This window comes from Oncorhynchus mykiss, chromosome 12 (assembly GCF_057628025.1).
Source record: "Oncorhynchus mykiss isolate SJ-2025 chromosome 12, ASM5762802v1, whole genome shotgun sequence".
In the NCBI taxonomy this organism is placed as follows: Eukaryota; Metazoa; Chordata; class Actinopteri; order Salmoniformes; family Salmonidae; genus Oncorhynchus; species Oncorhynchus mykiss.
In genome coordinates this window covers 67,599,186-67,739,222 of record NC_143033.1, presented here as the reverse complement: position 1 = coordinate 67,739,222, position 140,037 = coordinate 67,599,186, and the positions used below count along the sequence as shown (strand labels likewise).

At 43.9% G+C, this 140,037-nt stretch overlaps 4 protein-coding genes and 1 long non-coding RNA gene across 11 annotated transcripts; 2 read left to right on the top strand and 3 right to left on the bottom strand.

Moving 5' to 3' along the window:
• Positions 1 to 15,029: 15,029 nt before the first annotated feature.
• Positions 15,030 to 28,962, bottom strand: LOC110538012 (interleukin-3 receptor class 2 subunit beta). 2 transcript variants are annotated; one of them, XM_090193074.1, is made up of 14 exons: positions 28,595 to 28,915; positions 28,187 to 28,316; positions 27,893 to 28,053; positions 27,540 to 27,694; positions 23,905 to 24,049; positions 23,432 to 23,567; positions 23,086 to 23,240; positions 22,559 to 22,692; positions 22,183 to 22,366; positions 21,267 to 21,363; positions 20,517 to 20,586; positions 19,736 to 19,845; positions 19,563 to 19,620; positions 15,030 to 19,513 (listed from the first exon to the last, which is right to left on the bottom strand). In XM_090193074.1, the coding sequence occupies exons 1-14, from the start codon at positions 28,743 to 28,745 to the stop codon at positions 19,472 to 19,474; spliced, it is 1,728 nt and encodes a 575-aa protein (XP_090049200.1). In that variant the 5' UTR covers positions 28,746 to 28,915; the 3' UTR covers positions 15,030 to 19,471. The 2 variants fall into 2 exon arrangements, with proteins under 2 accessions (XP_090049200.1, XP_021480210.3); XM_021624535.3 differs by having other exon boundaries at positions 15,030 to 19,620; positions 28,595 to 28,962.
• Positions 24,631 to 26,458, bottom strand: LOC149979342 (uncharacterized). Of its 2 annotated transcripts, none has more exons than XR_016485199.1 (2): positions 25,894 to 26,458; positions 24,631 to 25,825 (listed from the first exon to the last, which is right to left on the bottom strand). It is a non-coding gene; the product is annotated as an uncharacterized LOC149979342 (long non-coding RNA). The 2 variants fall into 2 exon arrangements; XR_016485198.1 differs by having other exon boundaries at positions 25,890 to 26,190.
• An 18,867-nt stretch (positions 28,963 to 47,829) lies between the features above and the next one.
• LOC110538011 (parvalbumin-7) lies at positions 47,830 to 89,702 on the top strand. 2 transcript variants are annotated; one of them, XM_036938075.2, is made up of 5 exons: positions 47,830 to 48,437; positions 86,958 to 87,026; positions 88,509 to 88,641; positions 88,890 to 88,999; positions 89,121 to 89,702. In XM_036938075.2, the coding sequence occupies exons 2-5, from the start codon at positions 86,966 to 86,968 to the stop codon at positions 89,144 to 89,146; spliced, it is 330 nt and encodes a 109-aa protein (XP_036793970.1). In that variant the 5' UTR covers positions 47,830 to 48,437; positions 86,958 to 86,965; the 3' UTR covers positions 89,147 to 89,702. The 2 variants fall into 2 exon arrangements, with proteins under 2 accessions (XP_036793970.1, XP_036793971.1); XM_036938076.2 differs by lacking the exon at positions 47,830 to 48,437 and adding an exon at positions 79,237 to 79,671.
• A 521-nt stretch (positions 89,703 to 90,223) lies between these two features.
• Positions 90,224 to 113,066, bottom strand: baiap2l2a (BAR/IMD domain containing adaptor protein 2 like 2a). Of its 4 annotated transcripts, XM_021624532.3 has the most exons (15): positions 112,729 to 113,066; positions 111,603 to 111,633; positions 106,813 to 106,896; positions 106,445 to 106,520; positions 105,692 to 105,778; positions 100,448 to 100,509; positions 100,069 to 100,140; positions 99,303 to 99,383; positions 98,847 to 98,972; positions 98,187 to 98,376; positions 97,704 to 97,923; positions 97,363 to 97,428; positions 97,042 to 97,210; positions 96,443 to 96,486; positions 90,224 to 93,742 (listed from the first exon to the last, which is right to left on the bottom strand). In XM_021624532.3, exons 3-15 carry the CDS (start codon positions 106,864 to 106,866, stop codon positions 93,664 to 93,666), a joined length of 1,326 nt encoding a protein of 441 aa, XP_021480207.1. In that variant the 5' UTR covers positions 106,867 to 106,896; positions 111,603 to 111,633; positions 112,729 to 113,066; the 3' UTR covers positions 90,224 to 93,663. The 4 variants fall into 4 exon arrangements, with proteins under 4 accessions (XP_021480207.1, XP_021480204.1, XP_021480205.1 ...); XM_021624529.3 differs by lacking the exon at positions 111,603 to 111,633 and having other exon boundaries at positions 112,729 to 113,025; XM_021624530.3 differs by lacking the exon at positions 111,603 to 111,633 and having other exon boundaries at positions 97,042 to 97,207; positions 112,729 to 113,025.
• Positions 113,067 to 125,823: 12,757 nt separating this feature from the next.
• Positions 125,824 to 138,099, top strand: LOC110538009 (neuronal pentraxin receptor). Its single transcript, XM_021624528.3, has 5 exons — positions 125,824 to 126,888; positions 130,786 to 131,101; positions 131,518 to 131,759; positions 132,452 to 132,631; positions 132,942 to 138,099. Exons 1-5 carry the CDS (start codon positions 126,220 to 126,222, stop codon positions 133,182 to 133,184), a joined length of 1,650 nt encoding a protein of 549 aa, XP_021480203.3. The 5' UTR covers positions 125,824 to 126,219; the 3' UTR covers positions 133,185 to 138,099.
• The last annotated feature ends 1,938 nt before the right edge of the window (positions 138,100 to 140,037 follow it).

Sequence of the window (140,037 nt, the reverse complement as noted above, 5' to 3'; positions counted from 1 at the left end):
CACAATTTCAATTCAACTACTTTAGTAAAAGTAATTCTCTATAACCAGGTTTACATCCAACCATTTAATGCGGATTAATTACCTGACGGATGGCAAAAACCGGATAGGAACTGTTAACAGCTATTGATTTAGAACCACAGAGAGTTAACGCAAGTCGCAAAGGAAACAGGAGCTGGCTCCACCATTCCAGCACCATTTAACCTTCAACATTTCAACATGATCAAATCCCTTCTGCATAGTCGAATATAGTGACACCTAAAATATAACAAAAACTATTTAGTCCAATCAACATAAACTAAATATGATGTCCATGGTTCTGATTTCTGTGTGCATGTGTGTGCATGCATATTCATGCAGGTAGAAAAACATGTTGACTCACCCTACTTGTAGAGAAACGCCAATGCCATTAGTCCTCTCTTTCATGTTGACGCATTAACATCTGCTAACCATGTGTATGTGACCAATAAAGTTTGATTTGATTTGAAACGGTCTATCACTGTCACACAGTACGCACTTTCATTTTTTGATGTCCTAGGCTACCTGGCTAAAATGCTATCTCGCTAGCCTAACTTCATGGGCAACGTTAGCTAATTAACTTTAATCAATCAATCAATCAAATGTATTTATATAGCCCTTCTTACATCAGCTAATATATCAAAGTGCTGTACAGAAACCCAGCCTAAAACCTCAAACAGCAAGAAATGCAGGTGTAGAAGCACGGTGGCTAGGAAAAACTCCCTAGAAAGGCCAAAACCTAGGAAGAAACCTAGAGTGGAACCAGGCTATGAGTGGTTCTCAAAGAGCAAGGTTCTGGAGAGACTGCATAAATCTGAGAAAGCAAGGTGATGAGAACGGGAGTGAAAGTGAGATACTCTTACTCTAGCGTAAAGGTGGGTCAAGCACATAATAAAACAGAAGTAAGTGTTGAAAAAGAAAGGAAAAAGGGGGAATAGAGGAAAGAGGTGGTGGGGTGTTGAGGGGTCCCACCGGGTGCTGAGTGCTCTGACTAGAGGGATTATAAATCTCAGATGGTGTCACGCGGGACTAGGTGGGTGAAGAAGGAATCAGGCGCAGAGAGTTCCACTGGGAAAAGGTGCACTTTAATGCGGCACAAATAATAACAAGCCCAAAACACAGGGCGCGGACAGTAATGTGGACCACCCAAAACACAGGGTGCCAAGTCCAGAAAATGAACACCTCTACCTAACTCACACACGTAACACAAATACAATCCCGCACAAAACAAGGGCGGGTACACGTACTTTAAATAAGAAAGCTCATTAAGCACATACAACAGGACACAGTTTAAACTAATAAGACAAAACAAAGACAACGAAAAAGGGATCGGTGGCGGCTAGTAGGCCGGTGACATCGACCGCCGAGCACCGCACGAACAGGCAGGGGAGCCAACTTCGACGGAAGTTGTGACAGTATCCCCCCCCGACGCGCGGCACCCGCAGCGTGCTGCCACCGGCCTCGATGGCGACCCAAAGGGCGAGGCCCTGGGTGATCCGGGTGGAGGCGGTGGAAGTCTCTCAGGAGAGAAGGAGCCAAAATGTCCCCAACCGGAACCCAGCTCCTCTCCTCCGGACCGTACCCCTCCCAGTCCACGAGGTACTGTAGGCCCCTCACCCGGCGTCTCGAGTCCAGAATGCCACGTACTGTGTACGCCTTGGACCCTCGATGTCCAGAGGGGGCGGAGGGACCTCAGGCACCTCACCTTCCTGCAGGGGACCAGCCACCTCCCTGAGGAGAGACACATGAAATGAGGGGTTAATATGATAATACCTGTTGTAACCTGTAACACACCTTTATTCTCCTCAGGACTTTAAATGGCCTCACACACTGCGGCCCCAGATTCCGACAGGGCAGGCGGAGGGGCAGGTTTCGGGTCAAGAGCCAGACCCGGTCCCCCAGTGCAAACACGGGGGCGTCACTGCGGTGCTGGTCAGCGCTCCTCTTCTGCCGTTCCCCCGCCAGTCTTAGCGACTCCTGGATGGCTTTCCAGGTGTTCTTGGAGCGCTGTACCCATTCCTCTACCGCAGGAGCCTCGGTCGGGCTCTGATGCCATGGGGCCAGGACCGGCTGGTAACCCAACACACACTCAAAAGGGGGCATGTTCATTGAGTGGCGGAGGGAGTTCTGAGCGAGCTCAGCCCAAGGAACATACCTCGCCCACTCACCAGGCCGGTCCCGGCAATATGACCGCAGAAACCTGCCCACATCCTGGTTTACGCGCTCCACCTGCCCATTACTCTTGGGGTGAAAACCCGAGGTTAAGCTGACCGAGACCCCCAGTCTCTCCATAAACGCCCTCCAAACTCTGGACGTGAATTGGGGGCCCCGATCAGAAACAATGTCCTCAGGCACCTCATAGTGCCGGAAGACATGGGTAAACAAGGCCTCCGCAGTCTGCAGGGTTGTAGGGAGACCGGGCAATGGGATGAGATGGCAGGACTTAGAAAACCGATGACCAGGATTGTAGTACTTCCCTGGGACGGGGAAGGTCGGTAAGAAAGTCCAACGATAAGTGTGTCCACGGCCATTGTGGAACGGGGAGGGGCTGTAACTTCCATCTAGGCAAGTGTCGAGGAGCCTTGCTCTGAGCTCACACCGAGCTCAAAATCTCACGTCCTTAGCCAATGTGGGCCACCAGTATCTCCCTCTAAGACTCAGCACTGTCCTCTCGATGCCAGGATGACCCGAGGAGGGTAGAGTATGAGCCCAACAGATTAGCTTATCCCGGAACCCCTCGGCACTTACTGAGCCCCTGCTGGACAGTTAGGGGTCGGCTCTAACCGCGAGGCCCTCTCTATCTCCTCGTCCATCTCCCATACTACCGGTGCCATGAGGCATGAAGGTGGAATGATGGGAGTTGGCTCAACGGACCGCTCCTCGGTATCGCAAAGGCCGGACAGCGCGTCGGCTTTGGTGTTTTGGGAGCCTGGCCGGTACGAGATGGTGAAATGAAACCGGGTTAAAAACATGGCCCATCTAGCCTGACGTGGACTTAGTCTCCTCTCTGCCCTGATATACTCGAGATTATGATGGTCAGTCCAGATGAGAAAAGGGTGCTTCTCCCCCTCAAGCCAATGTCTCCACACCTTCAGAGCCTCCCCCACGTCATAGTTTCTCTCCGCCGGACCGAGCTTCCTCGAAAAGAAGGCACAAGGGCGGAGCTTTGGTGGCACGCCCGAGCGCTGGGACCGCACGGCCCGACCCCCGCCTCGGACGCGTCCACTTCCACTATGAACGCTAAAGAGGGGTCTGGATGCGCCAACACGGGAGCATTGGTGAACAGCTCCTTCAGACGACTGAAACCTCTGCCCGCCTCTGCTGACCAACGCAAGCGCACCGGTCCTCCCTTCAGCAGTGAGGTAATGGGAGCAGCCACCTGACCAAAACCCTGGATAACCCTAAAAACCGCTGCACCTCTTTCACCGTGGTCGGAGTCGGCCAATTACGCACGGCTGTAACGCGGTCACACTCCATCACCACCCCGGAGGTGGAAATACGATAACCCAGGAAGGAAACGGCCTGTTTGAAGAACACACATTTCTCGGCCTTGCAATACAGGTCATGCTCCAGCAATCGCCCAAGTACCTTACGCACCAGAGACACGTGCACCGCGCGTGTGGCAGAATAGGTCAAGATGTCATCGATGTACTGTATAGTACCACTCCCTGACCGAGCAGGTCTCGGAGAATCTCATCTACGAAGGATTGGAAGACGGCTGGAGCATTTTTCAACCCATATGGCATGACACGGTACTCATAATGGCCAGATGTAGTACTAAATGCGGTTTTCCACACATCTCCTCCCCGGATATGCACCAGATTATACGCACTCCTCAGGTCCAGTTTTGTGAAGAAGCGTACCACCGTAGCGATGATAGGTAGTGGGTAACTAAACCCCACTGTGATAGAATTTAGACCTTGATAATCAATGCACGGACGCAGACCTCCCTCCTTCTTCACAAAAAAAAAAGAAGCTTGAGGAGACGGGTGATGCGGAGGGCCTAATGTACCCCTGTCTCAGCGATTCAGCAACATACAGTGCCTTGCGAAAGTATTCGGCCCCCTTGCACTTTGCAACCTTTTGCCACAACTTTTTTAACAAATCAAAAACTGAAAAATTGGGCGACAAGTATTCAGACCATTTACTCAGTACTTTGTTGAAGCACTTTTGGCAGTGATTACAGCCTTGAGTCTTCTTTGGTATGATGCTGCATGCTTGCCATACCTGTATTTGGGGAGTTTTTCCCATTATTCTCTGCAGATCCTCTAAAGCTCTGTCAGGTTGGGTGGGGAGCATCGTTGACAACTATTTTCAGGTCTCTCCGGACGTTCGATCGGGTTCAAGTCCGGGCTCTGGCTGGGCCACTCAAGGACATTCAGAGACCTGTTCCGAAGCCACCCCTGCATTGTCTTGGCTCTAAGCTTAGGATTGTTGTCCTGTTGGAAGGTGAACCTTTGCCCCAGTAAGAGGTCCTGAGCGCTCTGGAGCTGGTTTTTCATCAAGGATCTCTCTGTACTTTGCTCCGTTCATCTTTACCTCCATCCTGACTAGTCTCCCAGTCCCTGCCCCTGAAAAACATTCAAACAGCATGATGCTGCCACCACCATGGTTCACCGTAGGGATGGTGCCAGGTTTCCTCCAGAGGTGACGTTTGGCATTCAGGCCAAATACTTCAATATTGGTTTCATCAAACCAAAGAATCTTGTTTCTAATGCTGATAGTCCTTTAGGTGCCTTTTGGCAAACTCCAAGCAGACTGTTGTTCCTTTTACTGAGGAGTGGCTTCCGTCTGACCACTCTAAAAGTATTTAGTCAGCCACCAATTGTGCAAGTTCTTATACTTAAAAAGATGAGAGAGCCCTGTAATTTTCATCATAGGTACACTTCAACTATGACAGACAAAATGAGAAAAGAATCCAGAAAATCACATTTGTAGGATTTTTAATGAATTTATTTGCAAATTATGGTGGAAAATAAGTATTTGGTCAATAACAAAAGTTTATCTCAATACTTTGTTATATACCCTTTGTTGGCAATGACATGTTTGGGGGCAGTTTGACCGACACACACACACACACACACACACACACACACACACACACACACACACACACACACACACACACACGTATCTGAACTGAACCTCAGAAGACAGGATGCTGTACCTTGTGAACAGGAAGTAGTACCTTGTGATGGGTTGAAAACACAGGAAGTTCTTATCATCATGCCTGAAATTCTTGCATTGTGTTTTCTGTGAAGACAGAGACACGCACAAGTACACACACACACAACACAAATGACGAATGACATCCACACTAAGGGCCACTGAGATATTAACCATGAATATATGCTACGGTAATTCTCACATACTGACACCAGCTCAGAAAGTGGTTAGTTGGATGAGCAGATACACATGGTCTTAAATTTGATGATAAGTCATTCAGTACTGCAGACACAGGAATATTCCCCACGGGCCAGGCTTTAGCTGCCAATAGACAGCCAGACAAATTACAACGTTCAAATAACTGGAGACCTAGCACCTATAAGCAGAAACAGACAGGGACTGGAGAGAAACTAAGTTAACCAAATTACAATAAAAAAATCAAAATATGAACACAAATGTTTTTCATAACTTCTCGCAAAATCGAACGAGTGACACTGCACAATTTCAATTCAACTACTTTAGTAAAAGTAATTCTCTATAACCAGGTTTACATCCAACCATTTAATGCGGATTAATTACCTGACGGATGGCAAAAACCGGATAGGAACTGTTAACAGCTATTGATTTAGAACCACAGAGAGTTAACGCAAGTCGCAAAGGAAACAGGAGCTGGCTCCACCATTCCAGCACCATTTAACCTTCAACATTTCAACATGATCAAATCCCTTCTGCATAGTCGAATATAGTGACACCTAAAATATAACAAAAACTATTTAGTCCAATCAACATAAACTAAATATGATGTCCATGGTTCTGATTTCTGTGTGCATGTGTGTGCATGCATATTCATGCAGGTAGAAAAACATGTTGACTCACCCTACTTGTAGAGAAACGCCAATGCCATTAGTCCTCTCTTTCATGTTGACGCATTAACATCTGCTAACCATGTGTATGTGACCAATAAAGTTTGATTTGATTTGAAACGGTCTATCACTGTCACACAGTACGCACTTTCATTTTTTGATGTCCTAGGCTACCTGGCTAAAATGCTATCTCGCTAGCCTAACTTCATGGGCAACGTTAGCTAATTAACTTTAATCAATCAATCAATCAAATGTATTTATATAGCCCTTCTTACATCAGCTAATATATCAAAGTGCTGTACAGAAACCCAGCCTAAAACCTCAAACAGCAAGAAATGCAGGTGTAGAAGCACGGTGGCTAGGAAAAACTCCCTAGAAAGGCCAAAACCTAGGAAGAAACCTAGAGTGGAACCAGGCTATGAGTGGTTCTCAAAGAGCAAGGTTCTGGAGAGACTGCATAAATCTGAGAAAGCAAGGTGATGAGAACGGGAGTGAAAGTGAGATACTCTTACTCTAGCGTAAAGGTGGGTCAAGCACATAATAAAACAGAAGTAAGTGTTGAAAAAGAAAGGAAAAAGGGGGAATAGAGGAAAGAGGTGGTGGGGTGTTGAGGGGTCCCACCGGGTGCTGAGTGCTCTGACTAGAGGGATTATAAATCTCAGATGGTGTCACGCGGGACTAGGTGGGTGAAGAAGGAATCAGGCGCAGAGAGTTCCACTGGGAAAAGGTGCACTTTAATGCGGCACAAATAATAACAAGCCCAAAACACAGGGCGCGGACAGTAATGTGGACCACCCAAAACACAGGGTGCCAAGTCCAGAAAATGAACACCTCTACCTAACTCACACACGTAACACAAATACAATCCCGCACAAAACAAGGGCGGGTACACGTACTTTAAATAAGAAAGCTCATTAAGCACATACAACAGGACACAGTTTAAACTAATAAGACAAAACAAAGACAACGAAAAAGGGATCGGTGGCGGCTAGTAGGCCGGTGACATCGACCGCCGAGCACCGCACGAACAGGCAGGGGAGCCAACTTCGACGGAAGTTGTGACAGTATCCCCCCCCGACGCGCGGCACCCGCAGCGTGCTGCCACCGGCCTCGATGGCGACCCAAAGGGCGAGGCCCTGGGTGATCCGGGTGGAGGCGGTGGAAGTCTCTCAGGAGAGAAGGAGCCAAAATGTCCCCAACCGGAACCCAGCTCCTCTCCTCCGGACCGTACCCCTCCCAGTCCACGAGGTACTGTAGGCCCCTCACCCGGCGTCTCGAGTCCAGAATGCCACGTACTGTGTACGCCTTGGACCCTCGATGTCCAGAGGGGGCGGAGGGACCTCAGGCACCTCACCTTCCTGCAGGGGACCAGCCACCTCCCTGAGGAGAGACACATGAAATGAGGGGTTAATATGATAATACCTGTTGTAACCTGTAACACACCTTTATTCTCCTCAGGACTTTAAATGGCCTCACACACTGCGGCCCCAGATTCCGACAGGGCAGGCGGAGGGGCAGGTTTCGGGTCAAGAGCCAGACCCGGTCCCCCAGTGCAAACACGGGGGCGTCACTGCGGTGCTGGTCAGCGCTCCTCTTCTGCCGTTCCCCCGCCAGTCTTAGCGACTCCTGGATGGCTTTCCAGGTGTTCTTGGAGCGCTGTACCCATTCCTCTACCGCAGGAGCCTCGGTCGGGCTCTGATGCCATGGGGCCAGGACCGGCTGGTAACCCAACACACACTCAAAAGGGGGCATGTTCATTGAGTGGCGGAGGGAGTTCTGAGCGAGCTCAGCCCAAGGAACATACCTCGCCCACTCACCAGGCCGGTCCCGGCAATATGACCGCAGAAACCTGCCCACATCCTGGTTTACGCGCTCCACCTGCCCATTACTCTTGGGGTGAAAACCCGAGGTTAAGCTGACCGAGACCCCCAGTCTCTCCATAAACGCCCTCCAAACTCTGGACGTGAATTGGGGGCCCCGATCAGAAACAATGTCCTCAGGCACCTCATAGTGCCGGAAGACATGGGTAAACAAGGCCTCCGCAGTCTGCAGGGTTGTAGGGAGACCGGGCAATGGGATGAGATGGCAGGACTTAGAAAACCGATGACCAGGATTGTAGTACTTCCCTGGGACGGGGAAGGTCGGTAAGAAAGTCCAACGATAAGTGTGTCCACGGCCATTGTGGAACGGGGAGGGGCTGTAACTTCCATCTAGGCAAGTGTCGAGGAGCCTTGCTCTGAGCTCACACCGAGCTCAAAATCTCACGTCCTTAGCCAATGTGGGCCACCAGTATCTCCCTCTAAGACTCAGCACTGTCCTCTCGATGCCAGGATGACCCGAGGAGGGTAGAGTATGAGCCCAACAGATTAGCTTATCCCGGAACCCCTCGGCACTTACTGAGCCCCTGCTGGACAGTTAGGGGTCGGCTCTAACCGCGAGGCCCTCTCTATCTCCTCGTCCATCTCCCATACTACCGGTGCCATGAGGCATGAAGGTGGAATGATGGGAGTTGGCTCAACGGACCGCTCCTCGGTATCGCAAAGGCCGGACAGCGCGTCGGCTTTGGTGTTTTGGGAGCCTGGCCGGTACGAGATGGTGAAATGAAACCGGGTTAAAAACATGGCCCATCTAGCCTGACGTGGACTTAGTCTCCTCTCTGCCCTGATATACTCGAGATTATGATGGTCAGTCCAGATGAGAAAAGGGTGCTTCTCCCCCTCAAGCCAATGTCTCCACACCTTCAGAGCCTCCCCCACGTCATAGTTTCTCTCCGCCGGACCGAGCTTCCTCGAAAAGAAGGCACAAGGGCGGAGCTTTGGTGGCACGCCCGAGCGCTGGGACCGCACGGCCCGACCCCCGCCTCGGACGCGTCCACTTCCACTATGAACGCTAAAGAGGGGTCTGGATGCGCCAACACGGGAGCATTGGTGAACAGCTCCTTCAGACGACTGAAACCTCTGCCCGCCTCTGCTGACCAACGCAAGCGCACCGGTCCTCCCTTCAGCAGTGAGGTAATGGGAGCAGCCACCTGACCAAAACCCTGGATAACCCTAAAAACCGCTGCACCTCTTTCACCGTGGTCGGAGTCGGCCAATTACGCACGGCTGTAACGCGGTCACACTCCATCACCACCCCGGAGGTGGAAATACGATAACCCAGGAAGGAAACGGCCTGTTTGAAGAACACACATTTCTCGGCCTTGCAATACAGGTCATGCTCCAGCAATCGCCCAAGTACCTTACGCACCAGAGACACGTGCACCGCGCGTGTGGCAGAATAGGTCAAGATGTCATCGATGTACTGTATAGTACCACTCCCTGACCGAGCAGGTCTCGGAGAATCTCATCTACGAAGGATTGGAAGACGGCTGGAGCATTTTTCAACCCATATGGCATGACACGGTACTCATAATGGCCAGATGTAGTACTAAATGCGGTTTTCCACACATCTCCTCCCCGGATATGCACCAGATTATACGCACTCCTCAGGTCCAGTTTTGTGAAGAAGCGTACCACCGTAGCGATGATAGGTAGTGGGTAACTAAACCCCACTGTGATAGAATTTAGACCTTGATAATCAATGCACGGACGCAGACCTCCCTCCTTCTTCACAAAAAAAAAAGAAGCTTGAGGAGACGGGTGATGCGGAGGGCCTAATGTACCCCTGTCTCAGCGATTCAGCAACATACAGTGCCTTGCGAAAGTATTCGGCCCCCTTGCACTTTGCAACCTTTTGCCACAACTTTTTTAACAAATCAAAAACTGAAAAATTGGGCGACAAGTATTCAGACCATTTACTCAGTACTTTGTTGAAGCACTTTTGGCAGTGATTACAGCCTTGAGTCTTCTTTGGTATGATGCTGCATGCTTGCCATACCTGTATTTGGGGAGTTTTTCCCATTATTCTCTGCAGATCCTCTAAAGCTCTGTCAGGTTGGGTGGGGAGCATCGTTGACAACTATTTTCAGGTCTCTCCGGACGTTCGATCGGGTTCAAGTCCGGGCTCTGGCTGGGCCACTCAAGGACATTCAGAGACCTGTTCCGAAGCCACCCCTGCATTGTCTTGGCTCTAAGCTTAGGATTGTTGTCCTGTTGGAAGGTGAACCTTTGCCCCAGTAAGAGGTCCTGAGCGCTCTGGAGCTGGTTTTTCATCAAGGATCTCTCTGTACTTTGCTCCGTTCATCTTTACCTCCATCCTGACTAGTCTCCCAGTCCCTGCCCCTGAAAAACATTCAAACAGCATGATGCTGCCACCACCATGGTTCACCGTAGGGATGGTGCCAGGTTTCCTCCAGAGGTGACGTTTGGCATTCAGGCCAAATACTTCAATATTGGTTTCATCAAACCAAAGAATCTTGTTTCTAATGCTGATAGTCCTTTAGGTGCCTTTTGGCAAACTCCAAGCAGACTGTTGTTCCTTTTACTGAGGAGTGGCTTCCGTCTGACCACTCTAAAAGTATTTAGTCAGCCACCAATTGTGCAAGTTCTTATACTTAAAAAGATGAGAGAGCCCTGTAATTTTCATCATAGGTACACTTCAACTATGACAGACAAAATGAGAAAAGAATCCAGAAAATCACATTTGTAGGATTTTTAATGAATTTATTTGCAAATTATGGTGGAAAATAAGTATTTGGTCAATAACAAAAGTTTATCTCAATACTTTGTTATATACCCTTTGTTGGCAATGACAGAGGTCAAACGTTTTCTGTAAGTCTTCACAAGGTTTTCACACACTGTTGCTGGTATTTTGGCCCATTCCTCCATGCAGATCTCCTCTAGAGCAGTGATGTTTTGGAGCTATTGCTGGGCAACACGGACTTTCAACTCCCCCCAAAGATTTTCTATGGGGTTGAGATCTGGAGACTGGCTAGGCCACTCCAGGACCGTGAAATGCTTCTTACGAAGCCACTCCTTCGTTGCCCGGGCAGTGTGTTTGGGATCATTGTCATGCTGAAAGACCCAGCCACGTTTCATCTTCAATGCCCTTGCTGATGGAAGGAGGTTTTCACTCAAAATCTCACAATACATGGCCCCATTCATTCTTTCCTTTACACGGATCACTCGTCCTAGTCCCTTTGCAGAAAGCATGATGTTTCCACCCCCATGCTTCACAGTAGGTATGGCGTTCTTTGGATGCAACTCAGCATTCTTTGTCCTCCAAACACGACGAGTTGAGTTTTTACCAAAAAGTTATATTTTGGTTTCATCTGACCATATGACATTCTCCCAATCTTCTTCTGGATCATCCAAATGCTCTCTAGCATACTTCAGACGGGCCTGAACATGTACTGGCTTAAGCAGGGGGACACGTCTGGCACTGCAGGATTTAAGTCCCTGGCGGCGTAGTGTGTTACTGATGGTAGGCTTTGTTACTTTGGTCCCAGCTCTCTGCAGGTCATTCACTAGGTCCCCCCGTGTGGTTCTGGGATTTTTGCTCACCGTTCTTGTGATCATTTTGACCCCACGGGGTGAGATCTTGCATGGAGCCCCAGATCGAGGGAGATTATCAGTGGTCTTGTATGTCTTCCATTTCCTAATAATTGCTCCCACAGTTGATTTCTTCAAACCAAGCTGCTTACCTATTGCAGATTCAGTCTTCCCAGCCTGGTGCAGGTCTACAATTTTGTTTCTGGTGTCCTTTGACAGCTCTTTGGTCTTGGCCATAGTGGAGTTTGGAGTGTGACTGTTTGAGGTTGTGGACAGGTGTCTTTTATATTGATAACAAGTTCAAACAGGTGCCATTAATACAGGTAACGAGTGGAGGACAGAAGGGCCTCCTAAAGAAGAAGTTACAGGTCTGTGAGAGCCAGAAATCTTGCTTGTTTGTAGGTGACCAAATACTTATTCTCCACCATAATTTGCAAATAAATTCATAAAAAATCCTACAATGTGATTTTCTGGATTTTTTTTCTCATTTGGTCTGTCATAGTTGAAGTGTACCTATGATGAAAATTACAGGCCTCTCTCATATTTTTAAGTGGGAGAACTTGCACATTTGGTGGCTGACTAAATACCTTTTTGCCCCACTGTATATAGACAGGTTGGTGCTTTTTCAAATCATGTCCAACCAATTGAATTTACCATAGGTGGACTCCAATCAAGTTGTATGAAAATCTCAAGGTAGATCAATGGAAACAGGAAGCACCTGAGCTCAATTTGAAGTCGCATAGCAAAGAGTCTGAATACTTATGTAAGTAAGATATTTTAATTTTAGTTTTAATGAATTAGCAAACATTTCTATAAAACAGTTTTCACTTTGTCATTATGGGGGCATTGTGTGTAGATTGATCACGATTTTATTTATCTAATCAATTTTAGAATAAGACTGTAACGTAACAAAATGTGGAAAAAGTCAAGGGGTCTGGATACTTTCTGAATGCACTGTATGTGACATATAGGTCATAGCCAAAGCCATAGTCATTTTATTCTTAAATAATAATAAAAGTATACATTAACCTCTGACTATAGGAACATCATCTATTTGTATGATCGCTTAGAAATAGGCCTACAAAACAAAATACATAAAATAAAGGAAAAAATGTGTATACCTTTTCATATATCAAACTTCTTATCATATCTCATGTAAAGCATAATATAAAATGAATATTGCATTAAATATTTCATAAATAAATAGAACAGACAAATAGTTAACTTTCTGCTAAGGGCACCAGATGATCCAACAGGGCATATATAGTGTGCCAAAGATTAACATTTACTCTGTGCTGGCGAAGCGTTCATAACGTAGGACTGGGGATGGTTGTAACACTTTTAGCATTTTTGTCATTTTCTCTGAAATTTTTTGAGCAGCTACATTCAAATTGTGGTAGGAACGGCTTCCATCTGTCTGCTACAAATGGGTATAGGTATTTTCTCTCTAAATCAAACAAACAAGTGGTGACTTTGTCTCAAATACAAGGAGTAAAATGCTACAATTTACGTCACCTCCCAGGTCAGTTGTAACAAGGCTTGCGGTGAAATGAAACTCTTTTTAAAAAATGCATATATCATGACATGCAACTAAATATTGAAAGCCTTATTGAGAACATGAGAACAACATTGCCATGTTTAACATTTTGTGCAGCAGAAATAATAAAATATGAAAAATCATAAAATATAATTTTTATGTTCCATTAACTGGCCCTTCTCAACCACTACAACAGCATCTGACAACTAAACAACACCATCTGGAATAAACAACTGAATCTTTGTGGTGTCCCTAATGAGTTCCACAAGATCTTGTGTGTGATCTTGTGTGATCACATGTCATTTTAATGTGACAACATGTGAATGTGACAGCATGTTAACAAAGCTGAGATTTTCTTTGAAGTCCAAATTGCAGGAATACATGTCAGGGTCGTTGGAAGCATACTCGGACCAACGTGCAGCGTGATCTGGGTTCCACATCTTTATTAAGTGAAACGCACAAAACAATAAAGAATAACGATCCGTGCCGACAATGGAGTGCTGACATACAACTACACATAAACAATATCCCACAAAACACAGGTGGGGAAAATGCTACTTAAATATGATCCCCAATTAGAGACAACGATTACCAGCTGCCTCTAATTGGGAATCATACAAAATGACCAACATAGAAAAACAAAACTAGAACCCCACATAGAAATAATAAACTAGACTAAACCCCCCAGTCACGCCCTGACCTACTCCACCATAGAAAATAAGGGCTCTCTATGGTCAGGACGTGACAATACAGGTGTGGTGGTGTAGCAGAAATATCATAATGCCGTGAACCAAGAGGTTGTGAGTTCAAATCCCAGATGACGACACATTGAATAATAATTGTTGTATAAATAAACATCAGTCAAATATGTAAGACGAAAACACTGTATGTTAAAAGCAATGTGTGTGTATCATAGACACATTTCTGTTGTCCAAAAACACATTTTCACATGTGAAATGTCACGTGAAGTGTTCTAAAAAATACATTATGTCAAATGCGAAATGTCATGTGAAATGTTCCAAAAGCACATTTTCAAATGTGAAATGTCACATGTGAGAAGTGTTCTCAAAAAACACATGAAACACATGTTTATGTGTGTGTGCGCGTGTGCGTGTGAGCAGTGTGTGTAGGTGAATGCTGGACATGCACACTGAATCAGAGTCACAGTTGTAACCTTGGTATGGTAGTACTGGGGTACAGGCTTGGAGGGCCCATAATTTGTATTCCCTTAGGTTGTTCCAACTAACCCTGACCCTTGCAGCCATTAGTTATTTTCAGTTTTAGCTACGTTCAAACTTTAGCATTGCTAACTTACATCAAATACATCTACACACACTGGTTATAAACCTGATATAAGATATGTGAATCTAACGACAAAGCAGGTAGGTGATGCCATCGGCAAAATACATTTGGTCAATTTCTTTCATTTTTTACCTCAAAATCATATTTTTGTCAATAAAAACTGCAAAGTTTATCACAGGGTCTTGCTTCTTCACACGAGGGTTGAGGACTAAACTGACCATGTGCACAGTGAGTCACATGATTCTCACTTGAGATATTGAGAGAAAACTATCTTGTGTTGTAACCATCCACGGTCTCCTATAGTAAATAGTAAATAGTAAATAATGAGGCATTTGTGACTCAAACTTCCCTACATAGTGAATAGGGAGGCATTTGCGACTAAAACTTCCCTACATAGTGAATAGGGACGCCTTTGGGTTTCAAACTTTCCTACATAGTGAATAGGGACGCCTTTGGGACTCAAAGTTTCCTACATAGTGAATAGGGAGGCATTTGTGACTTAAACCTCCCTACATAGTGAATGGGGAGGCATTTGGGACTCATTTGGGAATCAAACCTCTTCTGATGTGTAACAAGGGGGATTTACATGTATCTCTTCCTGGGGTCGATTGTACGCCACATTTTTCATATACGCGAGGGGAGGTCCTCGGGACTAATCTAAAACATACAGTATCTCTAACATCAGGGAGTGGAGCATGGGAATAGTAGGAAGAGGTATAGCGAACAACATGACTTTATTTTACAGCAAACAAAACAATATTTTCATCTCCAGGCATACATGTTCCTTGGAAGCTCTAGCTCATACTGATTCCCTATCACAGGACATAAAAAAACTTTAGTTGACATACAAATTCACAATTACATTCAATATATGACTGAGCTATGGCATAACACAGATCAGATCAATTACTCGTGGTCACAGGACATGTTGCACAATACTCTCAGGAGGGCATGCCATGGGTGAAGGAGAGCGGGTCAAATTGGCATACGGGTATTCTTGCCATAAACACAAGATCCCCGGATATGCTTCAGAATTTGGAATTCTCATGGTAATGCATATCTGTAGAACAACAAGAACAGCCAGGTAAAATACTGAAGGCCATACCCTTAATTAAAATCAACAATCTCACACACTTGGCACTGACAGAGGCACAAGGCTGCATTCACCAACTCAACAGTTCTACCCTGTTACATCTTTCCCCTCTATTTTTAAAATGTGTCCTCACATTTAACCAAGAAAGCAAAAAGCTTGCCACGCTGACCCTCAACACGTGGGCCCCTCAGGGGTGCGTGCTTAGTCCCCTCCTGTACTCCCTGTTCACCCACGACTGCTTGGCCGTGCACAACTCCAACACCATCATTAAGTTTGCTGAGACCACCTACAGAGAGGAGGTCAGTGACCCGGCCTCTCCCTCAACATCAGCAAGACAAAGGAGCTGATCATGGAGCTGAGCACGCTCCTACCACATCGATGGGGCTGTTGTGGAGCAGGATGAAAGATTCAAGTTCCTTAGTTCCACATCACTAACAAATAAACATGATCCACACACACCTACACATTCGCGAAGAAGGTACGACAATGCCTCTTCCCCCTCAGGAGGCTGAAAATATTTAGCTTGGGCCCTCAGATCCTCAAAATGTTCTACAGCTGCACCATTAAAGGCATCTTGACTCACTGCATCACTGCTTGGTATGGCAACTGCTTGGCATCCGACTGCAAGGCGCTACAGAGGGTAGTGTGTATGCCCCTGCCATCCAGGACCTCTATACCAGGCGGTGTCAGAGGAAAACATTTGTCAAAGACACCATCCACCCAAGTCACAGACTGTTCTCTCTGATACCACGCAGCAAGCGGTACTGATACACCATGTCTGGAACCAACAGGACCCTGAACAACTTCTACCGCCAAGCCATAAGACTATAAATAGTGAATCAAATAGCTACCCAGACTATCTGCATTGACCCTCTTTGCACTAACTCTTTTGACTCATCACATACACTGCTGCTACTGTTTATTATCTATCCTGTTGCCTAGTCACTTTACCCCTAACTACAGTGCCTTGCGAAAGTATTCGGCCCCCTTGAACTTTGCGACCTTTTGCCACATTTCAGGCTTCAAACATAAAGATATAAAACTGTATTTTTGTGTGAAGAATCAACAACAAGTGGGACACAATCATGAAGTGGAACGACATTTATTGGATATTTCAAACTTTTTTAACAAATCAAAAACTGAAAAATTGGGCGTGCAAAATTATTTAGCCCCCTTAAGTTAATACTTTGTGGCGCCACCTTTTGCTGCGATTAAAGCTGTAAGTCGCTTGGGGTATGTCTCTATCAGTTTTGCACATCGAGAGACTGACATTTTTTCCCATTCCTCCTTGCAAAACAGCTCGAGCTCAGTGAGGTTGGATGGAGAGCATTTGTGAACAGCAGTTTTCAGTTCTTTCCACAGATTCTCGATTGGATTCAGGTCTGGACTTTGACTTGGCCATTCTAACACCTGGATATGTTTATTTTTGAACCATTCCATTGTAGATTTTGCTTTATGCTTTATGTTTTGGATCATTGTCTTGTTGGAAGTCCCAGTCCCAGTCTCAGGTCTTTTGTAGACTCCATCAGGTTTTCTTCCAGAATGGTCCTGTATTTGGCTCCATCCATCTTCCCATCAATTTTAAACATCTTCCCTGTCCCTGCTGAAGAAAAGCAGGCCCAAACCATGATGCTGCCACCACCATGTTTGACAGTGGGGATGGTGTGTTCAGTTGTGTTGCTTTTACGCCAAACATAACGTTTTGCATTGTTGCCAAAAAGTTCAATTTTGGTTTCATCTGACCAGAGCACCTTCTTCCACATGTTTGGTGTGTCTCCCAGGTGGCTTGTGGCAAACTTTAAACAACACGTTTATGGATATCTTTAAGAAATGGCTTTCTTCTTGCCACTCTTCCATAAAGGCCAGATTTGTGCAATATACGACTGATTGTTGTCCTATGGACAAAGTCTCCCACCTCAGCTGTAGATCTCTACAGTTCATCCAGAGTGATCATGGGCCTCTTGGCTGCATCTCTGATCAGTCTTCTCCTTGTATGAGCTGAAAGTTTAGAGGGACGGCCAGGTCTTGGTAGATTTGCAGTGGTCTGATACTCCTTCCATTTCAATATTATCGCTTGCACAGTGCTCCTTGGGATGTTTAAAGCGTGGGAAATCTTTTTGTATCCAAATCCGGCTTTAAACTTCTTCACAACAGTATCTCGGACCTGCCTGGTGTGTTCCTTGTTCTTCATGATGCTCTCTGCGCTTTTAACGGACCTCTGAGACTATCACCAGTGCAGGTGCATTTATACGGAGACTTGATTACACACAGGTGGATTCTATTTATCCTCATTAGTCATTTAGGTCAACATTGGATCATTCAGAGATCCTCACTGAACTTCTGGAGAGAGTTTGCTGCACTGAAAGTAAAGGGGCTGAATAATTTTGCACTCCCAATTTTTCAGTTTTTGATTTGTTAAAAAAGTTTGAAATATCCAATTAATGTCGTTCCACTTCATGATTGTGTCCCACTTGTTGTTGATTCTTCACAAAAAAATACAGTTTTATATCTTTATGTTTGAAGCCTGAAATGTGGCAAAAGGTCGCAAAGTTCAAGGGGGCCGAATACTTTCACAAGGCACTGTATATGTACATATCAACCTCAATTACCTTGTATCCCTACACATCTACTCAGTACTGGTACCCCGTGTATATAACCATTGTGGATTTATTCCTTGTGTTATTATTTTTCTCTATATTTTTCTCTCTGCATTGTTGGGAAGGGCCCATAATTAAACATTTCACTGTAAGTCTACACCAGTTGTTTACAAAGCTTGTGACGAATGACATTCGACCAGGAGACCGTCATCACCATTCGCATTCTGTAACACAGCACTTTGCGGCCCGCGGGCCAACCCCTGCTGTGGAACGACAGGAACAGCCACTGGCACTGACAGAGGCATAAGGCTGCGTTCACCAACTCAACAGTGCCACCCTGTTACACATGTACCATCTATGTGATGTGGTGGAAACCTGGTAATCTGGCCCTCAGTCACCTTACCACCCAGAGAGGAATGGCTTACTGCAGTATGCTTCTGTGTTTGTAGTTAGTCCTTACAGTAGAATCCATAGGCCACCTCTTGTGAGTTCAACAGATACACAGTAAGTACAGTAATGCCATCTGCTGGGCATTGTGAGTAATCAAGGGAGGCTTCTCTATGAGGCTCCAACAGTTTTCCCTCCCAGAAATAGAAGTGTTTCTCAATCTCAACCCAGTCTTCAGTGACCACAAATCAGTAGTTTTACACATGTGGTCCATTCCAACACTAACACACCTGAATGAACTAGTCCAACTAATACTCAAGCTCTTGTGATTAGTTGAGACAGGTGTGTTAGTGTTAGAATGGATCAAATATTGAGAACAGTGACCCTCATGTAGTCCCTCATGTAGTCCTGCATTAGATGAGGTTAGCTAGTTAGCTAAATGGCTAGCTGGGACAGTCTGACATATGGATCCTCCTTGCACTGCTCCTCCTGCCTCATCTCCCTCCTACAGACCTGCTGCTCTTCACTGCCTCCTTTAGGTGGTCCAGAAGACTGCACATGGCCCCAGCCCCCAAGTGCCTGTAGGGCCGGGAGGAAGCAGTACCCAGAGGTGTGTAGGGTAGGGCCCACTGGGGGCAAGGTGGGAGGGGTGGTTGTGGTGGTTGGGGGTGTGTACGCTGGAGGAGGGTCTTCATTCTCACTGGGTGGTGAGCAGGTGGGCATAGAGCTAGGTCCGGGTGGGAGGAGCTCTGACTTGGGCCATGCCATGATGTCGTTGTTGCCGTTGTTGTTACCAGTGTTCTTACTGTCGTCCGCTACTACAGCGCTCGTAACACCATCAGACACTCCCTCTGTTGATCTGGACAGGCCAGCACAGACCTGAGGCATCGCCACGTAGCCCTCACTCGACTCTGAGAGGGATGGGGCAGACCTCTCCGAGGAGGACGGAGAAGTGGGTTCAGAGTTAGAGAGAGTGTTGTCGAACTCCTCACAGGGAGGCTCCAGACTCAGAAACTCACTCGGCGCCGGTGAACTGTCGCCACAGAAGATGTAAGGGCCACTGAAGCTGAAGCCGGATGAGTCTAGAGCAGGAGGGCCAGATCTGTCCACTGACAGCAAATGGAGGGAGGAAGAGTTTGGGTCATACTTCTTCCACCCCTCCTTGGTAATGGAATGGAACAGTCCATGTGCTTTTACATCTGAGTTCAACCACAATGGACTATCTGAAGAGCTGCAACACAACATAGTGAGGTAAGGGTTAGTATTGAGGCTAGGTGTACGAGTTATCTTTTATAAGTGGTGGATAGTGTAGGTTAAATAAGTATAAAGATATGAGCTAGTTTTACCAGCTGGAGCAGAGACTGCTTTCCTCCCTGCTCCCCTGTGTCTGTACCCTGCAGATGTAGGTCTTCTCACTTCTCTCACTCTCATGGAATAACAACCTATCAGGAGATTTCTGGGAAAGAGAGGACATACCATTATCTGTGAGTGATGAACTATGAAAGATGGATACATGCAGGCACGTGCACAGATAGGGGTCTACCTTTACTCTCCCACCTGCCCCTTTGCCCTCCCACTCGCCCTTTTGGGTGGCGGTATATTTTTTGTATACAGTTTTTGTCGGTTGTTGTTCTGAACCCATTGCCCCCAAGTCGAAGTGACATTGTCAAGTTCACAAACTAGCAGGTTTTCATCAATCGACACAAATGATTAGCTGATAGCTGACCCTCTTTTCCCGATGTCAATCATTTATTTTGGAGGCACTGTAACTAGCCTGCTTACAATCTTGTAAGTGAGTGTGTTGTTGTAGAAATAAATAGGCCAATGCTAAAGCATGTTTAAATGTTCGCTACAGAGGCAGTTAGTATGTTATGAATTTCGAGATATGAATTGCCATTTTTTTTCTTCATTTTGAGCACCTGCCCGCTAAAAGGTCTGTGCACAGCCCTGGATACATACAATGTCATTTATAGTGGTTATGAAAAATGATCTTTGTGCACAGTCTAGATGATTTGTATTATTATTGAGTGCAGTTGTCATTTATTCAATAGCTGAGTAGTCCACAGCGAGATGCTTTGTGAATAATGCTGATTGAATACTCAGCCATTCAGATGCATTCAGACTTACCTTAATGACCTCTCCCAGTACCTTGCTCTTGAGGGGCGACGGGACAGACACCTCCCACAGGACTACCCTCCTACGGACAGAAAACGAACGAATGAATCAATGGGATGGACAAATGAATGAAATGACAGGTAACTGCCAAAATAAAGGAAACACCAACACAACTTTGGCATAGATTCTACAAGTTTCTGGAATTCTATTGGAGGGATGTCATTCTTCCATGAGAAATGACATAATTTGATGTTTTGTTGATGATGGTGGAAACCGCTGTCTCAGGCGCCGCTACCGAATCCCCCATAAATGCTCAATTGGGTTGGGATCTGGTGACTGAGAAGGCCATGGCATGTGGTTTATATGGTTTTCATGCTCATCAACCCATTCAGTGACCACTCGTGCCCTGTGGATAGGGCCATTGTCATCGTATTGTGTTCCCATAGCCATGGTAGCCAAAATAATGGCCTGCCCAGCATTTTTATACATGACCCTAAGCATGATGGGATGTTAATTGCTTAATTAACTCAGGGACCACACCTGTATGGAAGCACTGGCTGTAACACTAGTAATAACACAAGGGCATCTACTTGGTAAATATTTTCTTGAACTGCACTGTTGGTTAAAGGCTTGTAAGTAAGCATTTCACGGTAAAGTCTGCACTTATTGTATTGGGCCCATGTGACAAATAAAGTTTGATTTGAAGGGTGAATTAAAATGGTAGAAAAAGAATAGAAACAGTTGGAGAAGTCTGAGTATCACCTGTGACAGGCTGGTATGGTAACATAGAGAGCGATGAAGACAATGGCCACCAGTATACTGATGAAGACGTAGAGGAAGGTGGTGATGGACCAGGAAGCTACCAGGAGACATGGACAAAAGATGCATATGTAAGAGTGGAAAATGTAGTTGATGATCATCGATGAGAAATTGATTAGTGTCTGGATATTCCTGTCTGTCATGTGAACTGATTGAGATGGTCGTTGGTTCAAGAGAACAAAGTCACATTTTATCAGCTCCTGTATGCTGCCTTCATCAAGTCTAGTCTTAATTTCTTCTTATTTAACTCACCGAACCCTCCAAACGGCGTGTTCAACACATTTCAATATTATTTTCTCGTTTTTTTATTCTCTCATTTTTCACATGAAAGCAAATATCGTGGCTGCACATAGGACTGACACATGGAAGCAAAAAAAAAACACTCTTTAATACATAATGAAGGTCTTTACATTTGTTTTTGAAAACATTCTCCAAGGGATATGAACTTTGGTGCTTTTTCGTTCAGCATCTCATGAATAGATAATCATATTATCGTTTTTAGAGCTCCGCTATATTGACTCGCATGGCTGGCACGACTAGATGAATTGTAAATAATAAAATATGGTTCACATCCCCCCATTTGTTCTTGTTTCAGTGCAGACTGGTTATCTCTGATAATAAAATATGTTTTCAGAGTTATTTGAAAAAAATAATAGAATTAGCTTGGTCCAAGTTTGTGCTATTGTCAAGTCCATTGCTGTCATTGTCAAGCATATACAGCAATTGACATGACAATGAGTGACAAGGAGTTGGCATAATAGCAAAAACAGACACTCTCAGGCTATAATAGAATACAACAATGGTTCAGAATACTATTAAAAACCTGCTTCAACCAGGAGATACCTACTAGGTCCATTACCTGGTTGTGTGGTCCACTCCACTGGGTCGGTCCATTCTGAGGGGGCTCCGTCAAAAGTATCACGCTTTCCCGGGACCACCAGGGCTCTCACCTTAACCAGGTAGCACTCAGAGGGGCGCAGGGACACCCCCAGGATGGAGAGCGAGCGGGACCCCTGGGAGACATTGAGGAATGTAATATCCTCCTGAAAAAGAGAAGGTTGGACAGAACCAAGTGAGACACAGTAGAATTATCAGTCATTGTCAAATTATCTATTCATGGGATACTTAAAATTGCAACAGTCTATCTTGCTTGATGAGCGTTCTTTACCTGATGAACTAGAGATGATCAAATGTAATACTGAAAATGACAAGACATTGCTTTTGGATCATCCTACCTGAGTCTCATTACTCCAGTATTGCACCTGATAGTACACATGATCGGTCAGATAAAAATGAGGCGGATTCCATTTTAGAATCCAGTTCCCATCTCTCTCTTCTATCTGCACTTTGAGTGGACGGTTTGGACGAACTGTGTGGAGAGAGACATCAAGAATCAGACATCAAGAATCTTTAAAGAGTTGAACGGGATCTTAAGCACTTCCGAATGTATTTATTTTTTGCAGGACGTAACCAATCGTACGAAATTGATGACGTTGTACACAGTTGTGCACAATTTCCCGGGACCCGTTTTGGCTCATGAGCACTAATTTCTAAACTACTGGCTGAAATGATCCCTTCTAGAAAATTGCGCCTGTAATACCACAATATAAACTCCAGGTGGCAGCACTGATACACAATCACTGAGGTAGTATATTTTCTTTCTTTTTTGCATCAAAACAAATATCATCATAAATTGAGTCTCAGCTATGAGATTTTATTCTCCCCCAAATATCACCCCTGTCTCGGTGTGAAAATGACTCACTGTTCTTGTGTGTTTTAAACATTTTGCTGTTGCGTGTGGGTACAAGCTCCACCTCTAGCTGCTCTAAGTCTTGGACATGGAAGGAGCAGCTGTATTCGAGCACTGGACCCCTGGATGGAACGCTGACCATGGTGTTATCACAGCATTTCTGGGCTCTGCAGAGATGGCGGAAAGGAAGAGAGAAATGGATGGATGGATGGAGAAGAGGGAGGACAATGCTGTGAAAGAGAGTAGTCATCCATGAGACTGAAGTGTAGTCAACTGTTCTGTCTCATCCATGGGCACGTGCACATGAACGCATGCAGCGCGCACAAACACAAAGGCATACACACAGATCTTAACTCACGGTGCAGTGTGGTTGTGTTTGCAGGACAGGTGGAAGGTAAGGAACTGAGCCAGGTCTCTCTTCACCTCCCAACTGCATGTCACCGCAGTCTCATTATCCAACACACACTGCGCATTGGAGGGGCCTGGCACAGGGTCTGAGTGAGGGAGGGAAGGGAGGTGAGGGAGGGAGGGAGCAGGAGGACAGGATGACAGGAGGAAGAGAGACAGAAAGAGATGGAGAGAGAGAGAGAGAGAGGGGAATTAGGGAGGACGGGAGTGAACAAAAGGAAAGAAGATATTGATGCACGACTGAGCAATGCTAACATGACGCGATTACAACTCCCTGGCAAATCACATGCCATCGCAAGTCCCTCATTACAATTTCATTACAAACTCATTACAATGCCATGAAACTAATACATTTCATTGTATGACATTACATTATGGAGGACGGAGGATGTATGTTTACGTATACGTAGGGTTTCCACTCACCCTCCTCAGTCAACCAGGTCACTAGGGGGCTCCACTCGCTCCACAGTCCCGTCTTCCTCCTTGCCCTCACCTTGGCTTCATACTGGAAGCCGGGCACCTGAGCCTCAGCCTTCACACTCAGCTGGGTGTCCTGAACCTCCACTGCCTGCACAGAGAGAAACAGACAAAGAATATGGAGTCCCAAATGGCATAGTGCCCCACAAGGCTTGTGGTCTAAAGTTTACTTTACTACAAAGGCAATAGGATGCCATTTGACACGCACATTATGTGTGCACCTCAATCTACGAAAGTGGCTCTCCATTGGGCACAGACATCAATTCAACATCTATTCCACGTTGGTTCAACATAATTGAACATAAACATCATTGAAATAACATGGAATCAGCATTGATTTAAGTCCCCAGTGGGTTCCTTTCTTTGTTTCCTTCCCTTCATCTGCACTAGTGTGAAGCACCTGGTCTGGACAGGTGAATGTAGACTTCCTGAAAGAATCTTCCAAACTGCTTCCACCTATCCCGTGGCTTGAATCAGTGCATTTGAAAGGGTGGAAACCACTTCAGACTATTGAGACAGAGACCTGATCTTTATGTGACTCCCACCGGTGGATTTGTTTTCTATACTATTGCCGTGTGATATCCTCTCAGTCTTAGATAGTGGCGTGAATTTATTTTGTAGTCAACTGAATGCGCCACTTATACTGAACAAAAATATAAACGCAACATGAAACAATTTCACATTTTTTTACTGAGTTACAGTTATAAGGAAATCAGTCAATTATAATAAATTCATTAGGCCCTAATCTATGGATTTCACATGCTGGCCAGGGGCGCAGACATGGGTGGGCATAGGCACACCCCCTTTGGAGCCAGACCCACCCACTGGGGAGCCAGGCCCAGCCAACCAGAATGTATTTTTCCCCACAAAAGGGCTTTATTATAGACATAAATACTCCTCAGTTTCATCAGCTGTCTGGGTGGCTGGTCTCAGACAATCCCGCAGGTGAAGAAGCCAGATGTGGAGGTCCTGGGCTGGCGTGGTTACACGTGGTCTGCGGTTGTGAGGCTGGTTGGACGTACTGCCAAATTCTCTAAAATGATGTTGGAGGCGGCTTATGGTAGAGAAATTAACATGACATTTTCTGGCAAGTGCTGGTGGACATTTCTGCAGTGGTGGACATTCCTGCAGCCATTTCTCAGAATGGTGCAATGTCTCGCAAGATCACTTAAGGATGAATTAGTATTCTACATAACAAACCAACTATAATCAAATGATAATGGCAGGCTACGGTTATGCCAAAAACACAATGTAATTTCATATGACAATTTTGAAATGCAGCATTTTTTTTCTCATGCGGTTGCTGTGTTTAACTCTATCTGCTCTAAAATGTGATTAGTTCAGCCGGTTAGCCAACCTTACTTACATATTCAAGAAGATCAAAATGCATATTCCCATCAACCTGTTGGGGATCGAACTGTTGGCATGCATGCAGCATGGACGTTTAACCTGTAAAACGTGAATTATCATTCACGATTGACAGTGATGATGGCCTAATTTATAATTAGGTAGGCCTAATTTGGTGTTTTAGGATTTTCTGAATGAAAGGTTTCACGTTGGTACCAACTTTCATTCAGAAATGGCTTAATAATTGATAAAATGGTGCTCTGGTAGGCTACCTAAAACAATAGCACTGGCTATAATAAATGTAAAGCCATTTCCATGTGTGGTCAACTGATCATTCCAGCACCGTTTAGATTGGGACAACGTGGGAACTCATCTTGATAAATCAATCAATGTCCGATTTTTGGTTTTCACTGAATCTCTGTTTGGATATTAGGTTACAATTATGCTAGGTAATGTTAGCTAAGTTGAGTTGAGTGCTCACGATCATTAGTCTAACAGTTAAAAGTAATGCAGCTGTTCTCTACACACACACACACACACACACACACACACACACACACACACACACACACACACACACACACACACACACACACACACACACACACACACACACACACACACACACACACACACACACATTAGGCCTATATAGCCTACCTGATGAGCTTCCCTGATGTTTTCCTGAACTTTCCAATACTTTTCTGATGCATTTCAGTCCCTTAGCGTACTGATGTGAATACTCATTGTACACTTTTCCTTATAGTCTATGCAAGTAATTTGACATGTTTTTTGTTGTTGTTATTATTTTAAAAAGTCATAAGGCCTACATCGTTTTAATAACAATATAGCTGAAAACCACTATTGGCTTCATTTGATTTACTGAATTTATTCTCTTGTAATTTTAGGCTAGGCTATTTGCTGCTTGATTATTTAAAATATTATCGTAACAGTAGGCCTACCTATACAACAACCTCATATGGGGTTACTGACCACAATCCACTTAATTAATAATAATAAGTGTTGATTTTTTGGCCTTGGGGGGAGCATAGCACATGGAAGAAACCATAGTGCTGCAGGAAGGGGTACTGGAAGTGCTGCAGATAAATTGAAATTAAATTTGACAAGTGATATAATTACTCCTTGTCTCTATAAAAATACATGAAATATTTATATAATTATTTAAAATAATTGCTGTAGAATGTGTTTTGTCACATTGTGGGCGATTACGGCAAATATAAAACAGCTGATTGTTGAGTTGTGGCTGTCAATGTACAGCAGGCAGCAGCTAGAAGGTATTTCACAATATTTAAAAATACACTTGAGGAACAATTCTGATTAAATTAGTGAGTAAACACTGGAAAGTTGGTGGACTATAATTTCCTCCTCATCTTGTAGACCTAAGATCTGAGTATCCACTCTTTTCATTGGCCTATCTTCTTGTTGCATTTAAGACATGGGTTGTTTGTTTTAGCAGCTTGACATTTAGATACTTTGTGTGGTATAAAAAAATATTACTGTAATGTCTCCAGTCATATAAAATGATTTACAGGAAATTACAGGAAGTGATTTTAGAAAAGGCCCTTTTTTTTCTCACCCACAAACCCCTCAGCCCCTGGTCTTCAGGACTGAGCCCCCAAATGTTATGAAACTCTGGTGATACCACTGGGCATTAAGCAAAGGGGTAGTGATGAATGATTTTAAAGAAGTGATTCATGATTTTGTCACCGAGCAAAACTACCCAAAACTTGAGAGTTAGCATGTTTTTTTTTACAAGAGGGTCGGAAAACATAAGCAATGTGTTTACTAATACTCTTAGAAAAAAAGGTGGTATCTAGAACCTAAACGGGTTATTTGGCTGTTCCCAAGGAGAACCCTTTGAATAACACTTTTTGGTTCCAGGCAGAACCCTATTGGGTTCCACGTAGAACCCTTTCCCCTGGAGGGTTCTACATGGAACCCAAAAGAGTTCTAACTGGAACCAAAAAGGGTTCTCCTAAGGGGACAATCGAAGAACCCTTTTGGAACCCATTTTTCTAAGAGTGTATACTCTATTTATGATGATTCAGAAGCACATGTGGTAGATGAATAGGAGTCTTTAAGAGCACGTTGTATGTAACCTGGTCCCAGATTTGTTTGCGCTTTTTGCCTGCTGTCCTTGACAATGAGTTGGCAATATATAGCACAAACAAGATATGGCACTCAAGCTAATTGTTTGTTACTCCAGCACATACTGTCCAGTCATCCTGGTTAGACCTCCTGTAGTTGACCTGGTAGTTGAGAGTGGGAGTCAAGAGGGATGATGGGGGGTAGGGGCTTTCCCAGCTGAGCAAACGGCCCCCTCTCTCTACACGCTGCTGTGATAGGTGGACTGGTGTACGCACCCTAACTGTAATACACACATGTACACACTGTCAAAAACAAATCAACACATACATGAATAGTGAAATACAGATATAGGACCCTATATATATTTGACTGAATTTGGTCATCTGCTAGCTAACTTGTAACTAAAATGAAACATGTAAATGTAAAATAATTGAGAACCAATGACTTATGACAGGTGTCCTGCAATGTTTAAACTCACCATTCTTAGACAGAAGCAGGGCAGGGGGACAGGAGGTATTGAAGAAGAAGACATGGTTGGTATTGATGCCAAAGTATTTAGTGTTGTACTGACACTGGGCAGTGAGCTTGATGTTGTTGGGATTCCGTGCTCGCTGACCATAGGGGTTACACAAGGACTCACTAGAGGGTCGGAGAAAGAGGGAGACATGAGTTCATTGAGTACATTGTTTTTCGGGGTCCACCTCTCCCTCCCTCCCTCCCTTCCTCCCTCTCTCTCTCTGTCCTCTCATCACCCCATCAGCTCTATCCTTACCGGTTCTCAGGGCTGTCCCAGTAGTATAGGGTTAACGGCTGTGAGGACGGGTGTGGACTCTCCTCCCAGCTACAGCGGACGTAGGATCTGTAGTCATTGTAGCACTGCAGGGACTCAAGCACAGGGGACACTATGGGAGAGACGGAGTGGGAAGAAGGATATAGACAATATAATTAGAACACATTGTGCTGTATGGTGTACAGTTCTCTCTATATGGGTAGAAAATGTGATCTACAATCACTTCTGGAAAAAACACATTTCCAAGTGGGTGGCAGTGTTGTGCTAGTGTCTGTATCTTAATGAGACTTTCTATAATGTCCACAATGAAACATCTAACCATATGTCTAAATTATACATTTTGTTGTCATCGATATCTGCTAAAAAAATAGTCTTAGACTTTGACCCTACCATGATATTGTGTGTTGTCCTGGATGGTGCAGCATTCTTGTCCATTATTGCAAAGGACCAGGAGAGGGAGAAGTGATCCACAAGACATCCAGAAGAGGAGCATGTTTCCCGGGGAGCGCAGGAGGACAGGTCCCCTGGAGCAGAAGAACATGGGTAAGGTTCAGCAGGTGGGTCTCAGTAATTAACCTTCTAGATCTAGACCATCCTGGGCCCGCATTATGTGGACTGACTGCTATACCTGTCAGAGTTCAGAGAAAAATGGCTCAGATACAAAAAGTCTTACTCACTCACACTCTCTCTCTCTCTCTCTCTCTCATGAACGTGCCACACACGCAAATATCACAATTCTCGGAAAAAATGACATCATTACCACTCACTTCCCTTACAGTATATTCTTCACTAAGTGACTCTGATGTTCCTCCCACCATCCGCTGTAACCACACATCCGTTCGTGTTCCAAATGGCACCCTATTCCCTATGTAAAGTGCACACTACCCTATGGGACCTAGTCAATAGTATAGAACTTTATATTATGGTGGCATTTTGGACGTAGCCTCTGTTTCTTATGATTGTGTTACTGTCTTCACTGTGATGTCCTTCTATCAGGCACAGACATTTTGGAAGAGAAGCATGAAAACAAAGTGGCAGAGAGTTGTGACTGTAGTGGCGTTGAGAAATCCCCATCAGATACTGTGTGTGTGTGTGTGTGTGTGTGTGTGTGTGTGTGTGTGTGTGTGTGTGTGTGTGTGTGTGTGTGTGTGTGTGTCTGTGTCTCTGTGTCTCTGTGTCTCTGTGTGTCTGTGTCTGTGCGTGCGTTTCTAAATAAGCATTCTAAGAATACATTGTGGGATAGAGGTTAAAATACAAAGAGATGGTAAGAATCCCACCAAAATTAACACTTGTATATAAGCCAATTGATACAACTTAAGTTGTTCTTGCCTAGTCTCCTATTCAGTGTTCAGTGAATTCTGTTGTTCTATTTCCAAGAAGTTATGATGTGCGAGGAAACGTCAAGACTCATGCCAAATGTGTTCGGTCTGTTGCCTCAACTTTATCTGCTTCCTCTTTTCATTTGGCTGTTTACCATGTGGTCAAAAATGACACTTAATCAACAGTGTGATCCGTACGCTCCCAGTGAGCACAAAAAAAGCATTGAAAAAACACTTTTCAACCACAAATACATAGTTTCAACCAAAAGGGTATCTTTTCAACATTTTCAACAAAAAAGGTGTCTTTTCAACATCATTTCACGTATTGTGCTCAGAGGGCTATAGTATGGAATGAAATGCTGCCCCGAGGGTAGTATAAGTAGCTTAGTCTGTAAAGTATGCATAAATTATGAATATCACTTTCAAACAATTTATCTAAAATAACATATTCCTTTTCTGTTGTCTTATAATTGTCTTGCTGTTACACAAGAGTGAGCTTCTAGCCCAGGCCTTTCATGGGTGATGGGGATTTCCAGTGACGTGCTACTGAACAGTGTGAAGATTGATCAGTGAAGTGTCTTAGTTGGTTCAGGCAGTGTCATGTCAGTACAGTAATTAGCTTCGTCCCAAATGGCACCCTATTCCCTATATAGTACACTACTTTTGACCAAAACCCTATGGTCCCTGGTCAAAAGTAGTGCATTAAATAGGGAATAGTGTGCCATTTGGGACGCAAACCATTGATGTCCTTTATGTCCCTTTGGCTTGCCAGGACTGCACTTCAGTAGCAGAGCAAATCCACTGTATAATACACCAGTCCTTAGCTAGCACACAGACAGACAGGGAAACGCCTGAGTCTGGATCCAGTGTCCCAAATGGCACCCCATTCCCTACATAGTGCACTACTTATGAACAGAGGTCTATGGGGTGCCATTCAGGACGGGAGTCTGGAGCTGTGCTGGGCTGCTAGAGCAGCTTATCCTGCTCACTGTGGCGTGAAGGGAGAGGCTCGATATCTGTAGAAGAACTCCTGTCTAGTCCCTAGCAGGGTGACGATTTGACTCCGTTAAGTGTATGTTACTCACATAGACCACTGATGAGGTTTTTAAGCTGACTCAAAGGCCAAAACCTACAATCGAACAACATTACTGCGACACAACACAGAAAGAACAGTGATAATTGAGAATAATGATAAAGCAACACAAGTTCCAAAGAAAACACCGCCATAAATGCAGCAACAGAGATACGCCATCCATAGCCATTTTAATGATGGTGTGTGGTGCTGTCTGTAGATTATGGACTGTGTGGCTGTCTTATTTAAGGCATATTTTGGCATACTGGAGACCGGGGATGGTTGTAACACAGGATAGTTGTAACACTCAATATCTCTCATCAGGAACAAGCTAGAATCATGTGACTCACTGTGCACATGGTCAGTTTAGTCCTCAATCCTCATGTGAAGAAACAAGGCCCTGTGATAGACTGCAGATTTTATTGACAGAAATATGATTTTGAGGTAAAAAAAACAAATAATCTAATGCCATTACCAAATGTTTGTTGGTGATGGCATCGCCTGCTTTGTTGTTAGAATCACAAAACCTATATCAGGTTTATAACCGGTGTGTGTAGATATATTTGATGTAAGTTAGCAATGCTAAAGTTTGAACTTAGCCTAACTTGAAGATAACTAATGGCTGCAAGGGTCAGGGTTAGTTGTAACAAGCCTAAGGGAATACAAATTATGGGCCCTCCAAGCTTGTACCCCAGTACTACCATACCAAGGTTACAACTGTGACTGTGACTGTGATTCAGTGAGCATGTCGAGCATTCACTCATACACACACACACCAATCACACACAAACATGGAAAGACACATGTGGTTTTGGAAAACTTCCCATGTGACATTTCACATGTCATTTGCTGTGTTTTTAGAACACTTCACATTTCCAAAACGAATGCAATCACTATTCACCCGGGGCAAACTCCTCACACCGGGGCAACCTGTGTCCGATACTCAAATCCCCTCAATATCTCATGTGAGGTGTTCCAAAAACACATTTGCACATTATTTCACATGTGAAATTCCACTTGCACATGATTTCTCATGTGACATTTCACAAATAGTGTAGTTTCGTGGTATCACATGGTATCACATGTTGAAATTTTGCATCCCCACATTTATTTAACATGATTATCATGTTCTCACATGTCACATGTGTAGTTTCATGCTGTCACATGTTGCTTCGCATGTTGTCACGTTATCACATTAACTTTACATAAAAGCACAAGATCACACGTGTTCACACAAGATCCCTCAAGATCACACGTGTTCACGTGAGGAATTCAAATGTTTAGTCCAAATGTTGTTGATTAGTTGTCAGATGTTGTTTAGTTGAGAAGGGACAGCTAATGGAACGTAAAACGTAGGATTTGTATTATTATTTTATTATTTCTGCCGCACAAAATTTGAAACATGGCAATGTTATTGTAGTATCTGGGATCTACATCTGTTTATATTAGTTACTGTGCTGTTACTAAGCAGTAATGCATTACGGCAGTGTTACGTTACTACACCTAATAGGAAATGCACAATGCGCACTGGGGTGCCGGGAACTGTAGAGCACGAGGGGTTTTGACTAAACGAAAACTAACTGTACTCCCGTCTCCTGCCTGGTCGTTTCTCCACAACACAAATATTACAGTGGCGACGAGGTGATTAAACTACATAAACGGACATTGCTTGAAGGGAAGAAGGTTGCGTGAGTAATGAAACTCAAAATAATTATGTAATTCGTCAGTTGTTTTTTTTTCTTTCGCCAGTAGAGAAGGCAAAGCACTGCTAGCACTGCTAGTACAGTATTCAGGAGCTGCCAAGTAGCAAGACTATTGGAGTCCAGAATAGCGACACTGCCCTCTGGTGGTTAAATAAATAAAAAACTGTCATTGAACCCATTGAAATTAGGCGATCTCAGTGGAGAAATATTGTCCCCCCCAAAAAAAGGAAGAAGGAACGTAACACGGTGTGTACATTATTATAAATGAGTGCAGTGAGTGAAGTAATTGCAGAAACTTCGGAAGTGAAGAATTAGATGAAAATTAAGGAATACAAGGAATAAGGAAACTGAACAATTAACTGTGAAAATGGCAACCAGTTTGAGGCTACAAAAGAGGATTTTGAGTCCTATTTGGAGCGTTTTGAGCGTTGGCTGGCTGCAAATGAAATCAAAGATGGAAAAAAAGCAGACGTTTTTCTCAGTCTTTTGGGTCCAACTGAGTATGGATTGCTGAAAGGTCTCATTGAACCAATGAAAGCAGTGGAGTTGAACTATGCAGAACTGACTGAAACTCTTTCAAGGTATTTCAAGCCTAAGCCAATTCTCATTGCAGAACGTTTCAGATTTTACCAACGTCACCAGAGTCAAGGGGAAACCGTGGCTGACTACATCCTTGCTTTGAAAAGACTGGCAACATGTGAGTTTGCACGATTTCTTGATGATGCTCTCCGAGACAAGTTTGTATGTGGTCTCACAGGTGAAGCATATCACAGAAGGCTCCTGTCAGAGAAGGACCTGACCTTTAAGAAAGCCTGTGATATAGCACTTGGACTCGAGCTTGCCCACAGGGATATTGAGCTATCGGGACATGCAGAACTTCAGAAAGGTGTTCACAAGGTCAGTGATGCACGTGGTGGAAAAAGGTCACAAAAGTCACACTTTTTTCAGTCCCGTCCTCAAGGTTACACAAGAACAAAGCAGCCCACATCTCAAAGGTCTAAGCCAAGTTGCTACAGATGTGGGGGAGATAATCATCAGCACAGTGAATGTCGATTCCAAAATGAAAAGTGCCACAATTGTGGAAAGGTTGGACATTTACAGAGAGTGTGTAAGGCCTCAAAATGCACAGCAAGAGCGCACAAAGTGTCAGACGCAGCACAAGAAGAGGAAGGTACAACTGAAACAGTGTTGGAACTGTTCACAGTGTACACAGCTCAACAACTAAAAGATGGAATCTATCTCAACATGGAGTTAGCGGGAAAACCAGTAAAAATGCAGCTGGACACCGGAGCGTCTGTATCTCTGGTTCCAGAGAGACTCTACAAAGAAAAACTGAAAGAGTGCCCTCTTCAGCCCGCGTCTATCCGCCTTTCTTCATACACTGATGACACTATTCCTGTGTTAGGGCAGATCCAGGTACCAGTCCGGTATGAGGGGAAGGAGTGGACGCTACCTCTTGTCATTGTTAAAGGAGAAAAATCAGCCTTGCTAGGCAGAAACTGGCTACAAAAGATCAAGTTGAACTGGGGAGAAATCTTCAGTCTCAGAAATGACAAACAGGCTACACTCCCTAAAATGCTGGAGACGCATCAAAGATGGCTACGGTGAAATACAAGACTTCACAGCAAAAGTCAGAGTGCAAGAAGGAACCAAGCCTATCTTTCACAAACCACGTCCGGTTCCCTATGCTCTTAAGGAAGCAGTAGAGAAGGAACTGGACCGCCTACAGAAGAATAACATAATCCCGAAAGTATCGAGGAGCGACTGGGCCGCTCCGATTGTTGTAGTCCTAAAGAAAGACAAGACCGTCAGAATGTGCGGTGACTACAAGGTCACAGTAAATCGCTGCATACAGAGGAATATCCACTACCAAACGCTGAAGATCTGTTTGCCACTCTAGCTGGTGGGAAGGTTTTCAGTAAGCTGGACCTGGCATTCGCTTATCAGCAACTGAAGCTGGATCCAGAGTCAGAACAGTATCTGACCATCAATACACACAAGGGGCTATTCAGATTCAATCGCTTGGCCTATGGAATCTCGACAGCTCCAGCGATATTCCAACAAACAATGGATCAGATCTTGGACGGTATAGACCATGTTGTGTGCTTCATGGATGACATCCTCGTGTCAGCACCAACCATTGGAGAGCACCTTGTAGTGCTGGACAAAGTGATGTCAAGACTGGAGAAATACGGAGTGAGAATGAAACGCAGCAAGTGTGAGTTCCTCCAGGACTCAGTGGAGTATCTCGGATACAAGATTGATGCACACGGTCTGCACCCAACCAACAGCAAGGTGGAAGCAATCGTAAACGCACCAGCACCCACAAATATCTCAGAGCTGAGGTCATTTTTGGGGCTCCTGAACTATTATGGAAAGTTTGTGGCAAACTTGTCCACATTGTTGCATCCGCTTCACCAACTGCTGCAGGCCGATACAAAGTGGAATTTGTCCCCACAATGCGAAGAAGCATTCAAGACTTGCAAACAGCGTCTGCTAAAGAGCAAGTGGCTTGCCCACTACAACACAGAGATGAAGCTGAGACTCGCGTGTGATGCATCTCCATACGGAGTAGGAGCCGTCATCTCACATGTTCTACTGTCAGGTGAAGAACACCCTATTGCATTTGCATCACGGACTCTGTCACCAAGTGAGAAAAATTGTGCTCAAATTGAGAAGGAAGCCCTGAGCATAATATTCGGAGTGAAGAAGTTTCACAAATACCTCTACGGAAGGAAGTTCCAACTGCTGACAGATCACAAGCCTCTGTTGGCCATCCTTGGACCAAAATCAGCTATACCAACCCTTGCTGCACTTCGAATGCAACGTTGGGCTCTGATATTGTTAGCCTACGACTGCGAGATTGAGTACAGACGATCCAGTGATCACGCAAATGCCGATGCACTATCAAGACTACCATGCAATAGTGACTCCGACAGTGAAGATGATAGAGCAGTCTTCCAGATCTCTCTCATTGATGAACTGCCCATATCTGCTTCTGACATAACAGAGGAAACAAGGAAAGACCCAGTGCTTTCCAAAGTCTTGGACTTAACATTAGGCGGTTGTCCAACCTTCATAAATGACGATAACCTTTGTCCATTCATCGACAAGAAAGACCAGTTGTCCACTGATCAAGGGTGTGTTCTGTGGGGATCAAGGGTGGTGGTACCTCACAAATTGCAGAGGAGACTGCTATCTGACCTGCATGAGGGACATCCAGGGATCACTCGAATGAAAGTACTCGCTCGCAGTTATCTGTGGTGGCCTGGACTGGATTAGGACATTCAACAGCATGTAGGCCACTGCTCACCTTGTGAAGCTGTTCGCAACAAGCCTGCTGCTGCGCCTCTTCATCCATGGTCCTGGGCTGCTACACTTTGGGAAGGCATCCATGTGGATTACGCCGAAATTGACAAGCAACATTTCCTTGTTGTCGTTGATGTCCATTCCAAGTGGATGGAAGTGTTCCCTACTCAACTAACCACAGCTGAGAAGACCATCAATCTTCTCAGACACCTGTTTGCATCCTTTGGACTAGTCAAGGAGCTCGTATCGGACAATGGCCCTCCGTTCACGTCAAACGATTTTGAAATGTTTCTCAAGAACAATGGAGTAAGGCACATCCGGTCACCACCTTACCATCCGGCATCAAACGGAGCAGCGGAGAGAGCCGTGCAAACCTTTAAGAAGGCCTGGACTAGACTCGAGGTTCAGTCTGTGCCCACCCACCAAAGGCTTCCGCGTTTCCTGTTTACTTACCGTAACACACCACACACAGTAACGGAATGTACACCAGCTGAACTGTTTCTGAAACGCCAACCACGTACCCGCCTGACATTGTTGAAACCAGACTTGTCAAGCACTGTGGCAAAGCACCAGCTACAGCAGAAGAAAGCTCATGACAGACACTCAAAGACTGTCAGAGAATTCAAAGAGGAAGAGAGGGTGATGGTACGCGATTTCAGACACCCTAAGCACCTGTGGAACTCAGGTGTGATCTTGCAACGCAGAGGACCTTTGACTTACCAAGTCCAAACTGGTAAACGCCAGGTCAACGTTCATGTAGATCATCTGCTACGGTCCAACGCCCCAGCAGAGACATGCCGAGAGAACAAGAACAATAACGACCCCCAGGACTATTCTCCTGACTGTGGACGTGTGGGAGAGACAGAGCCTGACCTTTCACCCGAACCTGGCCCACCACAGGAAGCCCAGGAGGAGCTGAGATATCCTATTCGACAGCGAAGGGCACCTCAAAAGCTTGACCTGTGAGTTGAGCTGGTTAAGGAGGTAACAGACAGTAAAACAAACACTTCAATATGTCCTAGATAAAAGGAAAGAAAAAGGACATTACCTGGGTTAGTTATTAGGACACAAACTCCATCTTGGGGCAGAATAATCCCCTGGATTTGTGCTGGGCTCTGAAAAGTCTGCTTCAACCCAGTAGTTGAAAAATGTTTAAGAATGCATTGTTCAGATATTGCATTAGTAGTTACCTAACATATTTACCTTGTTCTCTGGGAGTTAAACACTATGGGGGAGGAGTGTAGTATCTGGGATCTACATCTGTTTATATTAGTTACTGTGCTGTTACTAAGCAGTAATGCATTACGGCAGTGTTATGTTACTACACCTAATAGGAAATGCACAATGCGCACTGGGGTGCCGGGAACTGTAGAGCACGAGGGGTTTTGACTAAACGAAAACTAACTGTACTCCCGTCTCCTACCTGGTCATTTCTCCACAACACAAATATTACAGTTATGATTTTATAATTTTTTTCCAAACGGTTACGTTTCACTACCAGCCCTGTTACTGCCCGGGGAGGTGGGGTAAATTGTAACATTTCACTCCTTGTATTTGAGACAAAGTCACACCTTGTCTGTTTGATTTAGAGAGTTAATGCCAATTTGTAGCAGACAGATGGAAGCTGTTCCTATCGCATTTTGAATGTACTGTAGTAGCTCCAACAATCTCTGAGAACTTTTTCAAATGCTTAAAGTGCTACAACCTTCCCCTGTCTCCCCTACGTTAGCTGACAGTCGTCAAACAGCGGAAAAGTGAAACCAAAACTTACCTTGACGGTTAAGTTTAGGAATTCATTTTGAGACTTCGCGTTGCCCCTAGTGGACGGTAGGACATTGACATTGAAATAAAATGACACCCAGTGCCGTAATTTCCCCATTTCAATTCATATTCCACTAGAGTCTGGCCTGTGATAAAGTCATGGTCTGCATCACAAATGGGACTTAATTCCCTACATTATGCACTGCTTTTACCCAGAAAATGATTTGCGATGCAGCAAGTCCTTATTATGTTGTTTTTACTTCACCTCCATAACTACCACAAATAAGCCATAGTCCTGCGCCATCTGTCCCCGGCTGTAACCTCTTTGAACAACTACTGTTCTACTGTTGTATTCAAATAAAGTTGTTCTATTCAACTCTATTCAATTCAATTCTATTTGATTCCATTCTCTTTCTGTAAGGCCCCTCACCCCTATCCCTCATGAGCAGCAGTCATACAGTGCCCTTCTAATGACAAACCTGGCAAACCTTGTCTGTATCCAAGCCACACAGACAATTAACCCCCGAGTCACTGAGCTCAGATCAGATACTCTCAGCAAAGCTGTTCACTTCACTCCCACCAGACCCCACCTGGTCACGTACTCAGAAACACCACTCTAGTCAGTCAGACATGGTTGTTGTTTAGCATTTCAGAAAACACCATTTGACTTTTCACAAAAGCGTCACTTTCTGTGGCTTATCAATTATACTATGTTGGACTATGACCTTGTTGTTTAGGTTTAAGCAAGCTGGCATACTCTTAATCTCTACTCAGTCCAATCAGAAGAGGATGGACCACACGTCTGACCTGGGTCTCCTTTCTATGTTTCTTCCCTCTGCTGAGTTTTTTTCTAGCCACTGTGTTCTCACTTCTGCTTTTTGGTGTCTAGGCTGGGTTGGGTTCAACAACTGCTGATGTTTTGTTTGACCATTATTTAACCAGGCAAGTCAGTTAAGAACAAATTCTTATTTTCAATGATGGCCTAGGAACAGTGGGTTAACTGCCTTGTACAGGGGCAGAAAGACAGATTTTGTACCTTGTCAGCTTGGGGATTTGATCTTGCAACCTTTTGGTTACTATTCCAACACTCACACCACTGCCACCCCGAAGGGCTTTGTCAAATAAATGTGATTGATTGGTTGATTAAAGTCAAAGAGTGTGAATGGGATGTAACAGTACATTGCAATTTGTTTGTGTTCAACTCCCTTTTCCATTCACCATCTGTCTGCCAATTAAATGCTTTAACATTGTGTAACGTACACGCCGTGAGGAACAAACATGCGCCGTATACTGAACCTGAGAGAAAATAATAACACCTAAGGACTGATAACAACTGAGGGCTAAATAAAGGGGGAGTAATCAAGGTAGTGATGAAGTCCAGGTGCGTAATGATGGGGCACAGGTGTGTGTAATAATGGTTGCCAGGTGTGCGCAATGATGGGTTACCATAACGGAGTAGGAGTAAACGTGACACATTGTAACTAGCTGTCATCTAGAGACCGGCAGAACTAGGATCAAAGAGTTAGCCAGATAACTTGCCTAAATATTTTTTTTAATTATTTTTATTTTTTAAAGATGAGCTTGACATGGGTATGGTCTTATTAACCAAAAACACATATCTAAGTTTAGCTTTCTTAATTAACCAGAAAATCAATAGTTATTTATCAAAGTTAGCTGGCTAGATTCTGCTTTGTAGTATAGCCCTCTGAAGTTTCTTAGTGTGTTGTTGTGTCTCACTTGCTTAAACTTCCTGGAAGCAAGTGCCAAACTAAGCAGCAAGTAGTTCCTCTTTCTTTCTCTGAAATAAATGTGCTCTTAGAATTGTCTTGTGGGTATTCGGTGCCTTTCCAAAGAATGAGATATTCTATCATCAAATATAGTAATTGGTTGCACTGTACATCATTTCACACGTTATCACAGTGTTGAGAAAAATGTATACATACAGTAACTAAGGAGGAGGTCCTTACTGTTCTCAACACAAGTTCACAAATGCCCTCGCCATCCTAGATTATAATAGTGATTGTAATAGTGATACTGTTACGTTTTTGAAAGGTGTTATGTGTAGTATTGTATTTCGCACTCTGCATAATAGGCGTACTTCTATATCACCCTTATGCAGAGTGCGAATTACAATACTACACATAACACCTATGAAAAACCTAACAGTATCACTATATCAATCACTATTATAATCTAGGATGGCGAGGGCCTTTGTGAACTTGTGTTGAGAACAGTAAGGACCTCCTCCTTAGTTACTGTATGTATACATTTTTCTGTGCGAATTAAACCACGACATTCAGGGTCTCTGTACTGAAACATTTTTGTGGGCCTAATAATAAAAAAATGCATGACCTTTTAATGTGGCATGAACACAACCAGTCATGATATTTTCATCTGATTGTCAAACAAATCACTTCAAAAAGTAGCATGTTCGTCCACTCCAAAATGATTCCAGCATCCAAACGGCGTATACCTGCGCCATTTGATGAATGGAAATAGACATCTGTTACAAAACACCAAAAAGTGTGCCTAATGACATTTGCAGATTGCCATTGATTAGGCCTACATGAATTAGTTCTATATTAATTATGCCTACATGAATTAGTTCTATATTGATTAGGCCTACATTAATTGATGCTCTTGCTGACAAATGAACCTTTTTTATAGCCTGAAAAGCTGGGACACCTGAAATGGGGCTGAAACTGGCCCGGGAAAGACAGGATGGTCATCCTAACACACATGGTCAATTTACTAGACGAGGCTACAATGTGTATTACCATGAACTTCAAAAAGACCTACCAGTAGCCAGTGATGTATTGTTCAAAAAATATATGTCAGTAAACTCTGATTACCGGTCGCACGAAAAAAAAAGTAATACTCCCCATACTTTCAATGCATAAAAAAAAAAGTGGTTAACAGTGTTTGCTTGTGTTTACCCTCCACTTGGCGTATACCACTGCCACATGAACACACCCGAAATAGGTAGCCTACATTCAATATTATACTAACTCGAGTTGAATCGAAACATGTTTTACACCCTAGGACATGAGTTGTCCGTAGTTCATGTGTTAATGCTTGGAGTCTTCACAGATCGTGTAACATCCCTTTCTTTCTTTACATTAATGACATTTATGGACAGTGCTATTTGTCATTATTAAGCATTTAACAACTGAACTTAAACACTGTACAAATCAAGGATCTTGGAGATCAACAAAAAAATGCACTGCAGGTCTAAGTGTAAACTATGCCTACGTGCAAAATGTCACGCTTCTAACCGAAAGAGTCAACTATAGGCCAACTGTCATTAGTCTATACTTGTTGAATGGATGTGCATTGGTGTCTAGCTGTAGGCTTGCTGTCTAGTACTATTGTCAACCATCATCAGCTGAGACAAGGAAAGAAAACAAATAATGATAGAAAAGAATGAAGAAAGATAAATGGTCTACTTCCTCTGGACAGACGGCACGGAGAACACCAGTACTCGCGCGCACCTGACAAACAAAAGCAAAGAGCTCTCTTAACAGTTGACTGACAAAAGCAAACAATGATAAATCAATGAATAAATCGAATGCATTGGAATAAAGGCTATTCTTTTTTTTAAATCAAGGACGCATGGCAAACAAATGGCGAAAATGAGGACACACAAAGGAAAATCTATGTGCAAAGGAGCTCAGCTGAGGCCGAAATTCAGCACTACTGGATGAACAACTCTGCCACATAAAAATAAATGGTCCTCCAAACCATTACAGAGAGGTGGGGGTGTTTGTTTCATTGAAATATTTTATTTTCATATATACCACTGTAAAACATATTTACCACTGCATTTTAAACAGATTGGAGATTGGTTAAATTAGCATTATTTAGATGTTAACGTCTCATCAGGGAAACTGGCTCCCTCGTTAATGCCCTTACGCCAATAGACCTCTGAAAATGCCCCTAGGCAAACGCAATTTATATTAGCCTCACCACTCCCATCTAGTGACCACAAAACTTTACTCTCATCCAGTTGGTCAGAAAAGGAAATGTCATTTTCAGTTGATTTTCAATGTAACTGTACTCGATACCATCTACTGCATATTGCCTATGCCGTTCTGTACCATCACTCATTCATATATCTTTATGTACATATTATTTATCCCTTTACACTTGTGTGTATAAGGTAGCAGTTTTGGAATTGTTAGGTTAGATTACTCGTTGGTTACTACTGCATCGTCGGAACTAGAAGCACAAGCATTTCGCTAACATCTGCTAACCATGTGTATGTGACAAATACATTTGATTTGATTTGATTTAATGTTTATTTTTAGAAAACCATTCCATAGTGAGTTCACAATCATATGGACAGTTTTCCTAATAGGCACTCTTTTCAGAAGAAACCTTCATTTTCAGGAGATACTTTTACACGTCTCGTAAAAAAATGGCTTTTCTCCAGGGCTTCTTCTTTTTGTTACTGACAGACATTTCATCATGCATAATTTCCACGCTACTATGTCACAATAATGACTTGTACTAATGTGTGATTACCTAACGTTTCATCATTATGAAGTATTAGAGCCAACAACATCCCAGACAGAGGAGCCTGGTGGGAGGAGCTATAGGAGGAAGGGGTCCTTGTAATGGCTGGTATGGAATTTCTGGAACAAAGTCAAGTATGTGGTTTCCATATGTTTGAGGTGTTTGATAGCGTTATTTTTATTCCATTCCAGCCATTACTCACTCACACTCTCTCTCTCTCTCTCTCTCTCTCTCTCTCTCTCTCTCTCTCTCTCTCTCTCTCTCTCTCTCTCTCTCTTTCTCTCTTTCTCTCTCTCTCTCTCTCTCTCTCTCTCTCTCTCTCTCTCTCTCTCTGAGGACCTGAGCCCTAGGACCATGCCTCAGGACTACCTGGCCTGATGACTCCTTGCTGTCCCCAGTCCACCTGGTCATGCTGCTCCTCCAGTTTCAACTGCTCTGCCTGCGGATATGGAACCCTGACCTGTTCACCGGACGTGCTACCTGTCCCGGACCTTCTGTTTTCAACTCTCTAGAGACAGCAGGAATGGTAGATTATTATTATTTGACCCTGCTGGTCATGTTATAATCTCCACCCGGCACAGCCAGAAGAGGACTGGCCACCCCTCATAACCCCTCATAGCTCCTCCCACCAGCCTCCTCTGATCCCACAGCATGACACACAACATATCATCTGATCGATTCACCCTATTATTTTCCTGTTTTATAGCAGGTTATTATTCAGTCTTCCTATACGGATAATGAGATCATTATTAGAAAAAAAACAAATTTATTTCACCTTTATTTAACCAGTTAGGCCAGTTGAGAACAAGTTCTCATTTACAACGGCGACCTGGCCAAGATAGAGCAAAGTAGTGCGACAAAAATAACACAGAGTTACACATGGGTGGCAAAATAATTACAATTTAGCAATTAAACACTGGAGTGATAGATGTGCAGAAGATGAATGTGCAAGTAGGGACATTGGGGTGCAAAGGAGCAAAAAAAGAAATAACAATATGGGGATGAGGTAGTTGGGTGGGCTATTTACAGAAGGGCTATGTACAGGTGCAATGATCGGTAAGCTGCCCTGACAGCTGATGCTTAAAGTTAGTGAGGGAGATAAGTCTCCAGCTTCAGGGATTTTTGCAATTCGTTCCAGTCATTGGCAGCAGAGAACTGGAAGGAAAGGTTGCCAAAGGAGGAGTTGGCTTTGGGGGTGACCAGTGAACTATACCTGCTGGAGCGCGTGCTACGGGTGGGTGCTGCTATGGTGACTAGTGAGCTGAGATAAGGTGGGGCTTTACCTAGCAGAGACTTGTAGATGACCTGGAGCCAGTGGGTTTGGCAACGAATATGTTGCGCCAGCCAACGAGAGCATACAGGTCGCAGCGGTGGGTAGTATTTGGGGCTTTGGTGACAAAACGGATGACACTGGATCAGGATCAAGGATCAGTAGGATGGTCAGTTTTACGAGGGTATGTTTGGCAGCATGAGTGAAGTATGCTTTGTTGCAAAATAGGAAGCCAATTCTAGATTTAATTTTGGATTGGAGATGCTTAATGTGAGTCTGGAAAGAGAGTTCTAACCAGAAACCTAGGTATTTGTAGTTGTCCACATAGAGACTGCCAGAGGTCCGGACAACAGGCCCTCCAATTTGACACACTGAACTCTAGCAGAGAAGTAGTTGGTGAACTAGGCGAGGCAGTCATTTGAGAAACCAAGGCAGTTGAGTCTGCCTATAAGAATGTGGTGATTGACAGAGTCGAAAGCCTTGGCCAGGTCGATGAATACGGCTGCACAGTATTGTCTTTTATCGATGGCGGTTATGATATCGTTTAGGACGTTGAGTGTGGCTGAGGTGCACCCATGACCAGCTTGGGAACCAGATTGCATAGCGGAGAAGGTACGGTGGGATTCGAACTGGTCAGTGATCTATTTGTTAGCTTGGCTTTCAAAGACTTTTGAATGGCAGGGTAGGATAGATATAGGTCTGTAACAGTTTGAGTCTATAGTGTCACCCCCTTTGAAGAGGTGGATGACTGCAACAGCTTTCCAATCTTTAGGGATCTCAGACGATACAAAAGATAGGGGTTGCAACAATTGCGGCGGATAATTTTAGAAAAAGAGGGTCCAGATTGTCTAGCCCAGCTGATTTGTAAGGGTCCAGATTTTGCAGCTCGGCTATCTGGATTTGGGTGAAGGAGAAATGGGGGAGGCTTGGGCAAGTTGCTGTGGGGGGTGCAGAGCTGTTGGCCGGGGTATGGGTAGCCAGTTGGAAAGCATGGCCAGCCGTAGAAAAATGCTTATTGAAATTCTAGATTATAGTAGATTTATCGGTGGTGACAGTGTTTCCTAGCCTCAGTGCAGTGGGCCGCTGGGATGGTGCTCTTATTCTCCATGGACTTTACAGTGTCCCAGAACATTTTTGAGTTTGATCTACAGGATGCAAATTTCTGTTTGAAAATGCCTTCCTAACTTTCCTAACTGCCTGTGGGGCTATTCGATGCTAATGCAGTACGCCACAGGATGTTTTTGTGCTGGTCAAGGGCAGTCAGGTCTAGAGTGAACCAGGGGCTATATCTGTTTTTAGTTCTACATTTTTGGGATGGGGCATGCTTATTTAAGATTGTGGGGAAAGCACTTTTAAAGAATAACCAGGCATCCTCTACTGACGGGATGAGGTCAATATCCTTCCAGGATGACCGGGCCAGGTCGGTGAGAAAGGCCTGCTCGCTGAAGTGTTTTAGGGAGCGTTTGACTGTGATGAGGGGTGGTCGTTTGACCGCGGACCCATTACGGACGCAGGCAATGAGGCAGTGATCACTGAGATCCTGGTTGAAGACAGCAGATGTGTATTTAGAGGGCAGGTTGGTCAGGATGATATCTATGAGGGTGCCCGTGTTTACGGGTTTAGGGTTATACCTGGTAGGTTCCATGATAATTTGTGTGAGATTAAGGGCATCTATTTTAGATTGTTGGATGGCCGGGGTGTTAAGCATATCCCAGTTTAGGTCACCTAACAGTACAACCTCTGAAGATAAATGGGGAGCAATTAATTCACATATGGTGTCCAGGTTACAGCTGGGGCCTGAGGGGGGTCTATAACAAGCGGCCATATTGAGAGACTTATTTCTGGAAAGGTGGATTTTTAAAAGTAGAAGCTCGAACTAATGTAATTTTATAGGACCATTTAGACCAATAGATAGAGAGGGATGGATGGGAGAGAGCTGTTAAGTTCGTCCTCCCCTTTATAGATACATTATTATAATTATAAGGCACTTGGGGTTTTAATCTAACTGAAGTGCTTTGGGGAGATATGGCAGCGGACAGGCAGAGCGGAGGAGATACCTCTCTAAAACTGCATTTGAATTAGATATATAGAGGGGAGCGGATGCGCATCCACAGCACATTGTGTCGACTTTGTCTTAAAGCAGCGCCATTTCTCTCTCTCTCTCTCTCTCTCGCTATCTCATATCCACACATGTGCACGCATGCAAGCACGCAAGCACACTCACACACACACACACACGCGCGCACACACACACAGTTAATGACATGTAGCTGTGAGATATCTGTGTTTTTCCTCTCATTTCCTTCAGGTCCCCCTGAGAATAGAAGAAGAAGGAATGAACATGTTTTGATATACAGTGGGGCAAAAAAGTATTTAGTCAGCCACCAATTGTGCAAGTTCTCCCACTTAAAAAGATGAGAGAGGCCTGTAATTTTCATCATAGGTACACTTCAGTTATGACACAAAATTTAAAAAAATCCAGAAAATTACATTGTAGGATTTTTAATTAAGTTATTTGCAAATTATAGTGGAAAATAGGTATTTGGTCAATAACAAAAGTTTATCTCAATACTTTGTTATATACCCTTTGTTGGCAATGACAGAGGTCAAACGTTTTCTGTAAGTCTTCACAAGGTTTTCACACACTGTTGCTGGTATTTTGGCCCATTCTTCCATGCAGATCTCCTCTAGAGCAGTGCTGTTTTGGGGCTGTTGCTGGGCAACACGGACTTTCAACTCCCTCCAAAGATTTTCTATGGGGTTGAGATCTGGAGACAGGCTAGGCCACTTCAGGACCTTGAAATGCTTCTTACGAAGCCACTCATTCGTTGCCCGGGCGGTGTGTTTGGGATCATTGTCATGCTGAAAGACCCAGCCACGTTTCATCTTCAATGCCCTTGCTGATGGAAGGAGGTTTTCACTCAAAATCTCACGATACATGGCCCCATTCATTCTTCCCTTTACACGGATCAGTCGTCCTGGTCCCTTTGCAGAAAAACAGCCCCAAAGCATGATGTTTCCACCCCCATGCTTCTCAGTAGGTATGGTGTTCTTTGGATGCAACTCAGTATTCTTTGTCCTCCAAACACGACGAGTTGAGTTTTTAACAAAAAGTTATATTTTGGAGATTATCAGTGGTCTTGTATGTCTTCCATTTCCTAATAATTGCTCCCACAGTTGATTTCTTCAAACCAAGCTGCTTACCTATTGCAGACTCAGTCTTCCCAGCCTGGTGTAGGTCTACAATTTGGTTTCTGGTGTCCTTTGACAGCTCTTTGGTCTTGGCCATAGTGGAGTTTGGAGTGTGACTGTTTGAGGTTGTGGACAGGTGTCTTTTATTCTGATAACAAGTTCAAACAGGTTCCATTAATACAGGTAACGAGTGGAGGACAGAGGAGCCTCTTAAAGAAGAAGTTACAGGTCTGTGAGAGCCAGAAATCTTGCTTGTTTGTAGGTGACCAAATACTTATTTTCCACCATAATTTGCAAATAAATTCATTAAAAATACTACAATGTGATTTTCTGGATTTTTCCCCTCATTTTATCTGTCATAGTTGAAGTGTACCTATGATGAAAATTACAGGCCTCTCTCATCTTTTTAAGTGGGGGAACTTGCACAATTGGTGGCTGACTAAATACTTTTTTCCCCACTGTACATCTCCGTAGAACCCATCATGACCGTGTGAAAATAAATGTACGCATGTCGTTTCTTTCCACAGAACTAGAGGAAGGATGATGATGCAATCACACTCTCCATTGCTCGGGCAGTGGCTGAATGTGGCTTTCATAATCTGGCTTCTCATAGACAATTCTGTGTTCTTTTATGTCCTATACTGTTGTAGCGAGCAGCACCCTAAAGCCTCTCCAATCGCTAAGGTAGAATCCACTCTGACTTTTCGACATCTCACTCACTGCAAATCAACTGAGAGACCTTCACCTATTCACAAAGCAACTTATGATAGGGTTGCTAATCAAGGATCAGGTCCTCCCTCAATAATTTTGATCTAAAACTCTAAGTTGATCCTAGACCAGCACCTGCTCTGAGACACTTTGTGAATTCCAGAACTAACACTGAGCCAAGGTCTAGAACAGCCAGCCAAATCTTATAAACTAGACATAACATACTAAATGTAAATCTGGGACACTCAAATTAGTATGATATGTTACGTTTGGTATAGTTGCATAAGACAGACAGGCGTATAATGTGAACGTCTAGCAACCCGGCAGTTGCGTGTTTGAATCTCATCACAGACAACTTTAGCATTTTAGCTAATTAGCAACTACTTACTACTTTTTAGCTACTTTCAACTATTTAGTATGTTAGCTAACCTTTCCCTTAACCCTAACCCTTAACTCTTTAACCTAACTCCTAACCTTAACTCTAACTCTAACCTTAACCCCTAAGCCCTAGTCTAGCTAATGTTAGCCACCTAGCTAATGTTAGCATTAGCCACTTACCCACCTAGTTAACATTAGACACAACCAATTGTAATTGTTAACATATAATTTGAATTTGTAACATATCATATAATTGACTTTTACTATGTTACATCTACACCTGAGTCCAGGTTGTAACAGGAACTTCTACTGTCTAGAGGCATCTTGTATAAAATAGCCTCAAAATAGCCTGTTATTTTCTTCCTCTGTCCTCCTCCCTGTAACCTTCCACTCCTAAGTGCACTCACCCCAGGCCCCAGAACAAACTGACATGCTCTCTTATCTATCATTGCCATTCTCTCCATCTCTCCATCAGCACTTCATCTATATGGGGTTCATCCCTCGCTCCACATTGTACTCCTCCTTCACTGTTCCCTTTTCCATCACCTTTTCATTCCTTTTCTCCCTCAAGTTCTTACTTCCCTCCCTCCTCTCTCTACTCTTCTCCATCTACCTAGCGACCCTCCCTCTCCGCATCCCTTCTTCCACTATCTCCCTCCACTGCTGCAATCCCTCCCTCCTCTTAAACATCACAAAATACCCTCCTATCCCAATCCAGCCCTCTCTCCCTCTCTCCCTCCCTCTCCATTTATCTTTCCCTCCCTCTCGCTTTCTCCCCTTCATCTCACCTCCAGCCACTCAGCGCTCCCTCTTCAGCAGCACCGCCCGCTCTCTTTCTACCTTTTTCTCTCTCTCGCTCCCTTTTCTTTCTCTCTCCTTCTCTCTTTGGCTCACAGAAGGTTCCCAGGCTCCTGGTCCGTCCGTCTGTCCTTCTGCCCGTCTGCCTGACCGTCCGACGATCCCAGTGAAGCTCCAGCACCAACCCGGGACACAGACTCTCACAAAGGTAAGAAATAAGGGAAGATGAGAGGGGCTCTGCTTCCCTCAACTATCACTGATGCTGGAGGCAGACAGGATGAGGGAAAGAAAGAGAAAGGGAATGGGGAGAACCAGAAATGAGAAGAGATGAAGTGGAAAAAGAAGAGGGAGAGGGGATTGGAGAGGAGGGGCGGTAATGCAGTGCACTGTTACTTGTGAGAAGAGAGGAATATAGAAAGAGATGTTTAGACTGAAGGTGTCTTGAGGAAACTGTCTGAGAACAGAGAAAGAGAGAACAGTTTGATGCATGCAGCGAGGAGAATTAGAGAAAGGGAGAGAGGGATGGAGAGGGATAGAGAGAATGTCATGAAAATGTTGGTGTATCAGCTGTGCTGCTGCAGAAAGCAGAAAGCAGCGGGCAGCTCTGCCTCTCCGTAAAATCCCATTCACAAATAAGAACTGAACTCTGGCGACTCCGATTGGTCCCCGAGCGGTGTGTGTTTGCTTCAATGTGCGTGTGTACTGTATTAGAGAATGAGATTGAGAAAGGGTGAGAGGGAAGGAGGGAAAGTGGGAAAGTGGGAGGGAGGAGGGGAATAGAAAGTCTATCAGATAGCTGTTCTGTGGGTCTGGTGCTAATGCTGTGCTTGAGCGGCTGCTCCAGCAGCACACACCATGCAGACTAACAGAGAGAGAGAGGTGGGCTGAGTAGGCGTGTACACTTTAATACAAGATGTAATGTATTGAGGAAGGGGGGGGGGTGTCCAAATGGAAATAATGAGTGATGTCGCTGGTGCGGGTGGGTACGCTTGTCATAATGCAGGCTATAGCTACAGAGACGATCAGTGTGACTTTGCGACAGACTTTGGGACACTTTCCCTCTTCAACTCCCCCCCCCCCTTCCTTTCCCCTTCTCCCTGATTGCCTCATCTCTCACTCCAGAATGCTCCCCTTTTATAACATCTGTAGAAACAGAGCTGCACTCCTGACATGCAAACAGCAGCCTGTAAGAGTGACGTTACATTTCTGGGAAACTGTCGTTGGTGCGGCAAAGTACGGGCAACCTGAAGTACATACGGGAGGGAGAGAGAGGGATGGAGAGAGAGGGATAGAGCGATGGGGAGAACTTCAGCAACCACAAGGGAGCTAATGGGACAGAGAGGAGAGACCGGGAGAGGGAGAGAGAGAGAAGAAAGAGTGTGAGAGAGAGAAGAGAGAAAGAATTAACTGACATATGAGGGTCATAATGAGATGGCAGGAAAAAAAGATGAGGAGGGTTGGGCAGACAGAATAAAAGGAGTAGAGAGAGAGAGAGAGAGCGAGAGAGAGAGAGATGTGTGGAGAGGTAGGCGGTAATGCAGTGCACTGTTACTTGTGAGAAGAGAGGAATATAGAAAGAGATGTGTAGATGGAAATGGTGTGTCTTGAGGAAACTGTCTGAGAACAGAGAAAGAGAGAACAGTTTGATGCATGCAGCGGGCAGAAATGCAGAAAGGGAGACAGGGAAAGATAGGGATTGTAAGAGAGAGGGATGGAGAGGGATAGAGAGAATGTCAAGAAAATGTTGATGTATCAGCTGTGCAGCTGCAGAAAGCAGGAAGCAGCGGCAGCTCTGCCTCTCCGTAAAAACCCATTCACAAAAAAGACCTGGAATAGACGTTGAATTGACGTCGGTGCCCAGTGTGTAGAAAGATACTTCTTTCCCCATCCATCCTCCATCTCTTTTTCACTACATATAGTATTTCACACCCCATCACTCCTCTTTCATTAGAAGTGAACGTGAGGGGTGTGATGCATGACTCTAGTCTATATCATCTCGTGCATTTCTAGGGATTCACTGATTTAGAGGCGAGCGGCTCTTTGGAGTGTGAAATACAACCTTGTGAAATAAACCGCCGAAGTGTCTGTCGCATTCGTGGCAGCTGGGATCCGCTGGGATACCCAGAACAGCACAGGACAGGAGTGATGGGGATGTGCACGGGAGCGTGGTGGAAGGGTGGGACTCTGGGGAGATTTCAGGGTTGTGTCAGTGCGGGAAACTGAGTTCTTGTTGGGTACGCCTTACGCTTGGTGGCAGCTATGTGTTCAAGGGTTCTGCCTCTGGTATGGTTTGCCGCTGCAGTGTGTGTTAGAGTGACTTTCATCCTCCTTCTTGAGGCGTCTCTCCACAAACCCTGTCTGAAATAAGCATTCAAGCATGTAATTGTGTGTGTGTGTGTGTGTGTGTGTGTGTGTGTGTGTGTGTGTGTGTGCGTGTGCGTGTGCGCAAACATACTGGACCAGAGCAGGCCTCTTCAGCGCAATGTGGCACCGCAGTTAATGAAGCACATCTCATCCCCAATCCCTGTCTCTGATTCAGGCACGGGCAGATTAATGACACCATGGAACATGGATGGGATTAGAGTACCAATCCAACAGAGATGATCAATCTAGCCTGCTAGTACCACTACCAGTTCAGCAGCCCCACATACATCAAACTACAGATCTACTTATTATCTATATATTCTCTCCAATTCCACATAGACGTGTGTGGGTGCCTTTCTGCGTGTGCAGCGCACGTATGTTTGAGTGAGTTTGAGTGAGTGGGTAGCTAGCTGGGTGCCAGTGGGTGAAATAATAGGAGAATGTCATGATTGCTTGGAAGAAGAGAAATTTGTTGTGTGGGATTGTGTAGGTGAGAGGTTGTTAGATGTTAAGATAGGACCAGCTAATTGTGTGCGGACGGATCCAGAGTGCATGTTTGAATTTTTACGTGGGCAGCCTCAAAACTGAACGGTATGAAACTAAAGCACATCTGCGTTCTATGGTCCGAAAGGCATCACCCACAACTACACTCTTAGAATAAAGGATTCCAAAAGGATTCTTTGGCCGTCCCTATAGGATAAACCTTTTTGGTTCCAGGTAGAACCCTTTTGGGATCCATGTAGAACCCTCTGTGGAAAGGGTTCTTCATGGAACCCAAAAGGGTTCTTCAAAGGGTTCTCCTATGGGGACCGGCAAAGAATCCTTTTCAGTTCTCTTTTTCTAAGAGTGTGCAGGGATGTGACTATAACATGTTGCCTCCCCCACTTAAAAGGCTACTTGCAAGTAGCCACACCCATTATGTGCATTTCTGATAGATGAAATTGAATGAATTTAAACAAAGCTATTCTCAATTTGCGCTGATAGATTTTGACATTAAAAACAGGGAATTGACACAGAGTTTAATCGGCCTCCGGTGCAGAGCGTTAATTAAAAAACAGATCGCCATCATTATAAAGAGGAGAATAAATGGGGGGGGGAGAAAGAAGAGAGTATTTTCCTCTCTCTTTGCTAAAGTGGCAGGCTGTAGTTATACTGTAAGGAAGTGGCAGTCGGTGACGTTTAAGATAAGGAAGGGTCTTTTTTTTAATGAGCATGGCCTTATTTCTATTATAGCATATTGGATGACTGTCGTTCATATTCCATTCACTCAGCTCAATATAACATTAATAGGTTCGGTCTAATACATAATACTCAATGTTCCTTATACCCATCATGAGGATGGTACAACCTAGTCTATGAATGAAAGTTTACAATGTAGGTGCACACTGGCGGAGGAAAAAAATTGGAGACGACAGACAGTGACACATGGACAGACAGTGACACATTCAATACCATCTTGCATGCTCTTGCCTGCATCTAGCTAATCTAGGGTGTAATCCTTAGTCCAACAGTTGCAAACGTTTGCATCCGTTTAAGAAACATTTTTTTCAACAGAATCAGCAGAATGAATACACCCCTGATCACGCGTAAACACAGTTCATTTTCATAGCAGCCACGTTGTATTCCTTCTCGCATCCATGAGCTCTCCTCCTGTCACCTTTTCTCTTTGTTTGTGAACTTCAATGCACAACAAATCAGCTGTATGTGACCAGGTGAAAAAACCTTTTCAAGCCAAACCATGTCATAACCTCTACACACAGCTTGCATCACCATATTAGCTAAAGTAATGTCATAGTCAGCATAGCTAATAGAACTAATGTGTTAGTAAACCCGCTACAATCATGCAGTAACGCTACAGTGCACAGTCAGTAAGCAGCTCACCTTGACGTGGAAGAGTTCCAGTGTTGTGTTGGAAATTCATAGCCAGCTAGCTAAAATAGCATCCCTCTGTTTGAGCAGGGTATTTGAGTAGGCTAAACTAGCTAGCTGCACTTGCTAGCTAAGTAAGTGAAACAGATTATTTTTTAAATTACGAAATCTCTCTCTCTCTCTATCTCTCTTTTGCTTGTCCTTCATTTTGTAATAAATCAATTTGTTCAAAACTGTTCAACTATTGTCTTTCTCTCTCCTTTAGTCAAGTACTCACCACATTGTATGCACTGCAGTGCTAGCTAGCTGTAGCTTATGCTTTCAGTACTAGATTCATTCTCTGATCCTTTGATTGGGTGGGCAACATGTCAGTTCATGCTGTAAGAGTGTCCTCCAGAAGTTGTCTTAATTACTGTGTAAGTCTATGGAAGGGGGTGAGAAACATGAGCCTCCTACAGTAGGTTTTGTATTGAAGTCAATGTACCCAGAGGAGGACGGAAGCTAGCTGTCCTCCGGCAACACCATGAAGCTACCCTACAGAGTGTTGTTGAGGCTACTGTAGACCTTCATTGCAAAAAAAAAGTGTGTTTTAAAAGATTATTTGGTGACATTTGAATATATTTAGTAGAGATTGATTTAAAAAGGATAACTTTTAAATGTTTTACAACAACAACAAAAAAATCACTGGGTAGGATGGTTCTCCTCTTCCTCATTTGAGGAACCTCCACTGCTGTAAGGAGTGGGAAACTCAGAAGCTGCTGCCAGCCTGCCTGTCATCATCATGGGGATTGATCCCAATGTAGTTTGACACTCATGACAATTCATTACTGTGTTGAGACACTCTTGCATTAACACACACACACACACACACACACACACACACACACACACACACACACACACACACACACACACACACACACACACACACACACACACACACACACACACTTATAAACCCATTCACCTAGATGCACACATAGCGAGAGGTCACACACACCGTTCCGGAGGAGGACGTTTAGTTTTTCCATTGCTCAGCAGAACAGCACAATACCATCTCCATCCCTCCATCCCTCCAGCCCCACCTACATGAACTCTCACGGTCAGGTCACCTATGCAATGCATTCATCTCTTGAGATTTGGCCAACAAAATTCACTTAGACATCATCCTCCAACTCATAATGCCCATAATGCCTTGGGGTTAGGGTTAGGGTAAGGGTAAGGGTTATGTTTATGGTTAGGGGTTATAATAAAATAGGATTTTGAATGGGACTGAATTGTGTGTCCCAACAAGGTTAGTTATATAAGACTGTGTGTATGTGTGCGTGTATGTATGCAGTGTGTGTGTGTGTTACTGATCAGATGAAAGCACATGTGGGACCAAGTGGCATTGCAGGGCTGGAAGTTGGAAGCCAGAAGCTGGAAGGGAGCCATAACTTTGAGTCACCTGCTAATAGAGAATTACGACTGTTGTGCTAATGTAGCCTGGTCCCAGATCTGTTTGTACTTTTCCCTGCCCCATTGGCATTCCATAAGGAGTTGGCAAGAGAGCAGAAACAGGTTGGCTCCCAGGCTAGTGCTAATGATGCATGGTGCTGGAACATCAGCTGTTGTTCCTCCTACATTTTGCATCTAGATTTCAGACATTCTAGTTTTACAAACTACCTGTGTTATCTTGCAGTACATGTATTAATGTGCGGAGGGGGTAAACTGTTGTATTGTTTTGATGGAAGAGGGATTTTTTTCTGTTGTTGAATATCCAGATGCTGATGTAATTGCCACCACACCTGCAATACCCTCCCTTTCTTGTATCTTCTTTCACTCTCTCTCTCTCTCTCTTCCTCTCGTACTCACTCTTTTTCTTACTTTCTCTCTATCACCGGCGCTCTGCCGGTCCAAACGAAGGTGTGAAAAGGGGACACTTCTCAATTTGTGCCAAAGTTCAGTCGATCTATTTTAGAGATTTGGCCATGTATTTTTTATTTTTTTTAAGGCCAATGTATTTTTAAACCGCCCGAGCAACAGAGGTCACTTAGAGCGAATCTAACTTTAGTAGTGACACAGAGGCCACCGCAGCGCTGCAGGAGTCAGGCCGAGCAATTAAAACCTCCACAAACTCCTAAATGAGATCATTAGTGTGATGGGATGGATGGAAGTCATCTGGGAAGAGGCAGGGGAGACGAAAGTGGATTGAGATTTTTATTTTTATGGGTCACGGAGGGAGGGAGTTTTTGGTGAAATAAATGGGGTGATAATGTAACATTGTGACCTATTTTGATGCGGTGTGACTTTAAACTCCTTACTCTTTTGGAGTAAGTAGGAGTAAGAGTCAGTGGATGTGGATGATAAATAGACATAGATGTAGACACATACACATGCACCGCACAGCAAATGACACTTCTTACCCAACATCATTTGCAAAAGTGTACTCCTGCTCTGTGACCTGAAAACAGCATCCCTCTGCACCACGGTTCATCTACGTGAGACAGGGGGCACTGTTTCGCGGACAAGTGGATGAGTCGATGGAGATGCTGCTGCATTCCCTATATGAGGTCTCAAACTCCATCTCCTCCCAAGGTTTCTCATGGTTTCTCACTCACCGGCTACACAATTAGTCCCTTACAGAAGACTGCTGCCTGGTCCCTGGCTGAACAGTTCATTCTTAGAACTACTGTTCTCTACTCCCTGCATAGAGAATAGATGCCAAGAAAGGACAACTCAGTGGGCAAAATGCAGAAGTTACCAAACTCTATGCTATTCCGTTCCAATGGGTTCTATTCTATTCCTAGCGATGACTACGATGACCAGATGGCATTGCATTATCAGTGTGATACAAGAGATAAGCAGATAAGCAGGACTTGGAATAGCATTCGTTGTGACCAATATACATCATATTCCACATCAGCTGTCATATTATCTGAAAATGCGCAAAGAGGATGATGGACGTTTTTCTCCCCTCCTCTCTCCCATTGCTTTGCCGGCCTGCTAATACATTTTAGACGGGAGCTGGGAGCGTTCCGGACTGGCCCCTGATCATCATAGAGATCATCTGAATGCAGGAAACATGCAATCCCGTCTGTGTCCGAAAATCCTCTATGTCCCTACATAGTGCACTGCTTTTTAATAGTTCTCTATGAGCCCTGGTCAGAAGTAGTGTACTATCTAGCAAATAGGGTGCCATTTTGGATGCAATCGTTATGTCAGTGTGAGCAAGGGGCCTGCAGTATAGCCAGCGCTAAATGTCTCTGTTTATCACGTATTACACTGATGAGCTTATTTCACTTGAATGTCATTCTCTATTTGGGAGTGTTAGGTTGAAGCCTTATCTGTGAATGGGCTTTGGTCATGATACTGTAGTACTGTAGATTCGCACGCACGCACGCACGCACGCGCACACACACACACACACACACACACACACACACACACACACACACACACACACACACACACACACACACACACACACACACACACACACACACACACACACACACACACACACACACACACAATCATGCCGTGTGTGTGTGCCCAGTTGCCAACAGCCACTTTAGCTCTTGTAGCTTTCTCTATTTAGCTTTAGCTCTCTCTATTTTCTATCTTTATGAATGACAACGCATATCGTTCCTTTGTAGAACTATGAATGTGTGCATCCCCTTCTCCCTCTTTCCTCTCCATCTCTCTCCCCATCCCTCCCTCTTCTCTGTGTGAGAGCGCTAGCTGGACACACTCAACTCAGCTTGCCCCAGGCTCGGCCCCGGCTCCCACCAGCAGAGTGTGAAGACTGTGTCAGAGTAAGAGAGGAGAGCTGTAGAGGAGGAGTGGAAGCCCAGTGCTGGACTGGCTTTTATGGTGAAAGGTCAATGTAGGGTTTATATAGCCGAGCGTGCACACACACACACACACGCACACACACACAGACACACACTTCGGCAAGACAAGAGGCGCTGTCAGGCGGCAGAGTTTCTGCTGCCACTACTGCTGACAAGGCAAGCCACTGTCAATGGGACAGGGGCTTCAGCTTCTCTGTTTGAATACACAGACACACTCCGACAATCTACACTGAAACACACACACGGACACACGCACACACACCCTGACTCACTCACACACTCAGTAAAAACATGAGCAGAGGAATGTGCAGATCTGCGTGGATGGTGGTCACCCACCCAGTCACCCACACTGCACGAGGAAACACATCAAGAGCTAATGCAAATACATGAACACATACTCAATATCTGGTTTATATTTAGTCTGATGCAAACAACCACACACAACAAAACATATTTTAGTGACGTAATGTCATGTCAAAGTTCTGACCGATAGGCCACTTATGTAATGTACTACTTATTAGCCGATAATCCCGTAATTACGAAGACTGAATGACAAGTTATTACGATAACAACACCATTATAGGGTTTTGGGCTTTTGTGTTCGCAGCCTGCAGGACCTTTGGGTTAAATCCCAGACGAACAGAGAATGTGCTGACAATGTAGTGCCCAAACAAATTGTATGTTCAACAATTTTAAGCAGCCCACGACTGTGGCTTTAAACCTTGTCTCCCTCTTCCTTCATCTCTCTTCTACCCCCCCCCCCCCCCCCCCCCCCTTCTTATCAAAGACTAGCGCAGAATACAAATTGTGTTGCGCTTTAGTTTTTTGGTACCATAAGCCTAGGGCATGAGGAGAATGGGGAATAGAAGTGAATCTGTCCCAGGAAGAGAAAGAAAGGATCCAGCACAATAGAGGGGCTTAGACCAGCCTGATGCAGACAACAAGCTGAGAGGAGAAGAAATGAGAGAAACAGAGAATAAAAGAGCAAGAGAAAATGGGAAGAGGAAGGAGGAGAACCGTCGAAAGGGAGGTGCTGGAGGGCATGCGAGGAAGAAAGAAAGAAAGAAAGAAAGAGAGGAAGAAAGAAACAGATAAGAAAAGGAAAACGCAAACCAGAGACAGAGGCGAGGAGCCAGAGGAGCGAGGGATAAAAAACAAGAAAATAAAGGAAGATAAAGGCGTGTGTGATGGATGGACAGGCACTGTTCTGCGGATGTAGGAATCCTCAGCCTCAGCACCATGCTAGTTGGCTAAGTGATACACAGGACCCTGATATCCAGCCCCTCCCCATAGTCTCTTTCTCTCTCTTTCTCTCTCGCGCCTCCCCCCAGGATCCTCTGTCACCCTCTACTCCGCACACAGGGCTGTGTGACTCAAGCCTCAGCAGCCATCCAAACCCATCAGACTCATCCTGGACAGGCCTGGCTGCCACTCACACTATACTAAAGGAAACAGGAATCCCCTTCATACACATAGACACACACACGCACACTTAGACACACACACGCACTCTCCTGACACCACCATGACCTCTTTTAGCCTCCTTTGTTCACTACAGTGGCCTACCCCTGTGGATACAGCTCTCCTTCTCTCTCTCTCACACACACACACACACACACACACACACACACACACGCTCAATCACAAACACAAACACACAGCATTGGGGGTGACAACATCTGTCTCACTTGATTTAGTGTCTTTCTCTATACACAAAGGAAAATTGGGGAACAGTAGAGTTTTATAGTTCAGAAGGAAAAAAAAGCCCTTACATCACACCGTGTAAAGGCACTCATGCTTGAAAGGGACTGTGGATTTTGTCCTTGCAGATAGTCCTCTTAGGCGTGCACCTATAGGACACTTTTTTTGTGTGAATAGCTATCTGTAAATATCACGACAATCTAACATTGACTAGTGGAAAGCAGTCATATACATATTGTCCATGAAGGTACAGAAGGGGTTCAATACCGAAAGAGCATTTCCCATCCCTGCCCATCTGGCAGTTGTCACTCGAGACTCAATCAAACGCTCTTAGCATATTTGGAGGGGGAGCCAATTTGAACCAGAGGAGGCTGGTGGGTGAATAAATAGGAGGAGGGGCTCATTGTAATGGTTGGAATGGAATGAATGGAACGGTATCAAAAACATGGAAATGTGTTTGATACCTTTCCATCCATTCCATTGCAGCTATTACGATGAGCCCATTTGTTCGGGAGTTGTTCCCATGTGGTGAATTGATGCTCAGTTCATAGTTGTTCTGAGTACTCCTGTCCCCCTGCTGAGACGAGACTTGTCACATACCGGCTGTCCATAAACCCTTCACTGCCAGGGGATTACTACAGACAAACTTTTTACCCATAATCACAGAATATGTATGTTTATATGGGAGATCACATGTCATGATGTCGTTACCAATAAAGGCAAATCAGATGAAGTAGCAGCGGAATAACATCACAGGAGCACCTAAATATAAACAATACCGGCATCCAAAATGAACCTGTTTCAGTCCAAGTCAAGCACTGCATTACAGTGATGGAATGGTCTTGAGTGCTATTGGAAATACTGGCTCTTAAAAAAAAAAGTTGAAATTGTAATTAACATAATGAAAAAAATCCCCACCAAAATCCGTCTGTTTAAGCTAGAGAAATCTGTTTTGTCTCAATCCAGCACATCCGCCGAAGTCCGCCTTCCACAACCATGGTGGAAAGTGGCAGAGCTACAGCTTTGTTTGTCAGACCAGGAGACATCCCGAAAATCGATCCTCTCACAAAAATGGGACTCGTCTCATGGGACTCGTCTGAAGTCGGTGCCGCCAATGTGCCAACTTCTGTCTGTTAGTTTGGCCTAAAGACCAACTATCTCACGGGACTGATCTCACGGGACTGTTCTGAAGGTAACCTGGTACTGGTTTTAAAAAAATACGGAAGTATGTAAGTCGTTTTGTGCAAATATGTTAAATATATGTGTCAAAAAATAATAATAAATAATTCCTGAGCTTTTTTATATCACCTAGATATAAGACATTATGATTTATTTTTGGACTGTCTGTTTTGCCATTTATAAATTGGTTATTCAATACATTTCTATAGGCTATAGCAATAAAGGCCCATTTATATACAGTACCAGTCAAAGGTTTGGACACACCTACTCATTCCAGGGTTTTTATTCATTTTTACTGGTTTCTATATTGTAGAATTATGGTGGACATCAAAACTATGAAATAGCACATATGAAATTAAGTAGTAACCAAAAAAGTGTTAAACAAATCAAAATATATTTTATATTTGAGATTCTTCAAAGTAGCCACCCTTTGCCTTTATGACAGCACTCTTGGCATTCTCTCAACCAGCTTCATGAGGTAGTCACCTGGAATGCATTTAAATTAACAGGTGTGTCTTGTTAAAAGTACATTTGTGGAATTTATTTCCTTCTTAATGCGTTTGAGTCAATCAGTTGTGTTGTAACAATGTTGGGGTGGTGTACTAAATATAACCCTATTTGGTAAAGACCAAGTCCATATTATGGCAAGAACAGCTCAAATAATCAAAGAGAAACAACAGTCTGTCATTACTTTAAGACATGAAGGTCAGTCAATGTGGAACATTCCTAGAATTTTGAAAGTTTCTTCAAGTGCAGTCACAAAAACCATCAAGCGTTATGATGAAACTGGCTCTCATATGGACTACCACAGGAAAATAAGAACCAAAGTTACCTCTGCTGCAGAGGATAAGTTCATTAGAGTTACCAGTCTCAGAAATTGTAGCCCAAATAAATGCTTCACATAGTTTAGGTAACAGACACATCCCAACATCAACTGTTCAGAAGAGACTGCATGAATCAGGCTTCATGGTCAATGGATCATCTCCGCATGTGTGGTTCCCACCGTGAATCATGGAGGAAGAGGTGTGATGGTGTGGGGGTGCTTTGCTGAAGACACTGTCTGTGATTTATTTAGAATTCAAGGCACACTTAACCAGCATGGCTACCACAGTGTTCTGCAGCGATCCCCGCTGGTTTGCATTTAGTGTGACTATCATTTGTTTTTCAACAGGACAATGATCCAACACACCTCCAGGTTTTCTAAGGGCTATTTGACCAAGAAGGAGAGTGATTGAGTGCTGCATCAGGTGACCTTGCCTACACAGTCACCCGACCTCAACCCAATTGAGATGGTTTGGGATGAGTTGAGTGAAGAGTGAAGGAAAAGAGTGAAGGACAAGTAGCCAACAAGAACTCTTTCAAGACTGTTGGAAAAGCATTCCAGGTGAAGCTGGTTGAGAGAATGCCAAGAGTGTGCAAAGCGGTCATCAAGGCAAAGGGTGGCTATTTGAAGAATCTAAAATCAAAACTATGTTTTGATTTGTTTAACACTTTTTTGGTTACTACATGATTCCATATGTGTTATTTCATAGTGTTGATGTATTCACTATTATTGTACAATGCAGAAAATAGTAAAAACAAAGAAAAACCCTTGAATGAGTAGGTGTGTCCAAACTTTTGACTGGTACTATATATACCGACAGGGGTCCTACAAATCCAAATCAAATAGCTAAATGAGCCATGGTATGACCATCTTTAAACAAGGGTTATTAAAAGAGAAGATGTATTTATCCATTTGGAAAGAAAGAGAAGAGAGACCGGAGAGAGGGAGCATTCAGAAATAGTGTATCTAGTAACGACTTGGAAGGAAACCCGGGAGTGTTCGTGAGGAATTCACATTTGTCACCCAACTGCCTGGCTTCCACCAAGAGAGGAGGGGGCGGGGGAGAGGGGATGACTAAGCAAGGAGAGAAAAACAAAGCAGAAATTACGTAACATAAAAACCAGGGTCATATTCACTAGATAACAAACTGAAGAAAACAGATGGCAATGGGAAGGGACTGCCTGAACTTATAAGGAACGCTTGTTTTCCCACTGCAAAACAAAGTGCAATAATCAGTGGCGGATTTAGGCGTTAGCGACATTGGCAGCCGACCAGGGCGGCATCTTGCCGTGGGCGGCACGGGGCGCTCTCACCAAAAAATTAAATAAATAATAATAAATAAAACAAATCGTAATGGTGACATTTGCGCAATCATTTTTCTATTGCTCATTTGCATGTCACGTCAATGATATCATGTCACCATATGGGACTGTGGGTCAATTAACCTTATCGGAGTTGGCACCCTGATTCTAGTTTGTGAGCTAGGCAGGCTACTGCCTGGGAAGGTCTCCCACTCAGAAGTACGAGATGGGGAGGGGGGCGGGGGTTGGTTGACCTGAGGTCTCCCCACTGAATGCCCGAGGTAGGGGGAGTTATATCTAACCCACCTAGAACAGAGGGGGCAGGAGCCAAATGATACAGTCATGATAATGGATTGAGAGAGAGTGAGTCAGTGAGTGAGTGAGTGAGTGAGTGAGTGAGTGAGTGAGTGAGTGAGTGAGTGAGTGAGTGAGTGTGTGAGTGAGTGAGTGAGTGAGTGAGTGAGTGAGTGTGAGAGTGAGTGTGAGAGTGTGAGAGTGAGTGAGTGAGTGAGTGTAAGAGTGTGAGAGTGTGAGAGTGAGTGAGTGAGTGAGTGAGTGAGTGAGTGAGTGAGTGAGTGAGTGAGTGTGAGAGTGAGTGTGAGAGTGTGAGAGTGAGTGAGTGAGTGAGTGAGTGAGTGAGACTTTTTGTATGGATTTTATTTATGAGTTTTTATTTCTGACTTTATATTTATGAGTCTTATTTTTGTATATATTTTGTATATTTATATAGTTTTAAATGTTATGATGGTTCACCCAGGGAGCCATACAAGTTAGAACCACCACTGGCAATAATGAATACGACCCTGATGTTATGTAATGTAAAGCCACCGACTCTCTGCCAAGGTACATCTGGTCCTCATTGTTATTATTATATCTAACCCACCTGGAACAGAGGGGGCAGGAGCCAAATGATACAGTCATGATAATGGATTGAGAGAGAGAGAGAGAGAGAGAGAGAGAGAGAGAGAGAGAGGTTATAGTCAACATGGCTGGCAGACAGTCACATAATTTCTTAATATCTTAATCTCTGCTGTTTCAAGAGGCTCAAGAGAATCTCCTGAGAAGGCATTTGACAAATAGAGCAAGCAATCAATAAAGAAAGCTAAAGAGAGAGAGGAAATATGTCAGAAACCGGAGAGAGGGAGCCAAGGACTGGAGAGTTGGATGCAACAAACCAAAAACTATTTGGAGAAGGAGCAGAGCGGAATATATATATATATATATCTTTAATAAAGAGTAGCGAATAAGTAGAGTCCTTCAAATGGGCTGATTAAACATGTACTGTAGCTAGCTGAGGCATCTGCGAGAAGAGACTGGTGATTCCATATGCATAACAGGCCCTTGACAGGGAGAGGGCAGGTGAGGTGCCTCCTGTCTGGCAGGTAGAATACTACTGAGCTCCATAGATTTCCACTCCATTTGTACAATAGACAGAAATACAGGGGGCAGAGGAGGAGAGGAGAGTAAAAGAGAGGAAATGCACTCTTGCATTTCATTTGGCGCTGGTTGCATTTGGAGGAGCAGAGCGATGAGGAGAAAACTCAGCCAAGCCAGCAGCATGGCACCTCAATCACACCGTATCTATCTCTGCTCAGAGCAGCATCCACTGGGCTGTTACTGAAGCAGTTTAGCTTATCAGCTCCTCTCCTCCGAGGCTTCCCTCACTTCCATTCCTCCCTCCGGGGCGCTGCCACCTCACAAGCCTCACACGCCTCTCCTAATTATGCCCCCCTGTCTGTCTCCCAGCCTCCCCTTCCTCCCCTCTCCCTCTCCCCCCACTCATCTTGTCACCTCCAATTCTAGTTCAGGTGGCTTATTGGCAGGGCCACTTCAGGTTAAAAACCAATGCTGGCATTCTGAGCAGATTCCAGTATCATCACGGCAACAGTTGGCAACAGGTTGGTATCAGAATGGTAACAACAGTGGCCAAATTCAATAGATTATCATTGCTCTGAACCCTGGTCAGTTCCTTGGGATTACCTTGTTTAATTGGGGGCTGTTTCGAAATGCAAATAGCCAAGGTCATGCGCGAGCACTAAGGCTGAGAACGATTGCCATTTATCAATGGTGATCTCCTACCGGTGTGTTTATGACACTCATACGCGTATGAACATTCTGAATTCCGTTCGTAAATAGTATTTGAGATAAATTGATATATGAGGCCCCAGGTGATCCTTGTCTATGTTCTGTCGACTTACCCACTGCCTATGCTCTGTAAGAGGAAGGAGACATAGAGAAAGTACTGGTTAAAAAGTTTGGCTGCATCAAATGTCCTTACAACCCCCCCAAAAAATATTTGTATTTTGCCCTCAGTCTGATAGTCTTTATCAGGTGTGTCTTTCACCAGTGGAAGAGCTTCTAGCCAAGCCTGGCTACAGATGAACTAGTCCCGTCTTTGTGTTCACATTCAAACCCCTCTGCCGATATCTGTGAGACTAAGATATAGAGAGAGAAATAGTGGAAGACATGAAAAAAAAAAGTGAGGGAGAGCAAGCCGGTGGAAGGATATGAGAGAGAGACAGCTCGTGTGAAAGTGTGGGCATCTAAGTGCCTCGGGAGAAACAGGCAACATTAGTATGTGAGTAACTGAGCTGAGCTCTCGTGGCTCTCTGCTCTAGCGTGATGTCTTTAAAAAGCAGGCTCCTTCTCAAATGCATTGTTGTCCCTCCACTGGCTTGCCTTTTGGCCAGTGAGTACAACCTCCAAGATAACTCATATCCTTTCACCAACCCGTAATTGTGTGGAAAGAGTCACAGTATAGTTTACGACTCAGTTAGTTATTATGAGTCTGTATTATCCAGGGTTGGGGTTAATTCCATTTCATTTCCAGTCAATTCAAGAAGTACAATGACATTCAAATTAACTTCAATGCTTTTCAATTAGGAAACATTTGAACTTGAATTGGAGTTTGGTTCACTTTTTTAGAATTGACTGGAATTTAAATTAAATTGACCCCAACCCTACACTACACTACACTTGTCCCCTCTCTCCTCTCCTCTCCTCTCCTCTCCTCTCCTCTCCTCTCATCCCTAGGCGACGTGGACCCATCCTACATGTTAACACGACAGTGATCCTCATCCTACACCGACTCACTGACTTCTGACCCGAGGGGCACCAACAGGGCCATGAACCATCCTCATCATTATAGGCAGGCCTATAATGTGAGCCGAAATGGGTCTTCTCTATGACTCCATCTCTCTGTGTAGGCAGAAGAAAACACAATGTACTGGCAGATAGAGAAATATACACGGCAGGCATAAAAAATTGCCTACAGTGGCGCGGTAATCTAAGAGTGAGCACTATCGGGTCCTTGCTCGCTAGCTGCTGACAGTATGGGCGTAATATCAAACCCTAGTCCTTCCTCTGACCGTCAGGCTCTGTGAAGCATGAGAGGGTGTGAGCGGGTTTAAAGCTTGATCAATAGCTCGACCTTTGGGCCGATATGGCTGAATAGTATCCGTTACTCTCCCGGGACTCTGCGTCCGTTCGTTTGTTCAACGGCCAGAATCAAAAAGTTGCGCAGGCCAGGCGAATGTCAATGTTCTTGACTTCCAAAAAGAGTGTGCATGTGTGTGTGCATGTGCACGTGTGTTGTGCACGTTTAATAGTGCTCTCTGTCACCTCCGAGAACAAAGAAAGAGTAATAGAATGCGTAGTAAAAGGACATATGAAGATGGCAGAGAGAAAGAAAAAGAGAGAGAGAGAGAGAGACGGCGATAGAAAGGGAGAATGTGTGAGATATAAAAAGAGAGTTGAAGAGAAACCACATTTTTTAACCATATTATTCAGTTTGTTCAACGGCCAGAATCAGAAAGCTGCGCAAGCCAGGCGAATGTCAAATGTTCTTGACTTCCAAAAAGAGTGTTTCAGACCCCTTGACTTTTTTACATTACAGCCTTATTCTAAAATTGATTAAATAAAATAGTGTCCTCATCAATCTACACACAATACCCCTAAATGACAAAGTGAAAACCAAAATAACTTATTTACATAAGTATTCAGACCCTTTACTCTGAGACTCAAAATTGAGCTCAGGTCAATCCTGTTTCCACTGATCATCCTTGAGATGTTTCTACAACTTGATTGGAGTCCACCTGTGGTAAATTCAATTGATTGGACATGATTTGGAAAGGCACACACCTGACTATATCAGGTCCCACAGTTGACAGTGCATATCAGAGCAAAAACAAAGCCATTAGGTCCAAGGAATTGTCCGTAGAGCTCCGAGACAGGATTGTGTCGCGGCACAGATCTGGGGAAGGGTACCAAAAAACAAGATTCTCTGGTCCGATGAAACCAAGATTGAACTCTTTGGCCTGAATGCCAAGCGTCGCGTCTGGAGGAAACCTGGCACCATCACTACGGTGAAGCATAGTGGTGGCGGAGCAAAGTACAGGGAGATCCTTGATGAAAACCTGCTCCAGAGCGCTTAGGACCTCAGACTGGGGCGAAGGTTCACCTTCCAACAGGACATTGACCCTAAGCACAGAGCCAAGACAACCCAGGAGTTGCTTCAGGACAAGTCTCTGAATGGCCTTGAGTGGCCCAGCTAAGAGCCCAGACTTGAACCTGATCTAACATTTCTGGAGAGACCTGAAAATAGCTGTGCAGCGATGCACCCCATCCAACCTGACAGAGCTTGAGAGGATCTGCAGAGAAGAACAGGAGAAACTCCCCAAATACAGGTGTGCCAAGCTTGTACCGCCTTATTCAAGAAGACTTGAGGCTGTAATTGCTGCCAAAGTAGCTTCAACAAAGTACTGTGTAAAGGGTCTGAATAGTTACAGTGCAGTGCCTTGCAAAAGTATCCCCTTGGCATTTCTACTATTTTGTTGCATTACAACCTAATTTAAATAGATTTTTATTTGGATTTTATGTAATGGACATACACAAAATAGTCAAAATTGGTGAAGTGAAATGAAAAAAATTACTTGTTTCATCAAACATTCTGTGAATCATTTTCATTAAGATTCTACCAACTTTTAGGGCAACATACAGTGCCTCCAGAAAGTATTAACACCCCTTGACTTTTTCCAAATTTGTTTTGTTACAGGGTGATTTAAAAATGTATTAAATATAGATTTTTTTTTTACGGACAATAGCCCATATTGTCAAAGTGGAATTATGCTTACTAATGAATTAGAAACGAAAAGCTGAAATGTTTTGAGTCAATAAGTATTCAACCCCTTTGTTATGACAAGCCTAAATAAGTTCAGGAGTAAACATTTGATTAACAAGTCACATATAAGTTGCATGGACTTACTATGTGTGCCGTAATAGTATTTAACATAATTCTTGATCTCATCTCTGTACCCCACACATACAATTATCTCTAAGGTCCCTCAGTCGAGCCGTATATTTCAAACACAGATTCAACCACCAAAAACAGGAAGGTTTTACAATTCTTCGCAAAGAAGGGCACCTATTGGTAGATGAGTACATTTTTAAAAAGAAGACGTTGAATATCCCTTTGAGCATGGTGAAGTTATTACTTACAGTTTGGATGGTGTATCAATACACCCAGTCACTACAAAGATACAGGCGTCCTTCCTAACTCAGTTGTAGGAGTGGAAGGAAACTGGGATTTCACCATGAGGCCAATCGGGATTTTAAAACAGTTACAAAGTTTTATAGCTGTGATAGAAGGAAACTGAAGATGGATCAACCACATTGTAGTTACTCCACAATACTAACCTTATTGATAGAGTGAAAAGAAGAAAGCCTGTACAGAATACAAATATTACAAGACATGCATCCTGTTTGCAACAAGGCACTAAAGTAAGGCTGCAAAAAACGTGGCAAAGCAATTCACTTTTAGTACTGAATACAAAGTGTTATGTTTGGGGGAAATTCAATACAGCATTTTACTGAGTACAACTCTCCATATTTCAAGCATTTTGTTAGCTGCATCATGTTACGGGTATGCATTTAATCGTTAAGGACTGTGGAGTTTTTCAGGATAAAGAATAAATGGAATGGAGCTAAGCAGAGACAAAATCCACAGGGAAAATCTGGTTCTGTCTGCTTTCCACCAGACACTGGGAGATTAATTCACCATTCAGCTGGACAATAACCTAAAACACCAAATATACACTGGAATTGCTTACTATGTTGTTTCTACTGAACATAAAGTATGTACAGTATGTATGTATGTATAGAGCATAATGTATTTACAGTTTTATTCACATGTTTTCAAGTTCTGGTGACAAATCATGCTTTCCGATTATTGCATAGATTGTAATGGACACTTATGATGTGTGTAAAATACTTTTTTGAAGGTTGTACTAATTATAATGAGCTAATATTAATAAATTTGCCAGCCATGTGTGGCGCCATGTTTGTTGACATTATACAATGCATTCTGGGTGTCACGTAAACGTCTATCAGACCAAAGATGTTGAAGGAATGGTTCACTCATCTTTCTAATAAACTTACGCTATTGAATGAAGGGAAAGGAATGATCGTATACGACACACCCCCTTCAACATGCATTATGCAAACAGACCAAACTTATCTTGTCTCCTTGTATTATCTTTGGTTGACGTGAAAAAATAAACATGGTGGCATGCACAAACTACCCATCATTGGAATCCTTTTGATTTCTAGAAAGTGTTTTACTCAATCATTTTGATCAATGTTGATCTCACCAGTGATGCGATTACTTTTAATAGTAATTGCTATTAGCTAATTCATATTGTAGTTTCTGTCAGCCGAGAGTTCTATAAATATGACCGCTTGTGTTATGTCAATCTTTCCTCAGTTAGCGATAGGATTAATGTGCTCTACATTTTCCGGTTCGGATGATTGTGTATGCTGTCGCTACTTCTGTGAATGTCTGAACATTGCATCCAAAAATAAAGTGGTCACGTCCTGACGTGACCACTTTATTTTTGGATGCAATGTTCAGACATTCACAGAAGTAGCGACAGCATACACAATCATCCGAACCGGAAAATGTAGAGCACATTACTGTGTTTGTGCAAAAACAGCTAGCTCAAATGCTGGCTGTCGTGTCCATCAAAACTAGATGCTCTAAATAAGCGTTCTAATCACACCGGTTTGAGCGTACGCTCCAGGGACCACTGTAGAATGAACACACCCATTTGTTGGTGCATGTGAAAAGGTTCAATACATTTTAATCCCAGTTTGTAACACAACAAAATGTGGAAAAGTTGAAGGGGTGTGAATACTTTCTGAAGGCACTGTTTTTGTCAAAATTGCTCATTAAAATTATTTGATGAAAAAAGTATTTTTGGCCTGCTATTAGCCCATACAAACTAATTGGATAACATATTCACTACATGGAACCACAGATAATCCCCCAAAAAATATCAAAAGGAAGTTTGCTCTGAAGTGTCTCTCCTATATCTGAGAGATATAAGAAAGATCAGGAAACATTTATTTGTATTTAACTCCATATTTTTGCCATTAAACAGTCTCCATATATGCTATACTTCCAGACATGTTTTCAACTGGTAGCGGGACCTTCAGACGAGTTTTGTGAGGCCTGTGGGTGTTCGTGAGAGTCTCCCCATTGCACAGAGGAGGGAGTCCAAACGGTATAACTGGGTAGCCCAAACGGTATTAGTGGGTAGCCCAAACGTAGTCCAAACGGTATTAGTGGGTAGCCCAAGCGTAGTCCAAACGGTATTAGTGGGTAGCCCAAGCGTAGTCCAAATGGTATTAGTGGATAGCCCAAACATAGTCCAAACGGTATTAGTGGGTAGCCCAAACGTAGTCCAAACGGTATTAGTGGGTAGCCCAAACGTAGTCAAAACGGTATTAGTGGGTAGCCCAAACGTAGTCAAAACGGTATTAGTGGGTAGCCCAAACGTAGTCCAAACGGTATTAGTGGGTAGCCCAAACGTAGTCCAAACGGTATTAGTGGGTAGCCCAAACGTAGTCCAAACGGTATTAGTGGGTAGCCCAAGCGTAGTCCAAACGGTATTAGTGGGTAGCCCAAGCGTAGTCCAAACGGTATTAGTGGGTAGCCCAAACGTAGTCCAAACGGTATTAGTGGGTAGCCAAAACGTAGTCCAAACGGTATTAGTGGGTAGCCCAAACGTAGTCCAAACGGTATTAGTGGGTAGCCCAAACGTAGTCCAAACGGTATTAGTGGGTAGCCCAAACGTAGTCCAAATGGTATTAGTGGGTAGCCCAAACGTAGTCCAAACGGTATTAGTGGGTAGCCCAAACGTAGTCCAAACGGTATTAGTGGGTAGCCCAAACGTAGTCCAAACGGTATTAGTGGGTAGCCCAAACGTAGTCCAAACGATATTAGTGGGTAGCCCAAACGTAGTCCAAACGATATTAGTGGGTAGCCCAAACGTAGTCAAAACGGTATTAGTTGGTAGCCCAAACGTAGTCCAAATGGTATTAGTGGGTAGCCCAAACGTAGTCCAAACGGTATTAGTGGGTAGCCCAAACGTAGTCCAAACGGTATTAGTGGGTATCCCAAGTGGTCCGGACGATACAGACAGAAGCTGTGTTAGACTTTCTGTAAGCACTGTATTTTTCCCCCCAGTCACTAGACTACGCTTGACAAGCAGTTCCCTTATTCCACCACTTGGCACTGTGTGTACACATGGTCATGGCTGTGTGTAAATGTACGCACCTTCTCAAGCAAACATTTATATGGATAAATCTCACACTTTGAGTGGAAATGATCTCACCCATGGTTTACACACAGATTTAGGCCTATGCATGACTGAGAAATGAGGTCCCTGGTGTGCAGTCAGCCAATCAGTCAATCTTAAAAGATTAAACTGAAGCTGGGAATATTTACTTTTATTTTGTTTCAAAAAATGTATTTTATCTTTTTTAACCAGTGATCCCTCTATGACTTGTCTCAGATGTAACAGCATGGGTTGGATATTCTATATTTTTGATAAAAGATTCATTGTTTCCGTTTGTTCATACAAATCATGAATGATTCAGAAAGAGAGTTGTTCAAAGACTCGGAGAAATATCACCCGATACCCCAATTAGAAGACAATGGCTTGTGTGTGCATGCGTGCGGTGTGTGTGTGTGCGTGCATGTGTGTGTGTGTGTGTGTGTGTGTGGCCCATTAAATTGGGATTGTGTCGACTGGAATTTCCCAAATAAGTGTGAATAAAAATGAACCAACATTTTGGTTAGTTTCTCCGAAACTGAAATGTGATATTTTGTGAATGTAATTTCTTCTGAGCGAGATAACAACAGTTACTGGGGTAAAGCCCATTCCCTATATTGAGCACATCTGAAAAACCACTTCAAAATCTGCGACACACTTTCAAACCTAAAACGTAACACCGCCTATACTTTACATACAGTATATGTTACTAAATAAATAGCCCAAAGCAATTAATGCTTCTTTAGGTAATTACACTATGGTGCTATTGCGTCGACCATGATAAATATAATGGGTACATCCCAAATGACACCCAATTCCCTATATAGTGCCATTATGGACACACTCTAATGACTGGCACTGCTGAGGGATATTAGAGTATAGTGGATCGATGTGCACGGGGGTGCATTAACTTGGCTTAATTGCTCTATGGTGGCCACTCCTTGGCTCCCATACACTGCCCACACGCACACATAAGTACACACACACACACGCTGCCCATACATATACACACACACACACAGAGAGCGAGAGAGAGAGAGAGAGAGAGAGACACACACACACACACAGAGACACACACACCGCCCTCATAGCCCATGTAACAGCTAATTGATTGTGTGAAGTAATAATACAGACCTTCCCAACCAAGCGACTCAAGGCATCCTTCACCTGCGAACAGACTTCGATTTTAACTGCAATGCGGCTGGGTCCCGGGGAAGAACAGGGAGCGTAGAGTTAACGGCAGTGGTTTGTTAAAGGGCCCTTCAAGAAGCCTATTGTATTTGTTCACATGTGAAGAGACTCCAATCCAACATCTTGTCTGTGTTCTAAATGGACGTAACCCTGACTGAGTGGATGTGCGGGCCAGTCGGTCGGTGTTTGATGTTTCAATTTCAAGTGGTGTGTGTTCTGTCTTTGTGAGCGCTGCCGTCTCTTTAATGTTTTTATAATGTGGTACATTTGGCAACACAGACAGAGATAGCATATCCCCCTAAATGGACACGTGTCAGAACCAACGGCAGCCTTTCAAATCTGTTCAACAACAACTATTACTGAACAAAAATATAAACGCTACATGTAAAGACATTTTCCGTACGCACAAAAAGCTTACTTCTGTCAAATGTTGTGCATAAATTTGTTTACATTCCTGTTAGTGATAATTTCTCCTTTGTCAAGATAGTCCAGCCACCTGACAGGTGTGGCATATCAAGAACCTGATTAAACAGCATGATCATTACACAGGTGTACCTTGTGCTGGGGACAATAAAAGGCCACTCTAAAATGTTCAGTTTTGTCACACAACACAATGCCACAGATGTGGAATTGGCATGCTGACTGCAGGAATGTCTACCAGGGTCACGTTGGCATGAAGGGTCGGGAGGCAGATGCAGGAATGCGTAATCATTTTTTAAAATTAAGCCCAAATTACGGCGTGCCGTGTAAAGGCACGGGGACAAAGACCAAACAAACACGGAACAAAACACAGGGTAGAAACAAAAGAGCGAGGAGTATCTTGAATAAATAACACATGAGCACAATGATTAACCCACGGGACGAGACCTGTAATCATCTGCGCAATCCACAAGGGCACGAAAGCACAAAACACACAGCACAGGTACTCACACGCACCAACGGGCATTATAACAATAATCGTCAAAACCATGGAAAACAAAGGGCACATATATACAAATAGTAATCAGTGGGAATAGGGGACAGGTGTGCGTGATGAAAGTTCCAGAAGGATCTGTGACAACCAGAGCTTTTGCCAGATAATTGAATGTTAATTTCTCTACCATAAGCCACCTCCAATTACATTTTAGAGAATTTGTCAGTACATCCAACTGGCCTCATAATCGCAGACTATGTGTAACCACGCCAGATCTCCACATCCGGCTTCTTCACCTGCGGGATCGTCTGAGACCAGCCACCTGGACAGCTGATGAAACTGAGTATTTCTGTCTCTAATAAAGCCCTTTTGTGGGGAAAAACTCATTCTAATTGAAAATCCTGGCTCCCCAGTCTATGCCCTCCCACCCATAGCTGCGAACCTGCCCAGTGAAGTGAAATCCATAGATTAGGACCTAATGAACTGATTTCCTTATATGAACAGTAACAGTAAATTTGTTTAAATTGTTGCATGTTGCGTTTACATTTTTATTCAGTATACATTTAGGGGAATAATGATCATTGTAGTAGTTATTATAATGCTGTGGTGGCCATTTGGGGGTGCAGTTTAAGCCTGACTGCATCTAATGTCAAGTGAACTTTAGTGCTCTTGCTGCCTCAGGCCTCGAGCTGGTGTTGTGCTCTCTGTATATATTAGAGCTACTATTTACAGTCTTATCACAGTTCATTCACACTACATACTGCACCCACACATCTGACACATGTAGCCTAGGACTTCAAGGTCAAACCGATCTTGGTGTGCGTGTGCGTGTTTGTGTGTGTGTGTGTGTGTGTGTGTGTGTGTGTGTGTGTGTGTGTGTGTATCAACATGCATGCTTGCATTTTTGTGCTTGCGTGGTGGTGTGATTCTCAAGTGACACGGTTATAAATGTCATGTTGTCAGTTGGCCTACAGAGGAAGAGATGGTATCACTGACTCGCTGACATCCTTCCTAAAACAAACAGGAACACACTGATATTAGAACCCAAGGAGAGCTACAAAATGTATGACAAAAATGCAAACTGGCCAGCATCCAACATTAGTTATGACGACATCGCCAGGGATACAGTGTCTGTCTCCCATAAAACATTTGTAGCATCGCCGGGTGCAACTCAACACCTATCTCTTGAGTTGTAAGTCGACAGATGCTCCTGAGGAATCTCCTCACCCCTCTACTCCATCTCCCCCACCTCCCTCCCTCCCTCCCTCTCGCTCACTCGCTCTCCCTCCCTCCTCAAACTCACATTTCCTCACCTTCCTTTCACTTACACCTACCTCTTCAAATCCCCACACCCTTCTACTCTCCCTCTCTTCCCTCTCCTCATATCGCTTTCCCCGTGTTCTTCCTCTTTCCTCATATCTCCCCTTCACAACCTCATATTCTCCCAAAGCCTGTCTCTCTGGTCCCAAGGCACCTGCTGAAGGGATTACACACCTCCCTGTGCCAAGTCCAGTACAGACCAGCTCTGATACTCTCAGCGTCCCAAATGGCACCTTATTCCCTACGTAGTGCACTACTTTTGGCCAGAGCCCTTAGGACCCTGGTCAAAAGGAGTATATTGCATATAGGACTAGGGTACCATTTGGGACGTATACTCCGTGTGAATAACCCACCCCATCGTCTATGTTGAGGTTCAGCTTTTCTATTGCGGCCACCGTCATCTCAAAGGGCTTTCAAGACTTATTGAAATGATTTAGTTCAGATTTGTTGGCGCGATTCACATTGGTTGTCCATACTGGTGTGATGAACGGGGTCTGTTAGCCTGCTAAGCTAAAGCCTAAAGCCTAACTTGAGGAGCTGACACAAGTCTTCAGGTCTAAGAAAAGGTTAGGCTACTAATCATGCGAGCGCAGTTCACCGAATCACCTCCATTACACTGTCCATCGTTGGTAATTGATTGAGGTTGACGACAAGACACTGGCATCCATCTTATTTTTTTCCTTATAGATTGAGAAACCTTCCTTCATCACATCCAACCAAAACTCTATTTGACCTCTTTTACTCCCTGCCTCTTCTTTCTCTTTCTTCCTGTCTCTTTCCTCTGTATCTTCTGCACACTGCTTCTCTCCTAGCCTCCTGACTGGCCCATCATTCTTCCTGTCTCTTTCCTCTGTAACTTCTGCACACTACTTCTCTCCTAGCCTCCTGACTGGCCCATCATTCTTCCTGTCTCTTTCCTCTGTATCTTCTGCACACTGCTTCTCTCCTAGCCTCCTGACTGACCCATCATTCTTCCTGTCTCTTTCCTCTGTATCTTCTGCACACTGCTTCTCTCCTAGCCTCCTGACTGGCCCATCATTCTTCCTGTCTCTTTCCTCTGTATCTTCTGCACACTACTTCTCTTCTAGCCTCCTGACTGGCCCATCATTCTTCCTGTCTCTGTGTGTCTCTTGGTATTCCTCAGCCCTGCAGCATTCTGTCTTTTCTTGCATCAGAAGATGCTCGCGGCGCGAAATAGCGTTACATCATTGCAACGGGACGGCTGATCACGCGGAGTGAGAGAAGAAGCCCAGCCGTCTTCATGTTTCAAATGCAGACTCCTATTTGATAAGGCTAAGGGAGGATCCCTGCAGATGGACGACCCAGTAGCTCCTTTATTAAATAACTAATTAATTTCTGTCCCATGGGCGTCCAGCTCTCATTCTCCTCTCATTCCCTCTGTCAGGACCCATGGATGTCCTTGTCCATCTTGTTCTCTCTCTCTCTCTCTCTCTCTCTCTCTCTCTGGACAGTATCTCATTCCATTGCCTCTCCATTTCCTACCCTTGGTCTTTCTCTCGCTCCTTACGCCTTTCATGTTCCCTTCATCCATTGTTCCCTTGTTCCCTTCATCCCTGTCAGTGTCATTTTTCGCTCTGCGTCTCCCTGGGAGAAAATGCTGAAGCAGAGAAATGTAATAGTTGAAGGGAGGGCTGTAATGGGTCTGTCATGTGATGTTCCACAGCAGGCCAGACAGACGGTAACAGTCATGCCCCTACATACCCACACCTAATGCCAGGTGGCAAAGACTCAGCACAGCACAGCTAAACAAGTAAACAATGCATTACTTTCAGTGGTTTGTTGAAACAGACTTCACCAGTATTTCACTGGATACTGATGATACAGTAAATAAACCAGGTGGCAAGAAAGAGGTAGTACTCCAAAATGTACATAAAAGAAAAAGAAAAAAATGCTAACGTGTTTATTTAAACTGTGGTTGTTGCAAGCCTTATTAATCGTCCAACTTTTCATCCAGACCCACACTGTTCTGCAAAGATGACATTTGGAGATCCCATTTACCTTTCATCTCAACCTGGACCAGCCGCACAGCCCTGACTTCTGCTTCTTCAAAAAGCTGTCCGTTTCAAAGGGAATGAGATTTTGTCTGTTTTAGCTGAGCTTTTTTTTAGGACTTTTTCAAAGTTTCCCTCCGTCCCAGTCCCCTCTCTTTCTCTCCCTGGAATTCGGCTTCCTCTAAAACGTATTCAGTTTTATTCTCTCACTTTGTCTTCCTCGGAACAACTCTGTCTTTGTTATTCCAGGCAGGGAAACGGGGAAATATCTAAACATGTTTGTGCTTTCTTCAGCCACAGGAAGTGGCTCTCGCTAGGAAGTGTGTTTTAAAGAGAAGGCCACCAGAAATGTAAAAAACTAAATATGTGGTTTGGAAAAAGTGTGTTTCATATTACAACTTTGTTTAAGAGTAGGCCAAGTGTGAACATGTCAGTGTGTTCAACAAACTGGCCGAGACAGACTGAAATCAAACACTCAAAAGACCTTTACTGGAAATGACTTACAACTGAACTCATTACAGTTTGAAATCAAATCAAGTGTTATTTGTCACATGCTTTGTAAAGGACAGGTGTAGACTAACAGTGAACTGCTTACTCACGGGCCCTTCCCAGCAATACAGAGGGGAAAAAAAGAGAAATAGTAGAGAAAAAGATAAAATAATAACAAGCCATATTCTAAAATGTCTTAAATAATTTTTTCCCCTCCTCAATCTACACGCAATACCCCATAATGAAAAAGCTAAAAACATATTTTAAAAAAAAATATGTGCACATTTATTACATTTCCACAACAGCCCGTCGATGTGCATTGTGTGCTTTGTTGGGGATAAACAACAACCCTTTAAACGAACCAACAAGGAACTTTTGATTTCCTCATTAACATGCTAGTCAGAACACATTTTATTGATACATCCATTTTCAAGTCAACCTCAACAAAAACCTTTCAAATGAACAGAAATGTAAATAAAAAGTCATTTTGAATCAAAGAAGCAGATAATTATATCACCTTCCATAAAATCCCTTACAAAACCACGACGTGTCAAAATTTGTTATATTATTTTGCTCGAAAGGTTTTTGATGGTGTCTGGTGGCATGCCTGTTAATAACAGCTAGGGCATTGGGGTAGAGGTTGAGATTTGGAAGAGAACAGATGTCATTTCACCCTCCACCTTCCAGGCCCTGACACCTTGGGGTGAAAAACCCCCGGTCAACACTGATTTCCATACAACCTGTTTATGTATCTCACCACCTTTCGGCCTGCCTTTCTGCTTCCCGCTTCCCCCTAGCACCACCCCTCCACCTTGGGAAAGTCAGTGACCAGAAACCGGCCGGGCATTTCCTTGAGGTCCCCACACCAACCCATTTTTTCCTTTCCAGACCCTTCAATATTAGCCCCCCCAAAAATGTATCATCGACCCACTGAGCTAAAGATGGTCCAGCCTATCTGTTATTTTCCCGAGCTTCCCCATGGCCAGTCCGTTTCTGCCACCACCCTGGCTTCACCACTGAGCACCACTGTCATCCCTCCCCGAGAGAGACCCAGACAACAAACAAGCACACTGTGGGGTTAAGTCAAGCCTCTTGGCTGCATGGCCCTGAAAGTCAGAGAGAGGAGGATGATACATTTAGTCTAAGGAAGGTTGGAGAGCACACAAGTTTAGTGGAAGAAATGAAGAAAGGGGCTCCTTAAAAGGAGGGTACTGTATATACCTCTTCATGCAGTGAACGGAAGGCGGAAGGGATGCTCTCTTGAAGGGAAAGAGAGGAGAGAAAGAGTTAAAAAAAGATTAAAGTGCTTGAGCGCATTAGAATTGGACGGGGGAATAACGTTCCCATGAGTGGTACCAGAGGGAATAAGGGACAGGAGAAACAGAGGGAGAAATTATAGAGTGGTAAATGATAGTGGTAAATTGTAGAGAAGTACAGATGGGGAGGTGTTCCACATCAAAGTCATTGATTGGAAATATGTCACGATGACTCGACGTCTAATCAAACTGTGTGATTAACCTCGTTTGAGAAATGCATGTCATTCCAGAAACAAAACTTTATCCGTTTTTTTATTTTTTTTGAAGTACAGCATCTGCTCCATAAACGGTCCCAATGAGGTAAGGTAAGAAGGTTTAATAGCAACAGTCACTGAGGTCCCCTACAGAGCAGAAAATCCCTCCTCATCACACCATGTCCCAGTACATTTATACATGGGAGCTCAGTGGCCCACACCAACACAACCACCACCATTACCCCCCCCCCCCCCCCCCCCCCCATCCAATAGTAAACCTGTTTATTGCTCTCTTTATGTACAGTAGAGTTGCACTGCAGCCCACATCACAGTCCCTATCTCTAGCCTTCAAAACCCACCTTTCCAAAGGTCAACGACTAAACACACATGCATGCTTGCGCACACACACACACTGTACACACACAGACACACAATCCCCCCCATCCCCCCCACCCAAACACACACACTTCAATAATATCACAGACATGGAAACAGCTGATGTGTGCAGTCCATTGGTACAGCTATAATCAGTAATACATATCTATATACGACAGGCTTTGGAGATTCCTGACAGGGTGCTGCTTGTGCCAGAGTGACCCAAGCCTCTATGTTTTGTGGTTAATTGATGCCGAGACCCTGTTTGGATTCTCTCCCCACAAATTAATATAGCCTGTGTCCCAAATGACACTCTGTTCCCTATATAGTGCACTACTTTTGACCACACCTACACTGTACACACATAACATCTTAATTTGATCACTCTTTTGTTGCTGAGAATTCACATTTAAACATGTCAACAGTATTGCACTTTTCATGTAGTCTCATTTTTACCAGCGGTATACAGGAAATAGGATGCCATTTTTTGGACAAACTCATATGAGCATAGCGCATAAGGTAGCCCACGGATATCAGATTTCAGTTACAGTTATGATCATGGACGTAAAAATAAGTCATGATTGTTCAGGATTTACCTTCAGTTTGGCTTTGCCTTGTGTCTGCTAAATATAGATTCATTAGGGACAGACAAAGAAAGGAATAAGATAACGAAGGTGGATATAAAGGGACGGATTAAGGAAGTTGGCTAATGGTTTTAATCCCCCATGAGAAAGAATGGTAGATGAGAGAGACTTTGAGATAGGGATGGGCGTAAATTAGAAATTACAATTAGAAAACAAAACTGCAAAATACCCTAAAGACCAATGTATCAAAATAAAATATAAGATACCTTTGCAAAGTATTGTATCTTATTGAAATACATGTCTTTTGTATTAAAAAATACAGATATACATTTTCAACTAACCGGACAAACAGAAACAACATTCTCAGTAATGGTTACAGAAACGTCTTACTTGCTATGACTGTAATATGTTGTTGTTTATCTACCTTACTTAAATGCACTGTCACTCTGGATAAGAGTGTCTGCTAAATTACCAAAATGTATATATGAAAATTAATAACTGCAAAGCACACTGGGTATTGTAATTGGCCTTGTTTCGGGGTGGTGCTCATTAGAATAATACTCAGCGTGCCTTGCAATTGTTCATTTTTACATATACTGTACATTTATATTAAGTTAATTTAGCAGATAGCCTTATCACTCCATAGTGCCGTCAGACTTTTGATAACAATGTAGGGTGAAAGAGGGCCACAAAATATTTTAACTTCTATAAAGAAATGGTATAGAAAAGTATTTTGTCATTTGAAAATTACAGCTTTTGAAAATATATTGTTACAAAGTACATTGGACTGTATTTCGGCCCAGTGTAATACAACGTACAAAATACTCAGAAGTAGTTCAAATACGTATTTCAAATACATGTAACAGAACTACTACCTATCTCTGCTTTGAGAATGGTTAAGTGTGAGAGACAGGGGACGTTGGCGGACAGAGGGCTTAGGAGATGAAGAGAGTGACAGAGAGAGAGAGAGGAGGAAAGAGAGAGATATAACACAGAAAGAGAGAGTTTGTGAGAAAGAGTGACATCAAAGGAGGATTTAAGGACAGAGCCCCCTGAGCGGGAGAAAATAAGGTAAGAAAATCAGATGGGTGGAGGGAAGGCAAGAAAGAGAGAGAGTAAAGAAAAAGGTGTCAGGTGGAATGGGTGCTGGAGACTGAGCAGGTGATTATTAATAGCAGGGGTTTGATTAGTTAAGTGTGGTTTAAAGGAAGCGATAGGGTTTCCATCTTTCCTTCCTAAAATAGGCGGAGGGGAGGAGTATAAAAAAAGAAAGGAGTGGACCCTCGTCTCTTTATCAGACCTCCACCCTACCTCTCTGGCCCATTTCTCCATCTCCTCCATACTACTCCTCACCTTAACTCAGGTAAGGCTGCGTGCTTTGGTCAACAACCAGGATTGGGGTCAATTCCATTTTAATTCAGCCAAATCAGGAAGTAAACATTGGGATTTCAGTTTACTTCCTGTATTGACTGAATTGAAATGGAATTGACCCCAAACCTAGTAATAACATGGAAGAGGTTTCATAAATTGGTCACCACAGTAGAGAGTATCTATTATAAGCTCTTGTTTAAGTATGTAGGTAGTTACGTGTTGGAAAATAGCATGAGTAGGTGCAATTTGTGGTATTCGTTGTATAATGGGAATGGCTACTGTATAAAGAATATGAACCAAACGACCAAACCTTTCAATAATGTAGAAGAGGACATTAACTAAGTATGGTGCAAATTGCTGACACTGTGAAATTGTATTTATTAATTACATTTTTGAACTAAGTCGCCTCTCGGGACCATAACCTTCCCTCATTATCATTCTGTATGTGATTACGTTGAGTCGTTGAGTATGATTAGTGCATTTGCATGATACTCATATCTCTATGTTAATGCATATTCATGGAGTCAGTGAACTGTTTTAGTGGCTATAGCCCTTGTTAATTAAACAGAGACAAATAACAACTCAATAGGGCTCTGGTCAAAAGTAGTGCACTATATAGGGAATAGGGTGCCATTAGGGACATTTTTAATGTGTTGTTTGTGTGTCATAATGAAATATGTACAACTTCAAGACTTCAGATTTTGATTTAAATGCTAATGGATAGCTTAAGCGACTTACACATTTCTATTTATTTAATAATATTATATTATTCTGTTTGTGTTTTATGTAAATGTCTCGTGACGTGGTTTCGTTATTGACATGTTTGGAATTTGCATGTAGATTATTGATTGTCCCATTGTCCAACATTTAATTATGAGACGATGTGATTAGTTGATTAGACAAGATTACATTATCGTAGCGGCACCTTTCTGTGCCAGCCAGGAGAGTCCCTACTACTACACAATGCCTATTGTTGTGGCTGCTCAGTCATTGAATTGTGGGTACTTTGGTATCCAGACCTGGGTTTGGATACTATTTTAAATATTTTTATCAGCCTACCTGGACAACAAGATGGGCAAGGTTTGCACTCGGACAGCTCTATTGGTTCCATTGCAACAGTCAAATTTAGTCAAGTACAGATTTTTGAAAGTATTTTAACCCCGGTCTGATTGTTTAGTTGTACTGTGGTGGTACAGCAGGTAGGTAGCTCAGCAGTTATTTTCAGCACCAATGCCGTGAGATAAGATAGTGGACTTTGGTGTTATGTCCAAAGATGATCCCCCACAATCCATCTGGGTGTTGTTATTATGGCCGTGCCACTAGGACCACTGCTCTTTGTGTTTTGGTATTGTTAGCATGACGAGAGTCTGACTCCACTTTTTTTATAATGAAATCAATGACTTGCTGAATCAATAGCATTTGTTCTGATGGACCGTGAATAGCAAACATTAGATTGGATACACTTAGCACAAGATAGCAGCCATAACTAAAGACATCATTACTAAAGCCATAACTAAAGACATCATTACCATTGGAGCTACAGCATTGTATTGTAGCCACCCAGTTGACCTGTTCTCGACACACTTTCAGCTATTCATTTACAAGTTGGCTATTATTCTGAAACAAAATCCTCCAATGAAATGTTTCTGCTGTAAAGTATGCTAAAAACAAGCACAGTCCCCAATTTGTTTAAAATCATTCTGATTCACTTACATAGTGAGTATTTACATGTCAAATCAACTGTAAGTAAGAGCTCTACGAGGTACAGTTGAAGTCGGAAGTTTACATACACTTAGGTTGGAGTCATTAAAACTTGTTTTTCAACAACTCCACAAATGTCTTGTTAGCAAACTATAGTTTTTCCAATGATTGTTTACAGACAGATTATTTCACTTATAATTCACTATATCACAATTCCAGTGGGTCAGAAGTTTACATACACTAAGTTGACTGTGCCTTTAAACAGCTTGGAAAATTCCAGAAAATTATGTCATGGCTTTAGAGGCTTCTGATAAGCTAATTGACATAATTTGAGTCAATTGGAGGTGTACCTGTGAATGTATTTCAAGGCCTACCTTCAAACTCAGTGCTTTACATCATGGTAAAATCTAAACAAATCAGCCAAGACCTCAGAAAAAAAATGGTAGACCTCCACAAGTCTGGTTCATCCTTGGGATCAATTTCCAAACGACTGTAGATACCACGTTCATCTGTAAAAACAATAGGACGCAAGTATAAACACCATGGGACCACGGAGCCGTCATACCACTCAGGAAGGAGACGCGTTCTTTTTCCTAAAGATGAACATAATTTGGTGCGAAAAGTGCAAATCAATCCCAAAACAACAGCAAAGGACCTTGTGAAGATGCTGGAGGAAACAGGTACAAAGTATCTATATCCACAGTAAAACCTGAAAGGCCACTCAGCAGGGAAGAAGCGTCTGGTCTGATGAAACAAAACTGTTTGGCCATAACGACCATCATTATGTTTGGAGGAAAAAGGGGGAGGCTTACAAGCCGAAGAACACCATCCCAACCGTGAAGCACGGGGGTGGCAGCATTGTGTTGTGGGGGTGCTTTGCTGCAGGTGCACTTCACAAAATAGATGGCATCATGAGGTAGGAAAATTATGTGGATATATTGAAGCAACATCTCAAGACATCAGTCAGGAAGTTTAAACTTGGTCGCAAATGGGTCTTCCAATGACCTCAAGCATACTTCCAAAGTTCTGGCAAAATGGCTTAAGGAAAACAAAGTCAAGATACTGGAGTGGCCATCACAAAGCCCTGACCTCAAGCCAATAGAACATTTGTGGGCATAACTGAAAAAGCGTGTGCGTCAAGAAGGCCTACAAACCTGACTCAGTTACAACAGTCCTGTCAGGAGGAATGGGCCAAAAATCACCCAACGTATTGTGGGAAGCGTGTGGAAGGGTACCCAAAACGTTTGACCCAAGTTAAACAATTTAAAGGCAATGCTACCAAATACTAATTTAGTGCATGTAAACTTCTGACCCACTGGGAATGTGATGAAAGAAACAAAAGCGGAAATAAATCATTCTCTCTACTATTATTTGGACATTTCACATTCTTAAAATAAAGTGATGATCCTAACTGACCTTAGACGGGGAATTTTTACTAGGATTAAAAGTCAGGATTTGTGAAAAACTGAGTTTAAATGTATTTGGCTAAGGTGTATGTAAAACTTCTGATTTCAACTGTATATGAGTCCAGACACACAATGTTGCAAAATATTATCTCTCCAACAGCACACAGACGTACATATATGCATGTACTATAACACACACAAACTCATCCCCACCCCATGGGAGCATGCACACACACACACACACACTCACTCATAACCCCCCCATGTGCACACCTAACCTATACCAAGCACAAAGATCAAATCTAAGTTCACACACGTCACAGACATATTAGCAAAGCCACACATTCATAGACACTCTCACTCACACACTGACACTACAAACGACCGAGTACAAACTTACACATGTTATAGTAAACTGAGATCGAGGGGGCTTAATTTAAGGGGCTCGGGTTTCTTGAGACGCAAGTGCATTCTCCCTTGATCCCCAGAACCCTTCGTCCAAACGCACACACTCACACACACGCCATGCAGCTGATGTACTGAAGGCTAGGAGTTGGTCCGTTCTCCTGAGGAGCGGTTGGGTTTCCCTCACCTCTGGGTGAGAAGAAGGGCACAGCCGGCTCTCACGCAGGAAAAAAGGAGGGTTTCATATTTCTACTTTTCATTGGAGCCAAAGGGTTAGCCAAATGGAGGAGTGTTAGAAAGGGGTTGGGTGGAAGAAAGCTCTATATCTCACTAAGATGAGGCTGACTGTTGAGTCATTCGCATAGGACAAACTGTGGAAAGAGGCTAACTACTAAATAGGGTATTGTAGGATCCCATAGACAGCAATAGTAATGGCATCTTTTTGTAGGCACTAACTCCACCATGGCTCATTGGCCAAAGCCTATGGGGAAATGAATGGGGTGTTTGGAGGGGTTTTGGATAAACTGCAAACATAAAGTCTGTGGTAAACAGGCTTAGGAGAATGTGTACTTTTTGTTCATTTTCTGTGAATTTTGAAGCATTTATTTAATCAAAACAAACATAAACCATATAAGCCTTACGGGAAAACCTGTGACCATGGTAAGACATGCGAAATTATGATCTCATGGGAAATAAATGTGACAACGTGGGGATGGCATATTTCAACATGTGACACCATGAAACTACACGTGACAACATTTGAGCACGTGAAAACACAGGTGTCGGATGTCATTGAGAATATTTGACTTTAAAACGGCATAATTGACATGCATTCAGTTTAAACAGTCATGGCCCCCTCCAAGTGTAGTCTAGTTCCCAGGACATCACCAACAACCTTTTAAGAACCTTGTGTCATAGTCCTCTGGATTACTTGGGACTAAACCTCAGTTGTGATTTTAACTCACAACTTCTTTGTTGGTAGGTACCTGAAGTTCCTCCAGCGCCACTGGGCCTGTGGACATAAAAGAGATTGGTCATACATACTGTATATTGTCAAGAATACATGTTTGCATTTTGCCTAAAAGTATACAACAACTTCAAGGTGTTATTTCTATACAATGACAGTATGCTGCTGTATTCGGTTTTCAATTAGTGTGACCACAGTATAACCTCTTCATTGGTAGCCATCTGAAATGTCCAGCTACACCACCAGGTCTGTGAGCATAAAAGAGATAGGGCTACAGACTTATTGGCAATAATACATTCCTGCACTTTACTAAAACCTGCCCAGAATCAAGTCAATAATTGCCCAATTATCACCACCAATGTTGCATTAACCTAAAGCTAGCAGTGCTAGACATAGAGTATACATAAATATTTGGGGGATTTAAACGTTCAACCGCTTGGTTGAGTGCATCAAGGTTTCTGCAGTGCCACCGGGTTCATACTTATTGCTTGGAACGTGTTAAGACATACAAAAAAAATAAGGCTATGGTTAGTGTACAGTGTTGTTCCCTTGGTTACAAAAAAAAAAGTGTCAGTGCTCAACTTTAACATGTGTTGACAATACAACAGAACAGATTAACCGGAACAGCATTTACTTTCACAGGTGGCCAAAAAGAACTGAAAGCCATGCCTCCAGTATTCTGTATTCTGATCTGACATGCTGGATCATAGCTCAATAACCCAACACGTGTTCTGTCCACTATTTAGCCAGCTATGGGTTGCTTTTAACCCAGCATTTTTTGGAGTGCAGTAGCGATTGCACCTAGAAAGAATTACCATTATACTAGATTATCCACACAAGATATTGACCAGTACCCAGGGCCATATTACGAAATCATTGGCCCCGGTGCCACAAGCTGTATATTTGGTGTGCTTGCTTGACAAAAAAGTTGGCCTTTCCGACTGTAGGCAACAAGTAACTGCCAAAATAAAGCAAACACTTGAGTAAACGAGGAATTCAAATGATATGTTATGGTCTGGTGTGCATTTTACTGGCATGGTTTGTTTTAGGTCCACTTGTAGTCTTTATGCCAAGGCGCATTGAAGCTATTCCGACAGCTCGTAGCCAAACCCTTCATAGACACTATGTTGGTGTTTCCTTTATTTTGGCAGTTACCTGTATGTGCTTGTGATAACATTTTATCCACAGTAATATTTTTGAAACTATTGTTCCTCTGTGGCTAAATTATGCTCTCTGGTGTATTTTTAGGACGGGCTCCTGTGGTTGAAAAAAAAAACATGTATATATAATAACTGGGTCCCTTATGGGCTTGGGCCCCTGCCCCTGACTCAGACAATTGACCAGTCACATGAATCTCCAACCTTGATCTAACGATTACCAGGGTGGCACCAGGCAGCAGCAGGCTATCTACACTCATTGAGAGTGGGCTCCTGAATCCTCCTGAGGTTGGCAGTTGCAGAATATTATATATATAATATATACTATGTATTGTTGGGGTAAGCCCCTGCATTTAGCCGGCCCTGCCAGTACCATGTGAATTCCTGTGTATCTCCGAAGGTACCTTATGTGTACCTTTGACCTTTTTTTCTTGCCTATAAGTCTGTGGCCACATACCCGAATTCACATGTGGAAAATCACATGATAAAATGCGAAGTGTTCCAAAAACACGGTTTCACATGATTTCACATGTGAAATGTGTTTTTTCTGAAAGGGAAAGGCTTCATAATTCATAAAGGTCATTTTAACTAACTGATATTATCTTATAGAACAAAACTTATAAGATCTCCTAAGCCTGCGTTAACCTCAGACCTTATTTTTGGCGTTCATCCAAAAACCCCATTCATTCCCTATTTATTTCCCCCATAGGAATTTCTGAACGAGCCAGAGGCAACGCATTTCAGTTTTTTAGGACTACAAGCTGGCGAGCTCTATTGTACTATATATGTCTAGCTGGGCCTTTTTGCTCACTCCCATGAGCCTTTGCTTCAGCTGTGTCTTAGGGAAATATCTTAGAGCACCCTACTTGGCCCTGCGGTCCTGACGTCCTGGAGTAGAGCCACCCCTCGGGGGCCATTGCAGACGTAAACGAATCCAAAAATAGACTATAAATTGCCCTCGCACGATATCATAGCATGGCCACCACACGGCAACCATACTTCAACCCACTAATCCATTCCTCAATAACCCCTTAGTCAACACCACTCACTCCCCAGCTCTCCTCTCCTCGGAGACAGATGGGCGCTGGGGTAGGAAGGGTAAGGTGATACGTTTATAAGTAAGAAGCAATTGACTTCAATGGCACACAGAGTTGGACACACTGCTTGCCTTTCAAAGTGTGAGACAGAAGGAGCCCCCGGCCCACACTATAGCTCTACACAGCTCCAACTCTGCGGTATGTCCAACGGCCTCCTAGCTCCACAGCTCTTGTTCTTGTTCTATGGTATGTCCGACACAGCACAAGGCACAGATCCTATGGCACTAACCTTGCTGAGTAGAAGCCTGGAGACCAGCCATTTTTCTCTTATAATAACCCCAGCCCCCTCCCCAAAAAAACACACACACACACACTAAATGGAGAACTGAGCACCTCCACCGCCCTCCAGTTTCTCCTCCTCCCTCCTCTCCCTCCTTTCTAATTTGTTCTCTCAATATCTCGCTCTCGCCCTGATTTCTTGCTCTAGTTCACAAGTCTCAGCAGTGTAATATGAGAATGTCTCTCTCTGTTCCCTTTGCTCTCATGTACCCTTGTGTTTAACTTGGTTCCCCCCTTTTCTTCTTCTCCCCCCCTTGACGTTCCAGTTGCAGAGATGGCGATGAACAGTATTCTCAACGCTGCCGATATCAAGAAAGCCCTAGACGCATTCGCAGGTGACCAAAACACCTTTTACTCCATTTTATTTTCTTACATCACATTTAGGAACAGTTTCCCAGACATCCATTAAACCTAGTCCAGGACTAAGAAGCATTCTCAATGAAGATTCTCCATTGAAAGTTTTCCTGTTGTTGTCCAGGACTAGGCTTAATCTGTGTATGGGAAACCATCCCATAATGTGTAAACAAGAAAATACTGAATAGAGGCAAAATAAATGGCTAATTATACTTAGTAAAGGTCAAATTAATTTATTGTATTGCACGTTAGTGGCTAATATGTGTTCTCTATACTAAAGTGTTAACAGGAGGAGCTCCTTGGTCAAACATACACATTTTACGTGTCCCAAATGGCACCTTATTCCCTATAGTGCCCTCCTATATAGGAAGTAGGGTGCCATTTGGGATCAACACATTTTTACATAATTATGATACTGTAATAGCACATCATATCTAACAATTATGATAGTGTAATAACTGGTATTGTGTAACACATCTGCCAGAAGATGCCAGCTAGTCCTGGTGTTGGCACAGTCCTCTAACCTGATCTGATATGACCACTGGCACTACAGAATCCACACACGCACATACACGATGATACAACGTGTGTCTGAGTGTAACAATAGTAATTTCTTAATGATTGTTTAGCATTAACATTTAGCCTCTGGAGTGCTGTGTCCAGGCAGCCACCCATGCTGTTTTTTGTGTTTTGTGTGAGTGTGTGCGTGTGCAAGCATCCGTGCGTGCCTGTCTCAAATCAAATCAAAGTTTATTTGTCACGTGCGCCGAATACAACACGTGTAGTAGACCTTACAGTGAAATGCTTACTTACAGGCTCTAACAAATTGTGCAAAAAAGGTGTTAGGTGAACAGTAGGTAAGTAAAGAAATAAAACAACAGTAAAAAGACAGGCTATATACAGTAGCGAGGCTATAAAATAGTGAGGCTACATACAGACACCGGTTAGTCAGGCTGATTGAGGTAGTATGTACATGTAGATATGGTTAAAAAGTGAATATGCATATATGATGGACAGAGAGTAGCAGTAGAGTAAAAGAGGGGTTGGCGGGTGGTGGGTGGCGGGACACTATGCAGACAGCCTGGTTAGCCAATGTGCGGGAGCACTGGTTGGTCGGCCCAATTGAGGTAGTATGTACATGAATGTATAGTTAAAGTGACTATGCATATATGATAAACAGAGTAGCCGCAGCGTAAAAAGAGGGGTGGGGGGTGGCACACAATGCAAATAGTCCGGGTAGCCATTTGATTACCTGTTCAGGAGTCTTATGGCTTGGAGGTAAAAACTATTGAGAAGCCTTTTTGTCCTAGACTTGGCACTCCGGTACCACTTGCCATGCGGTCTGTCTGCGTGCGTGCATTTGTATGCGTGTGCCTGCCTCCATTTGTGTCTGTACTCTGTGTGTGTGTGTGTGCGCACATGCGTGTGTGTTCACTAAACTGTGTGTGTATTATGCCGTGCAGCGGCTGACTCGTTTGACCATAAGAAGTTCTTTGAGATGGTGGGTCTGAAGGCCAAGTCAGCTGAGGATGTGAAGAAAGCCTTCCTGGTGCTGGACGCTGATGCCAGCGGATTCATAGAGGAGGAGGAGCTCAAGTAAGAGACACACACACAACCAGAAAGACATAGACAGAGAGATACACACACCGACACTTTGACTAACTACACCTTAATTTATTAAATAATATATAGTGCGTGGTGACTATCCAGTGACCACACGGACATGCATCCACATCCCATATCCACAAACAAACACTCACGTTTAACTGTTTAGGCACCAGAGCATTCCTAGTTGTTGTACTGTCTCTATTCAAATCTCTCTGCCATCCTCCTGTTGTCCATAGGTTCGTACTGAAGGGATTTGCCTCAGACGGCAGGGACCTGACCGACAAAGAAACCAAAGCGTTCTTAAACGAAGCCGACAAGGACGGAGACGGCATGATCGGCATCGACGGTAAGTAAACTATTTATCTGACCGACGGACACATATACTCACCTGTGTCATCATAGTGTCATCCGATTTCCCAGACTCCACAGAGTGCTCTAACCTCTGGTCTCTCCTTGTTCTCTTTCAGAGTTCGTTGCCCTGGTGCACGAGTAATAGACACATCCCTAAACCGACTAGCGCTCCACCACCCGGCCCCCGATATTCCCTCTCTCCCAGTCTGCAACCCCCCCCCCCCTCACCTCATCCCTCCACCTGCCCTCGCTGACACCCAGCTCTCTCCCACTCAAGCGCACTACTACTACTACTGCACTGGAGGAATGGGGTCGTGGCTCCCGCCCCCCCACCCCGCTAACTTACCCCTCTCCACCACTCCCACCCACACCCTATTTATTTTTTTCCTTTTTATACAAAACGTATGTGTTTCTGTTTACGTATAGTTATCAGACCGCCTGGAAGGCCAATAACCTCAAGTTAAAATAATAATGTAGATATTTCAAAATGAGAGAAAGTCATTTTACTTCACCCCCCTTTTACTCTGTCCCGCTTCCCCCACTCTTTATCTGTCCATCTCCACTTCAACTTTCTGCCACTGCTCCTTTCCTTTCCTTTCCTCCCCTCTCTCCTTTGGTAATGAGCTGTTGTAAAAACACACCAAAAGATGAAGCTGTGAACGAACAAACTAAAATAAATTTTAAAAATGCCTCAAGAACAACTGACTCACTCTGAATGCTTCCTCTGTTGGTCTCCTTCTCTTCTCAGATTGGTATTGCTGAGTGATTAGTGCTTTTTGGAGGTCGGTTCAGTTTTGGTTTGATTACAAAAAAAGTAATCAAAGGTTTTCGATTTCGGTTTCAATAATATATTTAGCCTGTTACTGCAGTGGGCTAAATCAGAGTCACACAGAGTGCTGGTTAAACAAATCTACTTTGAAACAAAAGTATACCCCTCATTCACATGTTTATGGGTTTATGACACCTGTACCGTGTCAGATATAGAGTTGAAATGTGTTCAATTTTGAGTTTGCTTCCCAATATTACATCACAGACGATAGAAATATAGCAAATCCGTTTGACATAGATTTTCGGCAGCTCCTTAAAAAGGATGTTAATTGTGAAATTATAAAAACTATTAATAGCATTCCACCTCCGAGACCACAAGACGGGCAATTTTGTCCTTTGACTGCAGGGATGGGGTACGCATTAAATGCATTACGAAATAAAACAATTTAAATGATTTTAAAGCTTTTTAATGGAAATTAAAAACCAAAAATAGTGAACATTATACTGTCAAAACATTTCAAATATTCCATAGTCTCTGTCAAGGTTCACATTGGGTAGACATCCATTGAAAAATAGAAAATTACTATCATAATGATAACATATTTCAGTTGTGTACATTATTTCATTTTTATCGGGTGTCTATCATTTTTCATTCCTTAAAGTCATCATCTCATCTCTGCTCAAGTAGTAGCAGCCAGCCAGTGCTTCATATACCATACTGTCTTTAGTCATCCTATTTAGCTAGGCTAGCCTGTCTAACAATGTCGCAGAGCAGTCTGTTAAAAAAATACATTTTTACTAGCTCTTCAAACAAGGTAAGGCATACTTTCACAAATTGTCTCCGTCCCCTCTCATCGTTGTGTTCTGTACATTCCTATCATGCGGTCTATTTGGTCTGTGTGTGTCTAATCTAACATCCAAGCCGGGAAGTACAGGCGCAATGGATTATGGTCATTGTAGTTAATCACCAAATTTCTGTGCTGAATTAGGTTTAATACTACAGCCAAGCGTCCCACATAGTTCTTGACTTGATTTTGCTCGTGAATTATTGGATTTCTCTCTACAGAAACGGCGCGTTGGGCTCACACACAAAAAAAGAAGAACTAAATGGAATTCAAATAAATGAACCGACGTCGGTTAATTTGTTGTTCAATACATTTCAGTTAATCGCTCAGCACTACCGATTGGCCCTCGATAACTAGAAAAGAAATGTGTCAAATATCAACAGCAACTAAAAAAACAGAATCAGAGGATGTATTTCTGTCTGATTAAAGGAATCGGAAACAATGTGAAAAGCAGCTACCATTTTTATTTTAGCAGTAAAGTCAAAAGTCATTGTTTTGTTGGAGCTATTACATTAGCTCAACACTCTCACATGGCAGCCATTCACATAGCTGAGTACACACTAAGGGTCATTTAGGTTAAGTATTCCCATTGGTGGATTAGAATTGACAAACCCCGGGATCTTCACTAGAGTAGTAGGCCACCCTACTGCCTGCACGAGCAAAAAAAACACACAAATCTCATTGTACATTTACTAAAGGCACTGGACCAAACAGCACTGTAAAGTTAAGCACTAAAACTCACTTGTCATAACAATCTACCTGCATGGCATTCCTAAGAGAAAGATTAGCTCACTGTAGTTCACTGTAGTTTAGCATCAAAGTGAAGTATTGGTTTAAATTGGCATATTGTTACTGTACAAGCAAAACTAAACAAAAGTGCTACTTGAAGAAAACAATGCAAAAGGCTTTGATAAAAACAACACCTTCTACCACGATATTTCCTGTACCCGACATGTACAGTTGAAGTCGGAAGTTTACATACACCTTAGCCAAATACACTTAAACTCAGTTTTTCACAATTCCTGAAAATCCCTTTCAGTTAGGATCACCACTTTATTATGAGAATGTGAAATGTCAAAATAATAGTAGACAGAAGGATTTCAGCTTTCATTTCTTTCATCACATTCCCAGTGGGTCAGAAGTTTACATACACTCAATTAGTACTTGGTAGCATTGCCTTTAAATTGTTAACTTGGGTAAAACATTTCGGGCAGCCTTCCACAAGCTTGGGTGGATTTTGGTCCATTCCTCCTGACAGAGCTGGTGTAACGGAATCAGGTTTATAGGCCTCCTTGCTCACACATGCTTTTTCAGTTCTGCCCACAAATTTTCTATAGGATTGAGGTCAGGCCTTTGTGATGGCCACTCCAAATCCTTGACTTTTTGCCCTTAACTCCTCTTACCACTTGGGAGCCGGCCCGTCAGGAAGACCAGGACCCAGTTGCAGAGGGAGGTGTTTAGTCCCAGGGTCCTTAGCTTATTGATGAGCTTTAAGCCATTCTGCCACAAATTTGGAAGTATGCTTGAGGTCATTGCCCATTTGGAAGACCCATTTGCGACCAAGCTTTAACTTCCTGACTGATGTCTCGAGATGTTGCTTCAATATCTCCACATAATTTTCCTACCTCATGATGCCATCTATTTTGTGAAGTGCACCTGCAGCAAAGCACCCCCACAACACGATGCTGCCACCCCCGTGCTTCACGGTCGGGATGGTGTTTTTCGTCTTGTAAGCCTCCCCCTATTTCCTCCAAACATAACAATGGTCATTATGGCCAAACAGCTCTATTTTTCTTTCATCGGACCAGCGGACATTTCTCCAAAAAGTACGATCTTTGTCCCCATGTGCAGATGCAAACCGTAGTCTGGCTTTTTTATGGCAGATTTGGAGCAGTGGCTTCTTCCTTGCTGAGCGGCCTTTCAGGTTATATAGGACCCATTTTACTTTGGATATAGATACTTTTGTTTCCTCCAGCATCTTCACAAGGTCCTTTGCTGGTGTTCTGGGATTGATTTACACTTTTCCCACCAAATTACATCCATCTCTAGGAGACATAACGCATCTTCTTCCTGAGCAGTACCAGACATGTGGAGGTCTATAATTTTTTTATGAGATCTTGGCTGATTTCTTTTGATTTTCCCATGATGTCAAGCAAAGAGGCACTGAGTTTGAAGGTAGGCCTTGAAATACATCCACACCTCCAATTGACTCAAATTATGTCAATTAGCCTATCAGAAGCTTCTAAAGCCATGACATTATTTTCTGTAATGTTCCAAGCTGTTTAAAGGCACAGTCAACTTAGTGTATGTAAACTTCTGACCCACTGGAATTGTGATAATGAATTTTAAGTGAAATAATCTCTCTGTAAACAATTGTTGGAATAAGTACTTGTGTCATGCACAAAGTAGATGTCCTAACCAACTTGCCAAAACTATAGTTTGTTAACAAGACATTTGTGGAGTGATTGAAAAACTAGTTTTAATAACTCCAACATAAGTGTATGTAAACTTCCGACTTCAACTGCATATGAAGTCAGAAAATATTCCTGATTCTGAAGGAAAGTGCATAAAGGAGCGCCCTCAAAGATTTGTCTCGCTAATTAAGTAAAAAGTATTAATGCACTTGCGAGGTCAATCAGTGCACCAAGCATCTGTCATTGCCAGCCGAACTTCCTTTAATCGCTGTAGTCATCCGATAAACTCCATCATATTTTGAAATAACCAACTGTACAAGATTGGTATTAGGGGCTGCTTTGAGAACGTGTGGGGCAGTTTTAAGACAGTTTTCAACAGTTTGGGAGGATTCAGGGCAGTTTTAGGGCATCAACCCTAAAACCCCTGCTGCATTTGCATGACTACATTTCAGACACCTGCCAGATCTCACAACGCCTGGATAGGTATGAATTTAACATATCAGTGAATCATATGATATAGCAGTCGACTGCACAGTTGATAATGCGGAATGAAACCGTTTGTTGATGCAATGCAATGACTGAAATGTAGTCGAACTGGAACGCGCCCAATACCTCCCAAGGGCGTGACCTCTTCACCGACGGAGCCGTGGAGCAGATCTGTCATCGGTGGACGTGGGCTTCAGCTTGACAGTGGCGAAAGGGTTGGTGCCCCTATACAACAAAGACAGTGAGGGAACAGAGATATGGTAGCTCACGCATTATGTTTTAACGAGCCTGAAAGAAAACCGAAACTCACACATAGTTTGTTAACCAGCATAAACAGTCCAGAATGATGAAGTTGTCATTTATTTGGATGAACAGTGTACAGCAGCACTAACCCAACGCACACGGCGCCTCTCCAAAACTAACTGACCAAGCATGGCCCAGCCTCATCACATACAGTAACTCATTTGCATAACATTGTGTGATATGCTGAGAGCCATTTGAACGTGCGCGCAGATTACAATATCCCCAACAAGCTCCCACAGTCTCACTGCAGAACTAGACATTTTTCCACGTTCTCCAAATGTCCAATTTTGAAGTTGCTCCAAATGTTTTTGACACCCTGAGTTGACTCCTGCTGCTCTGTATCGTTCCATTTCTCAAAACGTCACATTTCAAAGTTAAGGGATGCGTTTAGCCACTCGTTCCAAAGGTTAAGGTAAGGGTTAAGGTTTGGGATAGGGTTAAAACATTACGTTTAGGCACTCATTCTGAATGGTTAAAGCGGGGAGAAAAAAATAAAAAGCAATCGCTACATCCATTTTTGGACTTATACATTTATGACATGTACCCATTGATTCTTGAGGAATAGATCTTAGAAATGCCTCAGAGGCTTAGTTCGACGGTCGTACCCCAATAGAACTTAAAATATCAGCTTTTTTTGCTCAACATTTGTAAACAAAGAAAATGTTAACATGGTTAAAAACTCTCATTTTGATATCATGGATGGTCAGTCTTTGTATCCATAGTCTGCCTATGAATTCGAGAGTGGTTGCATTTCTCCAGCCCCATCCCTCAGCTTTTTACCGAACCAGTGGCAGGGAGTCCGCTTTGTTATTGTTTCTACTGCTGATTGCTGCTTTAAGGTAAGGGTTAAGGTTTTGGATAGGTTATATACAGTGCCTTCGGGAAAGTATACAGACCCCTTGACTTTTTCCACATTTTGTTACATTACGTTAATCCATACTCTAGAATGAATTAAATAAAAACATACTCAGCAATCTACACACAATACCCCATAATGACAAAGCAAAAACTGGTTTTAAGAAATTCAATTGATTGGACATGATTTGGAAAGGCACACCTGTTTAAATAAGGTCCCACAGTTGACAGTGCATGTCAGAGCAAAAACCAAGCTATGAGGTCAAAAGAATTGTCCTTAGAGAGCCGAGACAGGATTGTGTCGAGGCACATATCTGGGGAAGGGTACCAAAACATTTCTGCAGCATTGAGGTCCCAAGAACACAGTGGCCTCCATCATTCTTAAGTCGAAGAAGTTTGGAACCACCAAGACTCTTCCTAGAGCTGGCCGCCCGGCCAAACTGAGCAATCGGGGGAGAAGGGCCTTGGTCAGGGAGGTGACCCGATGGTCACTCTGACAGAGCTCTAAAGTTCTTCTGTGGAGATGGGAGAACCTTACAGAAGGACAACCATCTCTGCAGCATTAAATCAAACAGGCATTTATGGTAGAGTGGCCAGACGGAAGCCACTCCTCAGTAAAAGGCACATGACAGCCCGCTTGCAATTTGCCAAACGCCAGCTAATGACTCTCAGACCATGAGAAACAAGATTTTCTGATCTGATGAAACCAAGATTGAACTTTGTCACGTCTGGAGGAATCCTGGCATCATCCCTACGGTGAAGCATGGTGGTGGCAGAATCATGCTGTGGGGATGTTATTCAGCACCAGGGAGTGGGAAAGTAGTCAGGGTCGAGGCAAAGATGAATGCAGCAAAGTACAGAGAGATCCTTGATGAAAACCCGCTCCGGAGATCAGACTGGGGCAGAGATTCACCTTCCAACAGGACAACCCTAAGCAGGACGATCCTAAGCACACAACAGGACGATCCTAAGCACACAACAGGACGACCCTAAGCACACAGCCAAGTCAACGCAGGAGTGGTTTCGGGACAAGTCTCTAAATGTCCTTGAGTGGCCCAGCCAGAGCCCGGACTTAACCCAGATCGAACATCTCTGGAGAGACCTGAAAATAGCTGTGCAGCAACAATCCCCATTCAACCTGACAGAGCTTAGAGGATCTGCAGAGAAGAATGGGAGAAGCTCCCCAAATACAGATGTGCCAAGCTTGTAGCATCATACCCAAGAAGACTCAAGGCTGTAATTGCTGCCAAAGGTGCTTCAATAAAGTACTGAGTAAGGTGTCTGAATACTTATGTAAGTTTAGTTTTTCCGTTTTTTTTTTTTTTAATTAGCAAAAATATTTAAAAAACACTGTTTTTGCTTTTTCATTATGGGGTATTGTGTGTAGATTGATGAGGGAAAAGACAATTTAATCAATTTTAGAATAAGGCTATAACCTAACAAAATGTGGAAAAAGTTAAGGGGTCTGAATACTTTCCGAAGGTACTCTGTATAAAAAAAGTGTCCACAACTGGGATCGAACACACAACCTTCTGACCCAGGATCATGGGATTACACCCAGCCACCACGCCCTAGCAAAACCCAATCCTACTTGATGGTAATAGCGTTCACTGTTGCCCCTAGTTGCCGGTTTTGATGGCATTTCCCTCGGGACATGGATAAACATCCAATTTCGACGTCAATCTTGAACGATCTCTCTAAATATCACTTCTTAGTAATGAATAAACACAAATAAGGCTGATAAGAACTGCAATGGCTGTTCCTTACTTTGGAAAGAGGTTTGGCCCAGGTCCACCATGATGCTCTCCTCTCTGCAGGGGGAGGAAAGAACACAACTTTAAAAGGTGTCTTTTCCAACCCATGCAAACATGTTTACATATAGAGCTGTAACCCAGAGAGGGGGGCAGAGCACCTACGGGTGTGCAATCCACACCATGCACAGATCCAACACCATGCAAACACACACACAAACAGACACAAACAGACACTCCTCACCCCCCTACACTGTCAGCAGCTGGAGCTTCCCCCCTGCATCCACCAGAAGGAGGGCTGTGGCGTCATAGAGAACAGCACATTGCCACAGTGCCCCTGCTGGCCGGAGGACAAACATGCCACCGATTTTAAATACTAATTTTCATTAAACCTTTTCAGCTTTAACTCCATTCTAACTAGCTTTGAATGACTTTCACTCAGAGACTTTCCTCAGACTATCATGTTAACAATAACAAACCAACATTGATTTGTTAGAAACACCACGTTAGTGTCGTACAGCAGGCTCACCATAGCGTAAACAGTGTAAAGACTAGATTTTAAGAACTTCATGGCCAAAATCAATCCTCAGTGATCATTCACCCAGGCAGCATTACCTTATTGTCAGAGTGAGACTCCGCCCTTCTATCCATGCTGGGTGTGATTGGACGCATCTCTGTCTGTCTATTGGGTGGAGGCGGCGGGGGCGGGGGTCTACCGTGGCTGCTGCCTCCTGATTGGTCCAGCAGGTTGTCCATACTGTGGGCACTCCTAAGGGTGGAGCTACTGAAGGGTCAAAGGTCACCAAAAGTCAAAACAGCATTAGCAACTCATTAGCAACTATCTCTCAGAAGGGACAGTTTACACAAATTTCCCCTCAAGGGAAATTATTATTTGCTTATTTGCTTGAACTGTCCCTTTAAGAGCTAGTGGATCACCTGGAGCCAGTTGATCTAGGGGCCTCCTCCAGTGTCCCCACATAGGCAGCTGGGAACCAGCCCTGGCTGTGGGGGGAAGCAGAGAAGAGATACATTTCTATGAGTTTCTATGAAGGACAGAGAGCTATGGCTTGCTAGCATTCAGCACGTCATAAGCAAGTTGGCTAAAAAATATATATATTAAAATTATATTTTCCATTTCATGGTTCATATCCCAAAGACTACAGTATCAAGTGGAGTATCTCTTGAACAGATTTAAGTTGTCCTTATACAATGTTGTTCTGTGAGGGCAGCTCTGCCTCAAAGGCAGGAGCATCTCTCTCTACCTCCCTCTCCCTCACCGTGAGCTGCTCTCTGCCCGGCCGTAGAGCCAGCCGTTACGGGGCTCCTGCACCAGCACGCTCACCACCTCCCCCCGGGAGAAGGGCAGCAGGGTGGGGTTGCTGGAGTTAGCAGGGTGGGATACCAGAGCTCTCATAGGTCTCCCTCCTCCACCTCCACCCAGACCTAGGGACTCGCCAAATGAGCTGGAGCGGGAACGGATGTTCTGGGGTGATGGGCCTGGGGGCGGACGGACGGACGGACATGGATGTGTGAACATCAGAGGGCCAGGAAGGCAAGTCATAGGAGAGGAAAAACACCTGAACACCATGGGTATGGCATGTACATAATAGTTATCCAGATAGACTTAACCTGTTTTAGCATGGACATTGCCATTGATGGCTTCCACCAAAGTAGTCAACTGGGCACGAAGATGAGTACTCTATCTAACACTATAGGTTTGGTATACTGTAGTGTAGATATACAGTATATCATGCCCCCACCTCTGGAGGGCACTCTTCCCAGAGGCTGCTCCTCTTTGCCTGACCATTGGCTCCCCCTGTCCTCCTCCCTCGTTCTGGATGTGTTGTCCTGGTCCAGGTGAGAGGGGTTCCGGGATCCAGGTCGTCTGGTGGCGTTGACCTGGTCTCTCCATCCATCAGCTATCTGCTGTAGGCCTCCCCCTGCCCCTGTCTGGCTCATTGAACACACACACACATTGCATTACTTTCATTCACCTTGTTTATTCATTGGCTTTCATCTAGGTCAGGAAACTCACTCTCTTCTCTCTTACTTACCACTCTCTCTCAAAAAAAAATAAAAACAGAAAGCAACACACTAGGTGGAGCCTCTACTTATTCATTCCCTTCAAATCCACAAATTGGAGATTTGGAAAAGGCCAGGAGCAGGTGGTCATATTGCAAACCAGCCACGGTTCTTTCTATGATGAATGTGGTTTATGGGTCGTCCTCTGTAGCTCAGTTGGTAGAGCATGGCACTTGCAATGCCAGGATAGTGGGTTTGCTTCCCGGGGCCATCCATGTGTAAAATGTATGCATCCCTGACTGTAAGTCGGTTTGGATAAAAGTGTCTGCTAAATGGTGTATATTATTGAGTGTGTATGATTAAATTAGACTGTAGTCCAATGAACTAAGCTACACTACCTTGTTCATGAGGTAGATGATGGACTGAGTGAGACCACAGTGTTTCTCAGCCAGGAAACGGTATCGCCTTTCTTCCTCCATCAGAGCCTCGCGCTGACTCTCCCTCAGGAAGTGAATGTACTCATCCTGTGAGCACACATGCAATGTGTAAATATAGAACTTCCTCTGACACAGACACGCACTGTGTAAATACTCTTTATTTTATTTTACTCATACTCTTTATCTGACACACACACACACACACCAGTGGAGGCTGTTGAGGGGAGGACAGCTCATAATAAATGGGTGGAACTGAGCAAATGGAATGGCATCAAACACATGGAAACCATGTGTTTGATACCATTCCACCTGTTACGCTCAAGCCATTACCATGAGCCCGTCCTCCCCAATTAAGATGCCACCAACCTCCTCTCTCTCTCTCTCTCTCTCACACACACACACACACACTGGATTGACCTGGTGAGCCCCTCTCCTCAGCTGCCTCTCCAAAGATATGGCCTGGCTCTGTACCTCCATCTCATATCGCCTCCTGCTGCCCTGGAGGACACATTACATCAATGCCAGATACATTTTACACTGAATGTACAAAACATTAGGAACACCAGCTCTTTACATTACATAGACTGATCAGGTGAATCCAGGTGAAAGCTATGATCCCTTATTGATCTCACCTGTTAAATACACTTCAATCAGACAGGTTAAAGAAGGATTTTTAAGCCTTAAAACAGTTGAGAGCTGGATTTTGTGCCATTTAAGTGCCCTTGCCAGACACACCAGTTTGAGTGTGTCAATAACTGCAACGCTGCTGGGTTTTTCACGCTCAACAGTTTCCCGCATCAAGAATGGTCCACCACCCAAAGGACATCTGTGGGAAGCATTGGAGTCAACATGGGCCAGCATCCCTGTGGAATGCTTTCCATGCCCCCAACAAATTGAGTCTGTTCTGAGGGCTAAAGGGGGTACAATTCAATATTAGGAAGGTGTTCCTAATGTTGTGTACACTCAGTGTATACATAATAACACCACCATAGTCTTTATGTAAAAGTATCAGTAAGGATCAAACAGGAATGGTCCGGGCACTGCCCACTACTTCTGTACTACTTTTGTACATTCGGACTCTGTCTGTGTGCCAGTCCATGATCTTTACTACACTACTTCTGTACTGTCAACACAAGGGGGTACAGTATGTGAAAGGGGTATGTGAAGGAGAGTGGCTACTCACTGCTATGTAGTCCTTATCCAGTCTGACATTGTTGTTCATCTCCTGTAGCACCTCAGTGTGGAACCAGCGGAACTAGAGCAACACAGAGAATGGTTATTATGATTGCAGTAGTTGAAACACCACTGGTAAGCCAAACAATCACATCTCAAATTGTCAGATTACAGAGTCAACTGTGATGTTACACCATCTGGTAAAATATACAGTAGAATATATTAATAAGTGGGTTGCTTAGTTGTGAGTTGTTTTGACAGGTGTATAACTACAACCCCAGGTACAATTGCAATACACTCGTAATTCTTCCTTTTGAATTCTAATAGAGTAAAAGAACTAGTGCAGTGCCACTGTTCTACTGTTTGATGAGGAGTGTAAAGTAACCTACTATTCCTTCCAGTTCAGTGGTGAGACGCTTCTGGTTCTCTGAAATCTGAATCAGAACATCTCCTGTGAGACACAATGAGAAATTATTATCATAGGCAGACATTGACACACACACACACACACACACACATCCCAGAAAAAAAGACAGTGTCAAAACACGCATACAGTCCTACCCCGCCACCCCCTATACACACACATTGAATGAGAGCCTGCTTTTATCATCTTTAACAACATCCCAAGGCGCATCTCTCTGACTACACTGTAAGACACTTCTGTAATTTCAACAGTGAAAAACACGGTAGAATTCACAGTAAAATATCGTAAACAAGTTTTAAAGCACATTGTAAGAGTTCTGTCATTTTACATTCACATTTGACATTTTTGTCATTTAGCAGATGCTCTTATCCAGAGCGACTTACAGTTAGTGCATTCATCCTAAAACAGCTAGGTGGGTCAACCACACATCACAGACATAGCAAATACATTTTTCCTCAATAAAATAGATATCAGAAAAGTCAGAGGTAGAAAGATGGCCAAGGACTGCTGTGCTAGATTCCGGGGGACGCTGGTTCCACCATTGGGGTGCCAGAACAGAGAAGAGCTTGAACTGGGCTGAGTGGGAGCTGCCCACCAATAGGGTTGGGAAGGCCAAAGGACCAGAGGTGGCAGAAGGGATTGCTCAGGTTGGGGTGTAGGGTTGGATTGCTCAGGTTTGGGTGTAGGGTTGGATTGCTAAGGTTGGGGTGTAGGGTTTGAGTGTAGCCTGAAGATAGGAAGGGGCAAGTTCCTCTTCCTGCTCCGTAGGCAAGTACCATGGTCTTGTAGTGGATGCGAGCTTCGACTGTAAGCCAGTGGAGTGTGCGGAGGAGCGGGATGACATGGGAGACCTTGGGAAGGTTAAATACCAGGCGGACTGCAGCGTTCTGTAAAAGTTGCAGGGGTTTGATGGCACAAGCCAATAAAAACACTGTAGAATGCACAGAAACATACCTTAAATATGTTTTACAGAACACATGATGGTGCATTGTGGGAAAAAGCTGTGGGCGGGGAAATAATCTCATTAACATATTTTAAGGCATGCCTTGTAAGAAGCTCTAGTTGAGTGAGAATGTTCTGCCCCCAGAGAATACAGTAATATACAAACCTTGTCCCAAAAATGTACAGTAACTTACTGGTCAATTTCTGCCAGTAATTCACTGTTTTGCAAAATACTGTATCATACTGCATTTTTGGAGCGCAAAAACTTTAACACCAGTGGGTGCATGGTGTTGTTGTTTCTGACTCATTAACATATTTTTAGTTGTGACTTGTAAGAGGCTCTATTTGTTGCACCCATTAGTGAGAATGCTGTACGGATTTAACTGACATATTGTAATCAATCAATCAACTGTATTTATAAAGCCCTTTAGAAATCAGCAGATGTCACAAAGTGCTATACAGAAACCCAGCCTTAAACCCCAAACAGCATGCAATACAGATGAAATTTTCCAGGTTTTCCAGAAATCCCAATTGGAAGATTCCTGGATATCATTATCCTATTAACTCACTTGGTGAAGACCAAATTACTGAAAATGAACAAATTACACAACTGTGTCTCTTTTTCCCTGTAGTCACTGTCAGTTTCGAAGCCTTTGTTAAGGCCCAAAGTACAAGTGATATAAAACACCAAATATCAGTTGGTGTGCTGTAATATAGAATTACATTTTCACTATTAGCAATTGCTGAATAGCTTTTCAGTACAATTCAACAATAAAGTACTGTATTGATTTTTTGCTGTAAATAAATATTGCTGTGGTAAAATATTGTGGGAGGGACAAGAATCGCTGGCTCATTATCATACAAGGCGTGAACCCTTGACTTTTTTCACATTTTGTTATGTTACAGCCTTATTCTAAAATGGATTAAATAGTTTTTTCCCCTCATCAATCTACATGCAACACCACACAATGACAAAGCAAAAACCAAGCCACGAGGTCGAAGGAATTGTCCGTAAAGTTCCAAGACAGGATTGGGTCGTGGCACAGATCTGGGGAAGGATACCAAAACATGTCTGCAGCATTGAAGGTCCCCAAGATCACAGTGGCCTCCATCATTCTTAAATGGAAGACGTTTGGAACCACCGAGACTCTTCCTAGAGCTGGCCGCCCGGCCAAACTGAGCAATCGGGGGAGAAGGGCCTTGGTCAGGGAGGTGACCAAGAATATAAATAGTAAAGCAAAGTACAGATCCCCCAAAAACTACTTAAGTAGTACTTTCAAGTATTTTTACTTAAGTACTAAGTACTTTACACCACTGGTTTTGACAGTAATTGATTAGCTATCTAGACACTGAAAATGCTGTTCAACACCCCAAGTATCACTAACTAACCAATTACTGTCTAATCAAGTAACGCTACTGTTCAAATATGCAAAAAATTGCTCAGCTAGCTAGCTTACTTAAGGCTAACGTTAGCTACTTTCAGTAACGTCAGCTCAATTAGTTAGCTACCGTATCTGTTGAAAAATAAAGCTTGATAGTTGAATTAACATTTTTTCCCAATTTATGAAAGATAGGAAATTCTTGAGGAAGAGGGCTAGAGATGCAGCTCACCAAACACAGAGTGAGACGGTTGTTGTATTTGCAGGAGTAAGTGAATAGATTTTGTGTGTGTGTGTACACAATACAATTATTTAGCATCTAGCTACATAGAAGGGTTGGCTGATAATGTTACGAAAACGATGTGTGCACTTCCATGGGGCAGAAGTCAGCCTGTTGTGATTCTGGATTGCCAGATTGCTAGCAAGAATGACAAACTGCCATGTGAGGAATCGTAAGTGGCTCATTTCAGCATTTTTCATCATATTATTGATACCATGTCTTGTTTTGAAGTGTTTTGACTGATTTCATGTCAATGCAAATATTTGCTAGCTAGCTAACCAACAACTGTAACAATGTATTTGAGACAACAGGTGGTCATTGTGCAAATGTACTCGTTTGCAATAAACATTGGAGACAAAATATAACTTACATGTCAACTATATAAGCCAACCTTATGTTTTGCCACATGGTTGAATACATGTCGATTTTGTTGCTAAATCGACAGAGAGAGAATGAACACAGGTATTGTTAGTGAAGGGTAAGATAGTTGAATGTTAAATCAGGTTTACGATTGAGTGAACTGCTAATATCAATACGGAACAGAAATTATCCCAGAATTGACCTTTAGCTCAATTCAGGTAAACATTATTTCAAATCAAAGTTTATTTGTCACGTGCGCCGAATACAACAGGTGTAGTAGACCTTACAGTGAAATGCTTACTTACAATGCACTAACAAATAGTGCAAAAAATGTGTTAGTCTGTGGACCTGTTGGGGCGGTATCCAAACTGAAGTGGGTCTAAGGTGGCCGGTAAGGTGGAGGTGATATGATCCTTGACGAGTCTCTCAAAGCACTTCATGATGACAGAAGTGAGTGCTACGGGGCGGTAGTCATTTAGTTCAGTTATTTTTGCCTTCTTGGGTACAGGAACAACGGTAGCCATCTTGAAGCATGTGTGGATAACATACTGGGATAGGGAGCGATTGAATATGTCCGTAAACACACCAGCCAGCTGGTCTGCGCATGCTTTGAGGACATGGCTTATCCCTATTCATGGCTTTATTATGCGTGCCGACGTCGGCAACATGGCTACAGAAAAATCGGCATGTATAAATCCAAACTGTACAAAAATGCAAACGCAACATGCAACAATTGAAAAGATTTTACTGAGTTACAGTTCATATAAGGAAATCAATTCAATGAAATTAATGTATTAGGACTTAATCCATTGATTTAACATGACTGGGAAGACAGATAATATTTTAGTCAGGCAATGTCCACGTTATTCTCACATATTTTAGAATGTAATTATAATGTGAATATCAAGGCCTAAAAAATACGTTGTTAAAGTGGTAACAGTATAATTTTTATTTTACACTTTTTGCATGGATGGGGGTTCTATATTAAGCCCTATTAAGTACAATTACATAGATTATACAACTGTATAACATTCATGTACTTATGCTGCAGTAGTTTATGTGTCGGTGGGCTAGGGTCAGTTTGTTATATCTGGAGTACTTCTCCTGTCTTATCCGGTGTCCTGTGTGAATTTAAGTATGCTCTCTCTAATTCTCTCTTTCTTTCTCTCGGAGGACCTGAGCCCTAGGACCATGCCTCAGGACTACCTGGCATGATGACTCCTTGCTGTCCCCAGTCCACCTGGCCGTGCTGCTGCTCCAGTTTCAACTGTTCTGCCTGCGGCTATGGAACCCTGACCTGTTCACCGGACGTGCTACCTGTCCCATGCCTTATTAAACCTCAAATACAGTACATGTTTTACATTTCCTACATTGCAGGAAAGTTCTCCTTCAACAGGGTGATCAAATTAATATCCTACATCTGTAACTCCTTTTAGCCTCAGAGTGTCTGAGTGGCTAGGTTCAGGATGGGTTAAATGAACTAAACAGGACCCACAGCCTGTTACACTCTATTATGCATACGGCTCTGAAGACTAGTCTGTCACCTGATTCCACTGCTATAGTACAGATAACACCCCCTAACAAGGGCTCCGGTTACATTATACCTCTTATTAGGGAAATGGGAAGACTGACTCTGGACCAGTTGTTATGGTTAGACTCACGTACATGTTGTCTTGTTACCTCAAAATGCATCAACATTACAGTCACACTGATGTGGGCAAAGTTAATTTTAATGCATATTCCACTATGGGGTAAAAAACAACATAGAAATACACACCTATGCGCTCTATAACTCTGCTCTATACAAACAGGAACAGACATACTGTGTATGGCACAAAAAAAAACACACACATACAGCACAACTGCTATTCAACCCAACCCAGTGTCCACCCTCTGTCACATACACACACACATACACACACGCCCTCGTCTAAGAAAGCTCCAGAGGTATTGTGACGGTAAAAGGAAGTGTACCAATGTGCTGCCTGTCAGGTAAACTTTGCTCTATGTGGTTCGGTGAAGGACACTGCATTGATTGGGGTAATAACCACAACCATAAACAGCACAAAGGACCCATACAGTACATCGGTCCTTCGTGTTTCTCTAGCTTTGTTCCTGCATCTCTAACCTTTCTCATACTCTGTAACTGACCTGACACACACACACACACCATACAGCAGACACATGCACATATGTAATGTACACACGCACGCACACACACACACACAGTGAATGAAGAGGTTCTTACCAATAGAGCGAGACGACATGGTGTGGAAGGCCTGCTCCCCTATCTTAGCAAGGGTGCTGAAGTAAGCCTCACTGGTCACAGCAAGGGCTAAACACACACACACAGAAACAGACAAGCAATTGAATTGCATATCCAGTTGATATGATTCACGCTGCTGACATGCCAGAGTTAGACTCATGCCAGTAAAAGCACAACAAACACATTCATCTGAAAGCAGCAAATTGCAGAAAGTTTGTTTAATATGCGTCGACAGATTCATCTATAATTGATTCAAATAGTTGGGCCCATCGCATATACATGTTCCATATCTCATTGCTTTGGAGTGGAAAAGGACTGCTGCAGACAGAACATAAACTGGACAGACACATTTACATTCAGCAGTTCAACCAATAGAAACATGTGTAGGTCATATTATGTCCTATAGGTTCATCGTAATAAACATTCCCAAGTGATATGGCAGTACTTTTACAAGGGAAACCTTATGAACTCTGTTGACAAAATGAAAAGTAATTTGTATTTATTTCCAGGTTTGTTGTGTAGAAGGGAGGAGAGGCGACAAGGAAGGGCACAACAAATGATCTCTCATTGATGAGATGATATAGTTCTGAGAAGAATCTCTAGTATAAATCAGTCATATACTAACTGTAATGAGAATGACTCTTTTGTCACAATGTACTCTATTTTATTTGAATGCTTCATCGTATTCAAATGCATGCCACAAAGGTCATCGGTTTCACTTCCTTTCTTTCTCACCTTGGAAAGCCTGCATGTAGCTGTTTCCCAAAGACACTAACTTCTGTAGACTTGGGTTGAACTGATCCATCAGGCTCTGTTGACACACACACACAGAGACAGGGAGAGACACACACACAGAGACAGACACACACAGTGAGACATTGAAAGGTGTGGTCCTTATCTTGAACAGTAAGCTGTATACATATACCCTGTTCATAAGTGATATTGTATTTATCCATAGAATACTGTACTGCTCACAACTATAGTGCGCCAAATTGAACAGAATATAAGAACAACAAATGTGCATTGCAGATTAGGCCTACAGGTGAAGCATATATCTAGGGCTACGCAACAATTGTCAAGATTTCAAACCAAATCTCACTCACCGCGTATATGCCCAAAGTAGAGCGATGCAACTGGTCGCTGTTTTGTCCAGACATTCTGACGCTCAAAGTGTTCCCACTGGCTGCCTATGAAACATTCAATCTATTTATTTATACGTTATGAAAATTAAGGGTGACAGTCCCGAAAGTCCCCTATCCGTATCAACGCGGATGTTCTAATTCACAGGAAACTGGGCGGGGAGCAGAACAGAACGTGTGAGTAATTGACACTGGATCTCAGATAGGACTGTTGTCAATTATTAATCAAGTCAAAGCTATAAACGATTCAACAACACAAAACACGCAGCGACTAGTGACCTAAGCTTTACAAAGATAGGTTATTTTGTGTAAGAAAGGGGACTTAAATGGCCATTTTCATTATCTCCATTACAATACCAGTGTCTACATATGTGAAAAAAAGTGAATTTCTACGTTTTGTAGAAAAATATATAAAGTTCTACCCGATGACATCATCAAAAGTTAAAGCGTTTTAAAGATTGTGTTTGAAAATCACAATGGGTTTCGGGTGACGTGGGAAGCAAGAAAATACCGATCCCTCTGGCTAGAAACTAGTTGCCGGTTTAGAAAATCTGTCACGCCAGCTCCCGCTCCCCCTCGAGCGCCAGGCTGCCGGCTTGTCAGGCTCCCACGCCTCAGCTGGCTGATCAGGCTCCCACGCCTCAGCGGGTTTGGCAGGCTCCCAGGCTCCCATCATGCCTCAGCCGGCTCGCCAGGCTCGCCCAGGTGGGATGCCGGGTTGCGCCCCTAGGGGGGGGGGGGGCTACTGTAACACCTGTTTCCACTCCTCCGCTATGCCCATCATTACACACACCTGTCATCATCATTACGCACATTAGCGCATCATTGGACTCATCTGAACTCCTTCACTTTGTTGATTGCTCCCTCTATATCTGTCTGTTCCTCAGTTTGATCCCCGCGTCAGCATTGATGTCGTTATGTTTTTCATGTCCAGACGCTGACATGTCTTGTTTCATGTCTGTTTATTAATTAAAATGTTCACTCCTGTACTTGCTTCTCGTCTCCAAGCGTCTGTCCTCACAAAATCAGGTTTACTTACTTTTAATCCTACCCTGTGATGTCACAGAGAATAATTGTTTACGTTTTTAACCACAGATCAAAGAAAGACACCATGTAGACACTGGTATGACGCTGGAGATAATGAATACAAGGTTGAAAAGTGGCGGAATTGCCCTTTAATAATACATTTAATCCGTCATCAACACTCATCAGATGTCAAAGTTAACTGGAATGATTCAATGAGTGAATTTTATAACATTCACAATCTGATTAGCATGTGCTCATGTTCACACCCAGGATAGTGTGTGCGTGTGCTCGGGTGTGCGTGTGTGTGAGCTATCCCAGCATGAGGGTTCAGATGTATCACCAATAGGAATGACTTATCAGATTCTCCTGTGACCTCAAACACATACAACTCTCAGGTATGTGAGCTGAGGCAGTGAACTAGTCAATAATTATCCCATCTCCCCACGGACTACTGTTACCAACCTTTCTGTTCACATATAATACAGATTATTACAGAAGCTCGTGATAGTAGCTAGAACTATAGTTCCCAATTTCCAACTACGAATACGATTAATTATTATTATATTTAATATGACAATATGTTAGAAGAATCATTGTATTTCCTATTTATATGTCCTGCTAACTGCCAAAATGTATTATAAACATCAGGATACTCTCGTCTATTTAGGTATTGGTTGAAGCTCACTGTTAAATTCAAATCTCCCTACCATCATATATCTAAGCCAATAGGACACCGATTTCAAATCAACTTGATTGGAGATACACAACTCACTCTCTGCCTCTCGTCATGATCAACGCATTTTCAAAAAAAAATCGACTAGCGACAAATCTAGCGACTTTTTCTGGTGTTATTGGAGACTTTTGTAGATCCTGACGTGAAAGCATGTATCGTTCTTACTCTTCTCAACGAGCAGCAGGTGCTGCCGTGGGCCCCACCCCCATCCCAAAGCACTCACAGGTGGCCCAGTCCTCACAAAGCAGTCACTCCCAGCTGCAGCCAGAGCAGGAGATGTTCACCCCTACACGTCCAGACTGCAAATTAATCGTGCATGCGAGAAGCCGCCACTGGCTGATCCCGCCCTGGCTTACATTCAGCGCGGGATGTAAATGGGATGTAGATGTAAAATGTTCTTTGTCTAAAATAAATCACTGCACTTACTCACCTTGTCCACTGTGTGTGCGCCTCTCTGTAACATAAGCTAAACATCTAGCTGGCTAGCGCATCATGTCTCAGTCTAAACTGTACACTCAAAAATACAGAAAGGAGTGGGAATCAAACCCTGAATTCAAAGGCTGGTTGAAGCCATTTATTGGAGATGATACATGGGCATACTGCCTGTATTGGAAGGCTGATTTCTACGCCAAACTTAGTGATGTAAAAAAAACACATGACAACTCAAAAACATACTCAAAAGGCAAAGCCTTATAACAGTTGCACCCAAAACAAGCTGCCATTTATGGTTAAAAAAAATTGACTCTGCAAAAAAGCCTGAGGCCACCATGGCATTAGCTATCTCTGAACACTGTTCCATGCTGGCATGTGATCACATTGGAGAAGCATGTAGAGCAGCTTTCTCAGACTCCACTGCTGCTACCCACTTCCAAATGCACAGGACAAAGTGCACAGAAATTAATAATGATGTTCTAGCACTATACATTCTGAAAAGTTGGTCACAGATGTGGGAGACCAGCGTTTCAGCCTCCTCCTTGATGAGTCCACGGATGTAAGTGTTTCTAAGTTCCTGGGGGTTGTGTTAAGGTAATTTAGTGACACCAAGCAGACAATTGTATCAACATTTCTTGCGCTTCTTGAGTTGGAGGGTGGAGATGCCAAATCTATAGCCCGTGCTGTTGTGGCTTTCCTTGAGAAGTGTTGTCTTAAAAAAGAGAAACCCCTGGGGATAGGGACTGACAATGCCTCTGTTATGGCGGGGATTAGCAATGGGATCCATAAAGTGCTGAAGGAGGAGTATGGCCTCAAATATGTGGTTCTTATTCGCTGTGTGTGCCACTCTCTGCAGCTTGCTGTAAGTCATGCTTCCAATGACACCATCCCCCGTAGTGTGCAGTACTTGGTACGAGAGACTTATAACTGGTTTTATGTGTCTCCAAAGCACAGGGAGGCCTACAAGGCCTTATATGAGACCATCAACTGGGGAGAGAAACCTTTACAGATAACCAAGGTGTGTGCCACACGTTGGCTCTCCATTGAACCTGCGGTTCCACACATTTTGGTCCAGTGGGAGGAGCTTAGGCTGCATTTCTCAGTCACCGAGTCCAGTGAACACTGCTACATGGCTGAGGTTTTATACTCCATGTACAGTGATCCTTTTTTGAAGTCAGTGCTGGGTGAGGTACAGTTGGCCATCAAGGCTTTTGAGGGAGAGCAAGTAGATCCTCTTAAGCTACTTGACAGCTTGGTTAGCCTGATCAAGTCTGTGAGCAGCAGGGTGCTGAATCCACTGGCAAATGTTGATGTACTCAAAGGGCCAATAGATGGATACATCAGTCCCAAACCGCACCTTGGTTACCTTTTGAGTCAAAAGCAGCTGAGCTCCACCTTGCGCCCGAGGATGAAAACAATGTCTGAAAGCGGTGTGTAGCCTTCACCATCTCCCTCACTAATGAGTTGAGGGTGAGACTGCCGGACAACATCGAAGCGGTGTGTAGCCGTCACCATCTCCCTCACTAATGAGTTGAGGGTGAGACTGCCGGACAACATCGAAGCAGTGCATTACATGTCCGTTTTCAATGTGGAGGAAACTCTAAAGCACAATAAGAGCCCTGGAGAAATTGAAAAAAATAGCCAAGCTCCTTGGCTACTCCCCTGCAGAGATAGACAAGATTGTCCAGCAATGGCGTGCCATCCAACTTAGTAAATGGAATGAGACAAAACACACACTGGGTTCTGGAGTGAGATTTGGAAGTTCAGGGATGCAGCTGATATCAACCCGTTTCAAGAACTTGCCATGGCTGCTGTGTCTGTGTTGTCCTTGCCACACTCGAATGCTGAAGTCGAGAGAGTATTCAGCCAGATGAGTGTGGTAAAAAGCAAACTTAGAAATCGGATGTCCTTGCAGACCCTTAACTCCATCCTGTACATTCGATATGGACTGAAGCTGTCTGGTGAGGCTTGCTATGAGCACCAGCTGCCTGATAATATTTTGGAGCTGATTTTGGCACATTAGCTGCTTACTCATTTAAGTCAGCTCCCTCAGTTGCTGAACCTGCCATAGAGAGCCTTGACCAAAATGATGATGACCCACTCTTTCTGTGAGCCAGCACAGCCTGTGTGTGTGTGGAGGGGGGGGGGTCTGGAAAAAAAACAATTAACCTGAATTAGGGCCAGACTTGTTACCATAATTTTCTCACATTGCCATTGACAGTTTTTTCTATTGTCTCTTTTTGGTTCATTTAGATTGTTAATGTAGATTGTATACAAAACAAAATAAAAAAATGTTATGGGTTAAACATGTTAATGTTTTACTGTGACTTGTTGTAGGCTCCTAAGTGGACCATAAGGTTAAAAACCAAACCAAATTAAGAAGAAAAAAAAAAGAAAAAAAAAACTAAGTAACTCCGCCAGAGTGTCTCTTTTGGGTCACTTTTGCCAGTCCCAAGCCCTGATAAAGGAGGAGGGTTGGAATTGTGACATAAAAAAAAACAAGAATCAACAGAAGAAAGTTCATTTGTAGTTCTAAACATATTTAGGGTGTTGTTTTACTCACTTTTAGTCTCTCCCACGACGTGATTCCTCTCCTACAGCATCCATCACAATTACATACACTTATGCAAATTAGGCGATTACGTCATTTAGCGACTTCTAGTTACTTTTAGGACAGCCAATAGCTACTTTTATAAGAACCACATACCATATTTTTTTTAACATTGTCATTAGCAATTGAGTATTTATTGTGGCTACCTAGCTCAAATTCTAGAAGTCGGGTTAAAAACGAGACTATAGCGTCCATTGAATTTAAACTGTCGGATAGGCTAAATTTGTAAGTGCAGTTTTTATGAAATGTATCATTTATCACGTGCACATTTCCTTCAATTAGAAAACAATGATGTGCTAACTTTTTGTAACATTTCTAATCAATGCTAACATATTTTTAGCTGAATCTCAGAGTGCTCAGCAACTTGCCAACACAAACAGGTCGCCGCCTCTACCAGCCAGCCATGATAAGAAGTGGTTGAGGACAAACCTAAGCTACTATAGATGTCTTGAATACCAACATATAGCTGAGGTTAATCAATACATGCACACAGATAATTGTCCAACATGAAAAATGGGTTGGTTGTTATTAGTGAGCTGAATGTGGTTTTGTTTTGATTAGCTAATGTTAGTTAGCTAGCCAGCAGCTGTAACATTAGATAACTAGCTAACATAACGTTATACCACAGCATAAGTTACCTGTCAGATGAGAACTAATGTTGGCTAGCTTGCTAACCAACAAGCGAGGAAAGCTACCTACCTATATTTTTCCTGGGAAGGTGTTTTATAAAGCTGAAGTCATCTGTGTAAACTAACAGATAAGCTAGCTAAATGTCCTTGCCTGCTATAGTCAGTTAGCTAACTAGCAAAAACTCAATGTTGACCATAACTTAGCTAGCTATATCCCACAATATTCCACATAGCATAGCTAAGTAAAGTTCATAGTCAACACCAAACTTTGGAAAACTGCCACACAGCTCATTTATAATACATTGTGCAATGGGCATTGCTCATCTAACGTTAGCTACTCCATAAAGTAAAATTGGCTTGCTTGCTAACGTTACATGTACAACCAGATTTCAATTTATAACATAACACCTGCTTGCTCATTTAACATTAGCTAACGTTACAGACCTTACCCTATGCATTGATTCAGTACGCGCCCTCCTCTCAATGCAATTGTCTTCCTGTCATTATAATCCAAATTTGCACTGACTGATCAATAGTGTCAAATTACTTTTCAGTGTGTTCCCAAAAATCTGAATTTGCCACACGTGCACCCAGTTAAAACGTGCTAGTGCAACCGAATCTGAGCGCAGTTTAAAGAAAACGCTATGCTTGCTAACCTGGTTAGAGCTAAATCTATATATGACCTAACTAAAATTATGCTGTTTTCAACACATCAACTGTCTAAGACAATTTATTTTTGAGCAAGCAAGATAAATACACGTTCAATCAGTACTGAGTGAATGAACAACAAAGACATTGTGCAACAAAAGCTTCCAGGCGCATGTCCACAATCCGCTACTCTGCCATACAGCACTGTTTCACTGGGCAGTACTGTAGGGATGGCGTGAATCTCATGGATGAGGGCAACGACCTCTTCCTTCCTTGAGAGTCTGAGAGCTGGTCTCTCCTCCGTTCTTGCGAGACGGATGCAGTAGTACATACCAGCCCACTCACTGCCTCTTGCCTGCCAGTCCACGAAACCAATTAAAACTATACACTAAAGAGAATGGTCAAACTGTGTCCTCAGTTCCAAAGACGGCGACGCTAACCATTGTTATAAGCACATCAACTTGACACTATTTATATGGACTGTCTGGCCTATTTAACTGGACATGCTGATGATGACAGGAGTTATCAACATTGTTCTTGATGATCCACAGCGTTATGTAGGCTTTTCTGATCAAGCAGTGCTACAACACCTGATTCTACTACTCAGCTGTTCACTGAGACCAATAATAGTATAATCAGGTGTGGTAGAACTGGGCTTGAACAAAAAAAGCCTGCATAAACCTGTAGCTTCTCAAGAGCAGTTGTGGCCATCCCTGAATTGTATTTACAAAGTTGACTATACATTTTGTTGTAAATTTGATATTTAGTTATAACTCACTTTTGTTTACAGGTAGTGTAGTACTAGGCCTTTCTTCAGTAAACTATAAGGTACAGTTTCATGTAAATAGTTAATGTGTACATGTTGATTATGTGTGTATTTTCCAGGAGGTTGTTCGATTGTCTTAAAATCTAAGTAACATGATTTTAAAAATCAGAGGAAAGGAAAGAAAGAAAGATGTTGGTGGGAAAGGGTGGGGAGAAGTTGAGAGGGGCAGAGAGAGATATAGTTGAGGGGCAGAGAGAGATATAATGAGAGAAAGAGAGATGGAGAGAGTTAAAGAAACAACAGAAGGGAAAGAGAAGAGAGAGAACTGAGCGAGAAAGAGGTCTGACAGAGAGAGAAAGCTGAAAGTGGGGGAGAGAGAGAAAGTGAGAAAGTGAGAGAGCGAGAGAGAAGGCCCTTGAGCTCTCATAAAACTAGTGGCGCAGTACTCATGGTCTGTCTGTCTGATGGCTATTTGTACACTAGGTGGCACCATAAAACCACCGGAGACATGACTGGAATTTTAAACATCATTGACTCTCTCGCAGCGGCGCTGTAGCATACCCTACACCAAGGGCGGGGCAAAGTATGGCCTGCCGGGCACTTCAATACGGCTTGCGAGACATAAAAAAAATTAAAATAATGATTTTAACAAACAATTAGTCCCCCGAAAAATGCGGCCCTCCGTTGAATTTCAAAATCCCGATGTGGCCCTCGAGCCAAAAGGTTTTCCCACCCCTGCCCTACACTAAAACCCTTCACAGTTTGAATGGAACCCTAAAGGCTGCCTACAGATATAGATCTTTGCAGCAGCAAATAATATAGCAGTGCCTTAGACTGCTGCGCCACTCGGGAGGATCCCACAAATAGATTTTAACAAACAATTAGTCCCCCAAAAAATGTGGTCCTCCGTTGAATTTCAAAATCCCGATGTGGCCCTCGAGCCAAAAGGTTTTCCCACCCCTGCCCTACACTAAAACCCTTCACAGTTTCAATGGAACCCTAAAGGCTGCCTACAGATATAGGTCTTTGCAGCAACAATACATATAACTAAACTCAGTAAAAAAATACATGTCCATTTTTTCAGGACCCTGTCTTTCAAAGATCATTTGTAAAAATCCAAATTTCTTCACAGATCTTCAATGTAAAGGGTTTAAACAATGTTTCCCATGCATGTGCAATGAACCATAAACAATTAATAACCATGCACCTGTGGAATGGTTGTTAAGACACTAATAGCTTACAAACGGTAGGCAATTAAGGTCACAGTTATGAAAACTTAAGACAGTAAAGATGCCTTTCTACTGACTATGAAAAACAGCAAAAGAAAGATGCCCAGGGTCCCTGCTCATCTCCGGGAACGTGCCTTAGGCATGCTGCAAAGAGGCATGAAGACTGTAGATGTGGCCAGGGCAATAAATTGCAATGTCGGTACTGTGAGACGCCTAAGACAGCGCTACAGGGAGACAGGACAGACAGCTGATCGTCCTCACAGTGGCAGACCACGTGTAACAACACCTGCACAGGATTGGTACATCCGAACATCACACCTGCGGGACAGGTACAGGATGGCAACAACTGCCCGAGTTACACCAGGAACGCACAATTTCTCCATCAGTGCTCAGACTGTCCTTAATAGACTGAGAGAGGCTGGACTGAGGGCTTTTGTAAGGCAGGTCCTCACCAGACATCACCGGCAACAACATCGCCTATGGGCACAAACCCACTGTCGCTGGACCAGACAGGACTGGCAAAACGTGCTCTTCACTGACGAGTCGCGGTTTTGTCTGACCAGGGGTGATGGTTGGATTCGTGTTTATCGTCAAAGGAATGAGCATTACAACGAGGCCTGTACTCTGGAGCGGGATCGATTTGGAGTTGGAGGGTCTGTCATGGTCTGGGGTGGTGCGTCACAGCATCATCGGACTGAGCTTGTTGTCATTGCAGGCAATGATGTGGTACCCTTCCTGCAGGCTCATCCTGACATGACCTTCCAGCATGACAATGCCACCAGCCATACTGCTCGTTCTGCGCGTGATTTCCTGCAAGACAGGAATGTCAGTGTTCTGCCATGGCCATCGAAGAGCCCGGATCTCAATCCCACTGAGCACGTCTGGGACCTGTTGGATCAGAGGGTTAGGGCTAGGGCCATTCCCTCCAGAAATGTGTGGCAACTTGCAGGTGCCTTGGTGGAAGAGTGGGGTAACATCTCACAGCAAGAACTGGCAAATCTGGTGCAGTCCATGAGGCGGAGATGCACTGCAGTACTTAATGCAGCAGCTACAGACTGTAACTTTTGATTTTGACCCCCCCTTTGTTCAGGGACACATTATTCAATTTCTGTTAAGTCACATGTCTGTGGAAATTGTTCCATTTATGTCTCAGTTGTTGAATCTTGTTATGTTCATAGACATATTTATACATGTTAAGTTTGCTGAAAATAAGCGCAGTTGGCAGTGAGAGGATGTTTCTTTTTTTATGATGCATGTAATCCCTTATGGAAAAACCACATGAATTCTTGTGTGAAGTTAGTGAAATAACATGTGACAACATGTGAAGCAACATGTGATAACATGAAACTGCACGTGGCAACATGTGAGAACATGATCTCATGTTAAAGAAATTTGACAACTTGGGGATGCAACATTTCAACATGTGATATACCATTCAACTGAAATCATATGTTTTTGGAAAACGTGATATTCCATGTGAAAAAGTGTTTTTGAAACATTTCACACCTTGCTCAAGGACACATCAACAGATTTTTCACCTTGTTGACTCAGTTATTCAAACCAACGACCTTTCAGTTACTAGTCCAACGCTTGAACCGCTAGGCAAATCATGTGCAAGTGAAATTTCAAATGTGGAATGATGTGCAAACATGTGTTTTTGGACCCCTTCACATGAGATATTGAGGGGATTCGATTATCTGTCACGGTTTGCCCCGGTGGGAGGAGTTTGTACCAAGTGATGGCATAAGTTTTAGAACCAGGCTGAAGCCCATGGCAAAGATGGCTCAAAGCAAAAGTTATGTAGATTAAGCATGTGGAATAATAAGTATAATTCTGTGTTTTTACATGCAAAAGGGAGTAATTTTGACAAAAATGTTTTATCTGCCTTAGAAATTAAAACTAGTTTGAGAATTCAATCATATTTTTTATGGAAAATAGATGTTTTATGTTTCTGGACCATGCACCACATTACCTTGTTGACAAGATGACCGAGCGGAGAAGGTTACTGTTCCATTTGAGATGGGAACTCCTCCCTCAACGATTTTGCCTGTTCACATCACGGCCATAGCTGGGTGCACCGTGGCTCATGTTAATAGAATTCCCTCTATGTTGTCACATGTTTAGATTCATCAAATCAAAGCAAATTTTATTTGTCATATGCGCCGAATACAACCTTACAGTGAAATGCTTATTTACAAGCCCTTAACCAACAGTTCAGTTGGTTAAAAAAACAAGAAATAAACTAACAAATAATTAAAGAGCAGCAGTAAAATAACAATAGCCAGGCTATATATAGGAGGTACCAGTACAGAGTCAATGTGCGGGGGCACCAGTTAGTCGAGGTAATTGAGGTAATATATACATGTGGGTAGAGTTATTAAAGTGACTTATACATAGATAATAACAGAGAGGAGCAGCAGCGTATAAAAGAGGGGGGGGGGGGGGGGCAATGCAAGTACCCTTTAGCTCAGTCCAGATGCTGCCTGTAATCCATGACTTCTGATTGGAGTATGTACGTACAGTCACTGTGGAGACGACATCATCGATGCACTTATTGATGAATCCAGTGACTGATGTGGTGTACTCCTCGATGCCATTGGAAGAATCCCAGAGCATATTCCAGTCTGTTGTAGCAAAACAGTCCTGTAGCTTAGCATCTGCTTAATCTGACCACTTTTGTATTGACTGAGTCACTGGTGCTTCCTGCTTTAATTGTTGCCTGTAAGCAGGAATCAGGAGGGTAGAATTATGGTCAGATTTGCCAACTTGAGGGCAAGGGAGAGCTTTGCACGTGTCTCTGTTTGTGGAGTAAAGGTGGTATAGAGTTTTTTTTTCCCTCTGGTTGCACATTTACATGTTGATAGAAATTAGGTCAAACGGATTTAAGTTTCCCTGCATTAAAGTCCCCGGCCACTAGGAGCGCCACCTCTGGATGAGCATTTTCTTGTTTGCTTATGGCGGTATACAGCTCATTGAGTGCAGTCTTAGTGCCAGCATCTGTCTGTGGTGGTACGTAGACAGCTACAAAAAATACAGATGAAAACTCTCTTGGTAGATAGTGTGGTCTACAGCTTATTATGAGATACTCTACCTTAGGCGAGCAAACCCTCGAGACTTCCATAGATATCGTACAACAGCTGTTGTCTACAAATATACATAGACTGCCACTGCTTGTCTTACCAGAGGCTGCTATTCTATCCTGCTGATGCAGTGTATAACCCGTCAGCTGTATGTTATTCATGTTGTCGTTCAGCCACGACTCAGTGAAACATAAGATATTACAGTTTGTCATGTCCAGTTGGTAGGATATACACTTGAAGTCGGATGTTTACATACACCTTTAAACTCAGTTTTTCACAATTCCTGACATTTAATTCAAGTAAATTCCCTGTCTTAGGTCAGTTAGGACCACCACTTTATTTTAAGAATATGAAATGTCAGAATAATAGTAGAGATAATGATTTATTTCACATATATTTTCATTCTTCACATTCCCAGTGGGTCAGAAGTTTACATACACTCAGTATTTGGTAGCATTGCCTTTACATTTTTTAACTCGGGTCAAACGTTTCGGGTAGCCTTCCACAAGCTTCCCACTGTCAGGTATGCGTAAACGGCTGTAAGGGAGTCAGGTGCAGGAGAGCAGATATTGGGTTGCCAACGGAGCCTTTTATTTAGGCGAACCAAAAGCACACGGCAAAGTGAACACGAAATAACAACAGCGCAACAAACTAACGTGTGCATAACATGAAACAGAATAAACAATACCACACACATACTTGGGGGTAACAGAGGGTTAAATACACAACACATAATGAGGGAAATGAGAACCAGGTGTGTGGGAAAACAAGACAAGACAAATGGAAAATAGAAAATGGATCAACGATGGCTAGAAGACCGGCGACGTCAACTGCCGAGTACCGCCCGAACAAAGGGAGGCATCAACAGTGACAGTACCCCCCCCCCAATGCGCGGCTCCAGCTGTGCGTTGACACCAGCCTCGGGGACGACCCGGAGGACAATGCGCAGGGAGATCCGGATGGAGACGGTGGAACTCTCGCAGCAGCGAAGGATCCAACACGTCCTCCACCAGAACCCAGCATCTCTCCCCCGGACCCTACCCCTCCCAGTCCACCAGGTACTGAAGGCATCGAGGGGGCGGAGGAACCTCCCACACCTCAGACTCCTGGAGCGGGCCAACCACCACCGGCCTAAGGAGAGACACATGGAATGAGGGGTTAATGCGGTAATCGGGGGGAAGCTGTAATCTGTAACAAACCTCGGTCACTCTCCTCAGGACTTTAAATGCCCCCACAAACCGCGGATCCAACTTCTGGCAGGGCAGGCGGATGGGCAGGTTTTGGGTTGAGAGCCAGACCCGGTCCCGGGGTCTCACTACAGTGACGGTCTGCGCCAACTTTCTGGCAGGAACCAGAACCGGCTGATAGCCCAATACACACTGAAAGGGGGAGAGGTTAGTGGAGGAGTGGTGGAGCGAGTTCTGGGCCATCTCTGCCCAGGGCACGAACGCTACCCACTCCCCTGGCCGGTCCTGGCAATAGGACCTCAGAAACCTACCCACATCCTGGTTTACTCTCTCCACCTGCCCGTTACTCTCGGTGTGAAAATCTGAGGTAAGGCTGACCGAGACCCCCAGACGTTCCAGACCCTTGAAGTGAACTGGGGGCCTCGATCAGGCACTATATCCTCAGGCACTCCATAGTGCCGGAAGATGTGCGTAAAAAAGGCCTCCGCAGTCTGTAGGGCCGTAGGGAGACCGGGCAGAGGGAGGAGACGGCAGGACTTAGAGAAACGATCCACAACGACCAGGATTGTGGTGTTTCCCTGTGATGGGGGAAGATCGATCAGGAAATCGATCGACATATGTGACCATGGCCGCTGTGGAACGGGTAAGGGGTGTAACTTACCTCTGGGCAGGTGCCTAGGGGCCTTACACTGGGTGTACACTGAACAGGCAGAAACATAAACCCTCACGTCCTTAGCCAAAGTGGGCCACCAGTACTTCCCGCTCAGACAGCGCACCGTCCGACCGATGCCTGGATGACCAGAAGAGGGTGACGTGTGGGCCCAATAGATCAGCCGGTCACGGACAGCAGACGCCCAGGAACGTACAGACGCCCAGCAGGACACTGGAGGGGAGCGGGCTCTCTACGCAACGCCCACTCAATGTCCGCGTCCAGCTCCCACACTACCGGCGCCACCAGGCAGGAGGCCGGGAGTATGGGAGTGGGATCCATTGGCCGCTCCTCTGTGTCATACAGCCGGGACAGTGCGCCTGCTTTCTCGTTCTGGGAACCTGGTCTGTAAGAAAGGGTGAAAACAAAATGGGTGAAAAACATGGTCCACCTTGCCTTGCGAGGGTTCAGTCTCCTCGCCGCCCGGATGTACTCCAGATTGCGGTGGTCAGTCCAAATGAGAAAAGGTTGATTAGCCCCCTGAAGCCAATGTCTCCACACCTTCAAAGCCTTGACGACAGCCAACAACTCCCGGTCCCCCACGTCATAGTTTCGCTCCGCGGGGCTGAGCTTCCTCGAGAAGAAAGCACAGGGACAGAGCTTCGGTGGCATGCCCGAGCGCTGAGAGAGCACAGCTCCTATCCTAGCCTCGGACGAGGCTATGAATGCCAAGGAGGGATCAGGATGAGCCAGTACGGGAGCCGAGGCAAACAGAGCCCTCAGGTGACCAAAAGCCCTGTCCGCCTCAGCTGTCCACTGCAAGCGCACCGGGCCCTCTAAAGCAGTGAGATAATGGGAGCCGCTACCTGACCAAAACCTCAGATAAACCTCCGGTAGTAGTTGGGAAACCTTAAGAACCGCTGCAGTTTGGTGAAGAAGCGCTCCCCATGCATTGACTCTATCACTGTGGCTATGAGCAGTAGCAGGTAACTATACCTCACAGTGATCTAATTCAGACCCCGATAGTCAATGCACGGGTGCAGACCCCCCTCCTTCTTCTTCACAAAAAAAGATGGGTGAAGTGGAGAACCGAATGTACCCCTGACGCAGGGATTCGGAGACATATGTTTCTATAGCCTCCACCTCCGCCTGTGAGAGGGGATACACGTGACTCCTGGGAAGTGCAGCGCCTACCAGGAGATCTATCGCACAATCGCACCGTCGATGAGGTGGTAATTGAGTCGCTTTCTTTTTAGAGAAGGCGAGAGCCAAATCAGCATATTCAGGGGGAATGCGCACGGTGGAGACCTGGTCTGGACTCTCCACCGTAGTGGCACCAATGGAAACCCCTAAACACTTACCTGAGCATTCTCGCGACGACCCTGTGAGACCCCTCTGTGACTAAGAAACAGTGGGGTTATGACAAGTTAACCAGGGTAGGCCCAGCACCACGGGAAATGCAGGAGAGTCAACAATAAAGAGCCTAATTCTCTCCGTATGACCCCCCTGCGTCACCATGCCCAAAGGAGCGGTGACCTCCCTAATCAACCCTGACCCTAATAGTTGACTATCTAAGGCGTGAACGGGGAAGGGCACATCCACGGGAACGATGGGAATCCCTAAACTGAATTGACGAGCGCCTTGTGCTGGGAATGCGGGGAAAACTCAGGAAAAGTTACAAACATGTGTGCAACAGAGGGCTCTGGGTGAGAATGGTGCCTTCTCACCTGGGGTGACGCCAGAGTGCCCTGCCTGCTGCCTCAAACCCTAGAGGAGACAACACAGCACCGACCAGCAGTGTGACCTCTGCGGCCACAGATGGAACATGTGAAAGCGCCTCCTCCGGTCTTCCTGTGCGCAGCACCTCCCAGCTCCATAGGCACCGGAATGGTGGTGCTGAGAAATAGAATCGACAGAGCCCTCTCTGGACGTCCGTGGGTGACCAGCAGGTTATCCAGCCAAATGGACATGTCCACCAGCTGGTCGAAGATAAGATTGGTATCCCTGCAGGCCAACTCCCAACAGACATCCTCGCGCAGGCTGCAATGGTAGTGGTCGATGAGGGCCCTGTCGCTCCATCCCGCTCCGGCGGCCAAGGTGCGAAATTCCAGTGCGAACTCCTGGGCGCTCCTCATCCCCTGCCTCAGGTGAAACACCCGCTGCTCTACCCTCGGGCGGGTGGTCGAAGACTGCCCAGAAGGTTGCAAGCCTCCCCCTTTTTCCACCAAACATAACGATGGTCTCAATTCAACGGCTCAGACACAAGAGGCATGTGGCAGGGTCTACAGTCAATCACGGACTACAGGAAGAAATCCAGCCCAGTCACGGACCAGGATGTCTTGCTCCCAGGCAGACTAAATAACTTTTTTGCCCGCTTTGAGGACAATACAGTGCCACTGACACGGCCTGCAACGAAAACATGCGGTCTCTCCTTCACTGCAGCCGAGGTGAGTAAGACATTTAAACGTGTTAACCCTCGCAAGGCTGCAGGCCCAGATGGCATCCCCAGCCGCGCCCTCAGAGCATGCGCAGACCAGCTGGCCGGTGTGTTTACGGACATATTCAATCAATCCCTATACCAGTCTGCTGTTCCCACATGCTTCAAGAGGGCCACCATTGTTCCTGTTCCCAAGAAAGCTAAGGTAACTGAGCTAAATGACTACCGCCCCGTAGCACTCACATCCGTCATCATGAAGTGCTTTGAGAGACTAGTCAAGGACCATATCACCTCCACCCTACCTGACACCCTAGACCCACTCCAATTTGCTTACCGCCCAAATAGGTCCACAGACGATGCAATCTCAACCACACTGCACACTGCCCTAACCCATCTGGACAAGAGGAATACCTATGTGAGAATGCTGTTCATCGACTACAGCTCGGCATTCAACACCATAGTACCCTCCAAGCTCGTCATCAAGCTCGAGACCCTGGGTCTCGACCCCGCCCTGTGCAACTGGGTACTGGACTTCCTCACGGGCCGCCCCCAGGTGGTGAGGGTAGGCAACAACATCTCCTCCCCGCTGATCCTCAACACTGGGGCCCCACAAGGGTGCGTTCTAAGCCCTCTCCTGTACTCCCTGTTCACCCACGACTGCGTGGCCACGCACGCCTCCAACTCAATCATCAAGTTTGCGGACGACACAACAGTGGTAGGCTTGATTACCAACAACGATGAGACGGCCTACAGGGAGGAGGTGAGGGCCCTCGGAGTGTGGTGTCAGGAAAATAACCTCACACTCAACGTCAACAAAACTAAGGAGATGATTGTGGACTTCAGGAAACAGCAGAGGGAACACCCCCCTATCCACATCGATGGAACAGTAGTGGAGAGGGTAGCAAGTTTTAAGTTCCTCGGCATACACATCACAGACAAACTGAATTGGTCCACTCACACAGACAGCATCGTGAAGAAGGCGCAGCAGCGCCTCTTCAACCTCAGGAGGCTGAAGAAATTCGGCTTGTCACCAAAAGCACTCACAAACTTCTACAGATGCACAATCGAGAGCATCCTGGCGGGCTGTATCACCGCCTGGTATGGCAACTGCACCGCCCTCAACCGTAAGGCTCTCCAGAGGGTAGTGAGGTCTGCACAACGCATCACCGGGGGCAAACTACCTGCCCTCCAGGACACCTACACCACCCGATGTCACAGGAAGGCCATAAAGATCATCAAGGACATCAACCACCCGAGCCACTGCCTGTTCACCCCGCTATCATCCAGAAGGCGAGGTCAGTACAGGTGCATCAAAGCTGGGACCGAGAGACTGAAAAACAGCTTCTATCTCAAGGCCATCAGACTGTTAAACAGCCACCACTAACACTGAGTGGCTGCTGCCAACACACTGACACTGACTCAACTCCAGCCACTTTAATAATGGGAATTGATGGGAAATGATGTAAATATATCACTAGCCACTTTAAACAATGCTACCTTATATAAATGTTACTTACCCTACATTATTCATCTCATATGCATACGTATATACTGTACTCTATATCATCGACGGTGTCCTTATGTAATACATGTATCACTAGCCACTTTATACTATACTATGCCACTTTGTTTACATACTCATCTCATTTGTACATACTGTACCCGATACCATCTACTGTATCTTGCCTATGCTGCTCTGTACCATCACTCATTCATATATCCTTATGTACATATTCTTTATCCCCTTACACTGTGTACAAGACAGTAGTTTTGGAATTGTTAGTTAGATTACTTGTTATTACTGCATTGTCGGAACTAGAAGCACAAGCATTTCGCTACACTCGCATTAACATCTGCTAACCATGTGTATGTGACAAATAAAATTTGATTTGATTTGATTTGATTTGGTCATTATGGCCAAACTTTTTCTTTCTTTTTTCATCAGACCAGAGGACATTTCTCCAAAAAATATTTGAATTTTCCTGTCTTGCTAAGCATTCAAAATGTAACGAGAAAATCTTTGGAGTAAAAAGCTGATTATTTTCCAAAGGAATGTAGTGAAGTAAAAGTAAAAGTAGTCAAACATACTACTAGTAAAGTAAAGTACAGATACTCCAAAAAACTACTTAAGTAGTACTTTAAAGTATTTTTACTTAAGTACTTTACACCACTGACTTATATGTAAGTTGAAAACACTGTATGTGAAAAGCACTGTGTGTATCATAACAACACATTTTTGTTGTCACATGAAGTGTTCCAAAAACACATATTCACATGTGAAATGTCACATATTTACATATGTTTTCATATTCGAAATGTCATATATGAAGTGTTCAAAAAACAAATTGGCGAGTTCAAATCCATTACATGTGAAATCATGTGCTTTGCCGTAAGGGATTGTATCCAAATCTAAATGGTGATGTGGTTTAATAAATATTGCAATGTGATGCCACAGCTGTATGCTTATATTGTCATTACATGCATCACCTGTGGTGATCCAATGAACCCTCTGAACTCTCCTGGACTGGATTCAGGCAAACTATGTATTTGTTTATGGATAATCTGTAGCCTAAAATACTTCATATTTGAGATCTATTAATGGAAATGATCAAATGTAAAACGGATTCATGCCCCGTTACTGTTGGGCTGTCATCCATATAATTTATCTCCCTTTCTGACTATTTTTAATCTGAATTCACCTTCAACCTCGATCTCTGAGAAAGAGCCAACGTCAGCCTATTTTACTATTCTTCTATTATGCGAACCCAGAGCCTAGTGTTGGCGCACTTCGAGTCTAGGCCATTTTCTTCTCTCTTCTCTCACCACAATCTCCCTTTGCAGTCACTTATGTGAGAGAGCGCGCTCACACACACACACACACACACACACATACACACACACACACACTCTGCACCTATGTGCTGTGTTTAGCTGAGATTGCCTTTTCTAAAAATGACCCGGTCGTGCTAGGAATGATCTCATGGTTATGATCGGGTTGATAGGGTTTATCACGCTTTCTCGTTATCCTGCACCAACGCTCACAACACAAACTACATCAGTCTTCCTTTCTCCCGTGAACCTTGTGTTTGACTAATAGGGGCGCACGCTAGATTGTGTGCTATCGTCCCTGACGAGAACGATGAGAACCCGCTGTACGAGCGTGATTCCCTAGGATACTACAGTACCACGGGTTGTCCTGTTTTGTTATTTAGGTTATGCATTCCTCGCCATAAATACATACCATCAAGCGATCACAGCATATGAAAAGCACAAACAAATCGAATGCTTATCACTATATTGTTATTAAACCACAAACTGTTGAATTATTGTAATCTCGATCTACATTTTGTGTGACACGAGACACCGTCTCATATCATTCTTACCATCTCCCGTTCCCGTCTCTTGATATTGACTTGCATGCTGTTGCGCTCTCTCTCGCTCTCTCTTTCTCGCTCTCTCTCTCTGGTTGTCTATCTCTCTCTTTCTCTCTCTCTCTCTCACTCGATCTCTCTCTCTCTCTCCCTCTCCCTCTCTCTCTCTCCCTCTCTCTCTCCCTCTCTCTCTCTCCCTCTCTCTCTCTCCCTCTCACACTCTCTCTCTGGTTGTCCTTGTGATAACGAGATAAAGAAGCCGAACAACACTGAAGCCAAAGAACAGAGGGATGAGATAGAAACGGTTGGATCAAGTAGCTGTACTCATTATAGCCGAATTATTAAATGAAGTGGAACATAGCCTATGTATTGACTAATAGCCTAGCAACGCCATAAGATGCGTCTTTCGTGATATCTTCACGGATCTTTTGATCTGCCAATTTTTTTTTAGACTCAGACTGCGCTTTTTCAGTGTTGTTGAACTAGATAGACAAATCCTATGTTTTTTTCTCATAACTATTGATTTCTGACGCCGCCAACCTGAAGTTCATCGTTATCATCTTGGCCGCCGGGATGGTGGCCTTCGTTGGAGCAGTCATCTGCATCATCGCCGCGGTCCATACCGGCTCCGCTGCCGAATCTCAGCAGCAGCCTGTGGCAGACAACCAGTCCCAGTCTCCGGACGCTGGAGTGCAGCAGACTTTCCCCGGGGGCTCCGTGGCGCGAGCGGGTCCACTGGGCGCTCTCCATGGTTCTGAAACGCAGGACGGAGAAGCGCCCACTTTCTTCCACGTCCCCAGCGGCTCAGACGGCATTGGTGGAACTAGGCAGGTTAGCAGACTTATCTGCACCCCAGTCCCCGCCGGAGAATGCAACCCCAAAAACTTTCAGCAACAAGCCGACGACCCGTCGCTGTTCGCGGGTGAGGACTGGGGATACCTCCGCACCACGGCAGAGGAACTCAAACAGACAGTTCTCCAGCAGAAGGACCAGATTATCACCGACCAACGGACCATTAGGGATCTGTCAGGCAAGCTTTCGGAGTGTGAGAGCGGGATAGAGGGGCGTAGAGTACCGGAGAGTAGCGCGGGGCTCTGGGGAGGTAAGAGGGTAGATGAGGGCCGGCTCATGGTCCGGGACAGTGCTCCGTCGTCGTCTGTGGCACAGCTGCTCACCGCCCAGGCTGTAGGCGAGCTGGAACAGGCTATCGTTCAGATGAAAGACCGCATAGAGAAACTGGAGGTAAGGGGGAATGGGAGAAACATGTGTCATGTATGTTGGTGTTGAATTCCACTATCACATATCTTCATTTTAAACGAACTGTTATCGTATCTGTAAATAAAGCAGTGAATAGGCTATTTCTGATCCTCTCGTGCTTGGCAGACCTCGATAGCACTCACTCTGAATTTCTACTCACGTATCTGATGGCAGTATGTCCGTGTGGGTGTGGCTACGTGGTTTTACTGTTTAATTGAGACCATTTCCAGTTAATAGAAATCAGGAACAGGTTAGATGACCACCTACAGGTAACTGCCAAAATAAAGGAAACACCATCATAAAGCGTTGGACCACCGCAAGCTGCCAGTGAGTCTTGGCATAGATTATACAAGTGCCTAGAACTCTGTTGGACGCTCCAGAATCTCCCATAAGTGTTCCAAAGGGTTGACATCTGATGGCACGCACACACGCACACACACACACACACGCACACACGCACACACACACACACACACACTTTAAACTTCGTATGCTCCTTTGAGCCTCCATCTTTCAAAGTCACTGAGATCTATTTTTGTAGACATGGTTAAAATAATGGTTAGTGCTATCCGGAATCCTTGGGACATCCCTATCCTAAACCCTAACCTTAATCCCTAACCTTACCATAGCCCTAACTTTACCATAACCCTTACCTAACCCTGAACTTAACCCTGACCTAAACCATTTAACATTTCAACTTCAAGGGGTTAATGTCAAAGTCCCAAGGATCCCGGATAGCAAGGACTTCAAATAATGGACCACTGGGCATTTTTATGCATGACCCTAAGCATGGGATGTTAATTGCTTAATTAACTCAGGATCCACACCTGTGTGGAATCACCTGCATTCAATATACTTTATATCCCTCATTTACTCAAGTGTTTCCTTTATTTTGGCAGTTACCTATATCAATGTCTTTAACTTATTGTCCCTGAAAATTGATTAGATGCATTACATTAAAATTGATTAGATGCATTATATTCGTCTTAGCAATAGCTTATTAGAGTTCAAAACAATGTTGAGGAACCAATCAGTTACTTCACCAAAATCTATTAACATATTTTGGTATCATTTGTGGCTATGCACCATTACAATGTCTTCTCAACCTGCTTCACAACTGAAGTTAAATTTAGCCAGTTTGATTAATGGAAACCCCAAAACAAGAACGTTGTAGGATAATTTATTAGCCCTAATCTACAGACACAGAAGAATGTGTTGTTCCAGCCACCTCTGCTTCCCACTATGACTAACCCAGGGGAGGAGAAGAGGAGGGGTGGAGGAGGGAGGGGAGGGTAGAGTAATACGAAGCTGCTTTATAGCTGCCTGCCAAGCAACATGTGATGTACAACACCGTTTCTTCTGGAGAAAATATCATAAAATATTCATCCGACCAGTTACCTATATTTGTCAAGAGCAGAGACCATCATATTATTTTTGCAGCTTCTGCCTAGCACACTACTGTTATACTGTATCAGTGGTGTACCTCTGTATCAGTGGTTCCCAACCATCTTTGGTCACTGAACCTCCAGTCAGTGTTGGAACTGATCTTAACAAAGAATAACACATTTACTACTTGTGGAAAGGTGAGGTACCTCCACGGGTACTAGTACCTCATGTTGAGAACCACTGCTCTGTGTGTAACTTACAGCATGTGCCTCACTGTAAATAAGACGTGGCATTGTCTGTGTGTCTATTTGACTGCACTTCGTTTTGCTGCAGTTGTAGTGTTTTTTCTCAGCTGACTAATGACTGAGCTGACTTTTAATTATTTGTTTTCCCAGCATTTTTTTTCTGTTTTTCGCTGCACATAATTGATTATGCATAATAAAAAATAAAACGAACTCCAGAGATTAGAGTGCTTATCTAACACGAAGGCCCACATTAATCACAGCACATTAAACAGTGTGAGTGCAGCTCTGAAAACCGAACTGGCTTCCAGTGTCGCGTTCGAGACCGGAGAAAGGGGGGGGGGGGGGACTGAATCAAGACCGAGACCAGAATAATTTGAGTCCAATTCAAGACCATGATTTAATTTATTTAGTCAAATTGCCACCATAATAAGAGTTCAAAATGTCCAGTATTTCTGTCTTTGTATTTCAGGAGAACATATGGATTTCTTAGACATTCAGAATGGTGAAAAAAATGCATGCTGAGGGCAAATAGAGCCACTCTACAAATTATTACTAATCCAAACACAGTGAGGAACAATGGGAGCCTTCTACACCTTCAGAGATGGGCAAAGGATTTATAAAATAATAATAACAACAATAATTCAAATTTGTATTATTATTTTCAATTATGTTCTGATTTATTTCTCTTCAATTTTTGTTGGAAAGGAAAGGGTTAACACTGAAGAGAAAAACATATTCAATCAGGATTTTTCTTTGGTCATCTCTGGGGCTAGCTAAGTCAGCCAGCCATTGGCTAGGCCATCAGAACCTAGATAGAAGGCATCCGCCATTCAACTGTATTAGGGCAACATTTTGGAGTGACAGTGGAATCAACCAGTCACATTTTGACTTGTAATCGGTGGGATCGTTTTAACAAAAAACGTTCTCTTCTCACAGGCCAACGCGCAATAGCAAGCAATAGTTTTCCCACAGTCTAGCTTTTGTTGTAGACTAATTTTCAGCAGCTGTTATCAAAGAGGATGTTGTTGCGAATGTTTTATTTGATTTAACTAGGCAAGTCAGTTAAGAACACATTCTTATTTACAATGACAGCCTACCCCGGCCAGCCCCTAACCCGGACAACGCTGGGCCAATTGTGTGCCGCCCTATTGCACACCCAATCATGTCCGGTTGTGATAGAGCCTGGAATCGAACTAAGGTCTGTAGTGACACCTCTAGCACTGAGATGCAGTACCTTTGACCGATGCGCCACACGGGAGATTCTCCATTTTCAAGAATAACTTTCAACAAGAAGTTAGCCTTTTACTGCAGTGGGCGTAATCAGGGTCACACAGAGGGATTCTTGGTAGTCAAACAAATCTACTTTGAAACAAAAGTATACACCTATACACATTGTCAAAACGTACAAATGAAATAAAAAACCTGTACCATGTCAGAAATAGAGTTGAAATGTATAAAATGTTTCGTTTGCATCCCGATATTACACTTTACTGTATGTACACCACAGAAGACTGAAATATAACAAAGCTGTTTGACATAGAAACACCGGATTGTAGTAAAAAAAAAAAAAAAACGTCATTAATTATGAAATTAGGACAAATATTAATAGCATTCCACCCATGAGGCCAAAGAGGGTGCTTTTGGTCATTGACTGCAGGAAAGGGTTCTTTCAAATGATCATCATCTGGTGAGTGGAACTGTGTTTTTTTGTAATAATAATGTATTATTTTTCTGTTTTTGCTCAATCTGATTGGGTGGGATGGGCCAGGGGATGGGCCCGTGTCCACCCAGGCCCACTCATGCCTATGCCCCCGATGCAAACAGCTCATGATGACTGCATTGCACATCACAAATAATCTACGAAACCAAGACTTCATACCAAACTTTTTCAATACCTGGTTTACATACCCATTGTTGCCTTAGTTAGCATTTACTAGTAGATATGTTGAAACGTCTGTCCTGCCCTACCGGCTACCGATGTCATTCTTCTGTGAGCTGCTCCATGATAAAACCAGTTGACAGCTGCACACTCCTGCTGCCTGCAGATGATATTCCTCTGAAACAAGGCTGTGTGTGCGGCGCGCATGTAAATATATTTCACCTGCTTTGCAATTGTGTAGGCTACATTTTGCATGATTTTACTATTGTACGACATAATTGATCAATTTTATACCTCCACTGCACTGGAATCCCTCCCTCCCACACTCCTTCCCTCCCACACTCCCTCTCTCCCACACTCCCTCCCATGAAGTCAGATATCGGACCGCTGGCGCTCTCTCACAACCACACGGATGCAGCAACTGCGGTGACTTCAAGAGGGGCAGGTGGTGGTGGGCTCTCTGAGGCCCCTGATCGTTGGGGTGAGGCAGGGCTAGTGGGGCAGGCCCGGACAGGGGATGGACCAGAGCAGTGGCCACGGATGGAGGATCTGGAGGGAGAGCTTGAGAGGAAGCTGGAACTCCTGGAGAAGGAGAGGAAGGCCCTGCGAAAGGAAACCCAAAGACACAGGCAGGAGATTGACCAGGGGATCAACTCCCTACACCACCGCATCGCTGGCCTGGAGGAGGGTGAGAGAGGAGGGGCAGAGGGTTAGATGTAAGAGAAGATCAATGGTTATGAGTGATACTCATACCTGAATGACATTAATTGATATGGTGGGGGAGGTTACAAGTCGGGGACAATGAACCATAGATGATCTACCTGAAAGGTAACTTAATATCAATCTATGAAGATGACTTCAACACATTATGTCACAGAATAAGAAAAAAAAAATCCAAGTGGAAGTATCATAGAACAGAGATGAGATATCCTGGGGGCAGGAAGGAAGTCAAATGTGTGATGTAGCCATTGCATAAACCCCCAAAAGACAGTACAAAGTCCTAATAAGATAAGTTTATTCAATATTCCCCCTACCGAATTACCTCATTACTCAAATACTCTTTCCCTCCCTCTCTATTTCTCCACCCATACCTCCTTACCCCAGGACTCTCAGAGTACACCTACCCCGAGGGCTACAAGCTGTCCTTCCCAACACGTACCAACTATATGTACGCGGTGGTACAGCACCCCATCCCTGAGCTGCGTGCCTTCACCGTGTGCCTCTGGCTGAGACCCGCCGAGGGGGGCATCGGCACCCCTTTCTCCTACGCTGTGGCAGAGCAGCCCAATGAGCTAGTTCTACTGCAGGGCATGCACACCCCTGTGGAGCTGCTCATTAACGACAAGGTAATGGAGGAAACAGAGTAGCAGTATTTTAGGGCACGCTGAGTTAGACACAGCACAAATTAAGCTGTAGCTATTACAGTACCTGGGAGCCTACTGTGGAATGATGTCTACGACCAAAATGGCACTCTATTCCCTATGCAGTGCACTACTTTTGACCGGAGCCATGGTCAAATGTAGTGCACTACATAGGGAATTGGATGCCATTTGGGACAGAGACAAAGCACCGTTTAGGCTAGAGCTGGGAGTATAGTGTAGATTAGCATGATGTCACTATGGTAATACAATGCCTGGAAGGCATAGAGAGCTACCTAGCTGGCTGTGCCCTTGAGGAAGTGCCTTTGAGAAAGTAATGCTGCAGTCCCCAAATGTTACTGTAATAAAATGATTGCCTTAATGTATTCCAGGAGGAATACTCCACACAGTGTGTTAAGCATCAAGATATCAGCACTTTAAAAGCACTCTATTTTATCTAACATAATATTGAGTTTTAGTCTAGGATACTCTGTACAACACATGGTTAAGGGTCAGTACTAAGAACCACTTCATCGTATGATTGATTGTCCATTGATTTGCTGTTGTTGCTATTTGAAATACTTAATTTGCACTCTAATATAGTATGCGGTATCACTGCATTACCTGCAGTATAGCACTAACACTCATACTAACCCGCACTGTTGTCCTCCCACCCCTAGGCGGCAGAGTTACCTCTGAACCTGTCCCGGGGCAGCTGGCACCACATCTGTGTAAGCTGGAGCCAGAGAGGCGGGGCGTGGCAGGCCTACCAGGGGGGCAAGCTGAGAGGAGAGGGGCAGGGCCTGGCAGCCTGGCACCACATCAGGCCTGGGGGAGTCCTCATCCTGGGGCAGGAACAGGTAAGACTTGGAGGGGTTGGTATTTTGGTGAGGTCAGGAGTGATTGGTGGAAGAGACAGCAACGGCATAGACCTATCGGGGGTTGTTGTTTTTAAAGGAGAACATATTTTATTGTTCATTGAGATATAGACCCAGGGGTGAAATGAAAGGGGGCAGATGAGAGGAACATGCAGAGTTGAAGTGGGGGACTTGAAGATCAAACCCCAGTCTCTCAGGGCAATGCCAAGTCCAGAGTTACCACTAGACCAAACTCTGAAACATCCCTTCTTCTTTTCACCCCTTTCACTCCTCCACCTCCTTCTGCCTGTAGGACACTCTGGGCGGACGTTTCGACTCGTCCCAGGCCCTGGTGGGGGAGCTATCCCAGTGGAACTTATGGGAGAGGGTCCTGACCCCCAGCGAGGTGTCCAGCCTGGCCCACTGCAGCCAGCACGGCCCCCAGCCAAAGGGCAATGTGGCCCCCTGGACCAACCGGGAAGTAGAGGTGTTCGGAGGAGCCATCAAGGTGCCCAGGGAGCCCTGCGCTGCTAAACGCATCAACACCTCACTGTGAGGGGAAGGGAGCCAGGGACCTTATTCACAAAGCGTCTCAGAGTAGGACTAGTGATCGAGGAAAAATCAATACAGTTACATATTGCAATACTATTTTGGACATATTATAGCAATACTTTGTGTTATTGTTGCTAGGTAGCGTTACCTAGAGCTAGTCAGCTATGCCTGCGTCAAAAATCTGTTTTTTTTGTTGCTCTCCATCTTCTTTTTAAATAGTGAGGCAACATGTTTTCAATGCTTTTATTTCCATGACTGGTCAAAACTCATTTCTCATGCTCTCTTGTCTCTCTGCAGCAGACATTTTGAGAGCAATATCTTTGGAACATCAAATTGCAATAAAATCGCAGTATCGAATCAAAATACATATAGAGTTGTGAGAATCACAATACATATCGTATTGTCACCTAAGTATCGTGATAACAGTCGTGAGATCCCTGGCAATTCCCAGCCATAAGTAGAACTGTACATGTCATATGTACATGTAATCTTATTTATTATGATCTAAGGCAAAGCTGATCTTTCATCAGCATTTCTACTTTGAGACTGAGAGCCCAGAGCTGTGTTCAGTAGGGCAAAAACACTGCGGAGGTAACGTATTTCTATCTGAACGACTTGTTATGTAGAACAGCAGGAATGCCTAACTGACATGTCGATTAAGGAATCATGTGAGCTCTATTCATCACATTTCTATCTGCAACGTTCAGCATATTGTGCATTTGTGAATTTGTGAAGTAAATTGGCGGGTGGAGCTCGGGTGAAAGGGAGTCAGGGAATAGGGGAATGAAGCACATTGTTAGAAGTGGGAGTAACACTGGTTTCGTAACTACTCATGAAGACTATTTATCCCTCAAGGGGAAATGTTGTTCTGCTTTGCATGTTTTATTTATCTATGTTTTACATCTATTGTTGGTGAAGTTTATTCAGAGCTACAGGACAGAGAGTGGGTAGGCTAGCCATACCTACGTCTACATTTGAACTGCTGCTTTGGACTTGGTCTGTGGCCAGGCACTAGGCCCTAGGAGGCCATTTTGTTTCCTCAATAGGAGCTAAATATATTGGGTAAATAAATAAATAAATTAGCTTTCTCTATCCTCTGACTTGTGTCTAACGGAAGGGGGATAACTCAAGTGTACATTATGATTTTATACAGCATTTTATATGCAGACATTAAGAACACACAACCGTGTCTGTATTGCATTGGTTTGTTAAAAACATTTTTTTTGTATCAACTCGCTTGAAAACAGCATTCTTACGGTCTCTCTTTTCATATTCCTTCTCGTTAACATTTGTATAAATCGTCTGTATCTTAGTAGTGCGGCACGGCTAATCATTCCCTATGACTAATAAGAACTACAGATATATAGATATGACCTCATTTAAATTCAATAACTGTACCCAGTAATGTGAATGTGTGGCTTTAATTGATCCAGAAAATACGTCTTAGTTTTTGTCAGTGGTATTACTCAAGCTTACTGGCTAACTTTGTTGCACAATAAGGTAGAGCACAAGGTTTGATACTTTCTAGACCACCAGAATAGGTATTGGTACCAAGTTGTACCGAAATGTATAAACTGTGTTATTTCTATAATGCCTTTATATTCAAAGTAAAAAGTCATAGAAATAACAATGGGTTTAAATGCGTCGTTATGTATCAATGCACACCCATATATAATTCAATGTATGGAATCCCCCTTGATCTTCGACACCTTGTGACATGCGGTGAAGTCTGAGGCCGGGTAGGCACATTGAATAAAAGCTGTGTTTATCGGTATGACACGATCACAAAGATAACCATCAAACAACCACGACCAACCATCAAACAGCAGCAGATAGGCGGCGCAATCATTCGACACTCTTTCATGGGCTGTCATTGCTTGTGCCCCACACAACAGCCCTGCACGAACAGGCGACTTTCAGCACCACAGACAGCGACCCAAATGCTAGCGAGTAGGTCTACTTGTAGACAGCGCGACACACACAAAATGCCTAGTAGTCAGCACTACTGACTGAGATATATACTTTCACTTCTCTGGGCTATGTGATAGACATGTAATGTCATGTAATGTCATTAGACATATAATGTCATAACAGTAGGCAGCGCTGCTGTTTACCTGTAAACAAAATACATTTGTCTATCCTTCTGGGTAAAGACGTCAGTGACTGAACTGTAAAACTCCTCCCTGTTGGCCCTCAGTTTTCAAAGTCTCTTGGTCTCAATGCTATGGAGATGATGGCAAGGGGTGAGAGTGGTCCTTGATCGCGCTGGCTTTCGACTGTATGTCTTTATCTGTATCAGCGCAGAAAATGACTTCTCAATGGATGCTGCTGTGGCTGGTGTGGTGAGGACCAGCTGCAGTGACTTTGTTGCCTTGTGACAGTCTGTGTCAGGTCACGCTGGAACAAAAAGCTGAGGAGCTGTCCAGTATCATTTGTGAACTGTACAATCTGACAAGATCAGCCTTAAGTCTAACAAAAGTACTTGGCCATATTTAGACAGGCTCTTGTTTGCTGGTGTCAAATTTTTGTGACATTGTTTCACACTTTTTGCAGTCCACTAAGCCAAGGAAATTAAGTTCACCAAAGTGGCCAAACCTGGCTCTCATCTGAACATTGAGATTGTCCAGTATGTTGTTGTAGATTTTTCCCCTCTCTACTCTGATCGGCTGTTTTACTACGAGTTTCGTGCCAGGCCCAGATCATTGCATTTCTGCTCAAATCGCTCATTGAAACGATCAAAGTCGTGTCACTGCCGTCCCAGTGCATTCATTGTGTCACTGATCTGGGTATGGCAGACACCCATATCCATCAATTTGTTCTGCAGAACACGGGAGAGCGCATCAGTATCCTTGAATATTCAATCATAGGTCAAGAGCAAAAAGGAAACACGGTGGCGGTCTCTAGATGGGTTGCTAACTGGTGTGGTGGAATTATTGTAATCAAAAGGAGAGACTTTTAAGATTTCTTCAAAACAATCAAACTTTATTATTTAATTAGTGCAGTAATGGAGCTGGTCGGTAATCACCCCTGGAGGTGATCACTGAGAACTCAACGAGCTAGTTTGAGCCACGGCATTTTATAGCAAAATCCATTCTCCTTCAGTCTGCATGACACACAACAGGTGTATGGAATGTGTCACAAGGTTAAGATTTGTATGAAAGACACTTATAATTCACAGCAGACAGTATCTGCCGTAAAATCATCAGAACTCATTGTGTAGAGACCAGTGTTTGGCCCCCCCCCCCCAACTCCATACTGGAGCCATGTCTCCCTGGTTCCGTATGGAACAGGAACATTAACTCATGCTCTGGAATGCGGTATCCCCAAAGACATTGCAAATCTTCCAGAGGCCCATCCTCAGTAGAACACACAGATGAGCATTCTAACAACCCCGTATTATGTTGCATAAAACAACCATTTGATGCAATAACAGCATTATAACATAATCTTGTTATTTCCACCATACTGTAAAAAAAAACATTCAATAAAGGAATTGAGTAGTTCCACATAGAGGCACCTAGGCCTGTTTGATGTGCTGGCACTGTCATCGTTGCCGCAAAATGCCAACTTCTGTTTACCTTAGGTAGCATGCTGTAACATCAATTAGCTAGGGCTTTCAAAATCTCCCGGTTCTCTTCGACCTTTGCATTGTGCATGCCGATGTTCAATCTCCGTTGTTCATTCAATGTCAGATCTATCCGCCAGCTGCCAAATGTCTTAAGAGCTATCTGGCTTTGGAGGTGAGACAGGTTTCTCATAGGCAAATTGTGCAAGTCGCAGTAACCGACTCTTGTCCACAAACTGTCGCTGGTGTAGAGCAGCAGGCAGGGGAAGGAGTAGAGCCGGCTGCTAGCATTGCAGCCACAGAGCCAGTCTTTCTGTTGATACCACTCAGATTGAAATGAGCGTGATACTTTCTGTCCCTTCTTTAGATGCCGGTCCCTAAACTCAGGTGTTGGTCTTCACACCGTTTCGCTCGAAAACTATTTCAGATGCAATGTGTTAGCCATCCTAATCAGCTGACTTTAGCTAGAAGTCAAATGAATATAACCACCAAAAGGCAGCAGATAATGTGTGTGACATCCGTAGGCAGGGGCGAGCTCTGACTATCCTCTTGCAAAGCTCTCTGCCTGCCTTTCGGCATCCGTTAGCTGGCAGTATAAGGTAGAAACACGAATGTGCAAATCATGCCAATGCCTTTCATTGAGTTTGAAGTGCTGGAGAAAGGTACAGGGCGAGGTTGCCTTTCCCCTGGCCTCCTTGTGCATTTTGTACCAGACCACTGCACATTTGGGAAGTAGCAGTACTAGTACTGACATCTATTTGATCATGCAGAATTTTTTAAATTATTGATAACATTTATATGTATTTATTTTTCATTAGTTATTTTTTTCATTTGTCTTCACACTGCCTACCCTGCCTACCCTGACCGCACGTCACTGTCGCTGTCCCTGGTTATGACTTAGTGGCAAGTGCCTGTCCGGGTATCTTTACCCATATTAAAATTAATGTCTATTCATTTCTCTGCTGAAGTTATGATTCCAACATCATTTTGCAGTCTGATCAGTGTTTTGCCTGCCTCTGGTTTGTTTGGCTTATGTCTGCACTTCTATGGTCTATGTGATGTTGTGGCAAACTGTACAGCTTAGAAAATGAATAAGCCAGATCTTGATTAACCAAACAATGTCTTATAGCCGGTGTTTGGAAAATTACTCTTTGAAATACCTGTATTTTTTAACAGGTTTTTACTTCATGTGTAGGTCGATGTTTAGGCAAATTTGGCATCTTTGTCTTTTTCCTCTCTTTTCCTGTCAAAGTTGGTATACTCTATGTGTGATTATGTCCTTGTCTTCACTGGTTTTGAAATGCACAGCCCGAAAAGCTCAAATGGCCAAAAGTAAAGTCTATTTCGAATGTGAGTACTGTGTATTTCCTTTCTTTTCGTCTCTGTGTCAATTAATAACCTACTACATCTCCCCCAGTTTCCAAATGATTGATCATAATGTCAGCCTTAGATGGTGGCTATAACACATGAATAGGAAATTATATTAACTGATTTTCACTGTGCATGTTCTACATGTGATTGCATGTATTTGGACTTTGTGTGCAGATGAGCTACTATGTGTGTGTTAGGCTACTTAGTGACCATCCTGTTACTCACTGACACACAAACCCTCACACTGCTGCCAGTCACATCTTGTGCTGTCCAGGACACACGCCACAGGCTCAATTTAAAACACCACTGCTCTAAACACACTGAATTGTAAACACACACACACACACACACACACACACACACACGCACACACACACACACACACACACAGCATCAGTTTGAAGCCCTTTCTTCAAGCCACAGGTGCTTGAATAGGGCAGGGTCAATGGAAACCTGAGATGGGTACAGGATATGGAAAAACACAACACAGGATGATAAAACAATATATAGCTTTTACTACAAAGAATCACTGTATACATTTATGAATATGGCTGAAATTCACAACCATTCTTCTTCATTTGGTTCTCCGGCAGACTATGTGCTGGACTGTGTATTCGTGCCTTTCGCAGGTCGGGGAGCGGAATGCACATTTTGGTCAACCCCCCCCCCCCCCCCCCCCCCCCCCCCCCAAAAAAAAGGAAAAGGGGAATGGGACAACTTAAATCCCACTACCATGTAACCCTGCATTCATACACCATACCACTAACCTACCACCCCATCCCACTACCATGTAACCCTGCACCTACAGTATACACCATAACCTACCACCCCATCCCCATCCCACTACCATGTAACCCTGCACCTATACACCATACCACTAACCTACCACCCCATCCCACTACCATGTAACCCTGCACCTACAGTATACATCATACCCTACCACCCCATCCCACTACCATGTAACCCTGCACCTATACACCATACCACTAACCTACCACCCCATCCCACTACCATGTAACCCTGCACCTATACAGAATAGCAAAACCCCAGCACCCCATCCCATTACTTTGGCCCTAAACGATCCTACACCAGATTGTCAGCCTGGGAGGATGGAACACCTCCTCTCAGAACTTTCTGTAGATCTTCTGCACTAAAATCTCTCACACCATAATATTCCTCTGCTGCTGCAACTACCACATCTATCTTCTGTGATTTCCGCTCCATCAGTGCAGTTGATCACCATGGCTATAAATGCAAAAATCCAACCTCACTATAATGAATCTTCTCTGGCGCTCTCTCTTCAGTCCTACTCACTTGGGGGCTACCAGTCGACTCACTCACCCTCATTGCTTCAGCATAGGAAACTTTCTTCCCCACTCAAATTCTAACAATCTCAACCTGTCTCTCTCTCACAGGGCAGGTAGAAACTCTGCGTCATAGCTCAACAAGGCAGACAAGGTATTCTTAGTCTCATCATTACCACCGGGTCCACATCACATTTAAAGGTGGGTGTCACAAACACTAGGAATATTCCTTTTCATTTGATCCACCTCTACACTCCACATTGCCCCACTGAGCACCCTGTTTAGCGGCACCCTGCTCCGGAGCTGCTCCGGAGAGCAAAGCAGGCCACAGTTTGAGCCCCGAGCTGTGTGACTCGAAGCACCCACTTCCTCTGGGAGGCAGATACACAAAAATCTCAACAATTCCACTTCTCAAAACTTTCACAGATGTAACCATTTCCAGTTTGTCTTTTACCCAACTTGACACAACATACGGGTCGGACAAAAAGTAGGAATCCCCTCTTTCCAAAAATCTCACTCCTACCGGTCCAAAATCAACTTTGGTAAGACTCTCAGGGCAAACGCTGGAAGTCTCTACCACACCTGATGCTGCAGGTAGACCCACTACATCCTCAACT

What these genes read in the sequence shown, in the direction of transcription:
- LOC110538012 (XM_021624535.3), bottom strand. Translation starts at nt 28,745, where the DNA reads ATGTTCTTCTGCTCCAGGGGACCTGTCCTCCTGCGCTCCCCGGGAAAC. An exon ending in TGGGACAGCCCTGAGAACCG is followed by an intron (nt 28,054 to 28,186) that starts GTAAGGATAGAG and finishes CCGACCCTCTAG; the next exon opens with TGAGTCCTTGTGTAACCCCT. An exon ending in ACTGGAGTAATGAGACTCAG is followed by an intron (nt 22,367 to 22,558) that starts GTAGGATGATCC and finishes TCTCTTTTTCAG; the next exon opens with GAGGATATTACATTCCTCAA.
- LOC110538011 (XM_036938075.2), top strand. Translation starts at nt 86,966, where the DNA reads ATGGCGATGAACAGTATTCTCAACGCTGCCGATATCAAGAAAGCCCTA. An exon ending in AGCCCTAGACGCATTCGCAG is followed by an intron (nt 87,027 to 88,508) that starts GTGACCAAAACA and finishes TATGCCGTGCAG; the next exon opens with CGGCTGACTCGTTTGACCAT. An exon ending in CGGCATGATCGGCATCGACG is followed by an intron (nt 89,000 to 89,120) that starts GTAAGTAAACTA and finishes GTTCTCTTTCAG; the next exon opens with AGTTCGTTGCCCTGGTGCAC.
- LOC110538009 (XM_021624528.3), top strand. Translation starts at nt 126,220, where the DNA reads ATGGTGGCCTTCGTTGGAGCAGTCATCTGCATCATCGCCGCGGTCCAT. An exon ending in AGCTGCTCATTAACGACAAG is followed by an intron (nt 131,760 to 132,451) that starts GTAATGGAGGAA and finishes TCCCACCCCTAG; the next exon opens with GCGGCAGAGTTACCTCTGAA. An exon ending in TCATCCTGGGGCAGGAACAG is followed by an intron (nt 132,632 to 132,941) that starts GTAAGACTTGGA and finishes TTCTGCCTGTAG; the next exon opens with GACACTCTGGGCGGACGTTT.
- baiap2l2a (XM_090193073.1), bottom strand. Translation starts at nt 106,733, where the DNA reads ATGCACATTTGTTGTTCTTATATTCTGTTCAATTTGGCGCACTATAGT. An exon ending in CATGTCGTCTCGCTCTATTG is followed by an intron (nt 100,510 to 105,691) that starts GTAAGAACCTCT and finishes TGTGTCTCACAG; the next exon opens with GAGATGTTCTGATTCAGATT. An exon ending in CCTAGATCAACTGGCTCCAG is followed by an intron (nt 97,211 to 97,362) that starts GTGATCCACTAG and finishes TTGACCCTTCAG; the next exon opens with TAGCTCCACCCTTAGGAGTG.